At 38.8% G+C, this 118,670-nt stretch overlaps 8 protein-coding genes across 13 annotated transcripts; 3 read left to right on the forward strand and 5 right to left on the reverse strand.

Moving 5' to 3' along the window:
• Positions 1-6,785: 6,785 nt before the first annotated feature.
• Positions 6,786-7,988, reverse strand: rxfp3.2b (relaxin family peptide receptor 3.2b; the record flags this gene model as incomplete). The annotated part of the gene is made up of 1 exon (XM_081385294.1): positions 6,786-7,988. One exon carries the CDS (start codon positions 7,986-7,988, stop codon positions 6,786-6,788), a length of 1,203 nt encoding a protein of 400 aa, XP_081241420.1.
• A 5,786-nt stretch (positions 7,989-13,774) lies between these two features.
• creb3l3a (cAMP responsive element binding protein 3-like 3a) lies at positions 13,775-21,561 on the reverse strand. Its single transcript, XM_081384240.1, has 10 exons — positions 21,478-21,561; positions 21,090-21,203; positions 20,381-20,615; positions 20,038-20,171; positions 19,766-19,876; positions 19,570-19,676; positions 19,283-19,351; positions 19,115-19,196; positions 16,801-16,897; positions 13,775-15,442 (listed from the first exon to the last, which is right to left on the reverse strand). The coding sequence occupies exons 1-10, from the start codon at positions 21,496-21,498 to the stop codon at positions 15,129-15,131; spliced, it is 1,284 nt and encodes a 427-aa protein (XP_081240366.1). The 5' UTR covers positions 21,499-21,561; the 3' UTR covers positions 13,775-15,128.
• Positions 21,562-26,477: 4,916 nt separating this feature from the next.
• LOC308701729 (elongation factor 2b-like) lies at positions 26,478-31,940 on the forward strand. Its single transcript, XM_081384150.1, has 13 exons — positions 26,478-26,622; positions 27,553-27,767; positions 27,921-28,102; positions 28,256-28,467; positions 28,593-28,771; positions 28,853-28,958; positions 29,150-29,402; positions 29,489-29,684; positions 29,790-30,156; positions 30,242-30,595; positions 30,848-31,030; positions 31,125-31,257; positions 31,344-31,940. The coding sequence occupies exons 1-13, from the start codon at positions 26,620-26,622 to the stop codon at positions 31,535-31,537; spliced, it is 2,577 nt and encodes an 858-aa protein (XP_081240276.1). The 5' UTR covers positions 26,478-26,619; the 3' UTR covers positions 31,538-31,940.
• Positions 31,941-32,322: 382 nt separating this feature from the next.
• btbd2a (BTB (POZ) domain containing 2a) lies at positions 32,323-38,454 on the reverse strand. 4 transcript variants are annotated; one of them, XM_081384695.1, is made up of 9 exons: positions 37,766-38,454; positions 37,372-37,491; positions 36,650-36,806; positions 36,316-36,421; positions 36,032-36,229; positions 34,428-34,620; positions 34,219-34,306; positions 33,883-34,029; positions 32,323-33,500 (listed from the first exon to the last, which is right to left on the reverse strand). In XM_081384695.1, exons 1-9 carry the CDS (start codon positions 38,266-38,268, stop codon positions 33,339-33,341), a joined length of 1,674 nt encoding a protein of 557 aa, XP_081240821.1. In that variant the 5' UTR covers positions 38,269-38,454; the 3' UTR covers positions 32,323-33,338. The 4 variants fall into 4 exon arrangements, with proteins under 4 accessions (XP_081240821.1, XP_081240819.1, XP_081240822.1 ...); XM_081384693.1 differs by having other exon boundaries at positions 37,676-38,446; XM_081384696.1 differs by lacking the exon at positions 37,372-37,491 and having other exon boundaries at positions 37,766-38,393.
• A 1,495-nt stretch (positions 38,455-39,949) lies between these two features.
• Positions 39,950-48,365, forward strand: hmg20b (high mobility group 20B). Its single transcript, XM_081384697.1, has 9 exons — positions 39,950-40,091; positions 40,852-40,949; positions 41,083-41,304; positions 41,404-41,524; positions 41,677-41,732; positions 41,849-41,915; positions 41,992-42,207; positions 42,286-42,418; positions 47,695-48,365. The coding sequence occupies exons 2-9, from the start codon at positions 40,872-40,874 to the stop codon at positions 47,705-47,707; spliced, it is 906 nt and encodes a 301-aa protein (XP_081240823.1). The 5' UTR covers positions 39,950-40,091; positions 40,852-40,871; the 3' UTR covers positions 47,708-48,365.
• Positions 48,366-56,570: 8,205 nt separating this feature from the next.
• On the forward strand, positions 56,571-90,493 carry unc13a (unc-13 homolog A (C. elegans); the record flags this gene model as incomplete). The annotated part of the gene is given in 41 exon segments (XM_081384158.1): positions 56,571-56,597; positions 56,600-56,642; positions 56,729-56,828; positions 58,699-58,816; positions 59,271-59,394; positions 59,487-59,557; positions 59,758-59,812; positions 60,301-60,330; positions 60,544-60,739; positions 63,180-63,923; positions 64,068-64,122; positions 64,917-64,963; positions 65,225-65,303; positions 66,878-66,952; positions 67,038-67,257; positions 68,786-69,013; positions 69,094-69,235; positions 69,320-69,489; positions 70,489-70,604; positions 70,743-70,906; positions 70,994-71,147; positions 71,247-71,315; positions 71,524-71,613; positions 72,494-72,628; positions 73,041-73,174; positions 73,267-73,352; positions 74,065-74,191; positions 74,299-74,395; positions 75,439-75,582; positions 76,737-76,820; positions 77,080-77,157; positions 77,644-77,732; positions 77,818-77,970; positions 78,043-78,166; positions 81,358-81,387; positions 82,228-82,284; positions 82,849-82,929; positions 83,498-83,645; positions 88,432-88,524; positions 89,932-90,091; positions 90,205-90,493. Coding segments are annotated over 41 exon segments (5,226 nt in total).
• A 3,261-nt stretch (positions 90,494-93,754) lies between these two features.
• Positions 93,755-109,077, reverse strand: LOC308701782 (unconventional myosin-Va; the record flags this gene model as incomplete). The annotated part of the gene is made up of 35 exons (XM_081384213.1): positions 93,755-93,916; positions 94,015-94,095; positions 94,849-95,023; positions 95,524-95,821; positions 95,900-96,017; positions 96,167-96,256; positions 97,266-97,417; positions 97,501-97,623; positions 99,090-99,198; positions 99,293-99,410; positions 99,495-99,595; positions 99,679-99,846; positions 101,310-101,464; positions 101,665-101,758; positions 101,899-102,108; positions 102,524-102,763; positions 103,097-103,253; positions 103,365-103,685; positions 103,768-103,854; positions 103,931-104,028; positions 104,175-104,306; positions 104,396-104,479; positions 104,577-104,702; positions 104,790-104,930; positions 105,140-105,221; positions 105,295-105,563; positions 105,752-105,864; positions 105,938-106,045; positions 106,156-106,237; positions 106,327-106,470; positions 106,551-106,707; positions 106,964-107,108; positions 107,371-107,539; positions 107,665-107,775; positions 109,051-109,077. 35 exons carry the CDS (start codon positions 109,075-109,077, stop codon positions 93,755-93,757), a joined length of 4,947 nt encoding a protein of 1,648 aa, XP_081240339.1.
• Positions 109,078-109,410: 333 nt separating this feature from the next.
• mbd3b (methyl-CpG binding domain protein 3b) lies at positions 109,411-117,876 on the reverse strand. Of its 3 annotated transcripts, XM_081384216.1 has the most exons (9): positions 117,611-117,874; positions 117,355-117,447; positions 115,229-115,297; positions 113,490-113,649; positions 113,107-113,244; positions 112,576-112,666; positions 110,634-110,811; positions 110,390-110,542; positions 109,411-110,284 (listed from the first exon to the last, which is right to left on the reverse strand). In XM_081384216.1, exons 2-8 carry the CDS (start codon positions 117,366-117,368, stop codon positions 110,395-110,397), a joined length of 798 nt encoding a protein of 265 aa, XP_081240342.1. In that variant the 5' UTR covers positions 117,369-117,447; positions 117,611-117,874; the 3' UTR covers positions 109,411-110,284; positions 110,390-110,394. The 3 variants fall into 3 exon arrangements, with proteins under 3 accessions (XP_081240342.1, XP_081240343.1, XP_081240344.1); XM_081384217.1 differs by lacking the exon at positions 115,229-115,297 and having other exon boundaries at positions 117,611-117,876; XM_081384218.1 differs by lacking the exons at positions 115,229-115,297; positions 117,611-117,874 and having other exon boundaries at positions 109,411-110,542; positions 117,355-117,421.
• Positions 117,877-118,670: the final 794 nt, after the last annotated feature.

Here is a 118,670-nt window from a genome sequence, read left to right on the forward strand (position 1 = left end):
GGAAGTCTCCGCCCTGGCCGCCCGAGGGGAAGTCTCCGCCCTGGCCGCCCGAGGGGAAGTCTCCGCCCTGGCCGCCCGAGGGGAAGTCTCCGCCCTGGCCGCCCGAGGGGAAGTCTCCGCCCTGGCCGCCCGAGGGGAAGTCTCCGCCCTGGCCGCCCGAGGGGAAGTCTCCGCCCTGGCCGCCCGAGGGGAAGTCTCCGCCCTGGCCGCCCGAGGGGAAGTCTCCGCCCTGGCCGCCCGAGGGGAAGTCTCCGCCCTGGCCGCCCGAGGGGAAGTCTCCGCCCTGGCCGCCCGAGGGGAAGTCTCCGCCCTGGCCGCCCGAGGGGAAGTCTCCGCCCTGGCCGCCCGAGGGGAAGTCTCCGCCCTGGCCGCCCGAGGGGAAGTCTCCGCCCTGGCCGCCCGAGGGGAAGTCTCCGCCCTGGCCGCCCGAGGGGAAGTCTCCGCCCTGGCCGCCCGAGGGGAAGTCTCCGCCCTGGCCGCCCGAGGGGAAGTCTCCGCCCTGGCCGCCCGAGGGGAAGTCTCCGCCCTGGCCGCCCGAGGGGAAGTCTCCGCCCTGGCCGCCCGAGGGGAAGTCTCCGCCCTGGCCGCCCGAGGGGAAGTCTCCGCCCTGGCCGCCCGAGGGGAAGTCTCCGCCCTGGCCGCCCGAGGGGAAGTCTCCGCCCTGGCCGCCCGAGGGGAAGTCTCCGCCCTGGCCGCCCGAGGGGAAGTCTCCGCCCTGGCCGCCCGAGGGGAAGTCTCCGCCCTGGCCGCCCGAGGGGAAGTCTCCGCCCTGGCCGCCCGAGGGGAAGTCTCCGCCCTGGCCGCCCGAGGGGAAGTCTCCGCCCTGGCCGCCCGAGGGGAAGTCTCCGCCCTGGCCGCCCGAGGGGAAGTCTCCGCCCTGGCCGCCCGAGGGGAAGTCTCCGCCCTGGCCGCCCGAGGGGAAGTCTCCGCCCTGGCCGCCCGAGGGGAAGTCTCCGCCCTGGCCGCCCGAGGGAGAGTCTCCACCCTGGTCTGTTCCTCCCGTCCCGCCCTGGTCTGTTCCTCCCGTCCCGCCCTGGTCTGTTCCTCCCGTCCCGCCCTGGTCTGTTCCTCCCGTCCCGCCCTGGTCTGTTCCTCCCGTCCCGCCCTGGTCTGTTCCTCCCGTCCCGCCCTGGTCTGTTCCTCCCGCCCCGCCCTGGTCTGATGGAGCGTCTGGTAGTCGCTCCGTAGGGAGGGGGTAATGTCACATGCCTGTCCTGTCTTGTGCTGCACATGGGTGTTTTGTTATTTTGGGCCATGTGCTCATGTCATTGTCTGATCCCTCCCACTTGTTATCTGATTATTGTTTGAGTTTTTCCACCTGTTCCCTCTTGATTAGTTCCCTTTATAAGTCCCCTCTTGTTTGCAGTCTGTGTCGGTTCATTGTCTAATGTTCTTGTGTTTTGTTCCCAGTGTTTTGATCTGTTTAAGTTTTGTTCTAGTGTTTTCCCCCACGTGGGAGTTTTGTTTGTACCTTTTTGCTTGTTTTGTTAATTAAAGTCTTATCTTGTTTTGCTGCATTTGAGTCCTCGTTTATGTTTCTTGACCGTATCGTGACAATTCCATAATAACACACTGTGCAATTAGCCATGCCTGAAAAGTGTGTATAGCCCTTGTCAAAAGAATAGAAAGTCTTTGGGCCCTATTTTAACGATCTGAAACGCAAGTATCAAATGCGAAACGCAAGTAACTTTGTGGGCGGATCTCGGCCGACGCAAATCTAAAATGGATTGGTCTGAAGTAGCTACATTACTCATAGGTGTGGTTTGGGCTTAACGTGCAAACCAACAAACCAATCAGAGCGTCATCTCACATTCCCTTTAAAAGCAGGCGCACTTGTTCCATTGCTATTATAACGGCAGATTTGCCAGACGCACGCCATGAGCGGTTCACAGCCAAGGAGACCGATGTTCTCGTCAGGGCCGTAAAACACAGAGAAGTGACGTTGTATGAGGATGGGAGAAACCCACCCAAATTAGCTTCAGTTAAACAGGCGTATAATAATGTGTAAGCTAGATTTATGCCTATTTTTTCACATCTTTATGGACACCACAATGATTTCCCTCGTGTGGAATATTTTTCCTTGTAATTATGTATGGTTTGAAAAAATGGCAACTGCTGCGTCTGTGTGTAGATGAGATAAGCAAAGTATAAGTGCGTTGTGCACACGCTACATTATGGCCAAGCATGCGTCCTTAAAATAGCATCTGAATAACACGCCACTGACTTTAGACTAGGTTTTTCTTGGTCTGTGGCGGAATTGTTTTCTGGAACTGCAAAATAGCACCAGGGAACGTTTGCGCCAGAACACGCCTCCTCTTTTCGCTGAACCGCCCCCGGGAGCGCAGGTTCATTCTCAAATTCATCGACGTGCGTCTGTGGAGGGAAAAGTCCGCTGTGCGTCGGGTGCAAAATAGGAATGATTGACAAAGTCAATTGGGCTGGGTGCAAGATAGGGCCCTTTATCTTCAACCTCATTTCCAGGTTTTGCTTTGAGGAGTGAGCGTTCATTATTTTTAAGTCCTCTACAAAGTTAACTGCATACTTTTCTGAAGTGCATACTTTGTTGGAGCTTGTTGACTTGCTTTTGCTCAACTTTAATGAATACAATGTCTTTGAGTAGTATGAGTCCATATTTTGAGTAGTATGTAAGTCCATATTTTACAGCTAAGTTTTAAAGTATTTTTGGTTTGTTACATTTGAGGACTTTAGCTGGTTAGCATAGCCATGCTAGCCTCTGTTGGTTGGTGCTGTAACTTCATCTACAAAAAATCATCTTTTTTCTTTGACTGTCATTCAAAATTAGCTGCATATCCTTGTGAGCAAGGTATCCTATTGCTATTATGTTTTTTTTGTCTATGGCTTCTCATGTTACAGCTCAGGCTAGTTGCTACCTAGTGAAGAGTTTGGTATTGTTAACGTTATTGTGCTGCCTAATAGCTGTCCACACATTATAAGGTGCGTCTAAATCGTATAATGTCTCAGTATATAGTACAATTGATGAAGAACGAACTTTGTGATGATTTTGTTAAAATGCATGTTCTAAATAAGTATATGTATGAATTTCTGAATCTTGGCGAAAATAGTTCATCCAGATTTCGCCTACCTCTATGAACAAGGACATACTACTCATTTCACATACTTTTTTGCCTAGTATTTAGTAGGGAAGTAGGCATATTCGGAAGCAGGGATTGAAGCTGCGTTCACGTCATGTCGTAATTAACATAATCTCGAAATTTCCATCTTACAAGTTACGAGCTCTACAAGGACGTGAACACTTTTTAAAAGTTGAAATCTCATAATTACGCAAATTGAATGCACCGTGACATTCTTGATGGCACTGACTAATTTAGAAGTTGTCTTGGACTGATACTGACACCTATTGGTGTGGGTGCAGTATCGGTGTCAGTTACTATGTGGTGTAGTTTAGGGGCTGTTTACACAGCACCATTTTCAACTAAAAATGGAAAAGTTTTTAATGTGTTTTGCCCGTACATTTAAACGTCAACAGCGTTTTGGGGGTCTGAAAAACAAACTTTTGAAAACGTATTTCAAAGTGCAAGTTTTTGAAAACGATACTGTTATCATCTCTGTGTAAACCACAAAAATGTTAACTTGTTAAAACGGTGACGTCATGCGCATGCGTATTACATTTTCAGTCTGTAGGCACACAGTGTTTCTTTACAAAGTGACATCGCCATCTCCTGGCCTGGAGGCATAATACAGCGTTTTTAGTCGTTTTCACAGATCTTTGTGAATGGGGATCGTTTTGACAATGTCTGTTTGCGAAAAAAGCGAAGGAAAACATTTCAATTTTTAGTACATTGATGTCGTATAAACGTACCCATAGAAACGCTGTAGCCATAATCAACGAGAATTTTTTTTTTATTAGGCTGATATGACTGCAGTCTCATGTGAGTGTACATGTTTTTTGTAAATGAGGTAAATTACACCTTTAAGACACATTGATCCTTGTTTTTATTCAAGTGTACACAATATTTATTTTGTCCAGAAGAACTTTTTGCAGATTTTGTTAGTGGAATATATATTTTTTACAAACAACATAATATTATAAGGTAATTAAACACTTCATACAGACATTAAGTTCAGCAAGCTAAAACACACCCCAAGGTCTTCAATATACGGACAAAAAAGCTCCCCACCGTCTCTGACGTTGGTCCAAAATGTCTCGACAAGTAATTATAGAGCACAGTGAGTTCAGATTCATATCTTTAAATCAGTTTGGTTTATTAATGGTCTCTCACACCCACTCATCTGCTTGCCCTAAACACCTAGAAATAGAAACTCACATTTACAGATATGAGTTCTTTACATATTTATTTATACCTAACAAGTCATAGATTCATAACTGAACATGAAACCAGTTTCAATCTGTCATTCAGTGTTTTCATGACTATGAGGCAAGACTTGGGGTAAGTTGTAAATTTAAACAATTCAGTAATCATATTTGTTGCCAAAAACAATAGATTTGTTTCTAAACAAATTGTTTTTTTTCCTGAAAATCTTATAATAGGCATTTAAATGCAGGTTTAATTGTAAGAACTCAGCCCATATAGTGTGATATCATGCTATTGGTGCATGTTGTTCCAAAAGATCAATATGTGTAATGAACTGCAGCAATAACAATAAAAATGTCCAATGTAAAAAAAAAAAAAAAAAAAAGTGTGACAAATTTGCCCCAGGCTTCCCTATATACCTGGCAATGTCATTGAAGAGATAAAACTGGCTTTAACTGACAAATCTGTCTCATCTAAAATGGTTTGGTTAGAGGAACAATGTCCTTGGAAGAGTTTCAGAAAATTGCAGGACTAATGACTAATGATGGTGTCTGACTAAAATCGTTTTACTATAAGGTATTCTCTCTGCGTGCAAGGAACGTGCAAGTCTGTGTATTTGTGGTGCCAAATTACTAAAATCTCAAAGCCTGAAACAGCATCTGTAAGTTATGTTGAATGTGAAATGATACAAGAGTATAAATATAGGGGGAAAGAATAACTGACATATATAAATAATAAAAAAATACATAAAAAAAATCATTATTGAGCTAAAACTCTTTAGCTCTGCCTTTTTTTTTATTCTGTTTGATGGCTTAGGAATGGGGATTTAGAGTCCAAAAATGATTTATTATACATTCCTACAAAGATATGTTATGCCAAAGTTGTATTTATTTAAAAAAAAATGTTTGATGAAGTCCTGAGGATATAGTCAACAAAAGAAAGCTTTCAGCAAGCTCTTTCTGTTATTGTTGACTATATCCTCAGGACTTCATCAAACATTTTTTGGGGGGGGGGATTTAGAGTCCAAAAAATGATTTATTATACATTCCTACAAAGATATGTTATGCCAAAGTTGTATTTATAAAATAAAAAAATGTTTGATGAAGTCCTGAGGATATAGTCAACAAAAGAAAGCTTTCAGCAAGCTCTTTCTGTTATTGTTGCCAACACTTTAGTTTAGGGTCAAATTCTCACTATTAACTAGTTGCTTATTAGCATGCATATTACTAGGATATTGGCTGTTTATTAGTACTTATAAAGCACATATTAATGCCTTATTCTGCATCCCTTAATCCCACCCAAGACCTAAACTTATCAACTACCTTACTAAGTATTAATAAGCGGTAATTGGGAGTTTGTTGAGGCAAAAGTCAGTTAATAGTTAATTAAAAGTGAAAATTGGACCCTAATCTAAAGTGTGACTTTAAATTATTTACTCCACCTCATGTCTTTCAAAACTTGGATGACTTTTTTTGTAAGTAGAACACAAAAGGAAAAGTTTATAACTGAATGTCCAAGCTGCTGTTTTCCATGCAATGAAAGTCAATGGGGATTATGGCTATTAGGGTGGGATTTTAAATTAATACTGACGTATATTGCAGTCTTTTTCTCACAAAAAGCTTACATATGATTTCAGAAGACTTTGAAAATAGTGCTTGAATCAGATTTTTATGCTTTTTTCTCTATTTTTATGTTTTTTCTTTAACCCTGGTCTCCATTAGCTTTTATTGTGAAGAAGAGAGCCGCTCAGACATTCAGTTCCTTTGGTGTTTTCTGGAAGTGAACATTTGAAATGATATGAGGGTGAATAAATCTTTATGCACTATCCCTTAAAGTCTCAAATATAGTGTATTTAGAATAAAATATAGTTTTATACAACCAGTTATATGCAAAATTAAAATGAAAAAGAAATTGTCAAAATCATTATTTGCACAGTTTGACTGGTCATTCACAAAATTATAATTTTGTTAGTTAGATAGTTTATTAGTTTAGTTTTTCTTTTGTACAGGATTTAAACACACTGAAAGACAAATCAAAAGGTGTGAAACTTCATTATATCTACACAACTGCAAGTAAATGTATATTTGACAATGTATTGAATGATTGATGGATTAACCACTGATCCTCCTCACATGGAACATCTCATAAAAAGAGAGAAGGGCTGAACCCCTCCACATCTCAACGTTTTTTTCTTCTTTTTTTTAGCGCTCCCTTGAAGGATGTCTCAGTGCAAGCACTGCTGCAAAAATGCAGCAAAGCAAACAGGTGAATGTGTCCAGAATTCACCAGTGGCTCCGATGACCAGAGATGCATGTGAAAACAGTTCCGCTTCAAAAGGTATGGAGGAAGTTAGGAGAGAAATGCGCAAGAGTTTCTGAACGAGAGGAAGGGAAAGTGGGGCAGCTCCCAAAGGACGTTTTTCACGCCTGCTTCATCCTGTCAATCAAAAACAAAGTTGAACGTGAAGCATCTGCTTTTCTCTGAAAAGTATCAAACATCCATCTGCATGAGAACCAGTACTGGAGGCGCCTCGGACACCTTTGCCTTGCGCGGGAGCATCCGAGTAAGGCTCCGGAAGGAGGGCGTGGCCCTCAGCAGAAGCTCTTTGAGTCCGGCGCGGAATTCCTGGCGGATTAGACAATAGATCACCGGGTTGAGACAGCTGTTTGTGTGGGCCAAGCACACAGTCAGCGGGAAAGCGTACGCCTGGGCGTTGTAGAAGGCCTTGCTGAAGGGCACCAGGTCAAACTTAATGAGGACGCCCCACAGAGTCAGGGCCTGATTGGGCAGCCAACACAAGAAGAACGACAGGACGACGATCACAACAGACTTGGTGACCTTTGAGCGCCGCTTGTGCCGGCCCTGCTCACTTTCGGAGCCAGCAACGCCGCTAACTCTGCGGCTTAGCACGATTCTTAGAAGTAGGAGATAGCATACAGTAATCACCACCAGTGGGATCAGAAAACCAAGCAGGACCTTTTGCAACTGGTACAGTCCTAGCAACAACTGCGGGTCCCAGCTTCCCGTTTCGGGGAAGCGCACCAAGCATAGCTCCTCATCCGTTGCAACTTGGGCTACGGTGGAATAAATGGAATGCGGGAGCGTCGCTATCAGGGATACGACCCAAATGCCCAAGCTGATCCATTTGGCCGCAGCCGCCGCCGCTCTGCGACTGTGCATCTTCATCGAGGACGCGATGGAGTAGTACCTGGCCACGCTCATGGCGGTCAGGAAAAATACGCTGGCGTACATGTTCATAGTGGTGACAGAGCTGACGATTTTGCACATAACTTTGCCGAAGGGCCAGCGGAAGTCCAACGCAGTGTCTACGGCCCAGAACGGTAGGGTTAGGACGAACTGCAGGTCGGTTAGAGCCAAACCCATCACAAAGCAGTTGATGGAAGACTGCTTCTGATGGTAGCGTGAGTGTAGCAGGTAGAGCGCCAGAGAGTTGCCTACAAGTCCTAGAGCACACACCACCGAATAAATGAGGGCGATCATCACACGCACAGCCAAACTAGACCCATCACCTTGAAGTGTTGAACTAGACTCCTTTGTCAACAGTTGCAGCCAGCAGCGCACAGACAGGTTCCCACTGATAGAGTCCGTGCAGTTTTCCAGAGCCGCGCTGGGTTCCAGTGTGTGCTCACAGTCTCCCAGATCCAGAGTTTGTGTGGTGTTATTCCTCTCCATTGCAGACTCCTACTCAGTCTCTTGTCATGGTGAAACGATACAAAAGGAGAAAAGAGTCCATTCATTTAATTTTTCTCAAGTTCATTGTGACCTCTGCACTTTGTTTCCGAGCAAGTATAATTAGTTCACCGGCAGCGAGAGCGCGGTCTCATCTGTGACTCTCTCTCGCGCGCGCACCTCTGTGCGCTCTGCAGCGCGCGCACATTCTTTTATACTCCGATGAGAATGACGCGCCTCCGCGCGCTGCTGATGCACGCGCCGCTTTATGTCAGATACATACATAAAGACGGTAAGCAATGAAACCTAGTTTTCACGTGTTATTTCATTATACGAATTTGCACGGTAAAGTTTTTAAATCATACGGATATAGCTGATTGACTTCAATTTGATTATGAAGCCTACAGAAATATTGTTTTGGACGAATACATAATAGCCTGAAAGACTTAATATATGTGCCTACTTTTTGCGTCCAGATATATAATGTACTATATATAGTAATTTGGCTTCTCTAAACGCAACTACAGTGTGTGTGTGTGTGTGTGTGTGTGTGTGTGTGTGTGTGTGTGTGTGTGTGTGTGTAATATTTTATTTTTATACTTGGCATATCTATCTATCTATCTATCTATCTATCTATCTATCTATCTATCTATCTATCTATCTATCTATCTATCTATCTATCTATCTATCTATCTATCTATCTATCTATCTATCTATCTATCTATCTATCTATCTATCTATCTATCTATCTATCTATCTATCTATCTATCTATCTATCTATCTATCTATCTATCTATCTATCTATCTATCTATCTATCTATCTATCTATCTATCTATCTATCTATCTATCTATCTATCTATCTATCTATCTATCTATCTATCTATCTATCTATCTATCTATCTATCTATCTATCTATCTATCTATCTATCTATCTATCTATCTATCTATCTATCTATCTATCTATCTATCTATCTATCTATCTATCTATCTATCTATCTATCTATCTATCTATCTATCTATCTATCTATCTATCTATCTATCTATCTATCTATCTATCTATCTATCTATCTATCTATCTATCTATCTATCTATCTATCTATCTATCTATCTATCTATCTATCTATCTATCTATCTATCTATCTATCTATCTATCTATCTATCTATCTATCTATCTATCTATCTATCTATCTATCTATCTATCTATCTATCTATCTATCTATCTATCTATCTATCTATCTATCTATCTATCTATCTATCTATCTATCTATCTATCTATCTATCTATCTATCTATCTATCTATCTATCTATCTATCTATCTATCTATCTATCTATCTATCTATCTATCTATCTATCTATCTATCTATCTATCTATCTATCTATCTATCTATCTATCTATCTATCTATCTATCTATCTATCTATCTATCTATCTATCTATCTATCTATCTATCTATCTATCTATCTATCTATCTATCTATCTATCTATCTATCTATCTATCTATCTATCTATCTATCTATCTATCTATCTATCTATCTATCTATCTATCTATCTATCTATCTATCTATCTATCTATCTATCTATCTATCTATCTATCTATCTATCTATCTATCTATCTATCTATCTATCTATCTATCTATCTATCTATCTATCTATCTATCTATCTATCTATCTATCTATCTATCTATCTATCTATCTATCTATCTATCTATCTATCTATCTATCTATCTATCTATCTATCTATCTATCTATCTATCTATCTATCTATCTATCTATCTATCTATCTATCTATCTATCTATCTATCTATCTATCTATCTATCTATCTATCTATCTATCTATCTATCTATCTATCTATCTATCTATCTATCTATCTATCTATCTATCTATCTATCTATCTATCTATCTATCTATCTATCTATCTATCTATCTATCTATCTATCTATCTATCTATCTATCTATCTATCTATCTATCTATCTATCTATCTATCTATCTATCTATCTATCTATCTATCTATCTATCTATCTATCTATCTATCTATCTATCTATCTATCTATCTATCTATCTATCTATCTATCTATCTATCTATCTATCTATCTATCTATCTATCTATCTATCTATCTATCTATCTATCTATCTATCTATCTATCTATCTATCTATCTATCTATCTATCTATCTATCTATCTATCTATCTATCTATCTATCTATCTATCTATCTATCTATCTATCTATCTATCTATCTATCTATCTATCTATCTATCTATCTATCTATCTATCTATCTATCTATCTATCTATCTATCTATCTATCTATCTATCTATCTATCTATCTATCTATCTATCTATCTATCTATCTATCTATCTATCTATCTATCTATCTATCTATCTATCTATCTATCTATCTATCTATCTATCTATCTATCTATCTATCTATCTATCTATCTATCTATCTATCTATCTATCTATCTATCTATCTATCTATCTATCTATCTATCTATCTATCTATCTATCTATCTATCTATCTATCTATCTATCTATCTATCTATCTATCTATCTATCTATCTATCTATCTATCTATCTATCTATCTATCTATCTATCTATCTATCTATCTATCTATCTATCTATCTATCTATCTATCTATCTATCTATCTATCTATCTATCTATCTATCTATCTATCTATCTATCTATCTATCTATCTATCTATCTATCTATCTATCTATCTATCTATCTATCTATCTATCTATCTATCTATCTATCTATCTATCTATCTATCTATCTATCTATCTATCTATCTATCTATCTATCTATCTATCTATCTATCTATCTATCTATCTATCTATCTATCTATCTATCTATCTATCTATCTATCTATCTATCTATCTATCTATCTATCTATCTATCTATCTATCTATCTATCTATCTATCTATCTATCTATCTATCTATCTATCTATCTATCTATCTATCTATCTATCTATCTATCTATCTATCTATCTATCTATCTATCTATCTATCTATCTATCTATCTATCTATCTATCTATCTATCTATCTATCTATCTATCTATCTATCTATCTATCTATCTATCTATCTATCTATCTATCTATCTATCTATCTATCTATCTATCTATCTATCTATCTATCTATCTATCTATCTATCTATCTATCTATCTATCTATCTATCTATCTATCTATCTATCTATCTATCTATCTATCTATCTATCTATCTATCTATCTATCTATCTATCTATCTATCTATCTATCTATCTATCTATCTATCTATCTATCTATCTATCTATCTATCTATCTATCTATCTATCTATCTATCTATCTATCTATCTATCTATCTATCTATCTATCTATCTATCTATCTATCTATCTATCTATCTATCTATCTATCTATCTATCTATCTATCTGGTCACACATAAGCTTTTTCACATTCACAGACTTTTAATTACAACCCATAGTTCTTGAAAATAACCCAGAAATTCCCTCAATGAAAGTGATAACTTATTGATTTCAGACTGGAGTCTTTCATCTTGTTGGGTTAATTTCGAATTTTCGTTTTGCCTTGAGGAGTGAAGAGAAATTTATTTGTGCATCAAACCAATGATAGATTACAGTTTTTCTCAGTCGCTTTGGTGCATTTCTCAAATTACAAAGAAGTATGTGCATTCTCAAAACAATACGTACAAACAGGACCATACATTGGATTACCTGCAAAACCCTGTAACTTGCTCAAAATCTTTAGTCCATCTGTCAATGTATTTATGTCAATGAAGATATCAGCGCCATCAGAATGAAAAGCCCTTGTGTCATTGTTCACAAACAAGATAGTCAAAATGCTTAGTCATCCTGTCAATAAAACACTGCACACTGTTAGTATTACCTGATGTAAACTATGACAACAGTTTCGATGACTCTATTGAAATGTATATGCACTTCTTCTGTATGCCATATATCCATTTCAAAAGTACAAATTTACACACTATTGTACGTGAGTTATTGACTGAAAGAGACTGGATAGGATTTAGTTAGACTTTTACTAGTGGTCTGACAAAAAAAAAAAATATATATATTATTGTGAAATAGAAAAGGAAAAGAAATGGGGGCACAAAGGCGAAAATACAACATTAGAAAGGCAAACACAGGAAAGACCCCTTAGGCAGAACTTTGCTTTTGCATGCAGCACTGTATGAGGATTGCAGTGCAGTCTGTCTACACCTCTTGATGTGCCAGTCTGTCGGGCCACAGATTCTCATCTACATCACAACGAATATCTTCCCTTGCAATGCAACGTGGAAAAAAATCTTTTGGAATGTCTTATCCAACCTCTGCAGGCGTCTACTGTGATGTCCTCACAGGCTACATCCATGGCAGCCGGCAGGATCATCTGAGTATGTGGCTGGCGATCATAGACCTTCCACCCCCATGCTGAGAAGAACTCCTCAACTGGGTTAAGGAATGGAGAATAAGGGAGGAATTCCATCAGCATCCTATAGTGGGACACAAACCATTGCCTGATGGCGTTTGAGTGATGGAATCTCACATTATCCCAAATTACCACATACTTTGGTAAATCATCTCAAAATGGACCCCTCCCATCATTAGGGATGAGAATCCTGTAGAGGGTCTCTAAGAAGGGGAGTATATAAGCTTGCCAGTTGAAGGTTCATGAGATGCAACGTTGAGCTATTTCAGAGAACTGGTTTCTCATTGGTTGATCTACATTCTCTTCATTAGTGAAAGTCAAGATTCACCTGCACAATTTATCAATTCATAGCACATTTACAAAAAGTCTTATAGAAATGTGTAAAAAATATGCTTGACAGTTTATGACAACTAGATCAACCATTTTGCATTTAATGACTTATACAATGAACTAATGACTAGATGTTTTGAGGGGTAAGACTATTGCACAGAGAACTATTTAATACATTTTGAGCACCTTAGCAACTGATAATGTAGGAAACCACAGACAATACGTAATCAATTGGATGAATGTACCAAAGCAATCGCAACATGTTCAAAAGAATGAGAAACTGCTTGTATGATGTGCACAAGTGACTACATGATGTGGAGGTTGAACAAGTAGTTTTGAGAATTTCATTTCTGATCTGAGAAATGCACCAAAGCGACTGAGAAAAACTGTAATCAAGTAAAATGCAGTTCTTTTACAGTCTTTTTAAAGTGTAATAGACTTGCACACTGGAGGTCATGGGCCCAAGGGAGATGTGAAAGCGAAGCACGACACAGTCCTGTGGATGAAAGATGCTAGTTTATCTCTCTTCATTATTGAAATTCTAGACCAATAGTTTGGTCTTTATTAAAACCTGCTAAACCCTGCAGTCAATTACATTTGAGCCAAGACTATTGACCACAATAGAAAGATTATGCATGGTGGTCTATCTATCTTTTGTATTTCCCCCCAAGTTATCTTATCTGAAAGTGACTTGAAATACCTCCCACACTGTTTTCTCTTTCCTGAGCACTGGTTATTCAGTTCATAAATTGGCAAAGAAAAAAATGAAGTTGACATTTATGTATTGATTTATTTGTATGATCTACACAAACTACTGCTTTATTCATTTGTGCATTTCTCTTAGGGATGCCTAAAAAAACCTCTTTGTCAAGGATGATCATTTCTGTTTTTAGTGCGATGGTTTTTTCACCTGTTCTTCTCATCTGCACTGGCCTCATTCTGTCTCTCGTGACATCCAAATTGTGCTGAAAAAGGCATTTATGTGTTGATATCAACCCAGAGTTGAAGACAAGACAGAGAGTTGTCCATTTCATAAGACGTATTTTAGAACATTTATTGGAAAAAAAACAATGCAAACGACAGAGAAAGACATTGAAAGAAACTGAAAGACAATTCAACACAATGTGATTTTACTGAAAAAGCACAATTGTTATCAAAAGCAATTTAAGCGAACTAACTTGTTTTTAGTCCATAAAAAATTGACTTCAGCCTTCAGATTAATACCTATAAAGCAAAACTGTCTTCAAAGGGAAGACAAACACAAGGCACTCTGTTAGGACAAACTTGCTGAAGGATTCAAATTGTAAAATTAATGAATTTGAAAGAACTGATTTTGTATTATTATTCACCTTAGCTGTAATAAATTGTCCAAAAGTCTGATGTCACATCTGGGATTTCTATTATTATTAATATAACCTTTAATTTGTAAATAATAATAATAATAAAAAAGGAAAATAAATATGTTAATTTGTTTGTACAAACGGTCAGATTTCCTTGAAGTTTTCATTGAAGTTTGAAATTTTGAAATTCATTTATTTTTTTATTTTTTCGCTCAATCAATTTGTTATTACACTATTTTTATATACTTTTTTTACACGGCTCTCTGGAATACTTGACTATGATTGGTCAATTGTGTCATCCAGATGCCTGATATTAACGCAGTAGCCTATATCATTCCGCTCATTCGCGTGAAGGAAACCGGCGCTACTTTCATGTCTCTCGTATATCACACCGCGGGCTCTTGTTTGATACACTAGCAACTGTCGCCATCTTGCGCCTCAGTTATCGATTACAGTGAGAATTAGCTACCTCATGAGCCTGATATTGCAGTAGGTCTATTTCAATAATATTACAGCAATGTCGCTAGTCTGATTGTTTCGTACGTTGTTAGTGGAACATTTGTTCATAGCGGAAGCTTTAAGTAGCCTAAGCCTTTTACAGGTAAGCTTTAATAATTTCGTTTCAAACTTTCATGTTGTAGCCGGGTGACAAGCCTGATATAATGTAGCCTTGCCTACAGTCAACCATTATCGCAAAAAGATCCCTCATTTATAGTTAAAAAATAGGCCTAGCATTTTCGTTTGGTCCCCACTAGCCTACATTTTAACAAACAAATTTAAATAAAAAATTATGCTCTTCTTAAATGTCAAGCTTATAGACGAGAAAAATAAGCACTTCCTGCATTCCGAATGAGCAGATAAAAATTGGACTTGTTATTTTATTCGAAGTTTGATCTTATAATAAGCTTCTTTATCTCTTAAAGATTACTTCAGCATAGAAAGAATGGGGGGGAAATAGCTTCCAGCCATCTGTTGGCTGGCTCCTGTCTTCAAAAGCGCTGTTAAAGGAAATTTGACAAATCCCCGGCTAAATCCCCTTCTGCCCTTCACATATCATCCGCATGAGGACTCCGCCGTGAGCCACGTCGCGGATTCAAGGTCACTGTCGCTACATGACCAGTGATGGGGTCTCCATGGTGATGCTCGTCATGCTGGTCAAAACTGTGGTTGTGGAATTCAGAGTCGTAATTGGTGAACTCTGGTCTCCTGTGAAGTCTTCCCAGCAGCGACGCAATCTCCTTCATACTTTTATCCTCAGAGAAGCGCGGGAGAATTTTGGGATCCTCTGTCGCTGAGTATGGATGCTCGAGGGTGTGCAGCACGCGGGAAGACTGGAGGTTGCGCAGGGACCGTGACTGAACTGCAAGGGGTTCAAGAAAATGTAAGAAAAATACTTTAGACTTCTTTTTGCCAAAATATGTGGTATTGTTCTTTAAAACAAACACAACTTAATTTGATATTTTCCTAAATAAAGACGTTTCTTCAACTGTGGGCACTTTTGGCCCTGTGGACGTTTATACAATAAATGTCCTACACCCTTTATGTAATTATTCTACAAATAATCTCCAATAGTGTATAGCCTATACTCAGAAATTTCTGTATTTTTTTCCCTATCGTGTAAATTACACCACACCACAGTGTCATTTCCACCACATCTCAAATCGTTTCAGAATTTTCTGTGATGGTAATGACATTTTGTCATTAGGAATAAAATGGCAGAATCATTTGTCTGGCTAAGGTTAATTTCATAGCTAGTATTTCATGTATCGTAAATAAACGGAAAAAAATGGTGTTTTCACACTTTTTGCATTATTTGGAAATGATGCATCGTATATAAAAAAAAACATTTGTGTATTTAACTTATTGGATGTAAAATTGTTTGGGTTGGGGAAATTATGCGTCAAGTTTATTTTTTTTATTTATTTTTTTGAGAAAACGCTAATATACAATAAATATTAAAATAGTTTAATATTATTTCAATATTTGTTTAGATTTTCATGGTTTCCATGGAATTCATATTTCTATAATGGATTTTCATATTTTGGATCTTGGACAAGGGTAAAACAATAACATAAAGTACATTTGAAAACATTTTCCAAGTTTTGGTGTTAAAATGTTGAAATCTGTTTTTAATAAACCTTTAGGACATAAAAGTGCCTGAAACGTCCAACACTTTAGAAATTCACAGTCTACTTCCTGTAGCTGGTCCAGTTATTTTAAGAGTGTGAATGAAATAAACAGTCGAGTGAGTCACGCATTGACACATTTTACCCTGTTCTTTTTCGCTGAACTTCAGCCACCCACTTCAAAAGAGTGGCATCGAGACGGTGATCAAGTGCGCCAAACTTTAGACCATGACCTACGTTTAACCTGCAAAGTTAGAATTGATTCCCTTCAGAAACACTGACAGCAGGTTTGATGAGGACAAATTACAACTTTTCTTCCACGCCGTTGATTCAATCTGTGGGAAACATGACTAAGCTATTTGCTATTCTTCTAGTCGTCGTCACCTCCTTCAGTCCTTCCAATCACTGTCATAAGGCTTCACCCAAAGCCTAATAGCTTGTCAAACAAATGATACATTACAAGGATTCAAGAACCACTTGTTCTTCAAGCATAACATTTTCCTCTCAAGTTAGCAGTTGCAGGATATAAGTGTGTAATGGGGTTTTCCCCTCAAGGACCAGATGGAGGAGATATTTCAGCCAGAAAACTCACCTCTCAATGGGCTGAAGTCTCCATGCTGGCTGACCTTGGTATCAGAGAAGGGCTTCAGACTGGGCAGCAGAATCAAGGTGAATGACAGAAGCAGCACCTGAGGGACAGAGGCAGATGGAAAGCTTAAACGTAGCGAAATTGAATAAAGTAGGCTAATCAAATGAGAAATAACACTACATCGTCACTGTATAAATTACAGAAGTTATTCAGTCAAGAGCAGTGAGTGTTTTTTAACTTTAAAAATGCAGACAGCAGTAGGTATATTAGGCTGCATTCTGTACACGTGTGTTAATTTTAGGCCCTGTATATATATACAGTGAGGAAAATAAGTATTTGAACACCCTGCTATTTTGCAAGTTCTCCCACTTAGAAATCATGGAGGGGTCTGAAATTGTCATCGTATGTGCATGTCCACTGTGAGAGACATAATATAAAAAAAAAATCCAGAAATCACAATGTATGATTTTTTAACTATTTATTTGTATGATACAGCTGCAAATAAGTATTTGAACACCTGAGAAAATCAATGTTAATATTTGGTACAGTAGCTTTTGTTTGCAATTACAGAGGTCAAACGTTTCCTGTAGTTTTTCACCAGGTTTGCACACACTGCAGGAGGGATTTTGGTCCACTCCTCCACACATATCTTCTCTAGTCAGGTTTCTGGGCTGTCACTGAGAAACACGGAGTTTGAGCTCCCTCCAAAGATTCTCTATTGGGTTCAGGTCTGGAGACTGGCTAGGCCACGCCAGAACCTTGATATGCTTCTTACAGAGCCACTCCTTGGTTATCCTGGCTGTGTGCTTCTGGTCATTGTTATGTTGGAAGACCCAGCCTCGACCCATCTTCAATGCTCTAACTGAGGGAAGGAGGTTGTTCCCCAAAATCTCGCAATACATGGCCCCGGTCATCCTCTCCTTAATACAGTGCAGTCGCCCTGTCCCATGTGCAGAAAAACACCCCCAAAGCATGATGCTACCACCCCCATGCTTCACAGTAGGGATGGTGTTCTTGGGATGGTACTCATCATTCTTCTTCCTCCAAACACGTTTAGTGGAATTATGACCAAAAAGTTCTATTTTGGTCTCATCTGACCACATGACTTTCTCCCATGACTCCTCTGGATCATCCAAATGGTCATTGGCAAACTTAAGACGGGCCTTGACATGTGCTGGTTTAAGCAGGGGAACCTTCCGTGCCATGCATGATTTCAAACCATGACGTCTTAGTGTATTACCAACAGTAACCTTGGAAACGGTGGTCCCAGCTCTTTTCAGGTCATTGACCAGCTCCTCCCGTGTAGTTCTGGGCTGATTTCTCACCTTTCTTAGGATCATTGAGACCCCACGAGGTGAGATCTTGCATGGAGCCCCAGTCCGAGGGAGATTGACAGTCATGTTTAGCTTCTTCCATTTTCTAATGATTGCTCCAACAGTGGACCTTTTTTCACCAAGCTTCTTGGCAATTTCCCCGTAGCCCTTTCCAGCCTTGTGGAGGTTTACAATTTTGTCTCTAGTGTCTTTGGACAGCTCTTTGGTCTTGGCCATGTTAGTAGTTGGATTCTTACTGATTGTATGGGGTGGACAGGTGTCTTTATGCAGCTAACGACCTCAAACAGGTGCATCTAATTTAGGATAATAAATGGAGTGGAGGTGGACATTTTAAAGGCAGACTAACAGGTCTTTGAGGGTCAGAATTCTAGCTGATAGACAGGTGTTCAAATACTTATTTGCAGCTGTATCATACAAATAAATAGTTAAAAAATCATGTATTGTGATTTCTGGATTTTTTTTTAGATTGTCTATATATATATATATATATATATATATATATATATATACATATATCATAATGAAACAATATGTTTAATAAGAAAACAATGTGGGAGAGACTTCATTTTATCTTTTTGTAATAATAAAAAAGTGTGATTATTATGTTGACAGAAATAGTTTGTAATAGTAAGAAATAAAACCTTTGTTTATCTTATTTCTCTCCTTGCAGTGTTTAGCTTGTATTTGTATTGCATATAGGGAATTTTCCTTGGTGCTACTGCTTTTGGATTGCTTACTGTAAATAACGATTGTCAGAATAAAATTTACTGATAAATAATTCAAAATAGGACCAAGAATGTGTTGATGTAAAATATTTTGTGGTTAATACACGCTTACATGTGCTGAAAGAAAACGCCGGCAAGTGCCAGAGAAAATATCATGTGTTATGTATGTGTCTAGTGTGTGTTTTTAAAAGCCCAAAGCATGATTACTGTATGCCTGTATCTTTCATGTGCTAATACTGCTTTTTTTTTAACCCTCACCAGAATGCAGGTCCCAGTCTGGGCCGGTTTGGATCCGTTCATGATCATCGCCTGGAGCCGACGCAGTTGTTCCATCAGGGAGCTAGAGATGGAGAGAGCGGGGGAAAAAGTTCAATTTCAGGGGCCTGTGTGGAGTTGTGAAGATTACCAAATAAATGATTCTCTCACATGTTGCATTTCTCCAGCTGGAAGACTTTCCTCTGCAGCTCCTGGTTGTGTGCACTGCATGCCGCCATCCTACGAAAACAAACAATGTAAAAGAAAACAGGTTGTAATCAAATCCGCTCTCAAGCCAACTGTCAGACACAGCTGTAAACCTCCACCTGCATAATGCCAGGGGGGTTGTGTTCAGTAGCTGCAAATTCCATCAACTCAGATTATGTATTTTCCCTCTGTGATTCGATGCACGTAGCATCCGCTTTTGCTTCACTTGTTTCGAGCACAACAGTCAATACCTGCTCTCCAGGCCATCTATGTATTCTTTCTTCTTCTTCCTGCTCTCTTGGGCCGACTGCTTGTTGCGGATCTTTCGGCGGATTTTCTTCAGAATCCTTTCCTCGTACTTGATCACGGGAGGGAAGCAGAAACATTGAGCTACAAAGACAAACAACTGTGCTCTATTATTATGGTGTGATTTCCAACTGGATGTACCTTGGTGAGCGGGAACTGATTTGGCAGAGTCACTCCTTCCTTGGCAAGGAGTCGTTTTTCATCCTCTGTGAGAACCAGCTCCTGGTAGGACTGCTGGGACTCCTTTGTGGTCTGCAATATCAATCGGACATGAAAGTAACAAATCCAATCAATGTTTCAATGTGCCTGAATGGTGCCTATATTGAGTTCAGCTTTTATCTTCTCTAAATTCCACCTTTGTCCTATTCTGCCTTGTGTATTTTACCTAGCTTCACGCCTGAGTGCAAACTCACAGGCTCTGGTGTGCCAGATAGCAGCAGGTCCTTGACAGTTAGGGGGAATCCAGTGGTCGGTTGTGCTTGTGGAGTTTCAGATGCCTGCTGTATCCCTCCAGATTTCTCTGGGAAGAAGCCAGTCTCCCAGCCATCTGCGACAACAGATAATACTATTTATCCTTCTTTCTGTGCTTCTGGAGAGATTCACAAAGCTCAGGAATAGGGTCTTATCTTCAGAAAGTTTACCAAACCAACTCGCAATGCTGTGAATTAATAAGTGGGAGGCTATTCATCTGTGTTTACAGTGTAAATCTATCACTAGTCACCAGGAAGGTTCACTTCACGAATACTTGATACTCACTGAATTCAAATGAGAAGTTTGTGTCGAGATTGTGTTGCGTCTGAGATATGACGATGCAAGGCTCCACGGGGGGGCTTGTGGTTGGCGGCGGACTGTCGATGTGATCCGAATGAGGGTCGTCGCTAATTCCGCTGTCGCTAGGAGAGGGCGACCAAACTGAAGACCCTGAAACAGAGTCGCACCCATCTAAAAGTGCGTTGAAGAAGTCCTCATTTCCCTGGGCAGGCATCATCATCTGGCAATCGAAAATACAGGATAGTGAAGGTGTGATATTAAATTCTTTCTTCGGCAGAACACAAAATATAATATTCTGAAGAACTATTTTTGTCCATACAATGAAAGTAAATGGGGTCCAAAGTGACAAAAAATGTTCTTCAAAATATCTTCATTGGTATTCCCTGGGAAGGCATCATCAACTGGCAATCGAAAATACAGGATGGTGGAGGTGTGATATTAAATTCTTTCTTCTGCAGAACACCAAAGATAATATTTTGAACAACTGTTTTTGTCCATTCATTGAAAGTAAATGGTGCTTTAAAATATCTACAGCGTGTTCCGCATAATGAAATTAAGTCAAACAGATGTGGAAATAGCATGATGATGACAATTAACAATTTTTTCGTGAATTATCCTTTTAATATGCCATGTCAAAATCCAAAAAAACTGAAGAAACTCGAAGGAAGCCTGGACTTTGTTGACTTCGACTTACATGAGGATCCTGAACTGGCCAGAGCTGATGGTTTTGTTGTCCCGTATTCTCATGGCGTAGGATACCATCATTTTTATCGAAGAGCAAATCAAGCAGTTCTAACCCCTCTCCGCCCTATGACACAATGAATATAATTGCTGTTTAATTAATCTGTTGTCAGTGGGATTCAATGGAAATGGAAAATAGAAAATGGATGAAAGCACCAAAAACAGTTAAAAGCAACCAAATGTTGAAACGAGAAGACGGAACAGATAACTTTAAAAAAAAAATGAACTTTGCTCTGTATGAGATATTGCACATGCAGGTTAGATAATGTAGACTATGTTTAATACTAACTTCTCTTTGCTAGCATGTAAAACTAATAAAACTTCAAAACATAAGGACTTACCTGGTCTGAATAGTGCTCCATTACTCTCTAAATGGGACAAAACCAAAACATCTGCCAATAGGTTGTCCTGACTCTGTCTGTGTCCCTCTGCTCACCCAGGACAAAGTTCGAACTCCAACGCAACAATCAGGTCATCATCCTCAGGGCTGCGTTTGATTGGTTGTTCTTTGCAGGGATGTAAGATAAAAAAAAAATGTGGGAACACCCTGGAGAAATAGTGTAGCTTATATTTCAACCAGACATTGCTACTTCTGTGGTAATTTGTATCAAGTAAAAATCTATAGCATTCAAATCATTGAATCCAGTAAAAAAGACTGGACTTAGGTGCATTAGGTGCAGACATTTGTTATGGGACAACACCTAATCCATATAGTTCAAAGGTCATTTTTTTTCCTTTCTGTCTGAGGTAATGTGACCTTTTACACAGTTGTGATAATCCAGAAACACAGACAATTTACATAATAAACATTATATATATATATATATACTGTATATATATATATATATATATATATATATATATATATATATATATATAATAATTTGTATTAAATTTATTTATTGTTTTTTTTTTAAATGGTAAAGATCGATTGATTGATTGATTGATTGATTGAAATGGTAAAAATCTACTCATATTAATGTTATTATTTAAATATAATTGTATTATTATACTGCTTGTACATCTTTATTTCTGAATGGTAAAGACCTGTTCGCATCCTGCTCTTGATGTCGGAGCTGTTCTGAGTCACACAGGAAAAAAAATTATCATCTCATCTTGGCACACTGTGTCTTCTTATAAAGCAAGTACATCTCATTCTCCATCTACTCTAATCCGAAGGCCTTTTCATCACTTGCCACATAAAACTTTCAGGCTGAACAGGCCCATCCAACTTTAAAAGCTATCGTGATTTACGAGGAGTCGTCTATTCTGTTGGCTGTAGCATCAAAAAATAATTTGTCATTCTCAGAGGAAATCTATCGTGTATCAAATGGAATTTGTTGAAATTTACCCAAAGCATTTCTTTGCTTACTGTTCGTGAGCAAGCACCGATGCAGTCATCAATTAAGGCACAATGTCATTTGTATGCAGGAAACTTTAAACAGGAATCAGTTGCACCATTGAATTCAAGTATGTGTGCTTACCACCAGCGTCACGCACGTGATTCAAAGCATAAGCTCCCTTTTTAAGAAGCGCTCATGTACCTCTCCACAAGAGACATAATTACGGTGGATATGGAGTTTAAGTTTCAGGGAATGTTTGAAGGAAAACTGAAGGACAGAAAGTTCTCCTGGATGTTTTCCCCCTCTCCTTCTTCATCAATGTTTTTTCCTTATAAAAGCATTGTTTACTAAGACGAAAGCCCTTTTGAGACATCACAGTTAGGCAAAAATCAATGGTAAGCTAAGGGGCTTTAAATATGCTGTGCAGATTTTCCTTACCATTTCCATTAAGCCCTAATGACTCAGACAAGGACATTTGCTGCCTTACAAGAATAGCGGGACAACCCGTCACTGACAAAGAGATCACAGCAAAAGCGAACCACAACCATCCAATTGGCTTTGCAGGCAGGGTTTGCACACGAACTGATTTCTGAGGCAGCGTAACGGTTTAATGAACGATAACAAAGTGAAGTTACTATTTAAATGAAATCAAAAGTGGAAAAAGTTAGATAGCCAGATGATTCATGATTAATCAACGTTCATCAGTACAGTTGTAATCAAAATGATTCAACCCCATTGCAAATCACTGTTACTGGCAAAATATACAGACTCTCAGCTGTTTGCAATGAACAAATAATAAAAAAAGTAATTGAAATAGCTCAACACAACAAATGTTTCAAGTGGTTTCCCCAAATTCAACTGAAAAAGCAACTTTCAATGATTTCTGCAGTCTCAAAATTATTCACCCCCCTGAATAGAATCCCTCAAAACAGCATAAATCTGCAAAACAGGTGAGGTCTCAAGCACACCTGATACAACTAATCAAGGGTTTCATTAGTTGCTCCAGGTGTGCTTGAGCTAGAACACATGAAATATATGAACTGGCTAGGTTTGATATCATCACCCTTCACAAATGCAATGGGGGTTGAATAATTTTGATTACAGCTGTTGCATTTCCACAAATACTATAAATAGAAGGTGCACTGTCATACACACAAACACCATCATGGTAACACACATGACGCAATAAACATTAATTTAACAACAGGATGTAATAAAAAACTCTAGTGTACATACATGTAAGAAAAAATTGTGGACGTCGAAGATTTAAAAAATTAAGTTTATTACAGCATAGCAGTGGCAAAGTACATGAAGCACCTTGGGTTCACTGGCGTCCGAATGAACCCAGAACATCCAAATCTTAAACCTTTTATCCTGTTACAATTTACCACTCTAAATGTAAATGACGTTGCTTTTGTTGTAACAGCTGTGGTCTGAAGTTGAGACACATCTTTGTCTGAGATGGTTCTCTGCGTCCCACACCCATTCCCATTTTACAATTGATTACCATTTGCTCAGGATGTGATAAACCCCAATGGTGAAGAAACAATATAACTTGACTTCCTTCATCTTACACTGATAAGAAAAATCTTATTTCAATGAAAAACCACCAAATGTGGGCTGTCACGTACGGAATTCTGGGAATGTCAATTTATGGTTTTTCACTGTAAATTATAAGATGAATTGTTCTTTTTTTACTTCTAAAAACTACAGTTAATGGTATTTTACTGTAAAAGTACATGAAATATCCCTGTGGCAATCCCATTAGATCTATTGCAGTTTTTCAAAGGAACTTGCCATGCAGTTAACAGGTTTTTACCGTAGCATTTGTCTTTTTTTTTTTTTTTATGAAAAAATTTCAAAAAATTTCACGCTCATGCGCCTGACCAAGTTGCTCTTTTCTGTCACTTTGATTTCATCTCAAGACTGACTAAGATGGTGTCCTATATTGTGTCACTGTAAAAAAAAAACATCTCGGTTCAGTTCAAAATGGTTGTATTCAGTAACCCTGTGACCTTGAAACCTCAGATGTCTTTTTTGTCGTTGTCAAAAAAGCCTGTCGATGTCGTTGTTGTCACATAGACGTTAAGAGCTCAAATGCATTTGGGTACCAATTTTCTCTCATTTACATTCAATCGGCGTGGGCGCTGTAGCCATCTGGATTTGCCAGCCAGTCAAACTTGTAGCTGTACAGAACACCCCACAGGCAAACAAAAATAGAGCACGAAGTGTTTAGAAATGTCGTAGTTGAGTGCATGCATCAAGCTTCTCTGATGCCCTTGGTTTCAAAGGAAACGCACAACCCGAGCCAAACTGCAATCTGCTGAATCATATATTCAGTCCAGCTGTAACATTGTTTATCTAGCAGCTTTAACGGGTTACAGGACTGACACTGAATGCGAATCTTTCAGACTGGCCCGGTTCTACGGTGGTGTTTGAGGGCGCTAAACATCATGAGCTTAAAATGTGAAAGGGGCAATGATGAATAAGATGACTGAGATGACAAAAAGGAGAAAACTTTAAAAAGTGTCAAGTTCTTAGAATTTTTATTTTAATGTTTTCAAACATAGCCTGTTTTTAAAGATAAAATAAATACCATGACTTTTTAATATATCATAATGTCATGAAGGGTTTTTCTGTTTGACTGTACAGACAGTAACCTTTTCATAAATTGGTCAAAATATCTTAGAGTAAAAAAATGTCATAATAGCGCAGGTTGCATATTGGCAAAGTAGATTTCACTGACTTAATCCCATCCAAAACACATAAACACAATAATCCTAATATCCCAATATGATCTTTCAAATATTTGATTTACATCCCATTTAGAATCACTCACCTCTACCGAGAATCCCATGCTGTCCCAATTACAAATGCTTATGAAATTTACAACGCTCAATGAGAAGACGTTAAACAACATATGACTGACATCTGTAAGGCGTTCATTCAAGACCCTGAAGAGGGTCTTTGCTCCCAAATCAACATAAGCTATGGGATCGGATGGAGGGAAGATGGCAAAACTCGACCGGTGATAACAAGATTTACATCCATGCAGATCGACCAAAGAAAAGGGTATGGAAATGTGCAAAGAATTCGTAATTCCTCAAAACAAAGAAGTTTGGTGAAGACTTGACCACAAAATACAAAGAGATGACAAATCAAACCACAGATTGAAGAGGCAGGAAAGCAAGGAAAAGGCCTTTTTCGTCTGAGCCAAAGCCATCATTGAGGGTAAAGAAATAATAATGTAATGATAGCCCTGATGTGATGTTAAAGGGAAGTAGGCCTATAAGTGCTCTAAAATTAGATCTAGTGACGTGCTGTTATAGGCTACCTAATGTTTGAAATTTAAAAGGTCAGAGATTTATAAACGCATGTTTGCTTGTTCTACTTAGTAAGGTGTAGAAAATCGTTTTGTTTCTTTGTTCTTATATAACTTTTTTAGTAAACTTGTGCTACTTTTCAACTTGTTTTGGTCATTTTATTCTGAGGGGTAAATAAGAACAGATACGAGGAAAGCTGTATTTAAAAAAAAAATCAGTCAGACATGTCAGAGTACAATCCAATTTCCAACCCCTTATGGTGTAACTGTAAAGTGTAAAACAGAATGCAAGACTTTGGGGAAATTACAACAGTGAATGTAGTGATGAGGCGCCACCTTCTGTTCGAATGCCCATTTTATTCTGAATAGGCCTAAATATGAAGTAAACAGTTTAAGCAAAACATTTAAATGATCAATTTCCATATATACATAGTGAATTCTGAGTGTGTAAAATAAGCAACAATTTTCAGCCCTTTCATGACAAGCTCCTTTGTCATTTAAGAAATAAATTGTATTTAATCGGCATACCCTTGCCGCTAGATTTAACTATCAGCACGGGCCATTAAAACTCAATCTCGATCGACCATTAAAAATAAAATAACTTTTCTGTCATCTTTGTCAAGAAGCGATTAACAGATTCTACACCTTTAAATTTGAGAAATGCCCCGACGTCATTACGTACACTACGTACGGCGCGCGCTTGATATATATTTATGAACATTGACGTCATCTGTCTCTTCCTGCCTGTGTCCCAACGTGTTTGGCGGTGTAAAATAGACTGGGTTCGCCGTTAAACGAATCCAAAAACATCAGGCAAAATGGTAAGTCGATATATGATAATGTTTAATATATGCGTTAAGAACCTTCTAAACTATAACATTTTGTTACGATTTAAGTGCTTGGAGTCACTGAATTTGACTTAACAGTAAGGATGCTGTACACATGCTAAGTGTTTCAGAAGTGGCTCATTTCATTCAACTCCTGCTTAGTTAAGAAAATTATATGGACAGTTACTGATGAAAAGAATTGTTAGATGAATTGATCATTTTTAATTCATTGTTAGCTTGTAGAGAAAGTGTGAACCTATATCTTAGATCTCCTCACTTTTTACCCACTGTGCTGCTTAGCTTTGTTACCCTGAGTTTGTCAGCGTTATTGATTCTTAGATCGGTTTCAATGGTGTCAGCAAAACTGAAAACAGACATTGTAGTTTTTGTTATACCTGCCCAAAGTGACACGTTGTTCTGCAGTAATGCCTTGGAGATTAAGTATTTTTTGATTTTGCAAGTAAAAGTTTTGCACAAGATGATTTAGATTTAAAAGAAATATTTAAATGTACACTTGCATAAGGTGAATAACTAATATCGGTGCTCTGGAATTTCATTTTAAATATCCCCTCATTGATGCAACACTTTTGAGATCACATGGGCTATTAGCCAATTGTTCAATTCACTTTAAAAACATCATAATAAAGGTGCATCTAAACTCACAATAAACATTTTACTGATACAACAGCCACTACTGAATGAATGTGTGTATTATTTCACATGCTGTGATGCAACTAAGGAATGAAATATCACATGGCTTTACTGTTACAGTTAATACCTTCATTAATTTAGGCTGGTAGGTAGGTTAGTATATTGTCCAAAACCATTAATACGTTTGGGACTGTGTGCCCATTTAGGAAAATATCCTTATTTAAAACTAGAAATGTACCTTATTTTGAATTTTCCCTGTTTTCACATCCCTAGGTGAACTTCACAGTAGACCAGATCCGTGGCATCATGGACAAGAAGTCTAACATCCGTAACATGTCTGTGATTGCGCACGTTGATCACGGCAAGTCCACTTTGACTGACTCGCTGGTGTCAAAAGCTGGTATCATCGCCTCAGCCCGTGCTGGTGAAACCCGATTCACGGATACAAGGAAGGACGAGCAGGAGCGTTGCATCACCATCAAGTCCACGTGAGTATTAAACATTTTCATTCTAGTCCATGTGAGTTTTAACATTTCCGTTCTACATCGTTACACCTAAATGCTGATGTACAAACATTGAGAATTAAATGCTTGTGTGTGTGAACACTGAGAGATTCATTTCATCCCTGTTTGCCCCCACAGTGCCATCTCCTTGTACTATGAGCTCAATGAAAATGATATGGCCTTCATTAAGCAATGCAAAGATGGCTTAGGCTTCCTTATTAATCTGATCGACTCCCCTGGGCATGTTGACTTCTCTTCAGAGGTTACAGCTGCACTGCGTGTCACAGATGGAGCATTGGTGGTGGTAGATTGCGTGTCTGGTAAGTGCATAAATTGTCATTGTGATGTTAAAATGGTGTTTTTTTGGTAATACTGGACTGTAGGGTAGATGCTATTAGAGGATTAATCATCACTGGCATTCTGAAATGTTGCTTGAATATGTATTGAAATGTCAAAAATCGCTGTCCTTGCAGGTGTGTGCGTGCAGACAGAGACAGTGCTCCGACAAGCCATTGGTGAGAGGATAAAGCCAGTATTGATGATGAACAAGATGGACCGTGCACTGCTGGAGCTGCAGCTGGGCCCTGAAGAGCTTTACCAGACCTTCCAGCGCATTGTTGAGAATGTCAATGTGATTATCTCCACCTATGGCGAGGATGAGCATGGACCCATGGGCAGCATTATGGTGAGTGCCTCATGGGGCCTTTAAAAATGTAAAAGAACTTATTCTTGTGATCTCTCTGGGTTGAATTTAAGATTGACTGTCCGAAATATTTCTAAGTCTTCTAATTTTTAACATCCTGCTCTTAGATTGATCCAGTCATTGGTACTGTTGGCTTTGGATCTGGACTGCATGGATGGGCCTTCACTTTGAAGCAGTTTGCTGAGATGTACGTGATGAAGTTTGCTGCCAAGGGTGAAGCCCAGCTGGGACCAGCTGAGCGTTGCAAGAAGGTGGAGGACATGATGAAGAAGCTTTGGGGAGACAGGTGTGAAAGGATGACCCAACAGAACGCAACTGAATGTAATGTAGATTTTCTTTATGTAACACTTGTGGCCATTGCTTGTAGGTACTTTGACCCTGCTACTGGCAAGTTCAGCAAGTCTGCCAACTCACCAGATGGCAAGAAGCTTCCCAGGACTTTTGCTCAACTGATCCTAGACCCTATCTTCAAAGTGAGTAATCTGCACTGAGTAGCAATGTTATATTTGTTATTCAAGCCATTAATGATGATTTTAACAATTCTTCACTTTGACCTGATTGCCTTGATGAAAAATTTCAGTCTGATATGGCTGTTAACTCTACATTAATTTGTCTGCCATGTGCATATAGAAATTATATGGAGCTCTAAATTTTTCTACTGTAGGTATTTGATGCCGTCATGAACTTCAAGAAGGAGGAAATTGCTAAGCTAATTGAGAAGCTGGACATTAAGCTAGATGTTGAAGACAAGGAGAAGGAGGGCAAGCCCCTGCTAAAGGCTGTGATGCGTCGCTGGCTGCCGGCAGGAGAGGCTTTACTTCAGATGATCACAATCCACCTGCCCTCACCAGTTACTGCACAGAAGTACCGCTGTGAGCTGCTATATGAAGGACCTGGAGATGATGAGGCTGCCATGGGTATGTTGTGCTAGGAACTGCTTACATTTCTCCTAGAATTAACAATTTTCAAGGTTGGTTATAGTCCAAATCTTCGGTTTTCTCAGGCATCAAGAACTGCGACCCCAAAGCACCTCTCATGATGTACATCTCGAAGATGGTTCCGACCACTGACAAAGGTCGTTTCTATGCCTTTGGTCGTGTCTTTTCTGGCTCTGTGTCCACTGGCCTGAAGGTTCGCATAATGGGGCCAAACTTCACTCCTGGAAAAAAGGAGGATCTTTACATCAAACCCATTCAACGGTTGGTGGTTTTTTTTTTTGTTTTTTTTTTACGAGCAACTGTTTTGTCACCGAAAAGAACTACTAGTTAAGATTGTAAATGACTTTGCTGTTTTTGTCCTTTCAGTACCATTCTGATGATGGGCCGCTATGTTGAGCCTATTGAGGATGTGCCCTGTGGTAACATTGTGGGTCTGGTAGGTGTGGATCAGTTTTTGGTAAAGACCGGAACAATCACAACTTTCGAGCAAGCCCACAACATGCGTGTGATGAAGTTCAGTGTCAGTCCTGTGGTGAGAGTGGCAGTAGAGGCCAAGAACCCTGCTGACCTCCCTAAACTGGTGGAAGGGTTGAAGCGTCTGGCCAAGTCAGATCCCATGGTGCAGTGCATCATTGAGGAGTCTGGTGAGCATATCATTGCAGGAGCTGGTGAGCTTCATTTGGAGATTTGTCTGAAGGACCTTGAAGAGGACCATGCCTGCATTCCCCTGAAGGTACCATTGATTTATTTCGAGTTGCACAATTGGAGCAAATAAAATTTATAACAGTCTTTAATAAACTGCTGTTTCTGCTTTGCAGAAATCAGATCCAGTTGTCTCCTACAGAGAGACTGTCAGTGATGAGTCCAAACAAATGTGCCTTTCCAAGTCCCCAAACAAGCACAATCGTCTCTTCATGAAAGCCCGTCCTCTGTCTGAGGGTCTTCCTGAAGATATTGATAAGGGTGAGGTCACTGCCAGGCAGGAGATGAAGGCCCGTGCCCGTTACCTTGCTGATAAGTACGAGTGGGAAGTCACAGAAGCTCGTAAGATCTGGTGCTTTGGCCCTGATGGAACTGGGCCCAACCTCTTGGTAGACGTGACCAAGGGAGTCCAATACTTGAATGAGATCAAGGATAGTGTGGTGGCTGGATTTCAATGGGCCACTAAAGAGGTAAGAAAGCTCATTTAAATGCCACACATTTTTAATCAAGAGTGTCCTCTCCTGTTTCTTGAAGGCCATGGCCACCTTCTTGAAGAGTTTTGCTCCTGTACACCTTCCTAGTACTCTGAGTCCTGAAGACCCTGATTAGCTGGTGATTAATTGGGGTTAAATTCTACAAGAAGATGGCCCTCCTGGAGCAAGACACCCTTGGTTTAGTTGTTTGAGTCATAATAAGGTTTATAAAAGTGTTCTGCTGTTTAGGGAGTCTTGTGCGAGGAGAACATGCGTGGGGTTCGTTTTGATGTTCATGACGTGACCCTTCACACTGACGCAATCCACCGCGGTGGTGGCCAGATCATTCCCACAGCTCGCAGAGTGCTATATGCCTGTCAGCTCACAGCTGAGCCCAGGCTTCTTGAGCCTGTGTACCTGGTGGAGATTCAGGTATGCAAGGGGTTCTCACATGAAAGCCTAGTTTTCCTTTTGGTGTTTAACATGCTTGTCATAATTTTACAACCTTACTTCCATCCATCTACAGTGCCCAGAGTCAGTTGTTGGTGGAATCTATGGTGTACTGAACAGGAAGCGTGGGCTTGTATTTGAGGAGTCCCAGGTTATGGGAACACCTATGTTTGTGGTCAAAGCGTACCTGCCCGTCAACGAGTCATTTGGTGAGTGAAGCATAAAGACCTTTTTGTTGTCTTCTCTCTTCAATGCATTTTAAGTTACAAAGCCTAAACTGTCATCTTTTACACAGGTTTCACAGCTGACCTTCGCTCCAACACATCCGGCCAGGCTTTCCCACAGTGTGTGTTTGACCATTGGCAGATCCTGCCTGGAGACCCCATGGAAGCCAACACTAAGCCCGCCCAGGTTGTGGCTGACACACGAAAACGCAAGGGGCTCAAAGAAGGCATTCCAGCTTTAGACAACTACTTAGACAAATTGTAGATTTGCATTCCTCTTTCTCCCTCATATAGAGGGACCAGACTAGAACACTAGGAGATTGTTTACATGAACTAAAACATTAAAAATGACCATTGTTTATAAGATTGCACTATGCATGCATCTTAATTATGGACCAGCAGGCTAACGGTGGCTTTTCTCAGTTCCTAGTGGAATTTCAAGTTGATGTTTTGTGCTAAAACTCAAATGTAATGAATTGGAAAATGTATATTTAAACTATATATTTTACAATTTATGTACTGTGTACATGACATGTATACTAACATGGATATTCTGTACTTGCTGTTATATTGAAAAATATTAGCAATCTACCTCCAAGTTGGTGTATTTCTGGAAATTTGGAAGCCTTTGACTGCAAGACTGAAATATAAAGCATATTTGATCAGCAATTCAGTGTCGCGTTTTAAGTGGTTGTTTTTATATGCTGAAGTGAGAAAGCATTCAGGTATAATGTGTAATCACCTTTTTTGTGTGCATTTATAAATTCAGGGTTATTATAAGCTGTCTTTGGTTTACATTTAAAAAATAATGCAGGCCTTCTAGGATTTCAGTTCTATCCCTTCCAGTGTTTCTTTTTTTGGCATGTAAAACATGCTGTCTATTTTAAGGTCTATTAGTCAAAGTTGACTGATTGCATGTCAACTTTAACTCCATGGCCTGCCAAGGCAATCACTTTATTAGTACATATTTAAGTAGGCAAACATGACAGGTGCTCTAATTTCAAAGCAGTCTGACTTGGTGGGCAAAAAGACCTAGACTTTCAAGAAACCCAAGATTCGACTTTTTACTTTGCTCCGTAAAAACCAAGTCGTCAAAAGAGCATTCTACCAAGTTTTGCATAAGCAACTGCCACTTACAATTATTAAATTGTTAGTATTAGCTATTGTGTATTCTGCATAAATGTATCCATTGTGACCCAAACTAGGGGTGCAGACTTTAATTAAACATACAGAAACAAGACAAGGACATTATATTTACAGCGCTTACAAGGTAAGCATTGGTACATTCAAGAAGCTGTTTCCTGTTCATCTTTCTTATATCAACATCTCAAGAAAATATGCAAATTCTGTAACAGAAACGTGTTCAGTATTTCACTGCAGTCAATACTTTAAAGATTTTATACATAGTGGCATTGTGAATGCAAGTGCTCTTGTGGTTTATCGCTATTAACAAGATGGGCAACTATGGTAAAACATAAACATCTACTGTTCACACTGCCATCGAAGAAATCAAGTTTCACCTCTATCAAGCGGTGCAGGCCACTCAAAACGGGTACATAACAGTCAATTTTACACTGATTTAAAGTCTTAAGATGTAGTGTACTTTCCCCAAACTTGCTGTTGCTCCTGGAACTGAAGTGCATCAGTGCGATTTGAAGGACTGATAATCATTGAACAATCAAGGGTCAAACATGGGACCAAAGAAACACATTGTCAACATTCAAATAAACGGACAAATGGAAGAAAGTCGCCTTCTATAGAGTTACTGAACTGTACCTGTAGTAGATCATTGCAATGACTGAGTTCAGCTATTTGTTCATTAATTAGCAATGACATTGGCTGGTCATAACATCGAAGTGGTACTATGAGGTGCTACTTGGGATGAAACAGAAACTGTACCCTAAGTACACTTTGAAGGACTGAATTCTCATGCTTCAAATCTTAAAAACAAAAAGCCTTTAGAAATGAGAGCTCAGTATTTGGTCGCCGGTCTACATAGAGACCAGTGAATTGGCCACAAAATGCAATGCAAGAGTCCTCAATCATGAGATGATTCCGCTTGGTCATTATGTGTAGAAGATGACCTCTGGGATTTGTCCATCCTCTACGGAAGTGCCGTTGTTGTTGCCTGCAGCGTAGCAGAATGTAAAGCAGGTCTTGGTACCAGTAGCGGGGGCCTCGTGTGTGACTTTACGCATCCCCTTGGTCCCATAATGAGAGTCTGGTCCCTGCAAAAGCATGAACCCATCAAAAGTTCATTTCAAATTCATGAAATATGAATGATTAAATTAAGTATATTGTAAATAATTATTTGTAATTAAGCTTATTCTTTAGTAACAGAGGGGTTTAAGGGATCTAAGGGTGCAGTCAAGAACAGAAATCAAACCAAACACAGCAAATTCGCTTGACAAACTTGAACCCAATGCAAAATATGCTTCGGGACATCACTTCGAACACCCCTTCACGCAGATTCCTATTGAAATTACTGGATTTCGACACAATGAACCATGATTTGATATCGGTGACATGTGGCATTTACAATAGCATAATTGCACATAAATTACCTAAAAGCTAATAGACAAGCAAACTCTAATTCTGAGACTGTTTTACCTTGAGGGTGGCACAGGCAATGTAGTTAACGCTAGGCAGAATTTCCACGGGCTCCTTGAACATGACTCGGAAGGTACTGGCTGTTCCATCGCAGCTGAAGCCTGTGTCGTTCTGACCGAGAACTGTGTTGCTGTCTGTATGTATGATCTAAATTAGAGGAAAACATGCACCGTTACCACTTGCCTACCGCCACATTTTCACACTTCTGAGTACAAAGCTTTAAGCACAAAACAAAAATCATTGCACAGCAAGTCTTGCAGCATAAAATCTGTTTGTATTGCAGCCTATTCTAGCCAAGAACCAAGATTCATGGAATTGAAATTGTTTGCTTCTCACCTGGATGTTGACCTGATAGTCAGTTGGACCATGTATGGACCCATAGAGCCCAAATCCCACCACAAATATTCTGCGGTTCACCGAAAACCTGCGCACAACAGTTATTAGCATTTCCCCTATATCAGATAAATAAAATGGGTAGAATCAACTTCACATGTTCCCTTTCAACATCACTTTTTCAGTCGATGGGTTTAAAAACACACGCTTACCGGATGCGGTCACTGGTTCCGCTGTAGCCCCACCGGCTCTCCACCTGACTGAAACGTGTAATGCTGCACTCTTTCCCACGGAGGCAACAGCGAGGCCGGTCAATAAACTCCACATGTGGTTTCGGATTGACCGTAAAATGCAGGAACAAACTCACCACCTCCCGGTCTGTGAGTATACCAGACTGAGCCGGACCTATCGCACACATTCACAAGGTTTAGTGCAATGATTATTGCAACTCGTGAATTCTGTTAGCTTAGACCGGTGGTCGGCAACCTTTAGCAAGCGGAGGGGTAATCGCTGGCATGTGAGCAAAAGAGAGAGAGGTATACGCATATAATTCATACCTAGTACCTGCATACAGATCTACATTTTGAGGTGATCATTCCTCATAGTAACACAGCTTGTTTTAAGTTAGAAGTTAAATAATATTAAAGTGTTAGAATTAAACTGTGTAAGTCAATGAAAGCACACAGCTCTGATAGAACTATTAGCGCGACCACTGCGCATCACAAGCACACAAGTTACTGACTACATCAAATTGACTGATGCATGTGGACTGACTTCATGTGTTTTCTTTGATCGTATAGCTATCCAATCATGAAAAGACAATTAAAGATGAAACTGGACAAAATGCATCTGATTGTTGAAGGCACAAATATAAATTGTACCCCTCCTAACATGGTAAAAACTAAACATGCGAGAGCTTGTTATAACGGCTACCGGTTCCCAGATGTGACAACGCTACTGCAGCACGCGGCGCAAACTGCCGCACATCCGATCCGATCCAATATACTGTTACACATGCATTTTTTTCTCAACTTTACATTCACTTAAAACATAACTGACTGTGTTTACGTGAATGCTCGCCAAGACAGGCATTTTAACATTATTTCGTGTGTATAAAACTATGCGCAATGACGCAATCCCACGGCAAATTCAAGCCCAAAGGCGGGTTTGTGTGTCAACTCGCTTTGACAGAGAGATGAGAGAGCGAGAAAGCGCAGCTGGTATCGTGTATCTATTCTGTTGAAAATTACCCATTGGAAGCGTTTCAGATACAGAAGATTTCAGTATCGATATATATCGAAAAAATCTATATTTTTGACAACGCTACATTGCACTTAGTTTATTGTTTCAGATGCCTTTTTAAAATACTACAATTGAAAAATGTATATATTAAAAAAGTTTAACCCGCCAAAGTGGCTAGTAAGAGTGACTGCGTTACACGGGTTGGCGGGTGTTAATGTCAAGCCCTGGGGTAGTGACACTAAATTATCTTACCAGTGCTGATGATGCTCTCTCTCTCCCGTTGGGGTCTTTGATCTTGAAATTAGCTAATGATCAATACAACAAAGCTCATATCTTGCTTTCTTAGACGTTAAATTTGTGGGGTGGGGGTGACTTACTAAGACACTTAAAAATGGCACTTTGTGACAAAAAGGTTGCCGACCCCTGGCTTAGACTGTCAAGTGAAATACTGCAGATCCACTTTTCAGAAAAGCGTTCAGGAAATTTGTTTCATAATGTAGGCTAATAATTGGCACAATACAAATACTTTTATTAGTTGGTAAACCGACATCAAGGTAAAACCAATGGAAATTACCTGCCGCAAACTCTTCAATAGTCATGAGCGGGAAGCGAATAAGAGAAAGCGCTTTTCCCAACACTCTACGCTTGTTCTCCGGCGTGGGCTGTAACTGTTGCCTTTGGGCCTCAGCGTCCGCCCAACGAACCGCAGCCACGAAGAGACGCACTTCCCGCACACCCAGCGTGTCTCTCTCCAGGACTGCCATGAGCGTGTCTGCACAAGAGGGAACATAAAGCTAACTTACTTTTCTGATTGTATTTTGTTGTGATATTTGAGCAGTTGATACTTAAAAGCAATACCAAGGTCAATATCTGTGAAGCCCTCGGCGGCTAGTGCATCAGCCGTGTTCTTGTCGATATTTTCTAAGCAGAGACTAGCCAGCTGGGGCTCGTCAAAAAGCCGTGCCTGAAAGCAAAAGGAACCATGTTTTCATGTAATCTATAATAGATTGTGCACAAAAAGCAGACAACAAACACACTCAGAAAGCTCCAGGCTCTGTTTGCTAGAATTTGAAAGGGAGCTGTCAAACATGGGTACTCAAGACGGCCGGGAGGACAAACTTGAAACAAAGGTGGCGTTCGATATGTCAGTTCCAGCGTGAACATGAAATCGGACACAAGCCCCTGTGATTACCTGGGTAAGCAACATAAACGCATTGTCAGCACGTAGATTTTTCTTCAAGAATTCGACGCAGTGGGCCTCGAGTGCAGGTACTGCGTACTTTTTGGCTGTGTACAGTGTGGTCATAACGGTCTCTGGTCCAATTTGCACTTCATCCGAGTATAAAAATCTGTATTTGCAAAAGGGAAAAGAACAATTATAGACTGACAGATTTACAGAAAGACATATATCCAAGCTATCAGACAGACAGATAGATAGACAGACAGATAGATAGAGTCAAAACGATCAGAACATTGGGCAGACAGATATAAATAGACTGATAGTGATACATATATTGATCCCTGTTTAATAGTAGTAGTATGAGACTACTTCTGGCCACAGTGTCTATTTTTAAATTCTGGTTCATTTTCCCTTGACAAACATTTACCATGGTAATGATTTCAACCAAAATATCATAGTTATAGCTAACACAATCGTTTAAAACTAAAAAAAGAATCCAAAAGCTTCTCGCACTGTTGTAGTGGGAGATTAGTAGCAGCAGTAACTAACTGTATGATATATCGGTGGAAGCCACTGGTGTATTATTATCCCATGATAAACGTTTGTAAGGGTCTGCCGACTGCAGTTCAATGACAGAGGGCACCTGAAGGACGTTACGACAACAGGGGTCAACACACAGAAGAGCAGGACAGAGCATTAAGCGTGCAGCGAAGCATTACGCGGCCCATTCTTACTTGAGAAGGGCTAGAAATGCAGCCGGTTCCACATCTGGCAGTTCAATTTCGGTCGACGTTGTTGCCATGCCACCGTTGAACATGGCATCAAAGACGGCACTTCCCACAGCGAGAGCAAATCTGCGAAGAGCAACGGGATCGGGCTGTAAACACGGCCAGTTGAGGATTAAATATGGATTTATCCTCGCCGTATTAAATGCTTTATTTTATTAATCGAGCGGGAGAGTTTGGCATAAGCTTTTTATAGCAATATACAAAATAAGATTCTAATAAAACATATAAACATACCGCTATTCATCCCTACCTGTGCGCTGGAATGCGCTGCACTCCCATTCCCTTCCCAACCAAAAAATGGACGTCACTTAGCACTTCGTTGTTAAACAAAAATGCAAACCTTTCTTTCACTGTACTTTTTGTAGCTTGCCAGTTGTAGACCGGCTCTCGATAAACCAAAACCGAAGCCGGACTGCTGGGAAGCGAGGGCACGGCGGCGGACGCGTCCGCGGATGCGGTAGACGCGGATGAGGATGAGGATGATGATGATGTCGCCGTCATGTTTGACGCAGCGCCTGAAGTCGCTCCGCTTTGACCGACCGGCTGCCGGGGAGGGTTCTGTGCGCTCGGCGTGCTTCTCACCGCAGACTCGGCGCCTCCGCCGTTTTCAGGCCCTGACTGGGGATTCGAGTTCCCCGCGCTCCGGTTGATCCCCCCGGCTGCACCCATGGATCCCCCGTTGCTCGCGGGTGAAGAATGGGCGCTGTTGCTCGGCGGTGCATTACCAAGAGGCCCCGAATTAGACAAGTTTAGACACGAGGATCGGCTATTGCTTTCACCCGCAGCCATCTTGGATGGTGAACACTGCAGGCTTTGCTGGAATAAACATACACAACAGCGCATAACCAGAAATACTGGCCAAATGACTGCCTTCCCACGAGAGACTTGAACATCATCGAGCCCCTTTTAATTAGCTTGGCCTTCCTGACTATAATTAATTTTAGTCTCTCTTCATGCTTAGGATGTGTGACAGCTTTATTTGAAGAGGAGAGGAGGCAGGTGTTCGTGGACATTTTACATTATAGGAAGAGCATAATGTGAAAAGTTGCATGAGAGCAACTTTTCCCACATGTCAAAAATTAAGTAAGTGTTTTAATTCAATTGAACAATATAAGAAGAGTAACTGATTACAGTAACTAAAACAATATGAATCGTTTTTTAAATCATTTTTATATTCAATAAATATGATTATATATATATATATATATATATATATATATATATATATATATATATATATATATAAAATATATTTCATGTTTCTTCCAAACTATTTTTCTTAAGCATTAAGACAGACACATTAAAGGTCAATGAACAACATTTATGAATTGTGTGTGGCACAAACTCTTCATTTTACATAATCTCTGCTTAGAGACAATTACCTGTGTAATTTTTGGCAAATTAAAGATACATTGTGTAAGCATCTGTATATGTCTTCTACACTTCTAAGGGAAATTAAAGCTAATCTGCATTCTAAAACTCAAAATAATTTGCATAATAATCTATCTAGATAGAATACATAATAATAATGACATGTCCCTTTACCTTTAATGGGTTGAAATCTGATGTTTATCATTTTATAAAAGGTTTTGTTTTGAGGATGGTCCCATATAGACATTGGAGGGGTATCTTTTAAACATGTTGCTTCCTAACCATGTAGTTGTATTCTAATATAATAATTCTGAGAAATAATTTCAACTGCTGATTCTAATTTATTTTGGAGTTGATCTCCCCTTCCTTCTCACAACCTGCTTCATCACATGAGGTTATGATGTTTTTCTCAATGAGCTGCACAATTCTGAAAATTAAAAATCACAATTCTTCCTCGTATCTGAATAGACTACTAAACTAAATAACAGGTTCTGATACAATATTATTTGCTGCAGTCTATTTAATTAATTCAATTTTTTTTTTCATAAGTTTGAATGAATGATTCAATGACTCACTCATAAAGACTTCACTTGTTTAATTACTGGATGAATCAGTAATTTTGAACAAACCTCTTAAATGAACCTGCAGATATTATGGCCAATCATGGAAGTTGATAGCACAACCAACTGTAGAATACTCCACTGCATTTTTTAAAATTATATTATTTTTATTGTGCTGTGTTTTTGTGCTGAATTTGTATCGCTTTCGTAGGCTATTGAGTGAATAAAATATAGAAATCCTTTTCATTCCCTTCAAAAATCTAACCCATTAAATTCCAAGGATTGAAAACTACCTTATAATATAAAGCAGAGGAAATATGCTAATCAAGGAAAATAATTTATGTGAGACATCTGAGTTGAAGTTGACTTAAAGAGAAGTTTGGTTGGTGATATATTAAAGGGTGCCTGTGCGAAAATACGACTTTATTCATAACAGTATTATAAGCTTACTTTATAATTAGTAGCCAAACACTACAATTGAATACAATTTTGTAGTCATAGCAGAAAATGGACAAATGCTCTTATCAGGGCTGGAATGTGGCTTTGCTCTTGTAGTCTATGGTAGTCCATAATAACAACGTTATTTCCAGTCATGCGCAATGCAAACGAAGCACGTTGCCGTTGACCCCGCCTACCAAAACCCACAAACCAATCAAAACCACCAAGGAACTGTCAATCAAACCAACGTTTGTGGCGGAGCTAGCGTTTGAGTTACGAAAACGGGCACTAATTTAGGTAAGTGGGAATTTTGTGTGTTAACCGCACGAACGTTACTGATAAATACAAACAGATAGATATAAATATATATAAATAAACTTTTGAAATGAAGACACGATTTGTTTAATTCATCTGAGCTTCAGCAGAGGCTAGTTAGCCAACTATGCTACATTAGCTAATAATAATAATAACCGGTGATGCAGAGAGAAGTCATTTTTAAACATTAATGTAGCAAAAAGGCTCCAACTTACACGCACGTTAACATATTTTATGTTAACAAAACACGTATCAAATAACCCAACAATCGATTTTTATAACGTTAATGGCTGTGTTTCCAAATATAAATTAATGATGCCTATCTAGACAACATTTTGCGGATGTGCTGCCCTAGTGTTATTTTAGTATCATTGAGATACTATAATAGTTTTCGTTAATATATATATATATTTAAAAAAATATATATTTTTATGTTTTGCATTTTAGTTAAAGTTGTAATAATTTTGTCATTTTTATTAGTTTTTGTTTTTTATGTCTCTATATTTTTTATTCATTTTTATAGATTTTATTAGTCCATTTTATTTAATTTCAAGTAATGAGAAATGTTTTTAAACCAGTTTTAGTTAACTATAATAACCATGCTACCCAAATATGTAGTTGATTGATAGTGATCTTAAAGTGTGCAAACTTCACTGTTGCTTAAACGCAACCAATGCATATTGATTAGGTAAGAAAGTAGTTCATCCAGTCTAAACAGATACTCTTTAATTCTGTGTCCCAGAATTCCTTGACTTTCATATTATGGGTGGTGTAAAGCAAGAGCAAACTGATGCTCCTGCTTCTAAAGACTCTCACCACACGGACTCGGCACAGGAGGAGGTAAGATCATCACATATAACAGAATACAAGTACTTCAAATATGTAAAAGGTTTTGTGGTCAAGCACACTCATATTTATCGTAATACATTCTTCACAAATTTGATTCATATTTATTTGAATTGATTTATCACAGAACCAATCGACTTCACAGCCGGTAAAGAAGCGAGGTTGGCCAAAAGGGAAAAAGAGAAAGAAGGTTTTACCAAATGGCCCCAAGGCTCCAGTTACCGGTTACGTACGTTTCTTGAATGAGAGACGCGAACACATCCGAGCCGTTCACCCGGATCTTCCCTTCCCGGAAATCACCAAGAGACTCGGAGCGGAATGGAGCCGCCTGGCTCCTCATGATAAGCAGGTATTATTATTATTATATTTTTTGTGAATTGACTGACAAATTGTTTCCAGTTAAGCTGAATATCATCCTTCTGATGAAACGGAACTATTTTGTGTACAGCGCTACCTAGATGAAGCCGAAAGGGACAAAATGCAGTATGCACGAGAACTCAGGGAGTATCAGAAAAGTGAAGCTTATCAGATCACATGTGCAAAAGTTCAGGACAAGAGAATAAAGAGAGGTAAAAATGCTTCTTTTTTGTTTTGTTATTTGAGTACTTTTCTGTTTTTCCCCCCATGTCTGTTTGTATTTACCTTTTTTGTGCTATAATTGGCTATTAAAAATCAAATATTAGATTTAGAGCAATGCATTTTCCTATTGTTCTTTTTACAGAAGAGGTGGCTTCTGTCATTATCAATGCCAACAGTTCAGGGTCAGCTGGTTTTAAGGTAAGAGTACAAACAAAGCCTGAATTCGTAAATGTTTCCACCACATTCCTGAAGTAGATACTTGGAAGACGTGGACATTGTTCTTGCAACCTGGCTAATGAAACGGTTTCCTTCAGAACTCGGACGTTACAGCCAGATTTGACGTCCCTATTTTCACGGAAGAATTTCTAGACCAAAACAAAGGTGAGTTTGGGTTTTTATGTTCAAACCGTAAACATCCACGTGGAAAGCTGTTTTCTTAAAATTACGCAATTCCCAGCGCGAGAAGCGGAGCTGCGACGACTGCGCAAGGCTAACGTGGAGTACGAAGAGCAGAATGCGGTTCTCCAGAAGCACATTGCCGACATGTTCAGCGCTAAAGAGCGACTGGAAGCTGAGCTGGGCCAGGATGAGCTTCGCACACAGGCTCTACAGCGCCACCTACAGGCGATCAAACAGACACTGGTCAGCAGCCTGGCCACTGTGCCCTTGCCAGGTTAGTACAATATAGTGCCCATAATACTAGCACCATGATAGATGATTGCAATGGGAAACAAGTTTGTTTTTCGTTTAGGCACGGGTGAGACGCCATCGATTGGAACGCTGGACTCGTACCTGAGTCGCTTGAGTAGTGCGTTAGAGAGCAGGCCTCATGAGCATCGTGGCTTAGTCCTCAAGCTACAAGAGCTCTTAGCTCACCTAGACAGGTATCTGTTGTGCAATATTATGTACTATAAGACCATTGGTGGACAAAGTACGTAAATTAAGTATTTGAGTAAAAGTACGGAAAATATTACTCCAGTAAAAGTACTTTTTCTTTTACTCCAGTAAAAAGTACTAATCAATGAACCATGTTTATTATTTATTCTATTGTAGCACTAGTCAATAATTAAAATTAGTGCATATATTTAATATTTATTGATCTGCAAATAAGTAAACGTTTTATTGTATTACTTGTCAAAAACTATCACAAAATGTAACTTCAGTAGGCCTATCCAATTTTTTCCTATGCCTTCCTTATGATGCTTTGCACGGATTATGGGAGTAGCTTCTGTTAAACTGTAAACAACCAGTGAAAGGTTTGCTCCATGAACGCAATAATAAGCATTTTTCTTAAAAATTGGGTACAATGAGATGATGATATTATTCTCCTCACCCTTCAACCATCCAACATTGAAAGGAAATTAAAAAGTGTAAAAGCATTAACAAATTACAAAAAAACAGGCAATGAGTAATGCCAAAACCTCTATATATTTCAGCAGCAACATTACGGACTTGTTAAATATCACTTTAGTAGTATGTCTGTATCAGACTATGTAACATACGTTGCCTTAATCAAAAATGTTCATTAACTGGGTGATAATGATTTAAACTGTGATTTACGTCATTATCACAGACAATAGGCTAAATATCATATTTACCAGCTTTTAGAAACATTTCAAACACTGCTTATAGGGATTAGAAGTGTTGGGGAACTTCCCAAAAAATGGGGAAATGGATGTTGCAAAAATTGGGTGCCAATAATTGTGGCCAACAAACCAGGCGTTACGTTATTCTCTTGAAGTCTGAACATGAAGGAAATTGTACAGCTCATTCAGTCAAACTGACGTATGGAATGATATTCCGGACATTATTCAAAAGGAATTGCAAATTGTATTTGCAATTGCGTTTTCAAATTGTGCACGCATAAAATGTGACATAATCCAAACGCAAATGCAAATCGCGCATTAACGTTTGCATTTTCGTTTAAGCGAACGCACAGTGACTGCCAAATTTAAAATGGAAATGCAAAGTCCGTTTGCAACTGTGTTTCCCATATCTAACGAGTCTTGACCCTGTCATATTTAAATAGCAATTTCAATTACCACGTCTGCTTTTTCACTTTCTCAGCATCGCGTATGTAGCCAGCCAAAACTCAAATGAAATCGCAATTCCCTTAGTATTTCCATTTCCGATGCCTTACACGGAAACCTGTCAATCAGCGTCAAGGGTGGGATTATGCTATGGGGCGTGTTCGTGTTGGGACGTGACGTCACTCACAGTCGACGGTTAAGAGGTGATGCCCTGAACAGACAGACGCCGATTTATTTTAAACAATGGAGGTAGTTGGTGAAATTGTGGAGGACCTGATGCTCGCGCAGCAAGTTGATGACAGTACATTCTCTACAGATGTAGGTAATGTAACAAAAGTCACAAAATTCCATGACACTGAGATAAAGATTTGGTTTTGGTTTAGTTTAAAATGAATATTTCTTAAACCATCATGTTGTCTTTGGGTTCTGTTTGGATCTCATTTGATATTTTCCCCCCATTCAAAAAAACATATCTCCCTTATCTCAGTGTCATGGAATTTTGTGACTTTTGTTACATTATTTGTCTAAACACACAAAAAAACCTGGGTTTGATTTAATTGGTCTGAAAGTAGCCTATGTATAATTTTGTTTTTGTCCATTTCACAGTTGAGATTAATTTAAAATGATTAAATCCCACATAAATCTAAACAAATAGACTACACCATAAATGTAAAGTGGAACAAACATTCTCTCTCTCTCTCTCTCACACACACACACACACACACACACACACCCACCAGCCGCGGCGCTACATTTTAGGTCCGGGCCCATCCATTTCTACTATGGTTTTGTACGTTTCTTCATTCGGATCTATTTGCGATCCATTCAATTCTAAACAACGAAGTTTACATGCTTTGTCCTTGTTACATTATTCATTAAGTGATAATAATAATTAGTGATAATAATAATTAGTGATAATAATTATCAGTGAACTTGATAAATGTTGCAGATATGTTTTACTATGCATGCAAACAAATGCCTTTCAACTTATGCGTGCAAAATTCAGAATAAAATGAATGTGCAGCAATTTGTACAAATAGAGAGTCTGTACTATACATGTTGTAGCCATTAAATAAGCTCATTTAGTTTCATATTTGTTAAAATATTATAATGTTATTTTTTCATCTATGTTGATTATGAAAAGTGAACCGCACGAGTAAGATAGGATGCGCAATATATCGAGAGATGTGGGTCAGACATGATTTTGACCACTTTTTGTTTTGTAGAAAGCCTTTTTAAGTGAATTTCGTTTTGTATAAATTGTATCTTAATTTTAATATTTTTTTTATCAACCAATAATTTTTTATTGCCTGGATTTAATAAATTAAAAAGAAAATATAGCAGACAATAAAATCATTGAGGCGCCCGCGCGGTCATTGCATTGCTCGTGAACAGGAGCGCATCTCATCCTAACTTAACGAAACTCAACGTATGCCTCACAGACATGAAATATATCTTAAGAAAGCCCAAAATGTATTTTTAACAATTTAAAACGAAAAGAAAAAGGCTACTCTCTGATTATGTAATCCATGATGTGCATTTCTCTCTATAGGCGCGTTCACTATATGGAGATGACGATCGTCAACTTCATCTTTACAGCTGTTGTTGCTGTTAATAAACTAAAAAAATAATAGGCCTATAATTTTATTAAACAATAAATTAAATTAAACTGTAATTGTCTTTAAAAAGCAGCAAAAAAATCCGTTTTTTTTTTTTAAACCTATGCTAACTACGCATTAAATTCAGGTATAGTTAGTCGCTGTCCTCGGTGCCGCAGAAAAGCACTGAAACGGAGATGAAGGGGAACCCGTTTTTTGTTTTTGGCTTATTTTAACTGGCCCATCCAGTTTTCTGGAGGCCCACCTACAATCAAAATCCTGCGCCGCTAGTGACACACACACACACACACACACACACACAGGTTTAACTGCAACAGACAGCATTTTTATTGAATTATTTCGCAAATTGAGAACACTTATTTGAAGGGGTGAGACCTAGCACCGACACTCATCTCTTGTGCTATGTCCAGTAAAGGACGTCCAGGTTCTTTAGTTGTCCTGTCCTTCACAAAAAGCCTATTATTAGCTACTTCACTGAGGTTGGCGAAGACAACATTAGGCTACTGATGTTGATGTTGGTCAAGGCCACGAAAACATTTAACTTATCCAAAATGAAATGGCTTCTGAGTAAGAGGACATCTGTAGAGGATGTACTGTCATCAACTTGCTGCGAGCATCATAAGGTCCTCCACAATTTCACCAACTACCTCCATTGTTTAAAATAAATCGGCGTCTGTCTGTTCAGGGCATCACCTCTTAACCGTCGACTGTGAGTGACGTCACGTCCCAACACGAACACGCCCCATAGCAACCACCCTTGACGCTGATTGACAGGTTTCCGTGTAAGGCATGAAATGGAAATACTAAGGGAATTGCGATTTCATTTGAGTTTTGGCTGGCTACATACGCGACGCTGAGAAAGTGAAAAAGCAGACGTGGTAATTGAAATTGCTATTTAAATATGACAGGGTCAAGACTCGTAAGATATGGGAAACACAGTTGCAAACGGACTTTGCATTTCCATTTTAAATTTGGCAGTCACTGTGCGTTCGCTTAAACGAAAATGCAAACGGTAATGCGCGATTTGCATTTGCGTTTGGATTATGTCACATTTTATGCGTGCACAATTTGAAAACGCAATTGCAAATACAATTTGCAATTCCTTTTGAAAAATGTCTGGAAAATCATTCCATACTGACGGATAAGGATTATTTGTTGCGCAACCTTAAAGGGGGGGTGAAACACTCAGTTTCAGTCAATCTCATGTTAATCTTGAGTACCTATAGAGTAGTACTGCATCCTTCATATCTCCAAAAAGTCTTTAGTTTTATTATATTTATAAAAGAAAGATAGGCTGTACCGAGTCTTTCCGGAAAAAAAACGAGCGGCTGGAGGCGTGCCGTGTGGGCGGAGCTAAAGAATACTAGTGTCGTGTTTACTTGCTGTGCTTACGCGCCGATAGCTAACAACACACAGACATGTGAAGCAGTTTTACTCACCGCCTGCGGTTCCAACGCACGACCGTGAACCTTTATCGTTGGGACTGCTCCATCCTTAAGTATTAGTCGATCTGCAAATCCGGCGTTGAACTGGGCTTTGTTTATAAAACAATCATCGTCGAAATGCATGGAACAAACAGTCTTACACAACTCCGTTGATGCTCTGGAAAAACAAACTCCATCCACTGGTTCCTTTAACGCCGGGTTCTTTGGGAATCTGTGCAGGGTTGTCTTGCACTGGCAACCAAAAACACACTTCTTTGGTGACATTGACTTCCCTAAAGCCGAGCACAGCGCTGTGATGATGGGCGAACTGCTTTCCGCTCTCTTGCTCTGGTCTACGGTTGCACGCGCGCCCGCGCTCTTCCGGGAGAAGTGCCCTTAGGACCCATATAAGGAAATTCCGCCCCATCTGACGTCACACATACCCATACTCGAAAAAAACTTTCCGAAACTTGTGACAAACCGGAAGGAGCATTTTTGGCACAGAAATACTCCTTCAAACTTACAATTTAATTTTTGAAACTTTGTCCATGTTTAGCATGGGAATCCAACTCTTTACCAGTGTAAAAAAACTCAGTATGCATGAAATAGCATTTCACCCCCCCTTTAAGATTTGAAATGATTTGTTCAGTCTTTCTGAGTGGAACTTCCCTAAACCAAAAGTGCCACTCATCATCTAAAACGCAGTAGACCCGTTAGGAAAAGGTGGATACTAAAAAATAGTAAAGTTATTGATAATTCAAGTGTAAAAATAAGGAAAAACAAAATGTTTGTAAATGTGTGGTGACGCATAGCATAAACATACAATATACATAACAATATACAATAATCAATATTAAAATTTAACATTAAGAAATTACTTTTCCTAATGTTCAACTATATTATGTAAATTATGCTTTGGAATGATGTGAAGTACAAGTTTCCAAAAATAGAAATACTCTGATATAGTGCAGATTCTTGAAAAATGTACTTAAGTACATATAACGAAGTAAAAAATACTTTGTTCCTGTCCACCACTGCATAAGATCATATCTGGTAGTCATCTTTTTTCCTCTTCATTTTCTTCCAGTGAGAAGCTTTGAATGGTGGGATTTAGAGGTTCTACGTCAGGCTGACAAAAGGATTCGGAAGGCCTGGAACCCCCACGATCTGCCTCGAACGTCTCTGCCTCACGGCCATACGGTTTACGGTTTATTTGGATATTTTGACAAGGCTAGCTTGACCGATAAGCTAATTTGTAACACTGGTGCCAGTGGATTCTAAACTTATTGACATCAATCACCTAATACATCATATTATTGCTGTTTTGACCAGTACAGCAGCTCATGGGAAGACTAAGTCCAGAAACCATGGATTAAAGGCATGCTACTATTGTCTTTACTAAGATATTGTAATGAAATGTAAAGTGTAGCGTTTTTTACATTGGTTGACCTGAAGCCTTACTGCACAGCACAGAATTTCTGCGCCATTTACTCTAAACATTGAGTAACATGCTTAGTCTTAATTAAAATTCCTAAGTAATGTTGAGTTTTGGTTGTATTCCCTTTTGAACAGAACATAAATCAGTTGGCATTGCAAAGGGTGATGAATTCTAGCATTAAAATATTTCATGTGTCAGAGTTTACACTGCTTTAGTGATGTACTTGAATTGAAATTTTTTGACTGTATGAATTATTTTAATATTGGGGGTGGAAACTTGTGGTGAAAAAAAGATAATAAAATCTGATAAGAATGGTTTTACTTTATTTTAAATTATTCCATTATTCTTTCTGTGGTTGAACCCATATCCAGTAGAGGGTGACATTGACCATGACATAAAGAAACCTATAGTCTAAAGGTCTAAACACATCTCTTATCCTTTGGAAGTACATTTTCAGTATATCACATCCAACCATTTTTTCTCCATGCCTAAGAACTGAATGTGACTCTTACTAAATGCAGCTAAAATATATGCAAATAAAAAAAAAATGTACTTTCAACAAAAAAGTCAAAGAATGTTTTAATTTTATAATCTCTAGTCGTTGTTCTGGGTGATAATTGCAGTACAATTGCAAAATTCTTTATATATATATATACTTTTTAAAATAAAATGAAATTAGAAAAAGTCATAACGGAGATGATGCTATGGACGGACCGCCTCAGCCACCATTCACTTTCGCATAATCGTTTTCAATAATAAAAGTTAATGGAGACTGACACCATCATTCACCGTTCATTTGCGTTTCACAGAATAAAGTCAGTTTACGAGTTTGGAACAACATGGCGGTGAGAAGAAAAAAAAAGGATTTTATTTTCGGGTGAACTATCCCTTTAAGTTAGTTTTTCGACCTATTAAAAACGGGCTTTGGAGTCTCTTGGACCCCAAAGCCTTTTTTTTCTGACTTATTTCCATTAGAACAGTATTTCATGAATCTGCCAATTAAAAAGGCACTTTTTAATGTGCAGTTTTAAGCACTGCTCCATCCACGCTTCGGCTGTCTAGAAAGGAGAGGCGTCCGCGTGCGCTGCTGCTGTCACTGCTCTCGTGCACTGCTCGGGCCGTGACGTCACGGTAGTAGCTATCCTCGCGGCGGCGGTGCTGAACTGAACAAGATGGCTGTGCGGCGCGTTACGAGCGGCTGAAAAAACAGCGCTAACATTCACTCACAGCCCGGATAACAGCGGTCTACATCGAGAGGGTGGTTGAAAAACGCCCTCGGATTGAATTATCTGAAGGATTCGGAGTAGTTATTTTTATATATTGTGGGGTAGAGTTTGGTAACAAGAAGGGGAGGTTCCTCAACATATGAAAAAAATCTAACAAATCGTTTTTAAAAACAGTTTTATTATCCAAGCTAACTCAAAAGGGCGCGGATAATAATAAATAAAGAGATGTCACTGCTGTGTGTTGGAGGTAAGAGCATTCTTTCATATATGGATGCATTAAATACCAGCTGTTGGTTATGCGTTATATACATTGATTGTATATATATATATATATATATATATATATATATATATATATATATATATATATATATATATACATATTAAGGGTTAAAAAAATGATATTGTATTTGAAAAAGACTGTCTTTAACAAATCACCTAATACTGCATTTAATTAAATGCATAGTTTTTAGGCGCCTTACGTGCTTTCGAGAATTAATATTCTGATCAAGGATCAATAATCGGTTAAATATTCCTCTTCGGTGGAGTTTAATATTATTATTGGTTTGTATTCATGCAACAGAATCTGAACTGTAGGGTTACAGACAGTGTGAGATGTCAGGTAGAAGGAGTGTATCATCTGTGCAATGCCTCTTTTTAGTATTTTAGCTTAATAACTTAGTCCTCCTATCTCTTTATTTAGGCTACAAGTATTTATTTATTGTATAAAATGTGCAGTTTGTTTCTAGAAATGCACAGGGATATCAGTATATTGAATCCGCCCGTGTTTTAAATGCAGCCAGTATTCAGGGGTGTGTTCCCTTGATATTCCAAAAGCTTTTTCTCCCCTGCTCAGATGGGATCTACTTTGATGTATGATACATCTATTTTTAACTGTGTTTACTGTACGGGCGTAAAATGGCTTTATAGTTCAAAGCGTTCATGGTAGATGACAACATTACAGGTGTTATTTTCTTTGTTGTAATTGCTACATTTATTCTACTTAAGTACACTTACAGATAAGTAGCTATAAAAAATACAAAACATGTTAAATCATTATATGGTCTAAATTGATAAATGGACAAATATATAAATCAGAGACCCGTTTGTGGATAGAGTAGGGACAGAGCGGGACCCCCTATTGTGTAAAATTAAGTGATGCATTTTTGGCCTGGCCTATAACAATAAAATAAAATGTTATGATAATATTTTATTTGCAAAAGCATTAAAATAATCACTATTGGTGAACAGAATTATTTTTAAATATTGAATTTAATTTTAAATGCCATTAATATTGTATTAGTGCTGTCGTTTAATCGGCAAATCGATTAATCGCGATTAATCACATCTAACATACAAGTTTTTGTTCATATAATATGTGTATAATATAATATATATATATACAATATATATATATTCACAATATATATATATATATATATATATATATATACATACATATCATAAAAACAAAAACCTTTATGTTATATACGATTAATCGTGATTAATCGATGTGACATTTAAGTAATATTGTTTTCTTTTTTAATAATTTTTTTTTAAATATTAATATTTAAAAAAATATTTTAATATTAAAAATGAGGGACAATGAGACTGCTGTCATTAATATTAGCTTTTGTTGCCATTGTAATGTTTTGTATTATTTTTTTATTATACATTTTTTATGCACAATGACACATTTAGCTGAACTTTCATTTCATAATTTTAGCTTTGTTTGCTATTTTTTGTGTTTATGTTTTTTAACACATATTTGCGTATTCTCATGTTTTATGTTTAATACATATTCCATGTGTATACGTGGAAAATAACAATAACCAAGATCAAAAATGCTGCGAAATTCTAGTTTATTCTTATCTCATGTTAATATTGTGCTGACCAGTGTTATGCATCCTAGATTTTAGATTTTTTTTATAGTAGGGGTCCCTGGGTTTTGTCTGAGAGTATGAATAGAGTAAAGAATAAATCTTTTGGCCGAATGTCTTCCACATGCACTTACTGTTAGCCTTTTTGGTCTGCCATGTGCAATGGGCCACTTGCCCATGTTCGCGTGCCTTACTCAGTTCTTGATTGCCATTTAACGTAAGATGACATGCAAATCAGATTGGTCTGTTGTAGAAGATCTGTTGTAGGAGACTCAGAATTCTGAACGATCCTGTAAGCCATGTTTCTTTGAACACATCCCACACAGACATTCTGATCCATGGCACGTCTGCCACCACTCTGTAATTAAACAGGCAGCAGATTCACAACCAGCGTCCGAAAGTGACAGTGGGTGTGTGGGTGTGTGTCACACAGACTGGCATCATGCTTGGCGCCTGCCGCAGTAACCTGAGCAGATGTACTGTAAGGCTTGCCTAATTCCCCCTGGATGTGTTTTGAAGTTAAAAGTCTTGAATTCCTCTTGCATAACCAATCGCCAGTTTTCAGGGAATTTAAATGTGCCATTTCTAAGCTGGGTTTAAAACGTCTGGTTTGTATAAAAGAAAAAAATTCTAGGCTGTTATTTAAAATCTAGAAATCGTGACACAGTATGGAATGAGTAGATTAAAGGAATCACCAAAAAAGAAAAAAATATCACCATTTAGTCCATTGACTTTTCCATACAATCAAACCATTGCCTTTTATTGTATGGAAAAGAGCAGCCTGGGTGTTCTACTAAACATCTTCATATGTGTTCCACAAGGAAAAAGTTTTTGCATAGGTTTTTGAAAGGACTCAAGAGTGAGTAAATGATGAGATTTTCATTTCTGAGTGAACTCTGCCTTTAAAGGGCGGGGGCCACAGATCGTTTCATATTAATAATTTAATAGAACTGCCTATTTAACTTCCTATGACTTTATTATAGTTAACACTAACAGCAGTTACCATGTATAATTTAGCACTGTTTCTCTGTAGTTATAGCCTATTAGAAAATATTCATATGCAACTGCAAAATCACAGACCTTCACCTAATTTATACAATATTTCTTTGATATTTACATTCATAAGAAAAATAACACTGAATTTAGTGGTGTTAGGGTACGTTTACACTACAACGATGTACTAAAAATGGAAAAGTGTTTTCTTTGTGTTTTTCGCGTACATCAAAATGATCCCGTTCACACAGATCCCCAAAAAACGACTGAAAACGCTGTATTATTCATGCCAGGCCAGTAGTTGGCGATGTTTTCCGTTATTGAAATAGGGCTGCAATAAAATAAAATATAAATATCATTAAACTTAAAATACATAAATTACAGATATGTTGCCTTGTCAATTACCTAAAATTAAAAAAAGAATTAAATACCAAAATGACTAAAACTGAAAATCAAACAAAATATAATATATATAGGCCTATAGAAATATATATAAAAAGAAAACACTAATAAAAATGACAAAAACACATAATAAAATGATTAAAACTGAAAAGAAAATGGAATATATATATATATATATATATATATAATAAAATCCTTAATAATACTATAAAAGTATATAAATTATACTACAATAACATATAAGATATTGCATATGCTTCTCTCCACAGAGAAAAAACGCTTTATTCCATCAAATTCCTGCATGTAGATAATTAGTTTTCAGATTGCAGTTCATCACTGATGGATTGCTTTAAACGCCTACATGGTAAATCCAAGCTTTTTTTGATGCATGTTTTAATATCATCCCTTTATGCCAAGCTTTTAGCCCCCCACCCCAAAAAACCCTTCTCTCAAATTCACCCTTAAGTGGTTATTTTTAGTGTCAGGATATAGCTCGCTCTGCCCATGCTCGGCTACACAGAGAGATTAATGGAGCGCGAGAGGAAGAGGGGAAGAGATAAAGAGGCAGCACACGTGCATGCCAGCCACATGGCAGGAAATGGTGCGTGGGAGCATGAGAGAGGAAACCCTGGCAGAGACGGGGCGGAGGCAGCGGTGAATCGTGAGCGGGAACTTTGAGCGGAGGTGCAGCGGTTGATCATTTCGATCATTCCTGTCATACCCTGCGTTCCATTCTGAAGGGCTCATCCCTGCCTTAATCCCTTCGAAGGGTTTCCCGATTCGAGGCTTCTCGCAACCAACTTTTTGTCCAAATCCTCAATTGTGTGGTGTCATTACGATTATTTTACTGCTCCCAATCGCATCGGAGCCAGCACGATCCCAAATCGTTTGATGTTTACGACTCTTTATCTGGCTGCCTCTGGCCCTGTCCCAAATGTCACCCTAAGCACTCGCGGTCTTCCTCTGAGTCCGCACTTTCGTGTCTTTAAAATGACAAATGGGACCATAGACATCATATAATAAAGGCTAGATGTCTCGTGCGCGCTGCTGGCCAATGGAGGTCGACGTCCGCACCTGGCGGCCATCATCGTGCTGATCACTCACCTTACATCAGGTACCACAGAGCCCGCCAGAAAGCCTGCCTGTGACAAGATGGCCGCCGGTGATGCCGTTCGAGACTCCGCCGTAAGACATCTAGCCTTATATGGATATCTATGAATGGGACACCCTACGGTCTCACGGACTTGCCACTGTAAGACCGAAAGTGCAGGGCCTTCAACGTGATACCCGCAATAGCCAATGAGAGCGAGCAAGCTTCACCAACCGGATGTTGTGTGCTTCTATAGCTAAAAACTTGGCAGCCAAACACATGCCAAAAAAGTGGAGTATTCCTTTTTTCTCCTTTGTTTTTCTTCCCGTAAAACAAAACTAACGCGCTAACGACGTCGATCCCATTTGTTTTTCTTCTTGAGTCACGTTTGTTCTCACGAGTCTCCGTGAGATCACGTCTCACTGTGAAAATGTTACAGTCGACGGGTGTGTTGACTCGCGTTCTCGGCGAATCTTCTAATGTGTTCATTCGGAGGATTATAATGCTAAAAATTAGTTGAAACTGCCCTTATGTCTGTGGTCTCCCACAGTTTTAAAATTGGTTAAGGTCGTTAACTCAATTTGTTTGCAATCACATCGTTATCTATAGGGCACCGCTGTGTTCCTGCTGTATCAGTAGCCAATGAGCTCGCTGCTCAACCTTCAAATACTTGGTCAGCATTTTCTGTAGCAGTTGCAGCGCGAAACCCTCCCCCAGCTCCACCTTTATAGATCTGCTATACATGTACACTATATTGTACAGCAACAGCATGTCTTACTTGCTCACAGCAGCATGTCTGTGTGTGTATTAGTAGTAGCAAGTCCCGTACTTGCTCTACAGCAGCAGCAGCAGTAGCGTAGCAGATCTACTCCGCTAAGACCAAACATATCAACATTGTCATGTCGATTACCATGCCAAACACTCCGAGAGCTGTCATGACAGAAATACCATTAAGCCCAAAGTATACTTCGCTTAGCATATACATAGAACCTAACGCATTGCCTTTCAAATTATACTTCATTTGATAGCGTGTGCGAACACAGGTGCTCGACATATAAAGTTTCATCCTTGTTTGGTGTCTGCGCTATTTCTCTCTAGACATTATGAATAACATCTAGAGCAGGGGTCTCCAACACGTCGCTCGCGAGCTACCAGTAGCTCGTGGCCTGATTGGAGGCCTGATTGGAGGTAGCTCGCCAAGGGCCGTTCACATATCGCATTAATTTGCACGCTCAAGTTCGTTATTTCAAATAATTGAAGCGACGCGCTCATTTTTTCATTTTTTCTAGATTCTAGAGTCTCAGGTGTTTCTTAACGGTCTCACACAAACGCTCGTCAATGCAGGCATCTACTATTACTGTCTAAAGTAGTTGTTTGTTGTTGTTTCGTCTTGTTGCCCCCTTGTGGATGAACTAATAAGGGCAAAATACAATGTGCATGTGCGAGCTGAGCATACAGAGTGTGTGTGGTTAGAAAAATCGGGCTGCATACAAAGGAACGCACATACTATGCTGATTATGGGTTTTACATGACGTCGACTGTACACCAACTACTTTGGGCGAACTCCGCTTCCCGTGCTTATTCCATTCTGTTCTGCTCACATAAGGCCTCTCTTTTCTGGAACTGTCTCATCTGGAGCTATTAGCACTCTTGGAACATCATTCATCCATCAAATTTCAGTGTTTTGAATGCTAGTGTCCCCACTAGGCTTCCTAACTACTGTAGCTTAACCAGCAAGACGTCCTTGATCAGTCCAGTTTATCGGAAAAATCTTGCTTGTTAACTATCTTTAACCAATTTTGTCAATTTTTTAACTAATATCAAACTCACACTAACGTATCTTCTTCTCTGCAGGGAACTGATGCTCAATGTTTAACGTTCCAGTGATAATTTGCAGTGTGTTGGCAAACTGCAACATGACTTTCCATTTGGTTTGCTTTGTGATATCATCAGTTTTTCAAAAGCCCCTGACTCATATGCTTCAGATTCGTTATAACTTAAAGCTACTCTCAGCGGTTAAAAGTGTCAACCGGTAGGTGTTTTTGAGGAAGGGAAAAATTCTGCACTAAATTTAGAGAGGAACGCTGACTGAAGGATTACAATGGAAGGCTCTGAATTATTTTAAGGTCCCCTTAACCCGAGGATGCTTCACACTGAGTAGGGGAATATGAATTATGAATGGGGCTGTTGACGTCACTCGCCTTTGAAAAGAAGCTCAGTTGGAGAACAGGTTTTTTTTTTTCAGATTTCCCCTAAGCATAATTGACAGTGACGGCCTCTCTAGCCATCTCTGCAGTTTCATAACCACTCAGATTTTCTGTAAGAAATAATATAATCTGTAAGAAATTTGTGTATTGGAGAATTTGTTTCTTTGCTGAGCTCTATGATTTTTTTTGTTGCTTGACATGCTGGTTTTAAAGCCTTCTGTGCTAGTACCATGGTTCAGTGATAGTATTGGATGGTAATTCCATGGTCCTTTGATATCAGGTAAACATAAATTCACCCCATATTGTGGAAATTGAATTATTATCATATTTATTTATCATGATAAATTTGTACAAATTTTTTTTTTTTGAATTTTACCATGCAATAAATTGCAATACCACTATGTAACATACTCACAAATCTAGTATTGATGCCAGAAAACATTGCAGTTCCATTGGACCATGTCCAAAAATTATTATTATTTTTTTTTTTTTGCCTGTTTAAACATTACAGTACTATTGGACAGTTTCCAAAAAAAAAAAAACATGGTAGAACTTTTTTGTTTGTTCAAACTGTTGTGCAATTGCCACTCTCTCCCTGAAAGAAAATAAATTGCTGCAAACTGGAGTCTAGGGCCTTGAGGAATTCCACTTGCACAAATGCAAATGTGCTGACATTGGATCTCAAATGCGCTGCCTGATATGTAAAGTGTGATTATTTTTAATACCTATGTTTATCACTTATTTACATACACGTCTCTCTCTATTACAGTGAAGAAAGCCAAGCTCGATGGACCACAAGGTATGCCTGAAGTCTCACTGTAACTAGCTTTCCACACATGTAACCTATCTGTTGTGTTTTTGCAATAAAATGTTATTTTCATGCAGAAAAATTCAACACCTACGTGTCACTGAAGGTTCAGAACGTGAAAAGCACCACTATAGCCGTGCGAGGTAGTCAGCCATGTTGGGAACAGGACTTCATGTTGTGAGTTCCACTTCTCTTTCTCTTTGCAGTAAAAAAAAAAGAGGGGCAAGAAATTGAATGCAAGTTAGCAAACATGCTGATGCAAATGTTTGGCCAATGCATTGAAAGTATAAGGTCCCATGGTACATACATAGGGCCCTATTTTAACGATCTAAGCGCACGGTCTAAAGCGCACGGCGCAAGTGGAATTAGGTCATGTCCGAATCCACTTTTGCTAGTTTAATGATGGGAAAAATGGTCGGCTCTCCCAGCGCATGATCTAAATGGGTTGTCTCTATTCTCTTAATGAGTAATGGGTGTGTTTTGGGCGTAACGTGCAAAAAACCAATCAGAGTGTAATTTCCCATTCCCTTTAAAAGCCAGTTGCACTTGCACCATGGCGTCTCCAGAAAATGGATCTGCTCGTGCCTGAGGTTAAAGCGCGCAAGCAGACCATCTACGGGACAAGCCAGATTCCACCATATCTTTATGTACACAATATTAATCTTTTACTTTGTAATACTTTTATTTTTATTTGGCATGTTTGTGTGCTGCGTCCCTGTGTGTGTAATAAGCAGAGTGTACACGCGTTGTGGACCTGCCTATAGATGCACATTACTAACGCGCTCTTTAAATAACAAAACAAATATTGCGCCTTTGACTTTAGACCAGGTTTCAGTTGGTCAATGGCACAGTCTATTTCAGTTGCCTCAAAATAGCAACGCGCCAACAATGCACCTGAACACACCTCGTTTTCAGACCATGGCTGCACAAATCTGCGCAAACGCATTTGCTATTTAAACAATGTTGCGCAGGACGTGAAAATGATTACTGCGTCGGGCTGAAACTAGCAAAAAAACACTTGTGCCATGCATCTTAATGTGCTTTCCCTAGTGCCAGCGCTGGGAAATGCAATACGAATGTAAACATTTGTGTTCACGAACTTGCGTAGAGTGTTTTGAGGCTTATAAGAACCTTGATGAAGGGGCTATTTCTGTTTTCTTATGTAACAGTTGGCATCCCCTAGGTAATGGCAGTCAAGTAGTACCCCTAATGGTTTCGCCCTCAAGGGCCCAGACGTTGCCTACCACTGAATGCAATAAATCTTGTCTTATTAACTTAAGATGAAATATGTCTTGTGATTGTCCTGGATGAGTAGATACAGTAAACTAGTAGACATAAAACATTTAAATAGTGGAGCTCACTAATCAAAACAAAGCAATTGTTAGTGCTCCTGCTTAGCATTATGGGTTTGTTCTAAATTAATGATACCTGCCAAATTTTTGCCAACCTCATCTTGAGTCATCTATAAGCCAGATCCGCTTCAGTTACTCTTTATCTCGCTATGCAATGTCTAACGCGGTGCCTCCACTGTGTCCAAGATTAGCCCCCATGGTCTTTGAGAGGGATTGGTTTTAAAGTAAAATTTGAGGCTATTATTAGGATTTGATGCTGCTTTAGAGAGTGTAGTCTTGTGGAGTGTGACTGGAGAGGCCCAAGGCACAGATGGCGTTATTGTCTGCACCCTGTTGGGTTTTTCTTGCTATTTTCTGTTTCTTTTTCCATTAATATTGTGCCTCTGTTAAAATGTATCTTTTTTTGTCCTCTTCTATTCTCTGGGGTCTGTTTTTTCAGCATGTCTAATCTAAATGAAATTACTGAGTCATGCAGTTTCTCCACAGTATTTCAAAAATGTGCTTTTTGTGAATTTCATATAAGTAACTAAGCAATTTTTGCCTTAGGGCTCTTTATTTTATATGCGAGTTTGTTATTAACTGAAGATATATGGAACCTTCCTAACAGAGTGTATTATCCATATCGTCGTACTATATATTAATTTCTCTGTCCATCTCTCTTTTTTCTCAAATTTACCCATCACTCCATCTTCTAGTGAGATTAACAGGCTGGATCTGGGCCTGACAGTGGAGGTATGGAACAAAGGACTGATCTGGGACACCATGGTTGGCACATTGTGGATCCCTTTGCACAGCATTCGACAGTCGAATGAGGTACAGCCCAGATGGCCGGCCTGGCCCCCAACAGCTTGCATCTTTTCTCACTCTCTGTAGAGCTATATGTAGAGATCTGTAGCTGATGCCTGGCATTGGCTCTCATTGCAATCATGTTGCAGAAACCATTCACTGTATGACTCTGTGCTAATATTTGTTAAAATTTCTTACCAGTTAAAATGTATTAGATGAACCGGCACCAGTGGAATTTGTTTCTACAATGTTGGCATAAAATGTTCACTTTCAAGGACAGTGTCCCTGGATCAATCTGGGATTAAGTGGCTTGTTTAAGGTGATAGCGGTGATAAAGTTGCAAGACTTAAACTTGCAACTTTAGCTAAATTACCCCAAGCGGGTAGAGTTATGTATCTCTCTAGTTGATCCAACCAAATGTACAGACAGCTTTGTCTCTGATAGCAGATATACCACTGTTTCTTTTTCTATTGTGTTGTAGGAAGGTCCAGGACAATGGTTGACTTTAGACTCCCAGGTCATTATGGCTGAAAATGAGATCTGCGGCACCAAAGATCCCACCTTTCATCGAGTGCTTTTGGATACACGATTCGAACTCCCATTAGGTATCCATGCTGTTTATTACTTTCTCCAATATTGTATTTGGTCACTGCTTGTACTAAGTTTTGATGCTAACTTATGGTTTTCATACTTCCAGATATACCGGAGGAGGAAGCTCGATACTGGGCCAAGAAATTGGAGCAGCTCAATGCCATGAGGGACCAAGATGTGAGTCTTCTTATTCAACTCCAGTCTTGTTGTGTTTACTGTCCTCCCCAGAGCCCAAGGGCAGAACATGCATTAATTTGAGTCTGTCAGAGAAATGCCTGAGACCTGAACAGCATTTTTTGAACTACTGACCTAATTAAACAAAGACTTTTATCTGTTCAAACTGGCTTACCAATCATTTCTGTTTGCTCATTTTGCAGTACACATACCAGGAGGAGCACGAGAGACCACTTCCAATGCCATCAACTCAGTGCTGTGAGCTTTCAAGCGCAACTCACACTCACACTATAAATTACATGGCCCCTTGGTAGGTTAATGTGTACAGAACCTCATTAGAAGACCAATCACCCCATCAGCAGGTCCAATGTGAGTTTACTTTATCTCTGAGCACTTGATGGATGGCTTATCATCATGGTGCAGATTTCCTGGACCGTATTCAGCGATATCTGAAGCCTGGGTGGGATAAGGAGGAGTGGCTTGTTAGAGTGGCTTCGGCTTGTGAACAGGCCATTTTTTATTACTTCACATCAGAGCTATTAACCATTAGCACTTAGCAAGGCAAGGTCACTCTCATGCACTGTGCACTGCCATGTCACACCTAGTAATTTCACAACTCAAATTTATAGTTTATAATAAGCTGCTTGTTCATGGTCAAACAGAGGCATGTATTCCACAAAGATATATTTTCATCACCGATTTTTTGGCCTACTTCTAATATTCGTCTTGACTTATTGTTTTCATAGGTAACTGGAGTCTATGGGGGGACCAACAAAGTAAGTAAGCTTTGTTTAAAAAAAAAACTTTTGTTTTTTGTAGAAAACTGCAGAAAACTTTTATTGATACTTGCTGGTGGACTTACTTTGTTTACTCAAGTATGATGGGTTTGTGGATCAACATCATTTTGGTCCTGGAACGTTCCTATTAAACAATCAGATTTTAGGGTTAATCCACATAATTTACATTTAAAATCTGCACTTGCTCCTCAGATGATGATCCAGACAGTGCCGTGGATGATCGAGACAGTGATTACCGCAGCGAAACCAGCAACAGCATCCCACCTCCATTCTACACCACTTCTCAGCCCAACGCATCCATGCACCAATACCCCATCCGAAACATGACCCACGGTTCCCGTTACAACGACACTAACGACTACGATTATGATAACCAGAGAGCTATTAGGTACATTTTCCCAATTCTTGGGTGCAGTATTATTGCTAATGCTAGTTGGTAATAGCATTCTCTGTTTCTTTACAACTTTCCTCTGTTCTTATTCCTATGCATTGATGACTGTATACAAGGATTGAATGAGTCGTCATTGTATACACTTCATGGGTTTGGAGCCACACTGGTGCCACTGATATGAATGAATGCAACATTTCCCCTCAATTGCTCGTTTTTTGCCCAGTTCACTTCAAAACGAGCTTTTATTTCCTGAACATTTTGTCTTACAAAAGTGCTATTCCCAACATTCTTGCATTGCATGCTGGAGACTTTGTGCTCTGAGACTCTGGCCCTGTCCCAAATGGCACCTTAAGGTCTCGGGGTCCTTCTCCAAGTCAAGTTACCATTCAGACTGTTGGGTAATAGTTCCCTAAGCAGTCTTCACCTAAAGGGATGCATAATAGCCCCAGAAAACCTAGAGCAGCCTTTCGGAAAACTATAACAACAAATGGGCCACCCAGCTGTGGGAGAGAAGGCCTTGAGACTGTAAATCAACATCAAGTGCGCCTATTGGGACAGGACCTCTTTCAAAGCCTCTTGAATCCTTTATAAAGTCTTATTAATAGACAGATCCTGATCCCAAAGTGTTGCTTTTGATATGAGTCTCTTAGCAGCTTGGTTAAACATTGCCTTAAGTTGGGTCATTTTCCTTCCAATGTGGCCTGATGAGGTGAGATGAAAAATGAATAAAAAAGACATTTCTCATGCTCCTCCTCTTCCTGCCTCTCCCATCCCCTTCCCTCCCACCAGACGCTATGATAGTTTAGACTCCGCCACCAACGGCCGCAGCGATCTCGATTCGGCTTCTGGCTCGAGCAGGCGGACCAGCCGCCAGTACTCCTTAGACAGTAGGCACTCGCTCTCTGATAGGTGGGTCTCCGTAGCTCCTACACCTCCACCCTCTTCCACCTCCTCCTGCTCTTCTTCCTGCTCCAGCCTGTGATTCCGTCCCGCTGTGATGATGTCGTGGAATTGGACTTGTCTGGTCCTGTGGTCCTCGCTATGCTTGCCATGCATGCGCAACAATCCTTCTTTTACATACATGATCTATTGATATATTTTATCTATACCTCTTTGTATTCTTTGTCCTCTATCGTGATTGCTGTGTACCTGTTAATGGCCTGTCACGTGTCATTAGGTAACCAACCCATACACTTCACAAGCTTTTTCTTGTGTCTTTTGTACCGTGTAATCAGAATTTGGTGCAATTTTGTGAAGTCTGTTATTTGGCTGCTTAATACTTGACAGAGTTAGAGAATAGCGCTGTAATTCCGAAAGTCTAGTGTGCGCTAATTACATATCCTTTAGACACACTATGCTGTGTGTGGGCAGCAGGCGGGACCATGTCGCTGATTTAGACAGAGTCCATGGAATGTACATCACTGATTTACCCTCTCCGTTTCTCATGAACCAAACCTTACTGAAAGACAAAATGTGTTGTGTGAAAGATGTTATGTGAAATAAAGCTGTGTCTTGGGAATTTATGGGTTTGTGTGCTAGGGAGTTAGAAAAGGTGACAAGGATATATGACTAAATGGCAGAAAGGCTTGACAGAAGCCTTGTGTGTGTAATTGTGTGTGTGTCCCATGGCTCTTGTATTTCCTCCAGTCTGAAGCCCAGACGCTTTTTGGCTCACAGCCTATTACACACCTCATCTCTTTCGCTTCTGATTCTTCATGCATTTCTAAACCTTACGTCCCATAATCGATAATGTGTGTGTGTGTGGCAGTGCGTCTTTTCTTACCCATTCCATTCTCTCATTCTCTATACATAATTGGCCTATTCATCAGTGAGAATAAAAAGCCTTTCTTAACAGGAAAATGCTGCACCCCCTTTTTTTGTGAGCTCAGTGTCTATTTTTTTTATGTGTTGTTCTTTCTTATGTCCACCTGGACGAATTTGTCCACTGACAACTCTTCCCACTGCCTACCTCAACTTTTTTTGTGTTTGGTCTGAGATTGTGAAATAGCTCCATTCTGAGTCCATATGTTTATGTGAGCTTTTTCCTTCGACTCCTTCAAAGGAGCCTCAGGACTCCGTCTTGTTTTCTCTCACAACCTTACCTGCACTCATACATCCATCCAGCAGAAATTATTTTCCTGCTGAAGAAAACACCTTAAACCAACCTTAATTTGTTTGCTTGTCTTAGCTGGTTTGAACTGGTCTACCGACCTTACTTCTGGAAGACCAAGTAAGAGCAGAAAACCATCTTTGGCAGGTTTAAGCTGTTGTTTTCAGCAGGGAGAGACTTCTATTAGCTGACAAGTGTCCTTTTCCTCTGTTGTTGGTTGTTCCTGCCTCAAATTCTCTTTTTACTGCCCTCAAATCTGTATATAAGCAGTCGCCCACCTTCTTTCTTCCATGACTTAATATAACTGACAGTTCTTTACTCCCGCAGCCCCACCGGCAGTAGTCGCTATGCGTCCTCGGGTGAGCTGAGCCGTGGCAGCTCCCAACTCAGTGAAGAGTTCGGCCCAGAGGATGGTGAGAGCTTCCGTGGTTCCGTAGAGTTCTATGATGAGAACGACTCCTACCATTCCTGCCATTCCTCCGTTAGCTATGGTAAAGACTCACCCGTCTGGGACCCGGATGAGCCGCAGGGCGTCTACAGTGATGATGGGGAGTACGTCAAAGATGGCGGTGAAGAAGGTGCAATCTACGATGAAGAGGATGGCGAGATCTACCAGCAGGATGAAGGGGAGTACCCCTATGAGGAGGAAGAGGAAGGAATGGTGTATGAAGTGGATGAAGACCTTTATCCATTGGATGGTACTCTCAGTGAAGAGCAGGAGCCACCCTACACCCCTACCCCAACCAGCACTGCCCCAACGTTGGCTCATGAGGCGACCAGCCGTCCACCCCTGGAGAAACAGGCTTCCATACACCAGCAACAGCCCCCGCAATCCCAACCACCGTTTCAGACCATGGAGCCTAAACTAGAGTCACCACCCCTACAACAGCCACTTGATGTCTTTGCCAAGGTACCTCGTACCTCAACCCCACCACGGGTCTCAGAGTTGGAGCCAGAGAAGGTCCCAATGCCTGTAGGCAAGCTGGCAGCTCATACAGAGGAGCCCTTGCCCACCTCTGCCGCTGAGATCCCACCTGAACCAGAACAAGAGAAGGAGGCTTCTCCTGAGAGGTAATCTCCATATGCTGATTCCTTGAAAGCTTGGATAAGCTGTAGCCTTTTATGACATTTCGCTGGATACAAGTTAAATCTAATAATTTCACCATCTTTTCCCAGCACACCAAAGCTGGAGCCACCTGTGGACCCTGCAGTAAGGGCCAAAGCCAACTGGCTACGACTCTTCAATAGGGTTCGCCTTCAGCTACAGGAGGTATGTGAAGTCTGAAGTTGTGAAGCCTGAAATTGATTTGTTTGATCAGCTTCTTCCAAGTACATAGAAATTCAGTAACCTTTTAAATCAAAGTTTGCCAGCTTATGCCTATCAGTTGGTTCTGTTGGCCAATATTGGGTCGCTAGTCTTTGGTTAGTTCTACCCTTTGTTGTTGTCCTTTTTCTTGCTGTCTTCTCCATTTCATGTTACTTTTTTGTCACTTACTTTTCAGTTTTACATTTTAATGTTACGTATGTTTATAAAAACCTGTTTTCGTTTTGAGATGTTGTACCTTGCCCTTTTTTGTGTTCCACCCCATTTGCTTTTTGTTTTTGTGTGTTTTTTCTTTCAGTTTTTTGTCATTGCAATAGCGATTGTCATACTCTTCCCTGCTTTGCCGAAGTTGGACAAGCAGTCTGAAAGGTGGGTGTGGCAATGTGAGGGTCCGAAGTAAACGCATTTTTTGACCGATGGCTATGGCGCGCTTTCTCTGAGATACACATGGAGTTATGATAGAATAATGATGATTGAGATAAAGATGTCCGGCAAATCCGGTCTAATCATGAGAGAGGCCTGCAGCTGACGTCAATGAGATCGGCTGACTGCAGGCTCTTTCTGGGTCCAATCAAAACAGACAATGGTCTTTTTTCTGTAATACAAATTATATCTTTGAAATTACATTGTGAGGTCAGCATGGATATTGAAAAGAAAATTAATATGGTTTACTGGATGAATTAATAGGAGATATATGGAGCTCTGTCACTGATCCCTCTGTCACTCTCTGTTGTCCGCAGGCTCGAGGTGAGACTCCAGGACTTGCATCACTCTTTTTGCAAGCAGGGTGAGTGTCACCAGAGGACTGCAGCTCTTTTTCAGAGCAGCTAAACGTCCGAGTTATTCAAACATCATGCTTTAGATGATATGTGATGTATATAAACATTTAAATATTGGAAAGTACCTGAAGCATTAGGAATCTCAATGGAAATTACTCATTTTTAAAAGATTATCACTGTTCTTTAAAGACCCCTATTTTTCAAATAGTCATTAATTTTAATAATATACACATATATCAATAAAATACATTTACCCGTTTGATCCGCAGGCCTGGAGGTGCTCTCTACAGCATAGACAGCATGCCTGACCTACGCAAGAGGAAGGCCATCCCTCTCGTCCGAGACCTGGTGAGTCACTAACCCCCCCGCTTTAGTACGTCAAAGTTTCAACCAAAGCATTGCTGGACCCAACATCACCTTCCTAACTCTTCAAAAGCTCCATCTATGTATGTCAGCGTGGTTATTTTGGGCAGCAGTCTGTCAAGGGTCTGTAGTTCACAGAACTCTCTATGGCACATCTGTTTGAATCACGACTACAGGGTTAGACATTATTGGAGCATTACTCAGCACCATTCACCCTGTAGCCTGATGAATCTCCACCGGTCCAGTCAGCCTCACAACTGCATCTATGTCTCCTTTACAGTCCCATTAATTTTGGTCTCTGTATTTCTTCCTAAGCTGACTCCATTCCCTGCTAACCTTGTTTCATGCCTGTAACCTACTTCAAGAGCTTGTTGAACTTTTCCACTTATACTTAAAAAAGGTTGGGTGGCAATAACATTAAACATCATTGGTTCTTGCATGGATAGAGGCAACATGAAATCTAAATTGAACATTACTTTATTAATACATCATGCTTCTGGTCTAATTTCTTCAGTGCATGTTATTCCAAAGAAATAGAAAACAAAACTTTTTTCACCAAAAGACTCGGCTTAATAATTCAATCTGGTTACAGCAAACAAAATATATTCATGTAGTGCCATTTAAAAAAATGTTTTGGACTGTATGCGATGAAATTAAGTTTTAACAAAATGCTCAAGAGTTCTGTTGCATTAGTGCATGTTATTTAACTACACATGACTTTCACTTTCTGCAAAACTTCTCATTAGACTGACAGGAGAGTTAGTTATGTATTGATTAAACAAAGTAGCGAGAGCCAAAATAAAAAAAATCGTTCGGTAGCTGACAGCTGTCGTGTAGGTCTGGCCGTACTTATTCAGCCAAGAACACTCCTGGCAGCCTTCACTGGAGGGCTGTCAGAACATCGACGGCACCAGTCTCTCTTTGACACCGCGAACTGGAAGATGAGGGAGAAATTACCATGCTGCACGAAACAGCTCCGCAGTTTGTCGGTTTTAATACAGCTTACCGTCACCGTCACCGACTCTAAAAGTCAGAAGCCAAAGTGCTGACTTGATAAGAATTAAAATGCGTGTCAAAAACAATTCATCTAGAAGACAAAGTACCCACCTTTCTTTCTTATTTCTCTCTGCTCTTCCTCATGCATAATTGTTGTACAAGCACTTTTCGAGACTTCTTTACATAAATACTTTATTGTTGTGTTTGAGTCAGTTGTTTTATAAAAAGTATAACTTGAATTTAGCACTTATTCTCATCTTTTTATCCTAATCAACCTTGGTTGTGCAGTTTGTGATGCATGTAATCAAATGAGATTGAATCAAACTTCTAAAATATATATATTTTAATTTCTTTTCCAATACCTCACCTCCTGCAGGCAATGGTGAGTACTACCCTTTTCAGCACTCCTGGGTAAAATACTTTTATAGTATTTATTATAGTATATAGTATTTATGACTGCATACTTTAGAAAGAATTTCAATCAAATATATTCCCTCAAAAACAAATACACACATTTGCTCCTGATTTTATTTTGAGCCCTACATGTTTGTTTTCTCTTGTAGTCCCTTGTCCAGAACTCTCGAAAAGCAGGCATCACTTCTGCTATGGCCTCCAGCACACTTAACAATGAAGAATTGGTATGTCAACCAGTTTTATTCCTGGATATTCACATTTTGCAGTTCATTTTCCATTTACCTGTTGATTTGTCCAATGATCTTGCAGAAGAGTCACGTCTATAAGAAGACCCTGCAGGCTTTGATCTACCCCATTTCCTGTACCACACCACATAACTTTGAGGTGTGGACGGCCACCACACCCACCTACTGCTACGAGTGCGAGGGGCTTCTTTGGGGCATCGCTCGACAGGGCATGCGCTGCACCGAGTGTGGGGTCAAGTGCCACGAGAAGTGTCAAGATTTACTCAATGCTGACTGTCTGCAGAGTAAGATTACTTATTGAGTTTCTTTCATTACTCTGAAATATTGTATTTATCTAAATGTTAATGTACTTAAAATACACACTTAATACGCCATCAAAAGTTTGGAATAATTACAGTTTTTAGAAAAAATTATGCTCACCTGCAACAGTTATTTGTAAAATATTATTACATTTTAAAAGAACTGTTTTCTATTTTAATATATTTTTTTAATGTAATTTATTCCTGTGATGCAAAACTGAATTTTCAGCACCATTACTCCAGTCTTCAGTAGTACCCTTCAAATTGCGCAAATTGAAATTGCGGATTGAAAATACGCTTAATGGAAACACGTCAATCTCGCAAAAACTCCCATATTTCGCAAAAACGTTTTTTTTACACTCGCATGAGGTGGTTTTTCAGGCAATTCGAAAAAGGAATATTTCGCAAAACTGCAATGGAAACAGTTTTTCTCATTTACAGGCCACCTGGCGTCATTCTTCACATGATCATTCTTTAGCCATGATTTTTGGAATGACTTTTCGCGAGAGGCAAAAAAAAATGTTTTAGTCGCATAACATCGGTTAATGAAAACACCGTCATTTCGCAATAGTTTTTTCTGAAATTTTACAAACATTTAGAAAATATCGCAAAAGTTTTGTGAAAATCTGTAATGGAAACCAGGCTATTAAAGTGTCGCTTCAGAAATATTTGTAATATTTGGTTTAGTTAATATCAATTATTAATAATGGTTCTTGTCAATGTTGAAAGCTTTATATTTTAACATTGATGCTGATATGCTCATTTTGTTTTTTTTGAAAATATTCTCTGATGAATGTACAGCTTTTATTTGAAATAGAAATCTTTTGTAACATAATGTCTTTACTGAATAAAAGTGTTTATTTTTTACTTTTTAGTTTTTTACTTAGTCCAGACTTTGAGTGGTATTTCATCACAGTTTCAGCACAACTGTTTTTACCATTGATAATTGTAGCAATCTTCGATGTTATGGAAAGAAGCAGGTGGGAACATTTAAACAACTTTAATAATAAAATAAATTAATTCAAAAATAAAAGTAAAGGCCGCAGCCCCTCACATAATAAAACAAAACATAAAATAAAATAGTCCAGGCCTGGTCTCTCTCGTCCTTCACTGCCATTGCTCCTCATTTTACGATTTTGCTCCTCCGTGAGATATCGCTCATCAGCAATCACGCCACCGGCCTCGCGACGTTCTCCTAAGGCCTTGTCCTGCTCGCCACAATAATAATAAGAAATATCTCTTGAGCAGCAAATAAGTATAATAAAATGATTTCTGAAGGATCATGTGACACCGAAGACTGGAGTAATGATACTAAAATTCAGCTTTGTCATCACAGGAATTAAAATAGATTCAAACAGAAAACTATAAATTGTAATAATATTTTTCAGTATTGTTTTTTTCTGTATTTTTTATCAAGTAAGCGTAGCCTTGGTTAGCAAACGAGACCTCTTTCAAAAATCATAATTATTCCAAATGTATTGACTGGTAGTGTAAATCTAAAATATATCTGCAGGGGCGGCGGAGAAAAGCTCTAAGCATGGAGCTGAGGATCGCACGCAGAACATCATCATGGTGTTGAAAGACCGCATGAAGATCCGTGAACGGAACAAGCCTGAGATATTCGAGCTGATTCAGGACGTGTTTGCAGTCATCAAGGCCACGCATGTGGCGCATATGAAGCAGGTCAAGCAAAGTGTCCTGGACGGAACGTCCAAGTGGTCGGCCAAGATCAGCATCACCGGTAATGACCCACTTCAACCAGCACGAGTTTGTTCTATGTCATATTGGTTATCTTAGTATTAACTCTGTTTCTCCGCTCAGTGTTATGCGCCCAGGGCCTGCAGGCAAAGGACAAGACCGGCTCCAGCGACCCTTATGTTACGGTGCAAGTTGGCAAGACCAAAAAACGAACCAAGACTATCTACGGCAACCTCAACCCTGTATGGGATGAGAGCTTCAATTTGTAAGTGGATTATTTTTGTATCTCGGTTAATACAGGCTATATAAAATACATTTTGCTCATGGTGATCCAAAACCATCTCAACAGTGAGTGTCACAACTCTTCCGATCGGATCAAAGTGCGCGTGTGGGACGAGGACGACGATATTAAGTCCAGAGTAAAGCAGAAGTTCAAACGTGAGTCTGACGACTTCCTCGGTCAGACCATCATCGAGGTACGAACTCTGAGCGGTGAAATGGACGTCTGGTACAACCTGGGTGAGTAACAAAGCAATATTTTTCCTAGAAAATATCTAAATACATTGATAAGGTAAATGTAATGTTGTATTTGTGTTCTATTTACATTGCACTCAGGTCAAGCTTTAACGCAATGCTTAAAGATCAAACAGTTTCATCTTTGACTCCCGTTTGACCTTTAGAAACGGGACCCAAAAATTATAGAACAGTTGTATGTTATATATATTACATGGGCAGTTCATTACTTTTTACTTTCGTAGCTAGCATAGCAATGTCATAAAATTGCTCCTTCATAACACTATTATTAATAGAGACTTAAAGACTTCACCCAAAAATGAAAATTCTGTCACCATTTACTCACCCTCAAGTTGTTTCATACCTGTGTGAATTTCTTTCTTCTATTGAACACAAAAGAAGCTAAGCCCCATTGACTTTTTTTTCGGTAACACTTTTTACAGTGTCCCTGTTATCCAATTTACATGTAATATAGTAATAACAGTCAATTATGCATAGTTACATGCAACTGACCCTAAACCAAACCTTAACCCTTACCCTAATTATAAAGTAGGTACATGTAGTTAATTACTATTACTTAATACTTAATTGTATAATTACACTGTATCAAGGACACCTTAAAATAAAGTGTAACCTTTTTTCCATACTGTGTAAGTCAATGGGACCCTTCAACTGTTTGGTTACAAACATTTTTCATAATATATGTTCAGCAGAAGAAACATTCATACAGGTTTGGAACAACTTGAGGGTGAGTAAATAAATATTGATGATGATGTTACACATACTACTTTAAATGTTTTGCGCTTTTAAAATCAACACTAGCTCATTTGGCTTAAAAATACAATTTTTTTATGATTTTCGTACGATTTTAGTTTTTTAACGATTTTTGACATTTTCTTTTTTCATACGATATTTGAACGATTTACTTTTTCGTATGTTTTCCTTGTGATTTTCTTTCTTTTGCATGATTTTAAAGTTTACCAACTTCATTGTGCTCCCTTTCAGACAAGCGTACAGACAAGTCTGCTGTGTCGGGAGCCATTCGTATGCACATCAGTGTGGAGATCAAAGGAGAGGAAACCGTAGCTCCGTACCACGTCCAGTACACTTGCTTGCATGAGGTCAGTCTGATTCTACCATGATCATGTTTGTCTATCTCATTTCCCACCTACGGCCATTTATTAACAAGCTACATAGTCCCTGCTAGAGTGTATCAAATTAGTCCTTAGCATGAACACCCTCTTTCCATCTTTCCATAGAACCTTTTCCACTATTTAACGGACATCCAGAACAACGGGGTGGTGAAGATACCAGATGCCAAGGGTGATGATGCATGGAAGGTTTACTTCGAAGAGACGCCCCAAGAAATTGTCGATGAGTTTGCCATGCGTTACGGAGTGGAGTCCATTTATCAAGCCATGACGTATGGTTGTTCCCGCAATTTTGGCATTGATGTTTTACTTGTTTGATTAGGTACTTAGGTACTTTTTGTACCTTCTTGTTCTTCTAGACACTTTGCCTGCTTGTCATCAAAGTACATGTGTCCTGGAGTGCCTGCGGTCATGAGCACCCTCCTGGCCAACATCAATGCTTACTACGCTCACACAACCCAGGCCACCAACAATGTATCTGCCTCGGACCGTTTCGCTGCCTCCAACTTTGGGGTGAGTGCTTGAGCCAACCATGTCACCACATAGCGAAAATTTCAGCATTAAAGTGTTTGCGCCAATGATTTGAGATGGTTTCTTGTGTGTTTTCTGTAGAAAGAGCGATTTGTCAAGCTTCTGGACCAGCTCCACAACTCTCTGAGGATTGACCTCTCTATGTACAGGGTAGTGTGACTTTTTGGGGTTTTGTATGTTTTCTTGCTTTTGTATGAAGGATAATTTCGTATGGCGTTTCCAGCAAGTGAGATCGTCCAGTCGGACAAATGAGAATGATTAGTCTGAAGCGACTACATGAAGTAGTATTAAAAGCATAAAGTAGTATTTAAAATGTATAAAGTATAGTATTGATGACTCTCCTTCTTGTATCTCTTAGAATAATTTCCCAGCCAGCAGTCCTGAGAGGCTACAGGACCTCAAGTCTACTGTGGACCTACTGACCAGTATCACATTTTTCAGGATGAAGGTTAGTTGTGAATCCCTGACGCTGTTGACAAGTGTAAATTTGGTCATATATTGAAGCTCTATTTGGTGCTTTGTCATCCTAAAATATTTGTAAAAAATTGTCTGTGTGTGTCATTATTTTTGCAGAATATTTGTGTATGATTTTCTTTTTTCATATAATTTTAATGTTACCTTCGTATTTCCGTATGATTTTTTCATAATCATTTTTTTGATTCAAGATTCAAGAGAGTTTACTGCCATATGTACAGGAAACACACTGTGACACTATACAATACAATTCTTGAAATTCTTCTTTTTGTAAGGTGTTTTTTTAATGATTTTCAAAACAATTTATTTAACTTTGCCATGTTTTTTCTTTTACATGATTTTCATGATTTTATTTTTGTTTAAAATGTTTGTATGATTTTATTTTCTGTATGTTTCTCTTTTTTTACGTTTTTTAGAAAAAAATCTTGTCTCGTACAATTTTCGTACAATGTTCATGTTCCGTAAGGTGTTCTTTTATGATTTTCATACAGTTTAGTTTGTCTTTGCCGTATATGTTTTTCTTCTTTTCTTTTTAAGATTTTTCTTTTTTTTATAAAATTTTTTGATGGTTTTCTTTTCTGTATGTTTTAGTGCTGCCAAATCGATTAATCGCGATTAATCACATCAATTAATCACGATTAATCGATTTGACAGCACTTGTATGTTTCTTTTTTTCTGGACGATTTTCAAGTACAAATTTTGTACAGTTCTCTTTTTCCATATGCGAGTTCTTTTAAGATTTTCATACAATTTCCTTTTTGAATGATTTTAAAGTTTACCTTCAATATTAAAAGTTTTGTTCATACAGTAGCTGAATTATCCGTCTGAATGGACCATGAACCCTTCTTCTCTAGGTCCAAGAGCTTCAGAGTCCTCCTCGTGCCAGCCAGGTAGTGAAGGACTGTGTGAAGGCTTGCCTCAACTCTACCTATGAATACATTTTCAACAACTGCCATGAACTGTATAGTCGAGAATACCAAACAGACCCGGTGAGTCGACACTCCCTGGCCCAACAACCTTGATAAGCCACAAAGCTTTTTGCCTCGGGAGAATCCAAGTCATTTTATCAGTGCAATTCATCTTGCCGCTTTTGTTTATGTTGCTTTGAAGCTGTTACAGACTCCCTTCATAAATATCAAACACTCTTCCTGTTGAATTAAACATCTAACCCCGGGCTACTTACTATATTTTGCTGCAGAGCTTTGCAGGATTGTTTCATATCTTGTTCCCCTGGAGTAGTTGGCATATTTTTGCTTTTTTGCTTGTTTGCTTGCTGGCTGAAATAAGCCATTCCTGTTGTGCGCTTAGTAGGGTAATTTCTTCCAAAGTTTGGCAGAAAATGAAAAGACATAATGTGCTTCGAGCTTCCATTAGATTTCAAAATGAATTCTTTCTGTGCAGAGCAAAAAAGGAGAGGTTCCTCCAGAGGAACAAGGTCCAAGTATCAAGAATCTGGACTTCTGGTCCAAGCTAATCACTCTCATTGTCTCAATTATTGAAGAGGACAAGAACTCCTACACCCCCTGCCTTAACCAGTGAGTCCGGCACCATGTTATTTCACAAAATCTCCCAATGTACCTTCATAATCCTGTTTAGGATCTTAATATCGCTTGCTTGGTCCACACAGGTTTCCCCAGGAGCTCAATGTCGGAAAAATCAGTGCAGAGGTTATGTGGAACCTGTTTGCCCAGGATATGAAGTACGCAATGGAAGGTGAGTCAAAGCTAAGGGACTTTTCTTCACCTTTCATTTATTTATATATACAATACAGATTGTTTCAATGCAGCTTTACAGTCATAAACAGGAAAATAACAATAAATGATTCAAACTTCATCAAATATGGGACAGATTCTAATTCTAATTTACTTTGAGTCAGTTCAGTGTTGATTCAGTTAAGTTCAATAACTGAAACTAATTCGATTCAGCCATAAAGCAGCTATACAGAAGACAATGGTGTCGTTATCCATCTCAATTCAGTTCAAGTTTTGTTCTCATCTGATGAAATTGATAATATTACTAAATATTAAGTGTCTCTTAAACCCCAACTTTTTCTGTATTATATCTTGTTTTTGTATGGATTGATCATTCATTTTGTAGAGCTATATATCACTGTCGAGACTCCACAACCTCATTATATAATATTTAATAAAAAGGTTTCAGCTCAGGTCTTGAATGATCATAACTTGACTAACAGATGAGATGCAATAAAAAAGTTTTTTAGTTAGAATTTTAGTTAGAAACTCAGGCATTGCGGGGTTTCTCACTGATAGTCAATTAAATTTCACACTTGGTGAATAGTTGACATGTGGTGGAGTTCTTCTCATCTGCTGATTCAGCAGGGGTCCTCCACTCTGCATAGATGTATTATGTGCCGTTAAATCTTCTGTTTCATGAAGAGCTTTTGTCTTCACCTCACGGTTTTCAGAGCATGAAAAGAACCGCCTGTGCAAGAGTGCCGATTACATGAACCTGCATTTCAAAGTAAAGTGGCTTTACAATGAATACTGCAAAGACCTGCCTTTCTTCAAGAGCCGAGTGCCTGAATATCCTGCGTGAGTGGCTTCTCACACACAAAAATTATGTCAGGCACGCTCAAAAATGTCACTGTGACCATGATATGATGGGTAATAAAGCTTTAGGTGGTGATGTTACTCTGCAGGTGGTTTGAGCCATTTGTCATCCAGTGGTTGGATGAGAATGAAGAGGTGTCTCGCGACTTCTTGCACGGAGCCCTAGAGCGTGACAAAAAAGATGGGGTGAGATTTAATTCTCTTGCTTTTTGCTTCCTAGCTTCAAGGCCATTCAATGCAGGTTCAAGAAACATCATAGTTTATAAATCAATAAGAAAATATCTATGCTTAACACGAAAAAATAAAATGTTGTTGTTGTTGTTTTGAATAAAATTTATATCCCATATTTTCAATGTGGTTTCAGACTATTGTACAGTTTAGAAATATGTAAAACATTTAATGTTGCATTAATATTTCATTTTAAATATCGCTACTAAGATATAGTACATCACAATAACATATTATTACAAATGTCTTTAAAATCTTCAATTTTTACATTATTATTATTATCATCATCATCATTTAACCATTGTTCTTACATTTTTTAACTCAAATACATAAAAATGTTTATATTTAATATGTATATATGTAAATATTATATATATATATTGAATACATTAAATATATTATATATATACTGTATATACATATATATATAATATTTAAAGTGCTGTCAATTTGATTAATCGCAATTAATCGCATCTAACACATTTATACACACACACACACACACACACACACATATATATATATATACAGTATATATATATATATATATATATATATATATATATGTATATATACAACTTTTATGTTGAATGCGATTAATTGCGATTAATCGATATGGTATTTGGAAAAAAGTACGAATTTCGTAGAAGTTTTTTATTTATTTTATAATTTACTGTAAACTTTTCATATTATTTTGCTTACCAGCTGTAATAAGTAACAGTAACAAAAGGACCCCTAGCCTGCAGCCAGACATGTCAAAATTTGATGAATGAGTGCCCTCGGAGCACCTCAGCCTGTTCCTGAACCAATAAGCACACTCTTTAGTTCATTAGTTCCACCGAGCCCCCTTTGGCAACCTGTCACAGTCTCACCTCAACCCAATTATTTCCAGACGAAAGAGCTCACACCTGATGTCTGGTCGCAAATTGCTTGTGCGGTCTCTTGCGTCTTCTATTTTAGAACTTTTTTTGACCGCACATCCAACTCTTTCTTTCCTACAGTATCAGCAAACTTCAGAGCACGCTCTCTTCTCCTGTTCGGTAGTGGATGTCTTCTCGCAGCTTAACCAGAGCTTCGAGATCATTAAGAAGCTGGAGTGCCCAGACCCACAGATTGTTGGACACTACATGAAGAGATTTGCAAAGGTCCTAAGCAGACACTTCTCTTTTTATTTTAGTACTTTCATTATCATTCCATTTACTTTCAAACTGACGTAACGTCAGTGAGTGAAAGTCAAGTGCTTAGCGGAGCCAATTTTAAAACAATAGCCCCAGGTTTCACAGAAAAGGTTTAAGTCTAGTCCCGGACTAAAATGCATATTTGAGCTCTTTTAACTGAACGAACTTGCACTGACATATCTTAAAATATGTCAGTGACATTGTTTTCAAGAGTCACACCAGTTTTTTAAGCACGTTTATAAAAGCAACTTAATTGCCCTAATTGAACTAAGGCCTAATCCTGGCTTAATCTAAGCCTTGTCTGTGAAACCGGGCCTAGGCATCATATGCTTGCCGACTTTGTAAAGGGTTAAAGAGGAAAACTAGGCGTCATACACTTAACAACTGAGGATCACATACTACCAGACTTTTCAAGTCATTCTGAAATTGACCAACTCACACATGAACACGAAATGATGAGGATATGCCTTATTGCTCAGAGATGCATTATAGATGAAAACAATATTCCCTAAAATCTGCTCAAAATATCAAACATGTTTGAATCTAAAAACTTCAGACTCTGTGCCCATCATACCCTACGTGATTTTCTTTGGACCTCGACTGACCAAAACCTGCAGACAGGCTTTGACTTTTGGCAACTAGCGTCAATTCCTCCAGACTGCAAATTGGGGCAAAAAATCTGTGGAAAAGTCGTGTACTCTAGTGTATTCCAGTCTTTGGTGAACGTGATTTCACTAGGTACAACGTGGTCCTGGGTCAACATCTTTGTTGATCCTGGAACAACATTCCGATCAACCAGTCAGATTTGAGGGTCAAGTTTACAGTTTATGTCAAGTTTAGGCTTGCAACCAGGGTAAGGTGCTTCTACATTGTAATTCACCTATCATTTCCCTCTGATTTTAGGGATAACTTATGGGTAGGGTTAGGTTTAGGGGTAGGGATAAGATTAGGACTATGTTTATGGACAGGAATGTTGTTCCAGGATCAACACAATATGTTGGTCCAGGAACATGTCTTACTTGGCAAAATCAAATAACCCCAGTCTTTAGCAAAATTAATATCTGTAAAATAGTTCTGCATTGTCATGAGATTTGTTTTAACGTGATCTCTTTATCACACAGACCATTAGCAACGTTCTGCTCTCCTATGCGGACATTATATCCAGGGATTACCCCAACCACTGCACCAAGGAGAAAGTGGTAATAGTCTAAAAGCCCTGTGGAATCAGGTTTATATTGTTAAAATAGTTCTTTCATTCACAATCCAGAATTTGACCCATTTGGTTTGTGTTTCTCTTTCTTTGATTCTAGAATGCAAAGGATGGTGCTGTCAAGGTCTGTAAATCTGACATGGGTAGAATATGCCATGCAGCTTACAATAAAGAGTCTCTGTACTCTTTTTGTAACGGTTTGAGTTAGTCTTGTTGATTTCAGGCATTTTAATTCACGTTTTTGCCCCACACAGCCATGCATCCTCATCAACAACATCCAGCAGCTCAGGGTACAGCTTGAGAAGATGTTTGAGGCCATGGGAGGTAAAGATGTAAGTGAATCACAAATCTGCAGACATTAATTTAGCAAAGCATGGATTCGCAGAGACTTACAACCTTCTGAAAGCATGGTCAAGTTCTGGTGGTTTTGACCATTGCACCCAAAATTGCACCCTCAAGACATCCTAGGTGTATATGAGGTCAGGTCAGAGGTCACTCTTACGCGGAAACTAGACTCGTGTACGACTGTCAGCGGAAGCAAATTATTATAGTTTATAAAGTTATAAATATAGATATGTTTCTTCAGAAGGCTTTTATTAACCCCCTGGAGTCGTATGGTTTACTTTTATGATGGATGGATGCGCTTTTTTTGGGCTTATAAATCTCTATTACCATTCACTCCCATTGTAAAGCTAGGAAGAGCCAGGATATTTTTAATATAACTTTGACTGTGCTTGGCTGAAAGAATAAAGTCATATACACCTAGGATGTCCTGAGGGTGATTTTTGGGTGAACTAACCCTTTAATGTCCCTTTCAGTTGAATGTTGAAGCTAGCGACATTTTGAAAGAACTCCAGGTGAAGCTCAACAATGTTTTGGATGACCTTGCAAGAATCTTTGCCACCAGGTGAGGTACCTAGGGATCAGGAAGAAATAGCTTTTTTGCTTTATTTTTGGAGTAACATCTGTTCCCCACCTTGTTCTCCCACTAGTTTCCAACCAAACATCGAAGAAAATGTCAAGCAGATGGGTGACATACTTAGCCAGGTGAAGGGGACAGGGAACGTGCCAGCAAGTGCTTGCAGCAGTGTTGCACAGGACGCAGACAACGTCCTCCAGCCCATCATGGACTTCCTTGACAGCAAGTAAGATGCTAATTTAGATTTAGACGTCTTCTTGGACTTCCACTTCCAATCTTACCTTTTTTTTCCTGTCAGCCTCACGCTGTTTGCCAAGATCTGCGAGAAGACAGTCTTGAAGCGAGTACTGAAGGAGCTCTGGAAGCTGGTCATGAACACAATGGAGAAGACGATTGTTCTGCCGCCTTTGACTGACCAAACGGTAATGAGCTGTTTAGAACTTCATTAAAAGTAGATTTCTGAGACATACTACATGTAGAAGTCATTTTATATAAATATGAAGATTGTTTACAGCATTGTATTTTCTGGTGTGGATCATGAAGACTCAGAAGGACTGGAAATGTATCTCCTCTTGCCCAACAAACCATGTCCCTTTCCCAAATCAAATCACCTTGGACGAAAGACACATCTTTCCACTTTAAAAACGTTGGGAGTGCACCATATCATTCAAGCACCTCTTGAGACTGCTCTCTGGTCCTGTAGTCATACAGTTGTACATTTCATGTATATTAATCTTGACTAAAAAGTTTTATTAACTCTATTTCTACAGTTTTGAATCCTAGTTAATTTTTGAGAGCATTTCTACAGGAACAGAGACAACTTACTGCTTTTAATTTGTCTTGATATAACTGTTATTCTTTTTGTATTTTTGTTTGTATTTGTTTATTTACACAAAAGAGACCCATATCAGTTCTTTCAAAGATTGAACATTTGAACGGGAAACATCTCCCTATTGGCCTAGTTAACCAGTTGCCAATTGCTGTTATGCTAATTGTAAAAGGCCAAAAATTTAAGTGATAATTCACTGAAAAATGTCAGTTCTGTCAAAATTTACTCATTCCAAACTGGCATAACTTTTTTTCGTCGATGGAAACAAAAGGAGATGTTTGAAGTATGTTCACGCTGTTCTTTTTTCTACAACGAAGGCGCTTTCCTGTTTCAAAAAGGACATTATAAAAGTGGCCCATATGACTTAAGCACTTTATTCCAAGTCATACAATGGTTTTGTGTAAAGAATTAAAGAAAATTTTGGTAAAGCCCAACTTCGAATATGCAGAAATTTTAATGAGGTTTGAGAGCTACTGCAAATGACAAGTTAGGACGTTTTCAGTAAATAACTCGCACAAACTTATCGATTTGCTTTAGAAGACTTGAAATATTGCACATAAGTCGTATGGGCTTGCATTTATTTATGTGGATTTTATGTCCATTTTGTAGCTCACCTTGGTCCTCATCTGCTTTCATTGAATGGAAAAGAACAGCTTGAACATTCGTCAAAATTTCTCCTTTTGTGTTTCATGGATGAAAGAACATACTGGTTTGGAACATGCTGAGAGTGAGATTTTTTCATTTTCAGCCCAATTATTCCTCCAGACTAAGCCGGATTTAGTCCCTCGGGCAAGTACAGACCTTGGGACTTACCGTAATATTGTATCAGGCCCGAAGCCGGTCCTGTAGACTGAATGTTAATGCTTCTTTTGATTTGATGTGGGGCTCTTTGTAGCTTCACTGACCCTTCTCTCTGGTTATTACATTCTCGCTCTCCCCCCGCTCCACCTCCACAGATGATAGTAAGTACCAGAGCACTTTTGTCTGTGCGTCTGTATGTCCCGCAGTCCGTCCACGCTGGGTGACCCCTTCCCACCACCTCCTTCTGCTCTGTGTGGCTGCCATGTCCTCCCTTCCTCTTGTCCAATGCATCCTCATTCACCTGTCACGTCTTTCTCTCTTTCTCTCGCTGTCTCCCTCTTCTCTTCTTTGTCCATCTCGTCTCCTTTCCCTGGCCACCTCAGTGGTCTGTTTGCCCGAGGTGGCTGCAGCATGGTGCATTTCCTAATTGACTTGGACAAGGCCCTTTTCCGATTCCCACCCCAACGAAACTTCCAATCTGATGTCCGCCCCACATATGACTGCCAACCCCTTCCTCTACTCATTCTCCCGGAAGCGACACTCTTTTGCTCCCAGTCCGGTGTCGTGGTGGGTCTATTATCTGGGTGACGTTAACCGGTTTCAGGTGGTCCACCCTCCCCGTCTCTGTCACCTGTTTGAAACCTCTCCTCTGTGGGTTGTTGCTTGCGTCTGATCTTCACCTCCCGAGCCTCTCTTTTTAGTCTCTGCAAGACATTATTCTGTCAATCTGTCCGGTATTTGGTTTTTTCGTGTTGTTGTACCAAAATTGGCCTGATCGAACGCTGAGGTCTCATACTGAAGTCTTTTCTGGCTTATTGTCAGGCTTGAGAATTTGTAATTAAGTCCATAAAATGTATTTTAACAATATAGTCTAGATGTCAGTTGTTTGTAAAATATATATATATATATATATATTGTCATTTTACAGTGCAAATATTGTTTGTTTGTTTTTTCCTCTGCCTGTTTCAATCCATTAGCTTTCGAAGATGTTTTCCTCATTTTCTTTTCACAATTGCTTTGAAAGGATTTCATAGTGTTTATCTTTGCTCAGTTTAGTTGGTCTCTTAGATTATAAAGAATACTGTACAGAAATCTAACTACTTTGTTAGACTACTTTAGTGTTAACTACTTTGCTTTAAAGGGACAGTTCACCCAAAAATGAAAAGTCTGTCATAATTTACTCACCCTCACGTCGATACAGAAATTCTTCTCGTCTGCAATCAAATGTCATTCACATTTGCGTATATTCAAATATGGCTCGTCAAAATTGTGTCACGTCAGTTTTAACGTCAATCAAGTCAGGAGTTTTCAGATGTCACGGTCCCCAAAATACGGGGTATATCATACAGGTATACCCCCATCCTAAAATTTAAAACTCAGCTATATATTTTTGTGAATAAAGACACAATTTATAATGTGAACATTTAATTTTAAAATATTATTTTGGAAAATGTTTAGTTTATATTATCTGATATCATTACATTTGTTTTTACTCACTATAGTACTTTAATTTTGAGGTTTGGAACTGAATTATTAAAAAAAAAAATTTAATCAATTTTATTTTATTAATTTTATAAAATTTGCTTAGTTTAAATAAATTTAAAAAATGATTGATTTATTTATTGATTTGCAATTTTTTTCTAAACTGTTCAAACTTTTGACATTTTTTTAGACTTGGCAGCTCCAGTCCCCATTCACTTTCATTGTATGGAAAATTGTGGCATGAACATTCTGTAAAACATCTCCTTTTGCGTTTCACAGAGTTCGAAATTACACGAGGGTGCACAAATAATGACAATTTAAATTTCTGTCTTCTGTAATGAACAGCATGTTTTCCTTTTTTTTTCTCATTTCTCATAATTTGTTTCTTCCTGAAGTTATCTGATTGGCCTGTTAGTCAGTTACTGGATATTGGACACTGTCAGCCTATTAAAGAGCGCCAGGACCAATTCTCAAGTTAATTACACTATCCTCTCTTCACAGGGCAGGGTGAAGCTTGCTTGTCACAGTGATGTAAGAACTGAATCCCCTTTAGCTCAATGTTTCCTGTCTCTCTCTCTCTCTCTTGCTCTCTCTTTCTCTCTCTCTCTCTCTCTCTCTCTCTCTCTCTCTCTCTCATTCTCAGTGTCTTCTTTGTGTGACTTGGGTCCCCCTGTTGAAACAAACCGGTGGAAGCAGTGTTTTTTTACCCCTTGTTTTCAATGCAGTTGTGGGTTTCCCTATAGACACCATTTATAGTTAACTATGTGCCCTTTCAAATCCTCACATAGTTCATTACAGGTGCTCGGACACTCCGGGTTAAATAATGCATGACAGTCGCTTTAGACACTGGTCTAAGCGACTATTTCTGTTTTTGATTTCAGAAATACAGACTATTTCTGTATACTAACTATTTAATTTTCGTAGAAGGACTACATTGTACATATTTGTATAATGGTATAATAAGGTGCACAAGCCTCATTCACTTAGTGATATATCCAAAGATTAAGGTATCGGCCAGTCGTAGATACTAGATATATCACCAGAGTGTTGTTGTCCAGGCTGTGGACCTATTGGTTTTGTAAACCTTTCAACTCTTGTCTCTGTCTTATGTATGTAGCTAGTGTACTGTTTAATGTTGCACAAACAGTTGTGTGTCGATGCGTGGCTGTGTGCGAGCGTGTTTGGGGGTGGGGCACGCTGGGATTGTGCGAGTGCGTGTCTGACGTTTAAGACTGTTTCTGACCTCTGTGATGTGGCATTTCTGTCTACAACCTTGTCGATCTCTGTGACCTGACTAATGTCCCCTCTTCTCTTCTATACCTTCTTTCTTTCTCTTTCTCGCTTCCTCCTTTTTTTCTCTTCTTCCTCCAGGGCACTCAACTCATATTCAATGCAGCCAAGGAACTCGGTCAACTCTCCAAGCTTAAGGTATGTTAGTTTGCTACATAAAAAAGGTGTAAGCTAGTTTTATTTTTATTTTTTACAGAATTTTTCGTACTCATTTTCAGAAATTTTCTGAAATGCGTACTTGTTGTGGCCAAAAAATGACATTTTAGTAACATTTTGAAACATTTATAAATATTTATAAATTAATATTTGAAAGAATTTATATTTTAAAACGTATTAATGTATAATTAAATATAGTTTTATAAATAGTACTATATAAATAAAAAGTGTTTTTATCAGTTTATCATTAAATATGTTTGAATGAAAATGTTTTAATTAACGTCATTTGTCTCTTCATTGTCACTGGTAAAATAAAATAAAAAAACATTATTATTGTTGTATTAATTTTGTATATGCAGTATAACACCTAAATTCTTTATTAATAAATAATTTTTTTATTAAAAATATCTCTTAATTTTTGTGCACAGTGAGACATAAAATAACCCTGGATTACGTTTACTCGGGTTTAAATGAACCTGGAATAACAATTTTAATTATGAAAAGATCATTGTATTTTGTTCTTATAAAATTTTGTTCTTTTTGTAGGAGCACATGGTTCGTGAGGAGGCCAAAGCACTGTCCCCTAAACAGTGTGCAGTGATTGAGTTAGCACTGGATACTATAAAGGTGTGTGTAAAGAGCTGAATGTCAGTGTAAAAATGGTCTTCCACTGGTTTGTAATGACGACATCATCAGCAATATTGTGCTTCAAATAGTGGGTCGCTGAATATAATGGAAATATATAACTATAGTTAGGCCTACCTTTTTACTTCTACTCTGCATATATGTAGAATATTAATTATTTTTTTAAATAATAAAAACACAAGGATACACAAGGATATATGTTTTATTTGCACTTTGTCAAATAAATAATAATAATAATCACTATCCTTCATTGTATTATTCACTTTACACTCTCAGTCAAGCTTTTGCCCTTTGCCACATTCTGTGGATTGTTTTTTGCACCTTGTGATGTAGAGCAGAATATAATATAGATTTTTAAATGTTAAAAACCAGTTTAATAAGCAGAGAAGCCCAGGTATTTTGCTGGGAATCAACATTATTACAGGGAATATACACAATTAATCAACTGTGTCTTTGTAGCTATCAAAATATTGCTCTTGTTATTGCATCCCAAAGTGCTGGACAAAGCAGCATTGTCTCAAGCATTCTCTGTTGTTTTGGGGTTTCTTAGCAATATTTCCATGCTGGAGGTGTGGGACTGAAGAAGACGTTCCTTGAGAAGAGTCCAGACCTGCTGTCTCTGCACTATGCCCTGTCCCTCTACACTCAGGCCACCGACAAACTCATCAAGACCTTCGTTCAGTCCCAGAATACACAAGGTAAGGCTCTTCCAGACATCTCGCTGTGCCTTTAAATATTATTTACCTTTTCTCTACCTCTACACAACATCAGTCTTTATATCCATAAAATTAGGATATATATAAAATTGTAGTATTATAAATATTATTATTAATGCTAAACTTTTATGTTAGATGCAGTTATCCTAACCAATTATTATATATTTTTTTAAAACATTACTTTGTATGAAAGCTTGTTTCCGCCACAGAATAAAACATTTTAAAAGACATTTTTTAACATTTTTTTTATCTCACAATTACGAGTTTACATCTCACAATTCTGACTTTATAACACGCAATTGCAAGTTTATATCACGCAATTCTGACTTAATATCTTGCAATTGCGAATTTATATCACGCAATTGTGAGATAAAGTCAGAATTGAGAGATGTAAACTCGCAATTGTGAGAAAAAAAGTCAGAATTGTGAGATAAAAATTACTTTTTTTATTTTGTATTCTGTGGAAACAAGCTTCCATAACTTTGCTTTATATATATATACACTGAACAAAATTATAAACGCAACACTTTTGTTTTTGCCCCCATTTTTCATGAGCTGAACTCAAAGATCTAAGACTTTTTACTTACTTTCTAAGACTTATGTACACAAAAGGCCTATTTCTCTCAAATATTGTTCACAAATCTTTCTAAATCGGTGTTAGTGAGCACTTCTCCTTTGTCGAGATAATCCATCCACCTCACAGGTGTGGCATATCAAGATGCTGATTAGACAGCATGATTATTGCACAGGTGTGCCTTAGGCTGGCCACAATAAAAGGCCACTCTAAAATGTGCAGTTTTACTGTATTGGGGGTGGTCCGGGGGTGTGACCACCATTTGCCTCACGCAGTGCAGCATATCCTTCGCATAGAGTTGATCAGGTTGTTGATTGTGGCCTGTGGAATATTGGTCCACTCCTCTTCAATGGCTGTGCGAAGTTGCTGGATATTGGCAGGACCTGGAACACACTGTCGTATATGCCGATCCAGAGTATCCCAAACATACTCAGTGGGTGACATGTCCGGTGAGTATGCTGGCTATGCAAGAACTGGGATGTTTTCAGCTTCCAGGAATTGTGTACAGATCCTTGCAACATGTGGCTGTGCATTATCATGCTGCAACATGAGGTGATGGTCGTGGATGAATGGCAAAACAATGGGCCTCAGGATCTCATCATGGTATCTCTGTGCATTCAAAATACCATCAATAAAATGCACCTGTGTTCGTTGTCCATAACATAACATAACATAACCGCCACCATGGGCCACTCGATCCGCAACGTTGACATCAGCAAACCGCTCACCCACACGATGCCATACACGCTGTCTGCCATCTGCCCTGTACAGTAAAAAACGGGATTCATCTGTGAAGAGAACACCTCTACAAAGTGCCAGACACCATCGAATGTGAGCATTTGCCCACTCAAGTCGGTTACGATGACGAGCATGCAGATGAGCTTCCCTGAGATGGTTTCTGACAGTTTGTGCAGAAATTCTTTTGTTATGCAAACCGATTGTTGCAGCAGCTGTCCGGGTGGCTGGTTTCAGATGATCTTGGAGGTGAAGATGCTGGGTGTGGAGGTACTGAGCGGTTGTGAGGCCGGTTGGATGTACTGCCAAATTCTCTGAAACGTCCTCATAAGACGGATTATGGTAGAGAAATTAACATTCAATTCACGGGCAACAGCTCTGGTGGACATTCCTGCTGTCAGCATGCCAATTGCACGCTCCCTCAAAACTTGCGACATCTGTGGCATTGTGCTATGTGATAAAACTGTGGCCAGCCTAAGGCACACCTGTGCAATAATCATGCTGTCTAATCAGCATCTTGATATGCCACACCTGTGAGGTGGATGGATTATCTCAGCAAAGGAGAAGTGCTCACTAACACAAATTCAGACAGATTTGTGAACAATATTTGAGAGAAATAGGCCTTTTTATGTACATAGAAAAAGTCTTAGATCTTTGAGTTCAGCTCATGAAAAATGGGGGCAAAAATAAAAGTGTTGCCTTTATAATTTTGTTCAGTGTACGCACATATATATATATAAATTTTTTTATTTTTTTTTATGAAAAAAAATATTGCATTTTCTTTTAGTGTTTAATCTGAATTCCATCTTTCTTTTTCTCCCTCACACACTTTGGGAATCCTGACACACTTTAGGTCGAGACGCCCCTGGCAGAGCCATTTTAATAGATTATCATTTAAAATGTAATTAGAGTAAATGTCACTACTTCATTTAAGTATTTAAACACATATTAAAAAGCAAGCGTGTGTGCAAATGTGTGTATGTGTGTGTAAAAAATCCACAGCAGGTTGAAGATGGACTGTTAAAGAGACTGTTAACATTTGCTGAGCTTGTTGGACTGTCTCTTTTTTTTTCTTCTGTATCTCTTTCTTTCCATCTCTCAAATCCCCATCACTATGTGGTCTCAATTTCTCTCTGTATTTTTCTGCGTCCTCTCCTTCTCTTTCACCAGTCCATGGAGGGAAGGGGGTAAGGTTCAGCCATAGTGAAGACGTGTACCCAGAGAAGGGTACGTTCACGTGGGGCCCGGTGCCCTTCACGACGAAGAACTAATCAGTGATCCACCCGAATCAGATCATGCACCTCCCATTCCAACGGGCCAATCGCATGCCCCACGACCACCCATATCTTCCCACAGAAAGGGCCTTGCATGTATGAGTACCTGGGAAGAACATGCTGTATGTTCGCATACATTGGTCTGAAATGTATCTTGACGCTACAGCAGCAAGAAAGCCCAGGATGAAGTGTGTTTTGAATGGCAGTGAATGAGGAATGCACGCACTTCTGCAGTGTGAGGTGCATGTGTGCACTGCGGATGACAAGCCGTGAGTGACAGTGAGTAAGCGAGTGAAGAGACCATGACGAAACGTTATTTTTCCAAGAGCTGAATCACGTTGTCGAATGTAGATGTGACATTAATTGCGACTGACTCAGATTGTCCGCAGGCAGGGTCTGTTCTGTTGCTCTGCGTGATTTTCCCTCACGACCACGCAACGTGGTTTCCCCTCCCTTTAGTCTCATCCCTTAGCCTCAAGACAACCCTCCCTCAGCCAATCAGAGTTCGCTCCTGGGGTCAGGTGATGTGCTTTCTGTCAGTGTACATCAGTTCAAAAAGGCCCTAAATTGGCATTTAATGGCCCCGCAAAAAAATCACGTAGCTATATGTGATTATAACATGAGATATGATTTATGTTACTTATATTACAAATGTTTTTAATATTATATAAAAAAAATAGCTACATTATTCTAAATAATATTACATTTAAGACAATTAAAAAAGATATATTGCAATATTTTTATTAATGATTTCTGATTTTGTGGTTAAATATGACCCGGACATTTCTTGACAGGTTTTGTGACATTTACCCAGATGCTGTTTGGTTAGAAATAGTCATAAAGTGCTGCATCAACAGCCGTCAGCATCAACGTTAACATGCCGCTGTTCAAGCTTTTTCAAATCCCTTCTTGCTTAGACAGTTCCGCTCTAAAGAGAAACTGTATTATCAGCCTGTTTTTCTGACAGGCGCACACACATATAACAGATGCTGAAAGCAACCCATTTTATAAATTATTATTTGATTGCAGCTGACGTAGATTCTGTGGAGAGATGCATTTAGTTGAACGTGCAAGTTCATTGGAGTCAAAAGTGTTTAAAAAAGTGAATCAAAAGGATTTGTTAGTGAATATTATTGTAGCATACTGTATGCCAAAGACCGTGGCAGCTTTCCATGAGTGTGAATGCAGATGTGTGGGAATGGAAGTGGTTTTCCGCATGCACCTGCCTGCATTGAAACCAAATGAAGGACAATATCACATGTTCTCCTTGTCTTCTCCTTCCTATGAATGACTGGACCAATAGGACTGCTCTCCCCCCTCCTCATCATGATTATAAACCCTTCATGAAACACCAGAAATCAAGTGTGACCACACAGCATGTGTGCAGATGGTACACTCATGATAATCTGAGGAAACACACTTCTCCTTGTATTGTAAACACTTTGTTGCAAAAGAATCCTGTGAGGCATTACTTTATTTTGGTTGTCTGTGTATTGTAAGCTATTTTCATTGATAATTTGAAGTCTTGTCAGATTTTTATGTTGACATTAGCTTGCTGGCTTGCTATTTTTGTTAGCTAGCTAGCTGTAAGAAGCTGTTAGCACTGTACACAGACACTGGAATAAAGTGTACCAACTTTTTTGCCTGAATAAGCCTCACAAATTCAGATTTAGAGATGTGTTGCAGGGATCACTTGTTAAATCATTTTCAGAGCTTATTAGCATCTTTCAACGCAGTACTATACCATTTTTAAAAGTTCACAAATGGATCACCCCAATTAAGTAAAGTCAAATTTGTACAGCTCAGTCTTTAAATAGTGTACATTAGCTCTTATCTAAATTATTATACATTTAATTTAAGATTCTGTGGGAATAAAAAGAAATCCACATTTGAACTCGGATCAATACAGTAAGCTCTGAATTTGTATTTTTTAAGTGCTTCAACATGGAAGAACTACCTGAATTCCTTTTCATATTATTAATGATCTCTCAAGCCAGGTTCAACACCATTACGCTGTTTAAACTTCTTTATAATCCAATAGCTCAAAAGCATACATTGCCTCTGTATGACTCTGTGATTACTGAATTCATAAAGGAAGTGATTAGAAGTTCCACTGAGCCATACGGATGCAAAGTATCCTGACAGACCAGGAATGGAGTCTTGACTTGTCTCGTCTTGTCTGCAGGTACTGGTGTTGATGATGCAGTTGGAGAGGTGTCTATCCATGTGGAGATCTTCACTCATCCAAATACTGGAGAGCACAAAGTCACAGTGAAGGGTACGTAGTGCTTCTTCATTTTTAACTAAAGCCTGTTTGCATTCCTCAAGTTTAAACTTTGGAAGAAGTTGCTTCTATTAAGGTGAAACTTAAAGCTTAAGAACCCTTTGAAGAACATCTAGGTACCCATTTGAAGGTGCCTCATCTATCTTGTATATTCGAGGAAGTTCTCAAATCTTTTATTTACTGTGGGGTTTCTGGAGGAACCAGTGATGACTTGCATTAAATTCTGGGTTCCATTTTGTAAGTTCCTTAGAGAATTGCCCTTTTTTAGAGGGTGTCAAGAGGTTCTCTAAAATGTCTTTCTTGTGTGCTAATCTGCAAGCTAATGCTCAAGTAGATTCATTTCCGGTGTAATGGGAAGAATGTCTAGAATAAAAGTTAAAAGGTATATGTGGCGGAATCCTCTGGAAAACCTCTATGAACCCTTGTTAAGAGGCTCAAAACTTTTTCTATGTAACGCCGTTGCTAGAAGAATCCCTGACAGTCTAGAATTCTTGCACGAACCTCAGGGTTCCATATTGTAAGTTCTTTAGAGAACTTCCCTATTTCAAAGCATGCCAAAGGTTCTCAGAGGGTTCTTCTAATATTGCGATCTAAGGAACCCAAAATGGTCCCTCAAGTAGCTTCATTTTTGTCAAGGATGTCAAGGAGAGACTACTGTAAAAATGAGATGGAATGTGAGGTACTATTTTGGTTCCTTAGATCACCCACTGGAAACCTCTAGAAACTCATGTCAAGTGCTTCAAAACCATTGACAATCTTTAGAGTTCTTGCATGTAGTTATGGCTTCCATCTTTTAGGACTTCCCTTTTTTTCAAAGAGAGGTTCCTGCCTAGAGGTTCTCCCAAAAACTGCAAAAATTTTACCTTTAGGGTTATAACAGCTTGTCACTAGGGCAGTACCCTTAAAACTATACCTTATCTACTCTTAAAAGGTGCATATTAGTACTTTAGCATCATAATATGTACTTTTAAGGGAATACTATGAACATTTTAGGGGTAAATAAGATATAAAGGTGTCCCTTATGGGCAGGGGTGTACTAACCTGCTTCTGGGCGATCCCTGTCCTGCAGAGTTTAGCTCCAACTGTAATTCAACACACCTGAACCAGCTAATCAAGCTGAAATTAGGCTTACTAGAAACTTCTAGGCAGGTGCGTTGAGGCAACATGGAGCCAAACTCTGCAGGACAGTGGCCCGCTAGGAGCAGGTTTGGACACCCCTGCTTTAAGGGTACTGCCCCAGTGACAAGCTTTTTTTACCCCTATAGGTAAACGTTTTTGTGCATTTTTCCTGAGAAAAAGACCAAGTGGTCCCTCAAGTTTCTTCATTTTTGCAGTATAATAAGACACAAGTAAAGGGAAGTCTAAGAAATTTGAACAATTCAATGTATTTTTTTATTTTAGTGGTGGCTGCGAATGACCTACGTTGGCAGACTTCTGGAATTTTCCGGCCCTTCGTGGAGGTCTATATCATTGGCCCTCATCTCAGCGATAAGAAGAGAAAGTACGCCACCAAGTCCAAGAACAACAGCTGGGCTCCAAAATACAACGAGACCTTTACATTGTGAGTGGCATGCGCTTGTTTCTTTAGCTTGTGTTTCAGTTTCTTCGTACCACCGTCTATGTTACAGTTCCTGATTTAAATGTAATCCTGGTGTCGTTGCTTCTTTCCCAAAGCACGTTGAGTAACGAAGTGGGTCCGGAGTGCTACGAGCTGCAGGTGTGCGTGAAAGACTACTGCTTTGCACGAGAGGACCGCACCGTTGGAATGGCGGTACTGCAGCTAAAGGACGTAGCATCGCGGGGTAGCATAGCATGCTGGCTACCACTAGGTAAACGCATTCACATGGACGAAACCGGCCTGACCGTCCTGCGAATCCTGTCCCAACGCAACAACGACGACGTCGCGAAAGAATTTGTCAAACTCAAATCCGACCAGCGTTCTGCTGAGGAGGGGCGGAGCTAAGACCAGGAAGTATCTAGCGAGGCACAGTTACTTTGCCGAAAACACTGCCCCCTAATGCTCAGATGTTGCACTAGCACACAGAAAAAAATACACAAGACATATTTATCTTGGTTCTTCACTTTAATGACCAACCGTTTACGTGACAAAGCAGTTATATATTTGTACTCAGTGCACTGCCATTAGACCTGCCAGGAAGGGCTTGTTTAACAAGCACAATTTGGCACATGAAACAGACACAGGATATTGTATCTTTTAAATACTTGATGTTTGTGATGTCCTTGATTTTTATAATGCATATTCCAAGGAAAAAAGGTACTTAAATCCAACACATTTATCTATTTATTCTGCAAAACATTAAATATCACTATCAGTTCACACGTATCAAAATATAAATCCAGAAAAAAATATTTATTATATTTATAATAATAATAATAATAACAAAATGTTATATTATAGTAATTACATAAAAAATAGATTTATATTATTTAGATTTAGATTTTTTTTTTCTTCAAATGCATCAGAAATATAACCAGATTAAGGCATGTAAAGATGATGTACACTTTTTTTTTTTTCATATCAAGCAATCTGTAATGATGTCGAAAACCTCTTTAGTGAGGCCTTTTGTCAATCATTCCTGCACCCTTCTAAAGGTGTCTTAATGTCAGGGTATCGTTTCTCCACTATGTACCACCATTTCACCCCCTAGCCTACTTATTAGGGACCAAAACCCACTATGGGTCAGACTTTAATGTTATGCAATTGTTTAGAAGCACAAGAAAATTGCGGGGGAAAAATAGACCTACAACCAAATACACCTCTGAATGCAGAGTGGTTGCTTTTTCCTGTAGTATGAAAATGTCTTAGGTGTGGGATTAAATTTATTTTTCAGAGACACCACTTGCAGGAAATCCAACGAATTATACTTATTGTAAAGACTATGAGATACTGACACTTTGTAAAGATGCTTTGCACATTAAGATTCAATCACAAGGCCAATTCTGTCCTGTTTTTGTGTATCTGATATGTTTTCCGATCTGTTCAAAAGTACGAGTGCCTGTGCAGTTTATCAAGTGTTTGTCGGCATGATAAGGCACGATGTATATGTGCAAGTTTGGATTGACAAACACTGCTTATATTAGACACCAGAGCTGCCTGTTTCAGTGAGATTTCACTTTATTACATCACAGTTAAATGTCATACCACTCCAGATCATTCCATGTGAAATGGGGCTTTTCCCCCCCTTTACAGCAATCTCTGGGTTCACACCTCAAAAGAATCACAGCCGTTGAGAATCACTCCTATAGAGTTGCCATAGTAACCGCTGATGAATCCTGCCATTTTACTGCCAAACCATCCACCATATTAGAAAAGCACAAGAGAGACGCATTATAATGTGGGTTAAACACTATATTCATTCCTTCCTGCTGTATTGCGCTAAACCAAGTGTCAAAAATGAACCGCGCTATTGATCTACTTAGGTGAAATTATCTCGTCGCATAGTGAATTTTAGCCATTAAGCACCTTGCGCTACAGCTATTTTTTTTTATGTTTCCTTATATCTATGCATCAGTCAGAATCATCAATGGTCAACAGCCTTGGATTGTTTACATCGCGAATGGTCGGCACAACCCGCAGCTGCAAACTTCGCTGGTTTTGTTCCCTTTCGTTCAGTCACTACGAGTTACGTCAGTGAATGACGAAATGAGCGAAACCCCCATTTCGTCATTCACTGACGTAAGGGTTACATATGTAACCGAGACGTTTTACATACTGAATCCTTCAGTGGTCATCGTTGTAGGGTTCAATCACAGGAAATGGCATTAATGAATGTTGAAATGACTGCCGACTGGAAAATTGCATCTGTAGCAAGAAAATGCTCTGATTTGGATGATAGGATTTCTAATGTTAAAGCTGTGTGTTGCTGACTGTGAATAATATTATTACAGGATATAGTGAGCATGTAGTATGAGACAAAGCACACACGTACAACAAGTGCACACTGCGCCCAATGACTCCACACGCACCCAAACAGCCACTCCTTGCTGTATATAAGAAGCAGTGCATGTTGGGAAAGATTCTTCTTGTGCCAGCATGTATCTTTGATGTGATATTCAATTGTTGTATTAATTTCTCTTGATTTTTTTTTTTTTTTTTTGTCATTTATTTTGATAATTGGGTATTATTTTCTATTTTTGAAAGGCTTGTGAATATATAAATATGTATTACTGATGTGTAGTGGTACAGAGTACTAGCATGAGAGATTTTTTTATACAAAGATGTTTCTAATTTTTGTTTTTCTAAATATGATCGTTCTTATCGGGGATGGAGGTAAAACACTTGCCAGACTTGGTTTGTTTCTACTTCAAATAAATGGTTAAAAAATACATTGTGCCATAGTCTGGTTGTTGTTGTTTTTTTGTTAAACATGTTTTTAAAATCTTGAATATGACTAGACATTCTTATATTATGTTGTATTTATTTATTAAATGGGAAAAAGTTAAGTTATAAAAATATTTAGAAAGAATGCACCAATCAAAATAGAGTAAATCACCTTTTGAAAGTAACTTCGATTACATTGTTAGACCGGTATTTGCTGACAAGGGACTGTTAAAAATGTACGTGTCATTGAATCATTCATTCAAGAGATTTGTTCAAAAACGCTAATTCATCTAGTAATGAAACAAGTGAATTATTTATGAGTGAGTCATTGAAACCTTCACTCAACCAGATTTTTTTTAATTAATTAACTCAAATGAAATATAAGTAGACCGCAGCAATTCATATTTTATCAGAACCTCTAGTAAATTACATTATGTTTAGTTGTCTGTTCAAAATTGTGATCTCTATTTTTTAAAAATTGTGTTCCAATTTATCCAAAAATTCTCTCTCTCTTTCTCTCTCTATATATATATGCATATGTGCATGTGTGATTCATTATAAAAAAGGTTAATAGAAATTTTTTTTAAAAAGAGGAAGGTTCATCAAGACAAAAGTTGATTTTATTTTGCCTGACATGTAAGTTTTAAAATATTTTAATTTCAAAGGTGAATTTAGTTTTGGGGGGTTTTTAACGTAAGGAGGGAGGAATGGATTGTTTGTCGGCTTTGTCAAGCTAACATAATTAAACATTTACAATGGGCTCAAAATTCGCACGATAACAATGTATACAAAATGCTCGGATAGCATTTTAAAGTGACCTTGATAAGGCAACAAAAGCAACAAACAAAAAAAGCTTTTCGGGAGGTAAAGGAACACCCACATTCAAACTCTGCGTAGGAAGGAGATCTTGAGGGACTCTGGGATTTCGAGCTGGGCGGCAGTGACTTGCGGAGGCGGCTGATAAGGGAACGTGACGGGGAACACCCGCCTGACATCCATCAGAAGCTGTGGAGGTTGCCCGTCAGAGCGCCCCTTCAGCAGCCCCTGGGAAACCCCACAGAAAAGCAGCGTTATCACTCCTGGACAAAACCCTGCTGTGATCTTCTGTTACAGCGCTCACATTCACATGATGTCACTCTTACCTGTACTATACGGATGAAATTGAGCGTCACTCTCTCTTCGAGATCACTCTGAGGTGTGTAGAGGCTTAAAATCTTCACAAGCTGTGAGAAGATTTTTAATATTATGTTAATGTAAACATCATTTATATGTATATAAATATAATTTAAATATATATACAGTACACACACACATATATATATACATAAATAATTTTTTAAATGTTTATTAATGTATTAATTCTTATATATGTATGTACATAAACACATATATTCATATTAATATATAATATAATTATAATATTGACTATATTTGTTATTTTTATAAATCATGTATATATATATATATATATATATATATATATATAGGTTATATATATATATATATATATATATATATATACATGATTTATAAAAATTACATATTTAGTCAATATTATAATATATATATATCATAATATTTTTTTTAATATCCACACATACATACAGTATATATGAATAAAAATATTAATAAACATTTTTTAATTTGTTTATTAATTTGTTTATTATATATATATATATATATATACTGTATATATATATATATTCCAATTCATATAATATTTTTATATAAATATAATTTATACATAATTTTATATAAATCATGTATATAAATTACATTTTATGTAAAAAATTATTTATATTTACATTCAGATATTTGTATGTAAATTTAAATTAGAATATATATCTATAAATATTACAGAATGACACTGACTGCTCTTTATGAAATCTGAAACACAATTCACTTAAATCACAAAACTCAAAATTTAGAACAGAACATGCAAGTGTCTCAACATGTCAATGTAATAGGCACGCCACCTGCTGGTTGGACAATGCATTGCAGGTTTGGACCATGGCTTGTCCATCCGCTTCAGTCTTCTTGCTCATTTGAAGAAGCTGTGCTGCCTGTATCAGAGGCTCCAGAGCGCTCACAGCGCCCCCTGTCTGCAGCGAACGACTCCGCAGCCACTCCTCCAGTAAACTCACATTATACCTATGATAGAAGGATATAATAATAATACTAAGAATTAATTATAATAATAATTTGTTACATTTATATAGCGCTTTTCTGGGTCCTCAAAGTGCTTTACATAGAAGGGGGAATCTCCTCAACCACCACCAATGTGCAGCATCACCTGGATGATGCGACGGCAGCCATATTGTGCCAGAGGCCATGATGGACAGGGGCCAATGGGCAAATTTGTCCAGTATGCCGGGGTTAAACCCCAACTCTTTTTTTCCAAAGGACATCCTGGGATTTTTAATGACCACAGAGAGTCAGGACCTCGGTTTAACGTCTCATCCGAAGGACGGTGCTCTTTGACAGAGACCTCTTCCAGCAGCAACCTAGTTTTCCCAGGAGGTCTCCCATCCAGCTACTGACCAGGCTCAACCCTGCTTAGCTTCAGTCTTGGGCTACAGGGTGATATGGCTGCTGGCAATATATATAAATATCTGAAGCAACTCCCTCAAGCAGATGTTGAAGTAACAGACCTGATCTGGAGGCCGCGGTTCCAGCAGCACATGTCTTTGCGCAGTAGCAGGCTGTTGAGGGTGGTGGCGGACAGCAGGTACATGAGCTGACGGAAGGCTTGTTCCAGCAGGGCCGAGGGCAGATCCTGACGGGACAGGGCTGTGTGTAATGCTGACAGTTCCCTCAAGACTGCTGACATAGTGGTCCCCTCTGTGCTGGCGGGAGGCCGGGGGTCCGAACCCGCTCGCTTGCGGCCCACACTCTTCACAGATGAACCAGCCAGACCAGGGATGGTCTCACTTTCAAGCATTGCTGGGACTGAAGTAAAGAGAAGAGTACACAATCAAGCTCATTGACAGATCTGTATGAAAGGTCTTTCTGTCTATATGAGTGTACCGATCATAGGTTGTAGATGGCTTTCAGAGATGGACAGCAGCTGCTGATAGGCCTGAATACACAGATCACTGAGCGCTCGGACACACTCCTGCACGTCCGTCACCAGGGGCACCAACTCCTCGCAGCCCCTCACATCCTTCACCAGAAAAGGTTGAAATATTTAATGGATCAAATCATTATTACATTTCAATTTGAAGCCTGTAATTTCTGCCAAAGTTTAAAAATAATACTAAATAAAAATTATAATTTGGAGTACAGATCTTTCACCTGTTGGGGAGAGTGCTGGTTGAGCAGGTCTTTGAGCAGGTAAGCGTTCTTTAGCCACACCGCCGTCATATCCAGATCATTGCCGTGTTTCTACAATAATCACATTGCTATTGTTCACAAATATGACCAATTAATATCTTAAAATCTACTCTACACACACGCGTGTTTATATCCTGCAATTCTCACAGAAAAAAGTCACAATTGCGAGATGTAAACTCACAATTCAAATATAAAAAGTGAGAAAAAGAGTCTGAATTGTGAGGTATAAACTTGCAATTGTGAATTTTTTTTCTCTCAAATGCAAGTATAAATATATATATATATATAACTCACATTCAGAGACAAAAGTCATAATTTATATATATATATATATATATATATTAGGGCTGTCAAAAGATTAATTGCGATTAATCGCATCCAAAATAAAAGTTTGTTTACATAATATATGTGTGTGTACTGTGTATAATTATTTTGTATATATAAATATAAATATATATATATATATATATATATATATATATATATATATACATTTACACATATAAATATATATATATAAATACACATGCATGTATATATTTAAGAAATATTTGCATACATATACTGTATATATTTATATATAATTTATATTATATATAAATATAATTTTTTTATATAAAAATTACAAATTTTTCTTAAATATATACAAGCATGTGTGTGTATTTATATATACAAATTTAATTATACACAGTACACACACATATATTATTTAAACACAAACTTTTATTTTGGATGCGATTAATCTTTTGACAGCCCTAATAAAAAAATCTGAATTGTGAGACAAAAAGTCACAATTACCTTTTTAATGTTTTTTTATTCCATGGTGGAAACAAGCTTCCATACCATTCACTAAGTGCCTCACCATCACCTCGATTTTTGCTTCTTCTTTTTTTAAGAAAACGAAATATTTTTGTGGTATTCAACATTAACCTATACCACAAATGCGGCCTATCAAGTTTCATTTCTACTGAACCCGGAAATAAACAAATAAGGGATAAGAAGCATAAATTGATGGCATGTAAAGATATAAATGCTTGTTTGACTAAAGTTTGTTGTTCACCTTCATGGCAGTTTTAATAGCGCTGACAGCAGCACCGCAGAGCCCCTTCACTCGCGTCTGATCGCCACTACAGTCCGCTTGCCGTACACACAGAAACAGAACCCGGGCCGCCAGTCCAGGGGACAAAGACAAAACTCCCTCCGCCCTCACATCTGTCACAGAGGAATGATAAATCCTGTCAGTCAGCTTGAATAACCATCTCAAAAGTAAACCAACTGTTGTGTGTGTTGTTGACCTGTTATAAGGTGTTTGATCAGCTTGCTCTCATCTCTTTTCCTGCACTCCAGTAGTCCGCTGAGTGTCTGGCTCTTCTGAGGGCCAGGAGATGTTGGGTCCTGAGACGCAGCTATCGCTAGACCTGAGTAGGACATTTTTAAGTGTGACACACTGCCTTTCAAACGTTTGGGGTCAGTACAACTTTTTAACTCCTTTCCGCCAGCGTTTTTGTTGCCGTATAAGTTGCCAGCCACTGTAATCTTTTTTGATAATTATCACAAAAATGTAATGGCCACCAGAATATTTTGTTGTATGTATTTCTGAACATGCTATATATCAAAAGAAAGAACAAAGCCTCTGCTTTAAAAAAAAAACTGACATTTTGAACAAAAAGCTTAGAATTGTGGGGGTTTTTTTCAGAATATGCGTAATAGCCCAGACAGCAACATAGTGTCGGCCCAGATCCGGCCCACATCTGGGCAGTGTGAAAGCCACATTGTACCAGATGTGTGCCGGAATCTGGCAAATTCCGTCAATGGTGGCGAAAGAGTTTTAAAAAAAAAGCACAAAAATTCAACAAGCACATAATAAATTAATCAAAAGTGCCAGTAAAGATATTTATAATGTTACAAAATATTTCTATTTCAAATAGGGCTGTCAAAAGATTAATCGCGATTAATCGCATCCAAAATAAAAGTTTGTGTTTACATAATATATGTGTGTGTACTCTGTATAATTATTTTGTATATATAAATACACACACATGCATGTATATATTTAAGAAATATTTGCATACATATACTGTATATATTTATATATAATTTATATTACATATAAATATAATTTTTTTTAATATAAATTACACATTTTTCTTAAATATATACAAGCATGTGTGTGTATTTATATATACAAATTTAATTATACACAGTACACACACATATATTATTTAAACACAAACTTTTATTTTGGATGCGATTAATCGCGATTAATCTTTTGACAGCCCTAATTTCAAATAAATGCTATTCTTTTGAACTTTCTATTCATCAAAGAATCCTGTTTTTTTTTTTTATCAGTTTCCACAAAAATATTAAGCAGCACAACTGTTTTCAACATTGATGATAATCAGAAATGTTTCTTGAAATCAGCATATTAGAATGATTTCTGAAATATCATGTGACACTGAAGACTGGAGTAATGATGCTGAAAATTCAGCTTTTCATCATAGGAATAAATTGCATTTTAAAATATATTCAAATAGAAAATAGTTATTTTAAATTGTAATGATTCACAATATTATTGTTTTACTGTATTTTCAATCAAATAAATGCAGCTTGGTGACCTTAATAAGAGTCTTCTCAAAAAACGTCTTCAAACTTTCAAACCCTTTTTCATTCATTGCACAAAAGGTTCTTTATAGTTGAAAAAGGCTTTACATTTTTAAAATGTCCTTCACACTAAAAAGAACTGCCTACTGAAAGGATCTTTGAGGAACCAAAATGGTTCTTCAGGGGGGGGGAAGCTTTTTGGAACCTTTATTTTTAAGTGTAGAGTAGATGTTTGTTTGTTTGGGGGGGGGGGGGGTGTTTTTTTAACTGGACCCACACAGACCTGAATAAGACAGGATTCTCCTGAGGCTCACGGTGTGTTTCAGTTCCTTGAGCTCTCGACGTAATCGGACACATTCCTGCTCTCGAACCGCCACCTGCTCTGTTAGTTCCTTCATTCACACACATAAAAAAAGAAAAAATTACAACTGAACAAAGTACATAGTACAAAGAACAATAAATAGTAGGTTCAGATGGAACAGGTACATTTATCTCAGGATCTCCAGGCGTATCTCTGTCATGGGCCTGCTGGAGTTTCATCCTGAGAGCTGAAATCTCCTGTTCCCACTGTCCTCTCTGAGACAACAGCTGCGTCTCTAGAAACCTGGAACCATACAATTTAGTGCCGATAATAGCCTATAAGTCATCAATGACTTTATAAGGTCTCAATGAGTGAAAGGAAACTGACTTGTTGGCCACCCGTACAGCATCGTACGCATATCTGAGATCTTCCCCCTTCATCCTCTCGGCTGTGTCCTTCGCAACGCTCATATCCTCCATTAGGATGTTCTGTGGGTAAATATTGTCACCTTATTGTTGCAATATATAGCTTTTTTTAATTTATTTTTAGAAAGAGACTTTTAATGTCTGACCAGAGGTTGCTCATGGCTCCAGGGTCTCCTGTCGGTGGGTGACGTGACGCTGATCCTCCTGATCTCCTCGGGTGAAGGGAAGACGGGCGAGCTCGAGAACGGCGTGGTGACGGGCGAAAGAGTCTCCAAAGACACAGTCGAATCTGTTCGCCTATGTCCACGTGAATGCTGCGAGGGAGCACACATATATATTCTTGCTTTCGTTTAAGATTAAATACAATGTTAACACAAAATAAAACTAGAAAACAAATATTAGCTACTAGCCTACATAATTTTTTTTATTAATATACAGTATTTTCATATTTGTACATGTTCAAGGGCATCGTGTACCTGTTTTTTATTTTATTCTTACATATATTTTATTATAATTTATACTACGGGGTTGTTGATCTGATTGGTTGACGAACGTTTAAGGTGTGCAGTTACATTACAGATATGGAATTACAGTTCCATATCACTTCGCCAAATGATTTCAGTTATTTCAAAGGTCTTTACAGCCTACAGAACCAAAACCCACAACGACACTGACTGAGCAAATAAATATAGTAAACAATAGGAAAAAAACGACAAATTATGTTTTATTATGTATGGAAAACACATACTCTCTTTCTCCCGCTCTCTCTCACACTCAAACGCACACACATCAGTACGGACACACTCGCACAAAAACATGTTGTCCTCTGACGATTTTATCAGTAAAATAGTTTAGCAACTTAAAAGCTACATAAAAAAAAATCTAAAGTGCGGTAATAACAGCGCTGTTCTTGGAGCAGATAAACTTACAAAAAACTTTAGCTATTTGTAGAGACACTGTTGTCGAACACTGTAGAGAGACGCACAGAGACTCAGGTAATTCACACACGCTTACCCAGACAGCAACATAGTCTCGGCCCAGATCCGGCCCACATTTGGTACACATGGAATCCACAAGTACCAGATGTGGCCTGGATCTGGGCCGACACTATGTTGCTGTCTGGGTAGTCTCTGTCTCTGTCTCTCTCTCTCTCTCTCTCTCTCTCTCTCTCTCTCTCTCTCTCTCTCTCTCTCTCTCTCTCTCTCTCTCTCTCTCTCTCTCTCTCTCTCTCTCTCTCTCTCTCTCTCTCTCTCTCTCTCTCTCTCTCTCTCTCTCTCTCTCTCTCATAACTGCATTAGTCTGCTATCAATGGCTCAAGCCTCCGTTACGTAAGGGTTAATGCCCGACGAGGTGTCCATTATCAGGTATTAATGGACGATGGCGAGGCGTGAAGTCGAGCGCACTATTTAATATCTCCCGTATACAGGCGTTGCCAAGCAACGTGGCCACAGCGACGGGACGCCTTTCCTAGGTGTACATTATCACTTTTTAATGGACACCCTGCAGCCAATCAGAATCGAGTATTCACCCAGACCATGGTATAATAGCTGTGAAATGACGTTTTGGAATTAGCAACAGAGGTTTAAAATGAGATGCGTAAGAAATTAGTCCTACACACAAGAGTTTTTTAAAGACAAAAACCTGACAAATGTCTTGAAATACAACATCAGAACAATGTCATGAGGTGAGGTGTGCATTTTTTTCCTAAAAATTCAACCGCCCGTCATCAATTATTCCTTAAATATTTATATACATTACAAAATCTCTAAAGATGTACCTCATTGGTGGTGAATAGGCTCATATCTCTTAGGTTGTCGTATCTTTGCTCTAGCCTCGTGAACTCTCTAAGTAAACTCTGGTATCTCCTCCTCTCCTCTTCCAGCTCTGCTTGCACTGATGCACCTGCCTGATCCACAGACTGCTGCCGGCTCTCTGAAACATGCAGTTTATTCAACTTTTTACTTTAACATAGATGATTTATATCATTTTTATATTTATTGTGTATATCTAAATACATTTAAATGAGCCTTAGACTGCCATTTTATTTACTAATTAAATGCAATACACGAATTGAGATGAAACTGTGGTGGTTCATTTCACAATAAGATATGACACAAATTGAATCCATTTACCCTCCTGAGCCTTTTCCTGATCCTGTAAACGAATAGCCAAATCATCCTTCTCTTTCTCCAAAGAATCTCTCTCGAATCGGAGAGCTTGGATTTCCTAGAGTAAACAGGAAGTAAACAAACAAAATTGGTGAGTATTAACAGAACCAACTGCCTTGCAAGAAAAGAACGTTTAAAATAAATAAATAGATAAAAATAAGTGGCTGATGTTAACTGTGTATGTGAAACATGGCTCACCTGTGTAAGCTGGAGAATCTCTTGGGCGGCCTTCTCCTCAGCTTTCCTCATGTCCTCCTCCTGTTTGTCTGCGAGTAAAGGAGCAGTGTTTGCATTCTCCTGCAGTTGGATCTGGAGTTTGAGGAGGCTTGTCCGCAGCTGTTCCAGCTCAGAGCTGTGAGCTCCTCGCTCGGCCTGAAGAATCTCCCGCAGAGACGCACTCTCTCTCGCCTGGGAAAAGAAAAGCACACGTGATTCACATTGTGCGGCCATCTGTCCGGATTTGGAGCTGGATGCTCATATTTCCTCCTGTTAAAGTCACCGTGAAATTAAAGTGGTCAATTCTTATTTTTTATAGAATATTACAGTATTTATTATAAATGATTTATCTGTGTGCATCATACAGTTCTTCCTGAACCAAAACAATCAGCTTATGCTGCATTCACGGCACGCCATGTCGTAACCGTAATTGGATGGATGGCAACCCGTGACGTTCAATCCAGAGCTGTCCTCAGACTCAGATTTATGGATTTCTATGTCAACCCTATCAACGCCGAATTGAATCTGCAGCAGTCAGCTGGTACAACTCAGAGAATTAAAAAATTGTCATTACATAATTGCTCTAAGCTTTCTTGCCCCCTCTCACCTGTTGGTCAGCTCTGAGCTGCAGCTGCATGAGTTTGACTTCCATGCCTTTATTGAGTTCTCTGAATTTCTCTACCGATCGAGCCTCAGCACGCAGGCGCAACAGCTCTTTACGTGCCGCTCGTCTGCGCACGCAACTCTGCAGGAGCACCACTGCAGTTCTGACTCGCCTGAAACTGCACCGGGCCAGCCAGCCTCGCACCTGTGCCTGCAAAAACACCACCGCCCGCTCTGTCAGCATCTAAAGAGAGAAGAGATTTATAAAACAAATCATAAAATAACAATGTTTACATTAGGCAACAACATTCAAACATGTACGCTTTACTAATTTTTAAGCATAGACCTTACAGAAATCAAAAAATGCATTAGTCCAACTGCTTTGCTTGAGTATATCATGACAGAGATGCTGCATTGAGATTTGCATTACTTGAGTTAGAACTTCAGAATAGCACTAAAACTAGAATAATCTAGTTAATATTTGGCCATTTTTTCTGCATTCAGAATCTGCAAGTGTAGGGTCAAATGAGCCTATAACTTTCAACTATACCCAGAAACACATTTTAAAGCACTTTACCTGTCTATAAATGCGACGAGCCTGGGTGCCTCTGACGAAGGCCTGGATTCTGATGGTGGCCTCTCTGATGGTCATATAAAGTTGTCGCACAGCCAGCATGCGGTATGTTTTCTGGATGATTAAAGCAACGCGTGTATAACGGAGGGTCCACGCCAACCTAATGGTCAGGTAACAATGAAGTATATACTTAAAGATTTGGATCACAAACAGAATGGGACCTAAAAACCTACAGTACACAGTGTGTTCTTTAGGTAACACTCTAACCCACCTTCGGGCTAAGGTTCCTCTGGTGTAGCGCTGCAGGATGAAGGTGGCCCACCGGAGCCGCTGATAACGCCTACGCTCCAGCCAGCCTCTCACCCAGCTTTGGATCAAAACCCCTGCTGCACATAGCCGATCCCCTCTCAGCTTCTCCAGTACTGCAACTTGTCCAGCCCGGAAGAAAACCTTGGTCTTGCCAAAGCAGTACTGCTCTGGATCAGGGATGAGGTAGGGCAGGGAACTTTGGCAGGAACGGCGTACATCATCCTGAGAAACAGAACCACGTAGCAACACCCGGTAGCGGGTGAAGAACTCCTCGTACGTCCACCTGGAGTAAGGACAAAAGAGTCGAGGATGTAAAAAGGAACTTATGCTTTTCTTATTTGACAGACTTATAGAAGAGTACTTGCCTGGAGGGGTAGCCTGCGGCACTGATTCGGATGGTCTCCAAGACTCCACACGCTCGCAATTGCTGCACCGCTCGCTTGGGATCAAATCTGATATAAAGAGATGAGAAAAGGTAACTCCAAAATCTGATAGACATAAACACATAGGATATCTTATTTTTCTTACAGAAAGGGCTGTTTGAGGTCATTGGACTTTATGCAGCGGACATAATGCGGAGTGGTGCTGTTCAGGGTGTCCATTAAAAGGTGCAGGGATTGACGAAACTAGACACATAAAGAAAGAACATGTAAGAAAAGGTTGAAATCTCAGACCTAAAGAGTCAGAGAACACCTTAAAGGATTTAGATGGATTTGAGCATGACCATTTGAAAAGAGTTTTCTTCAGACAGGAACCAGGAGAAGCAGCTCACCTGAAAGCCCACAGTTAATTTGTGCTCTCTGTGAGCTCGCTTTCCTGAACGTACGCTCCCGTTTGCAAGAGAGGAGTTGGGGAGGGATCCCCCTGCTGACTCCTTCTGGAACAACTCTGCAACTAGTTCTGACTGGGAAGGATACGGACACAAGTGAGGAGGCAGAGTGAGTACAAAACTAAATATTTTAAAAGACAATAATTGAACTATTCACACAATACCTGGCTAGCTCTCAGTATATTGATGGGCTCCTCAAGCACAGTGTCTCGGTTCTTGTCTAAAAACCCATCACACTCGTACTGAACCTAATGCAAAAAAAAACAAAAACAGTAATATTATCACAAACTTTGAAATGTTTTGTGCCACCATTTGCTAAATTATTCTCAGTAGATGTTTTCTGACCAAATCAGCAAAATGCACAATGATGAAGGCAGAGTTGGACATGCGCGGTTTACGAAAGTAGGGGCTGTGGTTCAGGTGCTGGTCGTAAACCTTCCGAGCCCAGTTCTCATCCGAGCCTTTCGGCATCTAGAACAGGGAGAGAATGTGTTTTACACATTTTGGTGACATGATAAGAGGGATTACAACTTGTGTTACAACATGTAGTTTGCTCACTCTGCATTCCTCATCCAGAAGATCAAGTAGGCCCAGCTGGCCTTCTATGAGTGCAATGCATGGTTGGTTATCGCTGAACTCAATACGATTCCAGGGAAGTTCCTCTCGCAGGTACTCCTCTTGCTCCAACTGAAACACATGCTGACAAGGACATACCACATACTTAAAACTTAACTTAATGAATAAAGTTGAGTCAACCAGTCAACTAGTGGCTAGAGAAGTTCTGAAAACTCAACAAAGGTAGGCACTTGAACAGTTTCACTAGTGTGGAGAAATGCTTCAAGTCAAAAATATAAAAAGACTCAAGTCAGGCACCAACGTAATCCAAGTCCTGATATCTGGTAACTTACCCTGTTGAACTGCTGTTGGAGTTTCTCGTTGGCGTAGTTAATACAGAATTGCTCAAAGCTATTCCTGTCAAAAGTCTCAAACCTGACAAAACAAAACAATCCAAAATGTACATTTTTGTTATATTATTGATTATTACGTTTAAAATAACTCTTACCCATAGATATCAAGAACTCCTATGAAAGATTTGGGCTGTTCCCGGTGTGCTCGTAAGGATGAGTTGAGTCTCTGCACCGTCCATGTGAATAGTTGCTCGTACATATGCTTAGCCAGAGCATCCCGTGCTTCATTAGCCTGCTGGCCTGTCATGGGCTTCACAAGCATCTCCCCACCCACCGCCAGTCGCCTGTGACATAGCCATTGGGCCATCTGAGCACCTTCCACCCCCAAAAGCTTGGCAAAGATAGCCAAGGAGCGGTCATCGGCCTGCCAGTATGGTGAATAAGGAAATATGTACATATTATCACAAACTACTTGTTAGAAAATTAACAAGGACAACACTGCTCCTGTTTTTTGTTTTTTATCTATACAGACATCAAACAGTTCTTAAAAATTTGATTCTGACTCATAAACAATAATAAAATGTACACAATAATTGGAAATGGTGCTTGTACATTAATATAGCTGCGGTCCCCACCACGACCACTGGCTTGTATGTTGACATTCCCCAGATGAAGAATAGCTGCCAGTATACGAAATATCTCCATCTGCTGGTCCGGTTGAACTCCTGCAGGGGTGAACCACAAGTTTCAAGTTCATCACGTTGTATTTAAGGAATATATGGATGTATTTTAACTTACCAAGTATAGTAAAAGCATTTCTCGTCCGTTCCAGCTCGACAACATCATCTGTGCCTGGAATGTGCACATCTTGTCCTTGGTTGGTGTAATGGAAGTTCTCCGCAGAATCTAGTGAGATGCAGTAACGCTTGGTGATTGAACAAAAACATCACAACACAAATAAACACATTCACACATATATGTTTGAGTAACATGTTTTCGGGACATTTAGGCTTTACCAAATTTGAGTGTCCTCAACTCTGGCAAATCCCTGGAAGCACAAAGCTGGTAGAAGATGTGGTAGTTTCTCTCTTCAGCTGCCTGTTCATGTGTCCCAATACAAAATGCATCTCAATAACCAAATTTGATCACTAAATCGTGAGATATTCACAATATGATCAAGCAATCACCTGAAAAACAACTCTTGATTTCTCCAACAAGTAGGTCTTCATGTTTGCCCCAATTATATCCCCTTTACGTCCAAATCCTATCTCAATATACTTTCCAAAACGGCTGCTGTTGTCATTTCTGGTTGTTTTTGCATTACCAATTGCCTGTAAGGGTTAAAATTATCATTTAAGTTAATGAAATTACTAATAAACAGCCAGAAAGGCCAGAAATCAAGTTTCAGTACCTCCATGATGGGATTGGACGCCAAAACTTTCTCCTCCACACTGGTCTGCTGGGCCGCACCACCCACAACAGCAAAGTAACGCATGGTGTACTTGGCAGATACAGTTTTACCTGAGCCTGATTCTCCACTGATTATGATGGACTGGTTTTTTTCCTCTCTGTACATATAATTATGATTAAAACCATATTAAAACCATATGTGTCAGTTAAGGTAATGTGATACAAATTCAGAATGAAACTCCCTACTGTATACTGTGTAGTAACAAGGTAAAATGAAAAAGGTACTTTGATATCTACATAATAATTTACATGGTACTTCAAAGTAATTTAAAGAATACCATGGTATTCTTTTGTCCAAAAAAGGATGGTACTTTTTTGTAAGTGAACTATTCTTGTTATTTGCTTGCTCTTGACCTGGTCATAGTGCAGTACGCCTCTTCAGCCACCGAAAAAATATGCGGCTCCATATCAGCCGTGTCCTGGCCATTGTAAGCGTCAATCACCTCCTCTCCGTAGATGGGCAACTGTTCATATGGATTTAATGCCACCAACACGATCCCTATAAGAAAGTTATCTAAATGAGATTCTAGTATCTATGAAATGAAAAATGTAATTAATGTAGTTTAACATGCAAGGCCATCATTTTCTTTGCATAATTCACACGCCAATAAACTCAGTGTAAATGTTCTTTACAGTAGCCAATATAACAATGAGTGATGTTATTTGAATCTCTGTGTCTTGAACTTTACACCCAGTAAAATGGAGGTTAATGGGTGATGGCTGTAAAAACTTGCCACTGTTTTCTGTAGAATGTAACTCACCGCAGTATGTGTAAATGCTATTGTAGTCAAGAAAGCGCACTCGCAAGTTGTGAAGTACCGCTGGCTCATGGAGGAAGGTTAGAGCTGTGAGGTCATTCTCCCCCTCCAAAATATCAGGGTTACCTAGAGGGGGAAGACCTGCCGGAGGCAACACTGGATACTCCATCTCCTTATTTAAAAACAAATATATATACAGTATATATACAGTTTGTAACTATATAAATAAAATAAAACATGTTCATTCTGCAGGGCTCATGGTTTCATTTCAGTATCATATGTGTGTTTTTGTCTTACTCTGCCATCACTGAGTTGGATTAAGATCTGCTGGTCTCCAGGATGATAGTCTTGAAGCAGCTGTACAGACACCCACACAGCTTCTGGGTCTGGCACCCACACACATGCACCCTGAGAGGCGACAGAAACATAATAAATACATATTCATACAAAGCATAATCAACAAAAAATAGTCAAAGTCATTTGAAACTTTTTTTTTTTTTTAGCTAATAGAATCAAGCACATTAGTGTGTGGCAGATTTTGACATATCATACTTTATTTTTTTGGTGGTTTTTTTGGTGTTTTGACAGGAAGTGAAGTGGGAACGAGATCTAAAGGTCTCCGAGACGATCTCGAAGTCTGAACTCGGATCGGAGCGTTGTCCATGAGGCTATTGACTCCGACAAAGTAAGTAATTTCGTGATAAGTAGGCCTACAAATCAAATTAAGGTACATTTTTTCTTTGTTTCTTTGCTATTTATTTATTTTACTTGTCGCATGCGTTTGGAAGAAAAGGAAATAAAAAGACCATTCTACAGGTAGTGTTCCTCATCACTCGCTACTTCGCTAATTAATATAACCCAAACTTTAAGACACCCCTGTTTTCACAGACAAGACTTAAGCCTAGTCCCTGACTAAAATGCATATTTGAGCTGTTTTTACTGAAAACAACTTGCACTGACATCTTAAAATATGTCAGCGGTTTTGTCTCATGATGCACACCAAGACATGTTTGTTTATAAAAGCTACTTAAATGTCCTAACTGAACTAAGGTCTAATCCTGGTTTAATTCTGTGGAACTAGGCCATAAACAATTAAGTTCTCATATTTCAAGTGTTTTGACTGATTAAAGTGAAGCAGACTGGTTGACATTCCACTGCTTTTCAAACAAAAAACTGCTACATTGCGCTTCCAGCAGAGTCTAGTGCTGACCATAAACACACCTGAACCAGCTAATCAAGGTCTTCAGGATTACTAGAAACTCCAAGACAGGTGGTCTTCTACTAGCAAAAAAATACATTACAGTCTATATACTTGATTATTATAATGTCTAAAGATATGGATACCAAGGAAATTGATTCAATATTTTGAATGTTACACAACCGGCTCATGTGCCTAGGTGACTATCTTTCCCAACCCAGTGACACTCTTTTTCTCCTCAATCAGCATAAAAACACTCGCAGCACCATTAAACATTAACACTAGCCGGTCTCCTCTGACACTGACATTCAAAACTAATCTATCTAAACTAATCTATCTATCTATCTATCTATCTATCTATCTACTGTCTGTCTGTCTGTCTGTCTATCTATCTATCTACTGTGTCTGTCTGTCAATCTATCATAATGACATCCAATGAAACTGCAAAAAATTATTATACATAAAAGATTATTAAACGCACTTACCTTTGTATAGAGCTCTGTGGTTGCCATCTGGCCAGAGTTAATTTCTGCTTTGACAGCTCAAATGTAACCTCTCTACAACTTCAGCTGTTTTTTTAATTTGCGTCTCAGAGCGAGTGACTGGCCCGGTGCCCTTTGGTCTGTTAAAGATTCAGCCATCATATCCGTAATAGTAAGTTAACAGTTAATCCTTGATGTTCGAGAGGGACATTCAAAACGGCTCTGCATCTGAACAATTTCAAAGCAGCATAAAGTAGTGCAAAAAAGTGGATAGCACATTAGCGATAACAGCAACAAATAGGTTGAACGTAAAGAAAGTGTATCAACAACACCTGTGGCATCATTTCAGAAAGAAGCAATAAAGATATTCAACACAGGAACATTTTATTTTAGGAAATGTAGAAGAGAACATGGACATCATTGTGATGATGTGGGCAATGAACAAACATTTTTTTATAAAAACATACTTTTCACCCAGCAAAATGTTTCGTTAAGTTGCTTTTCACAGGATGTTTACACATCACTAAGTATAAATCACGTGTCACATTTTATGAATCACCATTCACATTTCAATTCCAGGTTCTGACTGTGGAAATGTTATTCAGTGTCAAGTATGAACAGCTTATAAAGAAAAAAATCAGGCAGATTTAACAAGCACCAGATGAGTCGAAAACCAAACCATACCTTCAAACTTTGTAACTTATTAATGTTTATCAAAGCCTTGTCCCTGATAAAACATTTGGTATTGAGAAAAACACATAAAAACTGAATTTGAACTGCATAATACTGATTTTCAACTTGAAATTAGGAATATTGTTCAAACAATACTAACAGGGAGCAAAGTCAATATTTTCTCTTTTAGAGAGAGATTTAAACATTTTTAGTCACAGAGAATAATCAACAGGTCAGTTTAGGTCAGATGTGATAAAGTTTAGCACCCACTTGATTTGATGTATCCAAATCAAATCCAAATACCCCCTAAAAACAAAAACAAAAAAAAACCTTACAACATTTAATGCAGAAGGCAGTTCAACTGTTAAATTTTCCAACATTTTGTTCTTTCAGAAAACATTCAGAATATTAAAACATTATAACAATAAAACCGAGCCAACAGTCTCTGTGAGATCCCAACTGGTGGGCGAACATGGATTTTCAGCGAAGCTGGGAGATGATAACGTGGTGTGTTGATCAGTGTTGGGAAACTCATGTGCAGGTATTTCAGACACATTTGAATAACCTGTGAAAAAAACAATGCTTGCTTATAGAGGGAGATTTCAGTTTATGTGACTATTTCCTTCAGGAAACGAGCGGAAATACGCAACTGTCGTTTTTTCTCAACTACCTTTGCTATACTTCCTGTTTGTCTTCATTACAATTTCCCTCCTGTTTGAGTGAGTCTCCCTCACTAGATGTTTCCTCCACTTGGGCCAACATGTCGGCCATCAAAGCCTCTTCCAGTCGCTTCCGAACGCTGTACACCAGCTCCTCTTGCTTTCTGTGACCAAAACATTACTTACATCAATATCCCACGCATACATTTATCATATGAAACATGATACTGTGCATCATTCAAAAGGCTGAAATACCTGATATCTTCATCTGTGACGATGAAGGCCTTACAGAGAGGCTGAGCCGTGTTGAGCCAGACTCCCGGGTTCTTCTCCACAGCGGCGGACAGCTGGCCCGTGATGGGAGCCGCACTGGTGTGAAGGGCACTGGCAATCGCTGACAACAGGGTCTTATCTGTGCATCCAGGGCCTACACCTTCAGTGACGTATGAAATATTATAGAATTAACTCATTTTAGTAGCATCTATTGATTAAAACCTCTATTTGATTAAATTTATTCTGAAAAAAAAAAGGTTTGAATTATTTGACCAAAAACATCCGCACATAATAACCTAGAGCACTTGGTGGCTGCTCTGTCAAGTCGTCAGTTAGGAATCTGGGTGTGCTCTTTCATACCATTCTTTCATTTGAAAGCCACATTTCTAACATGTAAAACCGCATTCTTCCATCTTAAAAATATATCTCAGTGACAAATGCAGAAATGTTAGTTCATGTGTTCATGACCTCAAGGCTAGATTATTGTAATGGGTGGTTGCACTGCACGCTTAATAAACAAACTCCAGCTGGTCCAAAATGCAGCAGCTCGAGTTCTTTCTAGAACCAGGAAGTATGACCATATTAGCCCGGTTCTGTCAACACTGCATTGGCTCCCAATTAAACATATCATACATTTAAAAACTAATTGCTAATTACTTGCAAAGCACTAAATGGTTTAGTTCCTCGAGCGAGCTCTTAACACATATTCATAGATAATCCTTCAAATCTATTGCTATCTCAGAATTCTGGCCAGTTGATAATAAATAATATCAAAATGAACTGCAGACAGTAAATCCTTTTCCTATTTAGCACCCAAACTCTGGAACAGCCTTCCTAGCCTTGTTTGGGAAGCAGACACACTCTGTCAGTTTAAATCTAGACTAAAAACACATCTCTCTAACCTGGCAGACACAAAACACATTATCAATTTCTATAATTTAATTCTATAATCTGTTAAATTATTGTTAGGCTGCATAAAATAGGTCAACCAGAACCGGGAACACTTCTCTTAACACCCGATGTACTTTTTACATCGTAAGAAGAATGGCATCCATGCTAATATTAGTCTCTGTTTATCCAGAGGTTACCGTAGTCAGCCGTATCCGGTCCGTATCCAGATCAGATGGTGAACCTGCACCCTAAGACGACCACAACGGCCCTGAATCTCAGCGGAGACCCCGTCTACTAGACAATCCCCTGTGAAGACCTTGTCGACACGACAGCCATCAACACAGATCTTCAGCAGAGACCACAAGAACCAGACAAGTCCACTGCACAGACCCTATGACCAGTTTCGGCTCCATACCGGCGCGATGAATCCGATCTTCAAGCAAAAGGAACTGAATGAAATATATGAATGCTACCTATCCACAATCTGATTTCTGACTTGCCTGAATCATAATCACACCATGTTCATACGTTGGCCAGAGGAGAACTGCGCCTGGTTTCTCCATTCTGTCACCTGATGGAGTTTAGGTTCCTTGCCACTGTCGCCTCTGGCTTGCTTAGTTCGGGACACTTAATATTCAATATTATTGATTTGACTGCACTGACGCTGTTGTATGAGAACTGAACTGAGCTGGAAGATGACATCACTGTTTTCTGCAGAACTGCTGTATAGATGAAATTAGCTAATTTAATAACTGATGATCTTTACAACGGAACTGAATCAACACTGAACTGACTTCAGCTGAACAATGACACTAGTTTCTTTTTAGAGCTGCTTTACGAAATGAACTCTGTTTGCATCATTGAATAATTTCAAGTCAAGTCACCTTTATTTATGTAGCACTTTATACAATACAGATTGCTTCAAAGCAGCTTAATGCTTTAAAATAATGCATTTGACTAATGTCATACTGACTTTTATTTATTCTTGCTTAAAATAAACTTGGATTACGTTCTTCATCTCGCCCAGACGTACCTTGTAAGCCTTTGGGGAGATCCATTGTTTTCACCAGCTCCTCTGCTATGTCAAAGGCATTGAGGCCACCCAACTTCTTCTCCCAAAAAAGCTGTCAATGAAAATTATGTTAGCATTGTGCCACTATGACAAACTACTAATAGTGGTGAATAAAACCTGAGAATTTAGGGCACGTTTACACGACAATGATGTACTAAAAACAGTTTTCCTTTGCGTTTTTCACATACAGACAACAACGTTATCAAAATGATCCCCGTTCACACGGAGCCACGAAAACGATTATTCATGCCAGGCCAGTAGTTGGCGATGTCACTTTGTAAAGAAACACTACGTGTTTATAGACTGAACATACACCTGCGCATGATGTCACCGTTTTCACAAATTTCAAAGACAATAAATTTCAAACAATAAAGTTTTCCAAAGTTTGCGTTTTCAGGCCCCCAAAACGTCGTTGTCGTCTAAATGAACGGCTAAATTAACAGTTTTTAGTTGAAACCGTTGTCGTGTAAACGGCCCCTTGATTCGTATTACCTGTCTGGGCTGGTCAATGGCCTTCTGTGGGTCTGTCTTAACCTTATTGCTGGGGTGGTTGGTAACTTTTGTGACGGGCTGTTTGAAGATGGAGGCTGTCTGTCGTACTGGGAGGGATGTATTCAGGTCGGGTTTGCCCTATCAAAGACGGAACATTCTTGATTATCCTGGTGAAAAACTGGGAATTGCTGATCTGTTTCTGGTTATTGTTGCAGGTAGACCAGCTTGACCAATAAAACTGGCTTGAAATTGGTTTTAAAGGGTCACCAGCCATGCAGAGATCATTTCTCAGCCTATATCACTATGAATATGTTTTTATGAATATGAAAATGTTTGCTCATTTATGAATTTACTGAGCCCCCAGTTGATGTAAGTCCTCTCACCTTAGTCTGGCTATTGTTGTCATACCGGGGTCTCTGTCTGTTCTTGTTCAGTTTGCTCATGAGCATCTTGCCCGTGCGGAAATCAAAGGAGCTGAGATCCATGGAGTTGCCAAGGTAACGAGCCAATTGAGGCTTGCTCCGGAACTTCTTCCCAGTGGGGCTGGGGAGGGGGAGCAAAATAGGACACATCTCAGAGATTTGATAAACCGTATGGATGCAAATTTGGAAAGAGAATGAGTTATGGTGACGGTAGTTGCAAACGGATATTAACACACAATATACACAAACAATGGCATGCAATGCCTAACTTGGAACACATTTTGAAATACCCCAAGCCTGTGATGACAAAATGACAATGTTATTAGATCATGAATACTGTGAAGAACTCTTTCTGTTTCTTAACACTGACTATCATGATGGCAATTAAAATCACATTCAAAATGCGATTTTAATGCTTAAAACACATTTGAACTGATTGGAAGAAGTTCAAAATTGTAATGCAAACACCCTAATTTATACATATATAATAAAAATCTAAAATAATTCAAATAAATTGTATTTAAAAATATACAGTATAATACAGTAAAATATTTAATTGAATAAATGGTGTATATTTGCTCTAAAATTATTGATCTATTCGTGCTTATAGATGTTAGACGCCATATTGAATTTAACGCAGATGAAAGCGAGGCTGTGAGGGATAAACGTACACACTGCGAAAAATAGTACGCAAAAAGAGTAGTATGTCCCAATACATAGTATTCGAAAAACTAGGCGAAAAGTCTCCGGATGACCTACTACTTCTAGCGAGATTCTGAAGTGTGCATACGATGGACACTTTACTATCCCATGAGGCCACGGGAGAGGATTTATGAATGGAAGTGAAGCAACGCAACTGACACTGGTACTGTAGGTCACATGACAGTAAGAATATGGCGGATGTAGTGCATCCGAATTTCATTCATACTACCCATATTCATATTATATGGAGCATACTTTTTTAACAGTCGGGAGGTAAATTCAAATTTAGTACCTACTCAGACAGTACGCGATTTCGAACAGTGTTTGTAACAAAGGCAGGCACTGTATAAAGGTCCTAGATCACAACATTTTCAACTTTCAAAACAGTTTTGATTACTGAAAAGTTAAAAATCCATTGAATGCACTGTACTTCTATCTCTCACAGCCTTGTTTTCATTCCTGTCAAATATTAAATATGGCGCTACCCTGATTAAGGTCTATAGAACATTTAATCTCAATTAACTTTCTTACAAATGAAGTGTGAATACAGTCTGTACTGTGTCTAGAGTTTTCAAACACTTGCCCTAAATGACTTCCTTTTAAGCTCTGTAAGCTGTCCTTGTCAATCTACTCTGCCAAATGTTCACATTTGTTTCGCATAGTTTGAGATAATAGTAATACTGTTTGTCTAGATCTCAGTGTGCATTTAACATTCTTCACTTGAACAGTTGCACTTCTGCATCTGAAACAAACCCTTGCACAGCCCTTTAAAACAAGATTCGGTAGTAGAAGTTAGTTGACACAGGTGTGATGCAAAAATGAGTTCATTGAACATTCTGTATGATGATTCCATGAAGATTTCGTGCTTGTTTCAAGTTCATGCACAAATATGGACACATTTTTGGGGGGATTTGAGTCCATGGCTCTTTAAGCTTGTCAAGGTCGTGCAAACATGTAACAACATAGATGGTTTTTTAATTGATTAAATAATACGATACCACAAACTATACAAACGACCTGCCTCCCCCCTCTCTCGCCTCTGTTCTTCCTCCTCTTCCTCACCTCTGCTAAAAAAAGAACAGTCATGTCTATTTGTGACATGTCGTTGATTAGGAATCCTTGGAAAATTTGTTTATTCAGACTATGAAACACAATTTCACAGTTAAAACCAATGGAATGGGGATCCAAATGAATCATTCTTTATAACTGGTTCTTCTGAATGGTTCTACCAGAATCAACTTTGTTAGGTGGGTGAATCATACACAATGCAAATTTCACACATTTCTTCAATCCAGTTAATAAATGTGGCAAAAACAAAAAAACAATTAAAGTGTTATTTAGAGTGACAGCATCAAACTGGAATGCAAACAAACACGTAAAACTTCTCGGTAGCACTTTATTTTTACAATCCTGTTCCCCATGTACATACTATGTACTTATTATAGTTATTATTACAATAACTGGGTAATAACAAGATACTAACCTATCCCTAAACCTAACCTTAACCCATATTACCCAGTACTTTCTTAGGTACACTCTAAGTACACACACTGTAAAATAAAGTGCAACCAATTTCTCAAATGAAGGTGAATCAATGAAACTTCTTTCAAATGTCAGTGAAACAACTTTGTTCAAATGAATCTTGCCAACACTAGTTATAGGACGTCTGACTCAATGGGTAAATCGTTTCTTTCACTTGTTTCAAAGAAAACAAGAATATATGCTGTTTTGTTGTATAAATAGTGCGAGTAGTGTGTTCACACACTGAAAATTACACTGTGTACTTCAAATGCCTGGATGATGCACTTAATTAACCAAAAAAACAAAATGTAGAATACTGGACACTTCACACACTCAACTGTCGCAGCTTTCTTGCGTAGTGGATTGAGAAGGGCTATCGGACTGTGGCTATCAAAACCTTCTAAAATTCATACACTACACGGTTGAGAACATAGTATACAGTGCGTCATTTGGGACACAACTTCTGTAATTTGTATTCATTCACAAACACATTAAGTGCACTCTGGCTAACCAACCTGTAATATAACTTTTTGTTGTTGTGAACAGAGCTAACTGAATTGTGGAAAAAAACCCAGCCATTTCAATTTGGATGGATACAAATGCTCAATTGACATGCACCCCCACCCCCTCCTGAAATAAAGCACCCAAAATCCTCTCCACAGCTGGGCCTACTTTTACATGACAATCCCCCCTCTGTACTCAGTCCCTAACATAACACACATGGCTTTCCCTCCTCAATCCGAGCACTCCCACTTTTTACGCTCTCTGATGTCCACAGAGTCGGCTTCCTCTGACATGTTTTTTTTTTAACAAAAAGAGACCTACAAACGACGACCAATCTACAGTAATACAGTGTCTACATTCAATAATGTTGCTTTGTCATTTAGCAAAACGTTGCGCCGTATCGTAGCCTCATCTCTTTGGGATCTTCTGTTCAATGAAGGATTCCTCCGCTTGGAAATTAGGCTATATACTTATGAAGTATGCATCATACAGATTACATATTTGCTGTACTGCCCCTCGCAGAATAATATGCGTATTTTCGTTGTAGACAATGCTGCAATTCAGGCATCTCTTCGTTATATTACAGTATCAGATATGAGAATTTTGCGGTCAAGTCGATCAATTGCGAATGTAAACAATGCATTGCCAGTAAACCAGAGACATTTTGGCAAAGATTTTCAAGTGACTGAATGAAATACTAGCGGGTTGGTAAAAAACGACGCGTCTTACGAACATCGTTCGCTAAAATGACAATCGCGGTACGAAAAAAGATGCTGCACCTGGTCCGTTAAAACAACGTCAATAAACACTTTATTAGCAAGACCTGCCATTTCCAATTTAAGACAAATACTTAATTTTATATGTGCACACATCCATACAGGTCGCTTTGTTACCCTATTACATAGTTTTATCATATGCTAAACGCATTTTCTTTCTTTAAAATCGTCGCCGCTTGAAAGGACTGCGCAAACTAGTAGTCCAGACTGATCTATTCAAATGAACAAAAGCGATCGCTTTGCTCGTAAAACAGCATGACGATAAATGCAGATATGCGGGTCGCAATTTTATACGGTTTCGATATTAAATCGGTTATACTTACTCATTTTTCTCCATCGCGCATTCTCTGTCGGTGTCGCCTTTTTTGTGAATGTTAAATCCCCCTCTCTTCCTCTATACTTTCACTCCCCTCCCCCTTCAATGAGACAAATGAAAGACATTATGCCCGATTAGGGTTGACTTAACGAGACAAAGCCCTGCGGCAGTCGGGTAGCTAACCATAAACCACATATGACAATACAATGCACTGTTCTGTTTTCAAGTTAATATTTGTTGTGTTTTATGAAATATGTGCATACTCATTCTACTTATGCAGGTCTCCACTTAGCACTGTGTATCTGCTGTGAATCAGCTTTTTGTTTGTCGAATACAAAAATACCACAGTTTACCACTCGGCCATACTATAAAACATATTGTTTTAAAAATTCGGTTGTTCTTCAAACCATGTAAGATTTTATATTCGAATTATTTGCAGTCGTTCACGACTTGTTCTCTAAAATTCCCGGTTGTACTAGCCTAGGTTTACTGCGCGAGCGAGTCCTGGATTTTAAAAGTCCTACAGGAAATCCCCCACAAAAAATGATCACGAAAATCCTGTGGGATTGTGCTGGAAATGAATACGTGTGCAGGTTCTGCGGGGCTTTTCTTTTGAGGATTTCAGGAGAAGTCTTAAGGGGCTTTTTTGGCGGAAACTATGGTTACCATGGTAACATTTTGTATGGACAAGAAAGCAACAAAGAAAAAAGAGAGAAAGAAAAAGGCCTTCTCCTAAGTCTTAAATAAATGGGTTGTTTTCCATCAACATGGAATCTGGTTTACAATTTATTAAGGAATATCAGACAAAATGATCACATTTATTGCCAGAAAAAAGTCAGAATTATGACTTCATCATGTAGGTGTCTATGTGTGCATTTACATCTGCAAGATATTGTTTAGTTTTTGCTCATTTGCCATATGTCATGTTTCCTGTCCGATGTTAAATAGACATGGTGTTTGGGGTCAGTATGACTTTTCCTTAGTTAAAAATCTTATGCAACTGAGATGAAGGGAACCATGTTTCCCTTCATCCTTCATCTCAGTTGCATAAGATTTTGTCACTTTTTTCTACATTATCTATCTATAAACAAAAAAATGCTTGATTCTGTTGTTCTGATGGTATGTGTGTGATGTGTGCACACACACATATCCTCAGAACAACAGAATCAAGCCCTTTTTTTTGTTTATAGATAGATAATGTAGGAAAAATTTATACTCTGTGTGTTGGGTTTTTATTTTTCATTTGTCAAAAAACAAACAAATAATAATAATAATGATAAATCCAGCATAAATATGAAAAAATGTACACATAAAGGAACTATA

Source organism: Scardinius erythrophthalmus (genome assembly GCF_964197995.2).
Source record: "Scardinius erythrophthalmus genome assembly, chromosome: 14".
NCBI lineage: Eukaryota > Metazoa > Chordata > Actinopteri > Cypriniformes > Leuciscidae > Scardinius > Scardinius erythrophthalmus.

Excerpts from the sequence above, each read along its gene's own strand:
- btbd2a (XM_081384693.1), bottom strand. The coding sequence starts at position 38,268 with ATGCGCTGTTGTGTATGTTTATTCCAGCAAAGCCTGCAGTGTTCACCA. Across the intron at positions 36,230-36,315 it reads CTTCACAGATATTGACCTTG|ACACGCTCATGGCAGTCCTG; the intron begins GTATTGCTTTTA and ends CCTCTTGTGCAG. Across the intron at positions 34,030-34,218 it reads ACTATCAGGTCAACATCCAG|ATCATACATACAGACAGCAA; the intron begins GTGAGAAGCAAA and ends CCTCTAATTTAG.
- mbd3b (XM_081384216.1), bottom strand. Across the intron at positions 110,812-112,575 it reads TCTCCCCAAAGGCTTACAAG|GTGTAGGCCCTGGATGCACA; the intron begins GTACGTCTGGGC and ends ACGTCACTGAAG. Across the intron at positions 110,543-110,633 it reads GTCACAGATGAAGATATCAG|AAAGCAAGAGGAGCTGGTGT; the intron begins GTATTTCAGCCT and ends TTTTGGTCACAG.
- LOC308701729 (XM_081384150.1), top strand. Across the intron at positions 30,596-30,847 it reads TTCAATGGGCCACTAAAGAG|GGAGTCTTGTGCGAGGAGAA; the intron begins GTAAGAAAGCTC and ends TCTGCTGTTTAG. Across the intron at positions 31,031-31,124 it reads TGTACCTGGTGGAGATTCAG|TGCCCAGAGTCAGTTGTTGG; the intron begins GTATGCAAGGGG and ends ATCCATCTACAG.
- creb3l3a (XM_081384240.1), bottom strand. The coding sequence starts at position 21,498 with ATGGAGCACTATTCAGACCAG. Across the intron at positions 19,877-20,037 it reads TATCTGGCACACCAGAGCCT|ACCACAAAGGAGTCCCAGCA; the intron begins GTGAGTTTGCAC and ends TTGATATTGCAG. Across the intron at positions 19,352-19,569 it reads ATAGATGGCCTGGAGAGCAG|GATGGCGGCATGCAGTGCAC; the intron begins GTATTGACTGTT and ends TTGTTTTCGTAG.
- hmg20b (XM_081384697.1), top strand. The coding sequence starts at position 40,872 with ATGGGTGGTGTAAAGCAAGAGCAAACTGATGCTCCTGCTTCTAAAGAC. Across the intron at positions 40,950-41,082 it reads CGGACTCGGCACAGGAGGAG|AACCAATCGACTTCACAGCC; the intron begins GTAAGATCATCA and ends GATTTATCACAG. Across the intron at positions 41,305-41,403 it reads TGGCTCCTCATGATAAGCAG|CGCTACCTAGATGAAGCCGA; the intron begins GTATTATTATTA and ends TTTTGTGTACAG.